Source organism: Lepidochelys kempii, chromosome 1, assembly GCF_965140265.1.
Source record: "Lepidochelys kempii isolate rLepKem1 chromosome 1, rLepKem1.hap2, whole genome shotgun sequence".
In the NCBI taxonomy this organism is placed as follows: Eukaryota; Metazoa; Chordata; order Testudines; family Cheloniidae; genus Lepidochelys; species Lepidochelys kempii.
In genome coordinates this window covers 346375122-346519300 of record NC_133256.1, presented here as the reverse complement: position 1 = coordinate 346519300, position 144179 = coordinate 346375122, and the positions used below count along the sequence as shown (strand labels likewise).

Sequence of the window (144179 nt, the reverse complement as noted above, 5' to 3'; positions counted from 1 at the left end):
CACTTACAGGGGCACTTTGTGAAGACAGCTAAGTCTGATCCCCAACTTACAGATGGGTAAACTGAGGCAGTGAACGGGCCTGACCACATCACCGAGCAAATTAGTAGTGGAGTCAGGCCTGGTGTCCTAGTCGCTTGGTTCCCAGTAGTGTGCTCTAATCCCTTGTCCACACCTTCCGCCCACATATTCTCTTTGGTGCTTCTGGCTCAGAAGGGTTGAAAATGAAAACGTTTCTGGACAGGATGGGCGGTCGAATAAAACTTTCACCCAGCCTCAGTAGTTCTCAGCACCCATCAGAGAAAGCTACTGGATTTAGGCCCCGAGCCTGGGGTCCCTTTGCAGGCAAACCTCCCATGGGCAGGATGGCTTGCAGCTTTGGCTAGGAGACCCTCTGCCAGTTCACACTTCATGTATCTATAACATCTCCCATATGAGAATCTCAAAGCATTTTACAAACAAAGCAATTCACACGACTATGTCAGAGGCGAATTATTGCCCCCAGTTTACAGCTGGGAAAACTTGAGGCACGAGAAGGTTAAATGACTGGTACATGGCTTGCTCGGTAAGTCTATGATAGATCCAGGAATAGAACCCAGGAGTCCTGATCTCCTTAGCAATTAGGCTAAGCATCCTTTCTAATAAGAATTAATAATAGAGTTTGATTCCAATTAGATTTTTATTTGCCAGCCTTACATAAATGACAGCCTCAGACTGGGGTTCTTTAAGTCTATTTAAATGGCCCAGGGAAATGAGAGTGGGTTTGATTAGCTCATAGAAATCCACTGTTTTTAAATCCCTTCCCCAAGGGGCAGCGAACACGCCCCAAAGCCCCTGGTATCCCATTAAAGACAATGGGCTCCCCACTCTGGCTCTGTGGAGTTTTGAGAAGAGCTACAAACTGGGGTGCGCACTATATCGTCAGATGCAAAACCAAAAGCCAGTGGCTTCTGGTGACCCTGCCGCAGTGCCTTGGGCAGCCTGTTTTGGACCACTCTGCTCTCTTCTGTCACTCACCCACACCTAACTCTGCAGCCCAGGAGAGCTGGCATCACCCCACTCCCTCCCCCTCCATGGAAACCATGGACATGTGTCTGGAGAGCGTGGTCATCTACTAAACAGACAACTGGATAAAGCTTATTCCTTCTCCTCTGAGCCTCAATCCCCAGAACCCCTCTGGATACGCAGGGCTAAATGGATGGCGATATAGGCACAGGGGGGATCCTCCCCTTCCCAGACAAATGAACCTGCAGCCCTGATCTGATGGCCCATAATACCGAGGGCTGGATTTAGGGGCAGGTGATCGCATGGGGTGCCGGGCTTGGGGTGCTGTTTTTGTTGTTAGCATCGTATATGACAGGGATCAATCATGCACCAAAGTCATAAAATAGGCTACAAATGCAACAAAAAATAAGGTTTTCAAAAGTTGAACAAACCAAGGAGGGGGGCCATCAACGACACTCCTCGCCTGGGGCACTGTTTGGTCTAGGGCCGGCCCTGGCTGGACCCGCCCAATGGCCCATATCCCATCTCTGATAACGGCAACACCAGAAGCTTCAGTGGAAGGAGCGGACACGGTGCATCAGGGACAGTAATGCAACAACCTGCCCACAAGAGAAGTTTCTCACTAGCCCCCGGCACTCTGTCAGCGTATGCCGTGGCACACAAGGGTAGAGAGCTTTATAGATTGTATTCCACCAGCCCAGGTAACCACACTGTGCTCCTCAGCATAGCAGCTGAGAGGCCATTTGAGCAGGATACTTATTGCCTGCTAGTAGGCTCGCTAACTTCAATTAAGGCACATGTTTAATCAGGGCACAAGTTTAAAGTCTTGTTGAATTAGGGCCTTAGGGCCAGATTTTTAAAGGCATCTAATTCCCAGTCCCACTGGGCACCTATCTGCATTTTTAGTGGCCCCATTACCTCAAGCCCCCAGTGTGTCACAAATTCTAATGTTCTATTATACTAAAGAGAATTGGTTTCTCTCCCTCCCTGACCCAGTCATTAGGCCTCACTGACAATGCTCTTGTTATTCACAGAAATGGTAAAGCCCGTTAACATCTTGGCAGCCATCATTTCTTGTGGCAGTGAGTTTCACATGCTAATTATGCTTTTTGTGAATATTTCCCTTGATCAGTTTTAAAAGTCAAGACATTTAAATTAACAGGTTGTCTCCATTTCCAGCTGGGAGAGGAGTTCCTGGCTGACCACCTCTGTTATTTTATACACCTGCCTCATGTCCCTCCTCTTTCCTCTACTTGCTAAATCAAATAACCCTCAGCTCTTTCATGGCTAATATTCGTGCCACTCTTCTGCCTCTGCTATATTCTCCTTGAGATGGGGTGGCCAGAATTGAACAGTGTTGAAGGCAAAGATTACATTACATTTTTTTTTAAGTTAATGGCAATTCCAGGAATGATCAGAGACATAAAGAGGCCTATGCAGCGTTAGATATTTAGTTAGATTCCCAGTCAGTCGTTCTTGACAGGACACAAATCAGCTGTTGCTCCCAAACCAGAGCTGAGCCAGACTCCTCCTCACTAATCAGCATCAAGTTGAACAGGGTATTTGCTTGATCACCTTTTCACATTTGCAGCTGGATTTCAACTCAAGGGTTGGCCTTTTCCCAGCATTCCTATTTACCCTATGCACCCTACAAAATGCAGGTATTCGATACAGGCAAATCACACACACAATCTACCCCCAAACCTTCGCTCACTATCAGAACTCAACCTCAAGTGAACCTTTTGATCCCAATTCCCCTTTCTACAGCCCTTGCCATTTGAGGACCTCAACACACTTTGCAGAGAATAACGAACACAACCTCCCGCCGCCCTGGTGATTTAGATATAATCCAATGGGAACAATAGATAGGGAAACAGAGGCAGGGAGGTTCAGGCCAATATTTTCCAAAGTGGCCACAGATCCAGCGATCCCCCTTGGATCAGATTTTCAGCTGTGCTGGCTACTTGGCAGCTTCCCCTGACTTCAGCATTTCCAGGGGGAAAAGAAAGGCAAACCAGCGGTGCCTCAAGCCAGTGAGCACATTTGAAACTCTGAGCCTGTTTGCTTGCTCCAGGAACCACAAGCAATCTGTGGTGGAGCTGGGAGTCGGAACTGCGTGTCGCCTCTCCCACCCTTGTGCTTTTACAACAACCCCATCCTTCCTAGGAGACTCGGACATGGACACCGGGTTCCCCTCACACCTGTTTTCTTTGCATGACCAGACTCCCCTGAAATTTCCAGCCCAGGTATTGCCAGTTCAAAAGGCTTGAGAGCGCACAGGAGTTTTGGATACTTAGCAGAACCAAATCTAGTTAGGTTTCACCCACTGCTAGTCAATAGCCTAGCTCAGCAGCTGCTGCTAATGGCCTGGGGACACCAGACTACACAGCACTGGAAACATGAAAACAGGGAAGGGGATGGGATTACTGAGGCAGTTCCTAACGTGAGACGGAGCCTTTCACCTTCAGTTCCAATCCCACTCATCCCCGTAGCAATCACACAAGCACCTCCTTACCCTCTCCTAGCCATTCAGTGGCCTGCGTGAAATGAGCTGCCGGCCTCATTATCTGGTGGGACATCACAAAAACCATCGCCACTCGACAGAGAAGCTCTGGACGGACTGAATGGGTGCTTTCATCCCTGGAGGTGGCAAGGCCTGGCGGTCAGTACTGAAGCATGTTGTGGATGGGGGCCACAACCTGGGCTTTGCTTGGTCTCTGGATAAGAGGATTTTGGTCTCCAGGGCTGGCAGCCTCGCTCCTTTCACCCCCACTGCAAACACACTTGGACATTTTCCCCTTTACTCTCCACCAGGTTGTCTGCTCTGTGCAGCCGTGGATACACCCCTCAAAGCTAATCACTGAGCATGATGGTTTGGTGCCTTCCCAGAACTATGCATGCGCCAGGCAGAAGTACATGCTTCCCCAGTGTCAGAGCTAGACCATAATACAGAGATCACAGCACTGGCCTGCTCTTACAGTGCAGGTTTCATCCCTGGATCTCAAAGCCCTCTAACAAAGGAAGCTCCGTGCTGTCGTCCCCGTTCTACAGATGGGCAAACTGAATTACAGAACAGGGACAGACTTGTCCAGGGTCACGGGCAGAGACGGGAATAGAACCCAGCGCTCCTGACCAGATTCCACTGTGCCAGGCTGCTCCTTTACATCCCTCATCTTCAGTATACAACATGCAGTATATTCAGTGTTCAGACATATTTCCAGCTGCCTGTTGTCTGGGGAGAAGGCTGCTGCTTGGAGGCCACGGCTCGGGAATGAGTGCCCAGTACCATGAACCCTAATTGAATCATCACCTAACTAACCCCCAAATCATCAGAAATTAACCCAGATCTGTTATGACCCTGGTGACATTAGATACCCCGGTCATGGGTGCCCCGTAAGAGCTTGCACAGACGAGACATCTGGTAACAACAGCTTGTGCTTGGCTACTAGAAAGACCTGAATAATCTAGGTGTGGGGGGAGGGGGGGGAAATGGGAAGATTTCTTATATCTAAGATTCCCTTTCCCTCCGCCTGCACTCTGTGCACTGACCCCCCCCCCCCCCCCGTTTACAAACCATTCCACGGCAACCCCAGAGATGTTCCCATCATAAATGTCACCCCTGACATGGGACAGCTGGGACCTTGTGGACTCTGGGGGATTTGAGCTTCAAAAGCCCTAGTGCAGACGTGATGGAGACTGGCAAGACGTGCAATGGTGCAGCACGCCCAGCTTTGACCCACTGGGGCAGCTCCACCGGCCCCTGGCCCAGACATGGCCCAAGGAACATGGGCACTAGAATCAAGCCGAACAGCTGCTCGGAACGGCCTCTCCCGGGAGAGCCTGGGGATTGGGAGCAGCTGTGTTAGGGGAGCAGCAAAACACCATAACCAGACCCTAGTGCAGGGCCCATTTCTTCACCCGTGGGCTTAGCGCAGAGGCTGAGTTTCCCCAGCAGAGCTGGGCAGTGGCAGGAGCCTGCTCAGAGAAGCGGCCAGTTCAGCAGGTCTGGGATGAGTGAAATCCTTGACCTGCCCTTGGAAGTGACTGCTTCCGATTAATCCCTGTGTTTAACCAGGTACTTTAGAGGGCAGTGGCCCCAGTGGGGCTGGCTGCCAAGTTCTCTCCTCCGCACTCTGGCTCCTGCCTCAGTAGGGGAATATTTGGAGAGAGACGACTTGCAGCTCGTGGGGGCGATGGAGCAAGCAGGCCGGGGCACCAGTTCTCCATTCACTGGCACCTGCCGTGAAGCCAGAGTCGCCCACTTGGCTGCCCAGAGCAGCATCCGGCCCCACGCCTGCCGCAGAGCGCCCTGGAGCACTGGCTCCACCATGACACTGCAGTGCTGGGGAGCTGCTTCTCGGTGCGGTGGGCGGGGGCTCCTCAAAACAGGAGGAGTTTGTGGCCACAGCTGCCAGGGGCCATTTTCCATGCCGGCCGGGAAGCCCAGAGCTGCCTTTCCCCTCCAGCTCTGTCGTGGTCCTGTTGGGCTGTGCGGACAGCCCTGGGGTCGGGAGGCAGGCGGCTCACCCTCACTTTCCAAAGGGGCGAGTTCTCCAGATCAGAGAGGATCAGGGAGTAGAGAGGCCTGTGCATATGGCTCCCGGGTGGCTTCTGCCCTGGCTGGGCCTGTGACTCTGCAGACCCACTGGCCAGACTCATGCCTAGCAATCCACAGCAGCTCCCTGCAATGCAGAGGAGCTGGGGTGCTGCTCTTCTCTCTGGAGGTCAGCATGGAGGGTTCCCACCCTCTCGGCTCCTGTGTGTACAGCCCAGTTCCATGCTCTGAGCCGCTGCAGGCAACAGAGCGCTTCCCCCTGCCTGCAGCAAGCTTTGGACAAGGGCTGCTGCGCTCAGGGACCGGGGCTTGGCTTTCAGGTGAAAACGAGGGTAATGCTGCCCTCCAGCAGCGCCCTCCTGTAGGAACACCACTGCCCTTCATCCGTCCTCCAGGGATCACACAGCCCCACACAACCACTGACTGCCGGAGCCCCACAAGTATCTCCCGCCCGCCCCCTCCACCGTGGAGGGTGATCGGTGCCATTCTAAGGAGCAATAAGTGGAGACGCAGGGGCTGTGGCTGGCCCAAGGTCACAGGAGGAGATGGAACCCAGGAGTCCCGGCTCGCAGGCTCTCTGCTCTGAGCACTAGAGCGACAAGCGAGGCCCTCTCATCTCTTCCTTAGGAAGCCGGAGCCGGAAGAGCCTCTGGCCCACCTTTTTAAAGGTATGTAGCATTGCAATGCCCGACTGATTTAGGTGCCTAAATCTCATTGAGGTCATGACTCCTGAGTGCCTAAACCCCTTTTGAAAATGAGATTTAGGCTCCTAAATCAAGGCTAAGCGCAATGCCCAGATGCCTAGAATAGCCAGGCTCTACAGAGACCCAGCACATTGATGAGGAAGGGGCTGCATGGCAGGGAAATGGTCAGAGCAGCAGCTGGTTTATAAACTACAGGGCCTAATCCCTGTGTTCCTTGCACACCCAGGACTCCCACAGACATCTCTGTTCTCCATTCAGCATCTCAGACCCCAGTTTTAAGATTCCAGAAAGGCTCCCTAATGAGGGTCCGTAAACCAGCCTGGAAAGCGGCATTGCCCCAGTGATGCAGTCTGCTGGAATTAACACCCCTTCCCAAGAGGAGGGAGGGAAATGGGCACAGCAATTGAATTCACCCTCCATCTCGTCTCATGACACACTAGCAATCCCCAAAAGCCCCAGAAACGCCAGGCCGTGTTCTAGGAACGATGTCATTCCCAGCACGAACTCTACATGCTTGTAAATATAAACCCTTGAGGTCCAGAATTTGTAGCATGGAAGAGAACGAAAAGGGGTTTTGTACCAGTCTCTCTGGCTATTGTGCCCATCACCATGGCTGGTCAGGGTGGGAGACTGTCCATCACTACAAGTCTTTAAAAGAAGTCTCTAACAGATATGGTCTAGCTCAGCCAAAAGTGAACGTACTCATTGCAGCAATCATGGGGTGAGGGTCTCTGGCCTGTGCCATGCAGGATGGAGGACAGTGGTCCCATCTGGCCTTAAAACCTACAAGTTAAAAAAAAAATGGGGGAGGGAGAGATTTTTCTCTGCCCTGCAGGGTGATAGATAGTGCCTAACTTGGGAAATATTTCCCCTTGGGGAGCAAATCCTATCCCTTCTGCTCCCAGCACGGGGTCACATTCATAGAATCATAGGAGAGCAGGGTTGGAAGGGACCTCAGGTCATCTAGCCCAACCCCCTGCTCAAAGCAGGGCCAATCCCCAATTTTTGCCCCGCATCCCTAAATGGCCCCCTCAAGGATTGAACTCGCAACCCTGGGTTTAGCAGGCCAATGCTCAAACCACTGAGCTATGCATCTTAAGGTGCAAACCACCCCACTTGTAAAATCTCATGACTGCTCCCAGGAAATCACCTAGAAATCCAGAGAAAGAGAAGGGAAGAGAGGGTCTCTGCCGTCCCCTCCCTGAGCAGGTCGCTTCCACCAGCTGGGACCATATGGGCATCTACAGAAATCCTACCATATTGTGAGAGATTGAACGGTCCCTGCCCCAGGACATGTTCCTTTGGGTCCCCCTCACTCTCAGCAGAGCAGGATTGGTTTAAAGCCCATGAACTGATACTCAGGTGGATCTTACATGCCCCACACTGAAGCACCCATCTCTTAGAGAAATCAATCTCTTTAAAAAAAAAAGAGAGAGAGAGAAAGTAGCCAGAGTCAGAAGGAGGAGGGAAGAAAACCTCTCCAGCCACCCACCCACCCCCCCCCCCCACTTCACAAAGCTGCAGTCCTTTCCCCCTCACCACACCCCCTCACTCTCCTTTCTTCTATGGTTGTCCTCCGGGCACGAAGGGGATCAATTAATAAGATAGTAAAATATTAATCATCTCTAAGCAGTCTGAGCGGGCTAGCTCCCCGGCTGGGACTAGCGATTTCAAAGCACTTACATTGATTCCCCAGCAAAGAGCTAATGGGCTTCCTACAGAGAGACAAATGCCCGCTTGTCTGTCCCTGGCGTGTCAATATCCTGCTGGGGGGGCTGATCGCACCCACCCACCCACCCCGCCTGCCTTGTAGCCAAGCTGCTGATCGTCACACGTTCAACATATACCCCCGCCGCCCAGTCCCACCATGGACGGGGATGTTTTTAAGTCTTATTTACCATTTAACCCAAATTGGTTTCAATGGAAGTGGGGCAAAAAATCCCGTGCAATTGACAAGCCCCGTTTGTTTGTGGGAGATTGTATGTCTTGATGACCTGGGGGGGGATTTAAAAAAAAATCACTGGGAAATTTAGAATTCGTTTGTGTTTAGCGTCATCCTCCGCCGTGGGCTAGTTAATCAATCAATCAGAAGGAAGGTCCGATGGGGTTTAGGGTGGCCAGAGCTGCCGTGGGTCTGATGCCACAAGACAAGGAGACATTGCGCTCCATTAACGCTGGGTGTAAAATGCTGTTCGGGGCTTGTTTCAGCAGCCCCTAAATGGCCACGGTTCAACCCCAGGCAGCGCGCCGGATCCTCAGCAGCTTCAGTGCCTTCTTTCCTTAAGAAAGGCTTCCCTACTCGAAGTGCGGGTACAAGCCTCTTAAAGGGTGAAAAGAACAGGAGGACTTGCGGCACCTTCGAGACTAACCCATTTATTTGAGCATAAGCTTTGGTGAGCTACAGTCCACTTCATCGGATGCATTCCATCACAATGCATCCGATGAAGTGAGCTCGAGCTCACGAAGGCTCATGCTCCAATAAATGGGTTAGTCTCGAAGGTGCCGCAAGTCCTCCTGTTCTTTTTGCGGGTACAGACTCACACGGCTGCTACTAGGACACCAGACCCATTTGCTTTCGATTTCCTTTAATTAACACCTATTCAAGATGCCGATTGGACCGGCTCTCTAAAGAAATATTTTCACCTGCCAGTTTCGCTATTCCTATTGCAGCGTATGTACAGGTCCCCTGTACGTCTACACAGATTTGTTTCTTTTCTGATTTACAGTTAATGCTCTTCAGGTCCAAAGGAAGACGCGAGGAGTAAGACGCGGAGTTTGGTGGGCTTGTACATGCAGAAACCATACTTGACAACTGGTGATCCCAGCACATCCTGGGCTCGGGCTCAGACACATACCAACTCCCCCCTATACAATTAATACAGAATAAAACAAGAAGAAGAAGAAAGGAGAATGGGTCGGATCTGTCTTATTCCCCCCCCCCGAAATCCCCATTGATATTTGTGGGGATGTCCCTCTGAGAACGGAGGGCAGGACAGGGTCCAAGAATAAATACATTAATAATAATTATTATTAACGCACCTGAAGAAGAATTAAATACACAGGGCGCGCGATAGACAATATTTTCGATGACTAAATGCTGACCCCGAAAGGGATGTCTGTGTTTGCTCGCTGAGCCTATCCGAGTTAACAGGAGGATCGGGGAGTAGGTTGTATACCGCAACATTGTCCTAAAAAAACGTTAATTTTTTGGGGGGGAGAGGCTAGTATTTAAATGGGGGGGGGGCCTCAATGGTTGTCACTACTCATTTGGAAGGAATGGCTCGGAGAGGGAAATGTTCTCCCGTCTCATGCCATGAAACGTGCTAACAGCGACCCCGGCATTTGCTGCTCAGAAGCCAGAACTGGGGAGATTTATTTTTTAAATTCGTTTCTCAGACCGGGGTTACAAAAAGCCACTTTAACCTCAAAGATAGGAGAGGGTAAAAGACCCAAAACGCTTCCAGCCAACGAGACATTTACTTTGAACAAATGCAGAATTCTTGCTGCGCCCCGTACAGTGCCTGGACCGCTGAAATGTACCAGGCAGCTCGATCATGACACAAACCCAACCCCCCCCCCCGAGCCCCCTTCCGAAATACAAGCTCTGCAGAGAATGCTCTGCCTGGCAGGCAAAGGGTTAACCCCCGCTCACCTGTCCCTGTGCTCAGTGACAGCGGATCTGTGATTACAGAACGCCCCCCCCCCCAGGCCGGCCAGAAAAGGGGGGGGGGGTTCCGAGGGAGATTTGGGCAAAGGGGAAAAACAAGCCCCGCCCGGCTGGAATGACAGCAAAGGGCGCTGCAGGCTCCCGCTCCCCTGCCCCGAGGGGAGGATCGAGTTCCCCACCTCGAGAGACGCAGCATCCTCGGCCAAGGGGGCTGAGCCCCGAAGAGAGCTGGGATCGATCCAGCCTCGCTCCACAAAGCACGTTCCACAAAGCAGCGGGGCTCAGTCCCAGGGAATGCAGGGTCTGGCTTTGATTTGATCCGGGGAGGGAGAAAGTGACCTGGCTTTGCAGGGGGGAGCTCACAGCCCGCGTCCGGGAAACCCCAAGCCAACTCTGGCCAGTCTAGTGGCCGGGAATTCCCCTGGCCACCCGTGCCAAGAAGATGCAGGTCAAGCCGGAGGGAATATGCTTTCCCTCGGTCTCCGAGGCACCTGGATTGTCCAGGAGTCTGGAAAGGCTGCCCCGACTGGCCAGGCCACAGAGTGAACAGCTCAATGGTGCAGGGTGCAATGTCAGCTAGCTCTTCGCCTCCGAAAGCCGATCTTTGGGAGAGGCACTTTGCATTACAAGCCGTTTATTTCCGTGTTTCCTTCTGTCTTCAGAAGCAAACCCCAAAACCCGGGGGCGGGGGAGATTGTAACGGAATTAGTTCTGGGGGTAGCCTGAGCCCCCCATGGAAGCTCACCCTCCGGATTGGGAGAAAAGGAACAACAGTTGTAAAGCTTCCGTGAGCGGCAAGAAAGAGCTTAATAGGTCTCCGAGTGCCCCCGCTTAATAAAATATCAAATCATATGGATCCCGCCAATCCTTCGCTAGGTGATTTTGCAAGTTCAAACGCCGGGCCTTGAGGGTCCCGATATACACCGGACCCAACGAAGGAAACATCCCCCCCACCCCCATAGCAATCCGAATTTTAGACAAGGAACTATTTGCTCTCCGATTTGATTTTCTTAGCGCTGGCAACACAATCCCGGCATTCAGAGGAGTCTAGGGGGGGGAAAAAACAAACCCATTCTAAAGGTTTCTTGGAGCAAATTCAAGATGCCCTCAAAAGATCAAGGTGAGCGTGAAAAGAATTTCACCTCAGAAGGGCAGGCAGGACTCATCCGCATCATTCATTATTTTTAATTCCCCCTCCCTCCCGTTGCTATAGGAAGCCAGACTCAGAAAGAAGCCTGACCCCGGAGTGAACGAATATTTGCTGTATCTGCCCAATCTGGTTCCTGAACCGGTTTATTTGGAAGAATCGGTCTCTCTGACTCACTCTCCTGTTTAAAACAACCCGAAAGCACGCGAGACAGTGTTGGTTTCACCTCCTTTCCCTTGTCTAAAGGGCCCGAAATGTTGGCGGCTCGCAAGGTCGACGAAAAACCAACAACAACACCCCGCAAAAAAACAACACACCCCACGACAAACCAAACTCCAGCCTGGCTGCTTTCACTGGTCAGTCACCCCACAGTCTTATTATTGCCGGGGTCTCGCTTTTTCTGCGCTACCTAACTGTAATCCTGTTGCGCCCCAATACAGTAAATTAGTGGCGGCGGCAGGGGGGGGGTATTCAGCCAGCCCCCTTCCAACTCCAGATTTCCCCAGGCTACGCTGCCCTCGATATCAAAGTAGGGTTGATTGCGCCCTCTCCCTTGAGCTAGGACGCCGGCTCTTGCACCGGCGAGGATTTACCTGGACGGGATTTTAGGAGCATTTTTACAACCCCCCTCCCCCAACACACACAAACACCCCAGGTGTGCATAGGTTAACTGCATCCGACTTACCTTTGATCACAGCTCGGAGGGGGGGAGGAAGTCCCTACTCCCCTTTTTAAAATCTCTCTCATTTGTTTCAAATGAAAGGAGAAGAGGAGATTTAGCGAGGTGCATCTACAAACGCAATGCCCTTAAGCCAGTAGCCCCGACCCACATCAAAGGGAGGCTGGGAGGACCGGGAAGCGAAGGGGAGCAGGAGACGGGAAAGAGAAACCTGCCCCCCAGAGCTGGGGCTCAGATCTGCCGGCTTGGGCCAGCTGGAGGAAGAGAGGCAGGTAGCCCGTGACACGCGAGCCCGGAGGCAGGGCGGACTTGGCCATCCATCCCCCCGCCTCGTCCTCTTCCCCCTCCCCACCCAGAGAGTCTGGCCCCACTGAGCCGATCAGAGGCAGACAGGGGAGGGGGGGAGGAGAACAAAGACTGGGGCGTGGGGGGGGGGGGAGAGAGAAGAAAAGCCACCCTGGTTAAAGTAACTTCCTGGGTATCGGATGACAGGGTTCGCCTGGGGCTGCGCTTCCCGTCGGTACCTGCCGGGCGAGGGGGGGGGGAAGCGGAGGGGAAGGGGGTGGGGAGGGCTTTGCTAGCGGGCCGCTTCTGTGTCTTCCCGGCAACGATGGGGACAAAAGTAGCCGCCGCCGCCGCCTCCTGGGTCCTTCTCCCCGGCCCCAAGCGGCTCCGCGGCCAAGCGCTGGATGCCGCCGACTGGGCGGCTCATTAGCGGGCAATTATCTTACCTCGGCGAGCGAGCCGAGAGTCCAATCGCCGGGCTCCCTCTGGCTCGCCGTTTGCAATTGGCTCAGGTGCCTTTTAAGGTGGAGCCGCCGGGGAGGGGGGGAGGGGAAGCAGCAGCCGCAGCTAGGGGAGTGACCGACCGACGGACGGACCGACCGACGGACGGGCTCACCTTGAGCGCCCCGGCTGCAGGCGAGGGGTCCTGCCCGGGGCTGCTCCCCGCAGATCCGGGGCGGGGGGCCTCCCGCTAAGCCGCGGAGCCGCAGCCCAGCCCAGCCCTTCTTGTCTGGTCTGATTCCCAAAGCTCCTTTGAGGAGCCCCTGTGGCCGGTTTGCTCTGGCGTCCCCTCCCCTCTGACCCAGCGCGTCTTTCGGCCCAGCCTCGCTCGCTGCCGGTCCCTCTCCAAGTCCATTCCTCCAGCCAGGGGCCAGAGAAAAGGCAGACGCCCCTACAGACGCCGTGCCACGGATCAGCGGGATTCAAAGCCGGCACAAAGACTGCATGCAACCCCCCCCCCCCACCCCCACACACACAGAGTTGCAACCATGTTTCAATTTTTGCAGTTCGACTCTAGGCAACATACAAGCAGCCCTCGGTTTGCTCCGGCCCCCGCTGAAACGGACAGCCCTCCCCCCTCCCCCGCGATCGCTCGGTTCGGACTCAAAGCGAAGTCACACCGGAAGCAAGCGAAGGCGGCTCGAACTGCCAGCCGAAGGGAGGTCCCTCCGCACTGGGCCAGAGCCCCGCTGGAGAAGCAGGCTGGGCTCCTCCAGGTGTTCCGCCGCGGCGCACAAAAGGCAGCTTGTCCGCCCCGGGCCGCTCTCGCTCCCGACTTCCAGCCCTGCGCGGGCGCGCCCACAAATTGCCCAACTTTCTCTCCAGCCAGAGGCACCCGAACTTGTCCCGTCGCCCCCCCCCCCCCCGCAGGTCCCAGCCCTCCCCTACGCTGTAGCCTTAGTAACGGAGACCCACCTCCTGCTGTGAACCCGGCACACACCCCGCCGCCGTCGTGTCTTTTGTGTTGCGCTTACTGGAGTTGTCTAATGGTTGAAAGTTGTATTTGGCAGCCTGCGCCCCCCCCCCAAGGCCCAGCTGGTTTCCTTGGGGGGGGGGAGTGAGGGGGCAGAGACAAAGGCGATCAATAATAAGAACAATAATTTCAGATCTAAAACCAGACAGCAGCGCTCTGCCTCTACCCAGAAGCCACGATTTACTTTGGGGGCAACGGGGGGGGGGTGAGTGGGGAGGGGTGATCAGCAGCCCGCATTCCGCAGGATTTGAGAAGCCTTCTCACAAAAATCCAAGCGCCATAAACCCACTGGTTTGAATTGACCGAAACCCTTCTCACCTTTGCAGAACCAGGGTGTAGCTACCCTCATGTCTCTCCCTTGTGATGTTGACAGAGGGTGGGTTTCTCCCCCTCCGCCCCCCGTCCCAACCTAATGAATCCTTCCATCGTTCCTCCCACCAGCCCGAGTTTGGTTTTAAATCGCTCATATTTTGGGGTTTCTCCCCCCCATCCCCTCACCCTTTTTATTCCGCCCCACCGACGCTGGCCCCTTCCAGCGGCTGATTAAATTCTGCTCAATCCACTTCTGCCCAGCACGGGGTGTGTTTCCCTCTCTCCCTTTGCCTGGAAAGGCCTCGACACCCAGCCCGTAAAGAAATCTCCTTTCTAGGCGGTGGCGAAAGAAACAGTCCTTTGCGAGCAAAGAAAGCGACCAGACAGACTGACAGACACCTGCAACTGACCAGAGAATCCGCATAGCCGGCGGGGACCCGAAGCGCGTCCTGTCTTGGGCGAGGGTTTTCGGATCGGCAGATTTTCCTACTGCGGGGGGGAAGGGAAACGTGGTGGGAAATCGTTTCATAAAGAACCCCCCACCCCTTGCTGAAAATATACACAGTACTGCTAATAGCCTGGCAAGGTGTGGAGCTGGGAGTCTCTCACCCAAGGAAGAGGAAATGCCAGCTGTCATTCGGGGAGGAATGAGGCGTGCCTGCTTCTGGGTATTAATTATTACTTTTATTATTCGGGGGGGGGGGTCTCAGAGGCAACTGTCTCTTTAAAAAGAAAAGGAGGACGTGTGGCACCTTAGAGACTAACCAATTTATTTGAGCATGAGCTTTCCTGAGCTACAGCTCACTTCATCGGATGCCTAGTTTCCACAGTATGCATCCGATGAAGTGGGCTGTAGCTCACGAAAGCTCATGCTCAAATAAATGGGTTAGTCTCTAAGGTGCCACAACTCCTCCTGGTCTTTTTGCGGATACAGCCTAACACGGCTGCTACTCTGAAACCTGTCTCTTTAAGAGGCGCTTCCTCGCCTCAGCCATTTAGGAGGATCAGGTGACTGTCCATCCAGATGGTGGGCAGGAGCCAGTCCCGCGCCGGGGAGCTCTCGGCCCCCAGACCGGTCGCAGCTTTAGCCCGGCTCAGGTTGTCTCCCGAGGAGCCTGCGGATCCCACTTGAATGGGGTGTTTGTAACGATCCTTAAAAACCACCTCCCCGCCCCCCGCAGTTCAAAGCAGCGTCCCGAGAAGTGCCCAGACTCTGATGGAAAGCAAGGGGAAGGATCCAGGGGAGCGGAATGGCCCTGGGATACACAACCCCTTCGGCTTTGAACCCAGCCCCCCGACTCCTAGCAGCAACCGCAATTCACAACCCAGCTGCTTCAGGCGTTTCCCCCCTTTTTCGGTGACTGGGGGGTGGGGGTGAGACACACATCGCAGCACATGGAATAAAATCAGGGACACACACACCATTGTTATGGTTACAACTGTTATTAATGGGTTAGTTTAAAGACATTTGGATTTTTTCCCTCATCAAGACACGGCGCGGGAGAGGGCCGGGAAAAAAACCAACCCCCTTGAACTCCTTGTATTCGTTCATCGAAGGTGTAAAAAAATCACCTCTCACGGATTTGTACCTTCCCGCTTTGAAGTTAAATTAAAATAAGCACCCCATGTGTGATCAAGAACGTGAAAATCCAACTCTCCTAACCCCTTCTTTGGGAAATCAGTTAATAAAATAATAACAATAAGAATCCATTCTCTTATTATCGGGCCAGACCCCTAATGAGAACACACTAAGCTCTCCCCAGACCCCCCCTCTTGCCCGTCGCCAGAAAGCCAATTCCTTTGTGCCGGGGGAGGAATGGGGGTAACGCTTTGGACTAGAGCTTGCCCGGCCCCCGGAGCCGGATTCTGCGGTCTTTACTCCGGCGCAATCTCTTAGCTTCCCCGGGCCTGTCGCCGGTGAATTGACTGTCAGGATCCGGATTTCTGATGAAATCGGAGCGGAGGTTGAGCTGGAGCGGCGGTGGTTGGGGAAAGGGCGGGGGCGGGGAGTTTATATTACCTGGCAGGTCTAGAGGCTGTACACGAATGTCTCCCCTCTTTGCACCCCCCCTCCTCCCCAACGCACAATGCATTCACCTTGTCAGAGGGGATGCTGCTTCCCACAGTCCCTCTGTCGCTCGGTCGGGTTGTTGATCATTCCGCCTGCTCCGGACAGACCCGGGGGTTTCCAGTCCAGCATCTCCGCCGCGCGGAAGCTCCAGTGAGCCTCACCCAGCCAGCCCAGAGGATTAGCTGGAGGGGCGGAGGTTGGGGAAGGAGGAGGAGGGGGGATCTTATATTACCTGGCAGGTCTGGAGGATGCACACAAACGTGTCCCCTCGCTGTACCCCAAACCACCGTGCCTCTGTTTCCCAGCAGAAAACAAAGGTCCATACACTACCTGGCAGACAAGCAGGGTCCGTCGCGGCAGGTGCCAACCGCTCCGAGTGAAATGCACCATCAACTCCCCTGCCTTGCAGTGCAGTTACCAGAGACAGGAGGGGAGAGAGAGCCGGGGAGAGAGGGAGGAGGCGTGTGTCCTACCCAGCGCTCAGAGGAAGGTTACCTGGGTCTGATCCCTTAGGGTCCTTCCAGAGGTAATTTATACATGTACCAAACTACCCTCCCCCTCGCTCTCCTTTATGTCTATTTACCTGCTGTCGATAATTAGACACCCCTTGGAGGAAAATAAAGCCCAGCTTGTCACATCTGATCCCGGGGCTGGGCTGGGCGAGGAGGGATCCAGTTTCCACGTTTTAAAAGGAGGGTTTGAAAGGAGATCTGCCCGCGCCCCCTTTGTTCCTCGGGGGTCGTTTAAAAATTTAAGCCGGGGGGGGGGCGATCGGAGACGGCCCCCCTCTGGCCCCTGGCTCTCCCGCTGCCAGCTGATGGGCTCGGGGCAAGGAGCTGAAACCTTAGCCGAGCCGGGAAAGGAGGCATGAATTCAAGCGCCGCATGAATATTTCAGCGGGGCCCATCGCCGCCCGCCCGGGTGCAGGTGACGGGCGTGCGGTCTGGCCGGAGGGGAGCAGCGCGCACAAGGGGACAGTCTCCAGGGCGTGGGGGGGACGGGGGGGCTGGGGCCCTGGGCACAGCAGCTGGCTCGTCGCGGGGTGCGCGGGAGACTTACGGACCAGGCACCTCAGGGCCCCAAAGCCGGGCTGTAGTCCCCCAGACACGCCCTAGGTCAGAGAGCCGGCCCCTCGCCCCATTACAGAGAGAAGATTTCTATCTACCGCGCCGGAGAATGGTGACCGGCAGGGTCTCGGCCCATACCATGATATGGATCGAGTTCTCTGGGCGTGCAACCGGCAGAATTCTCTGCGGATGGATAGATCTCGCTGTCCATAATTTATAGAAAGAGATCATTTGTACCTATATTGTAATCTAGATAGATAGTGTATCCATCTATCTATCTAGATTACAATATAGGTACAAATGATCTCTCTCTACAAATTATGGATAGCGAGATCTATCTATATGTTATCTAGAGAGATCATATCTATCTAAATTATAATCTATATAGATAGATCTCGCTGTCCTTAATTTATGGAGAGAGATCATTTGTATCTATATTGTTATCTAGATAGATAGTGTATATATATATATATCTATAATTTATAGAGAAAGATCATTTATATCTGTATTATAATCAAGATAGATAAATAGATAGATTAGATGATTTTCCATCCATCCATCTATCCTGATTATAGTGTAGATATAGATTATCTTTATATAAATTATAGAGCGGTAGATAGATAGATTAGATGATATTCCATTCATCTATCGATCTATAATTGATACAGAGCTCTTCTATATCTGTATTATCATTTACTAGGTATATGTATAGCCTCATTTAAACATAAAAAAGAAAAATTATACCGTGCATATCGTTATCTATACATATCTATACATAATTATATATTTATATAACTATACATAGATGGATATATAGAAAAATATATCTGGGTATCTACAGACACCTACACTATATTTAATTGAGATGTACACAAATGATATGCATGTATTATAAATGTCAAGTTTTTAGACTTACACTTATCAGGTATAGACAAGTATATTTGTGTAGACAAATATTGTATCTATACATTTCCTCGTACAAAAGTAACACAAAGCCAGTATAGACACACACAATGCAAATCTATCTGCTCTTCCCTCCGGATTGCCTACTTGAACTGATAGGTCGCAAAAGATAAAACAAAAACGAAAACAAAATAAACTCTTGATCAGCGAAAAATCCCATGTCACCATGGACTGGCCCCGAACACACTCCCAGAGACATCGCTGCTGTTTCCAGCCTAATCTGAGGTTGTAAATTCACCCGGGCAAGGACCTTGGTTTGTTTCTCAGTCCAGCCCCGTGCGCGCTTAGGGCTCAGTATCACAACGCCATCACCGAGGACGGCCCCCCCTTATTTAACGAGTAACCACTCTCCCGAGTCCCCCAAACGCGAGAGCCCGGGGCACTAACCACACGCCGTTTATGGCCGGCTCCCATCAATGTCTATCCCTTCCAACCCCATGGGTGCCGCCGATCCCTGCCCTGCTCAGCTGGGTGTGACTGCGCGAAAGGGAAACTCTCCGGCACCGCAGCGGCACCGGGCTTAGCCGCTACCCGCGGGCTCACGACTGGGGCAGAGCCGCTGAGCCCGGAGGCGGACCCGCCGCCTTTGGAGCCAGGCAGCGGAGAAAGCCCGAGGGCGATGCTGCTGGAAAGCGGCACAGACAGACAGACCCCCCCCGGCCGTGGCGAGAGCTCCCGGCGATTTCAGAAATGTCCCGAGGGCGAGAGCTCGCGTTCCTGGAAAGTCGCTGCGGGCAGAGAGAGCGGGGGAGCGACACAGGAGAAGGGCTATTTGTCCTGTCTCGGCACAGAGGAGAATCTATTTCCCCAGTCGGCCCCCGCTGTGTGGCCGCTCAGAGGCTTCCAGAGGCTCCGACGAGGGGGAAACCTTGCAAATCCTCGCTGGCTTTCCTTGGTGGACGGAGGCGCGGGCGCCTTCCCATGCGGGTGATATTTATAAAGGGAATAAAAACGTGCCAATAGATTTCTCCACAGGGCTTGCGTGCATTTGCCCCAGATGTGCCAGGAACCTTCTCCGCACAAACGATTTTAAGAGGCCAAGAAACCGTCGGTACAACACGTCGATCGGCGGAGAGACGGGGCGATCCCGCTGGTCGATGCAGATTATGCACACGCAGCTAGACATATTACATATGTGTCGGCATAGAGCACATACATTAATATCTAGCGACACACAGATCGATATTGTGTGTCTGCAATATATAAAACACACACACACGCGCATCCTATACACACACGCATCCGGGTTTATATGGGCACGTATGTACCTGTACACATCCACACTGTATAGAGTTATATAGTGTACTTGGCTGCTGTATACATCCACAACCGTATATATCTACACAGAATGTGTCCGCATGGACTATTATTTGTCGTTGTGTAAATACACACACGTACATTTCAGAGTAGCAGCCGTGTTAGGCTGTATTCGCAAAAAGAAAAGGAGGACTTGCGGCACCTTAGAGACTAACCCATTTATTTGAGCATGAGCTTTTTTAGCCACAGCTCACTTCATCAGATGCATGCCGTGGAAACTGTTCATGCATCCGATGAAGTGAGCTGTGGCTCACGAAAGCTCATGCTCAAATAAATGGGTTAGTCTCTAAGGTGCCGCAAGTCCTCCTTTTCTTTTTACACGTACATTTGTTAATCCAATCCCTTTGTTTTGTCTTTGGTTGAAATTGACCGGAGATCTCCTTCAAAGGAACCTGTTTTTTACCTTGGGGTCAATACGTGGAGCGTCTAAAAACCCCCGTGGAAAACCTCCTCCCCATTTCCGTTGCTTCCGTATTTATTTTTTTAGCGGATGCAAAAAATAAATGAATACAGTTTGTGTTTAACATGGTATCCGAGTTAAACTGTTAAAGGGGATGGGGAAACGGGCAGCAAACTCTCCCGTTCGGCGTGTACTTTATTTTGCATGATTTTGGAAGGCACTTTTAAAAACCGCATTTTTAAGAATCCCCCCCCCCCCCACACACACACACGGCTTCTGTGTTGCTCGAGAGAATGGAAAGCCGCCTTTTCTGCAATGGACATTACAGACAAATAGAAAGACGTGTCTTTAAATTCCTAGAGGGAAAAAAAAACTAGTTTAATTCCGTCCATGCAATTGAATGCTCCGTGTACGTGTGTGAACCAGATTTCTGGAGATGGGGTGTGTGTGTGTTTGTGTGTATCAGATTTCTGGGGCTGCTGTTCAGAACACATGGCGGGGAAAGCCCCAACACTGCATAGCTTGAGGAGAACAGAGTACGTCTCTATGGAAATGTGTCCAGAAGGGAATCGGGCACGTAGGAGAAGCAAACCAGTCTGACCAGTCTGTGGCAAAGGGCTGCCAGCGATGGGATCAGATTGCTAAAAGCCTGCAGTTTAGGATTAGCGAGGAAAGCTGCAGATCATGGGGGAGGAAGAATTTCCTAATACGGTGTTGGAAGAGACATTCAAAAAACCAGCTCCCAGCCTTTGGAGTGTGTCCGTGTTACAGTTTATACATCGCAGTTAAAGAAGATAATCCAGGGGAGTAGGGAGAGAAGGGACAGACACGCGGGAAGGAGATCAGGTCTCTAGACAACAGCGCGCCAGATTCTGGCCAGCTACAGCAGTATAAATCCGGAGTGACGTCAGTGGAGTTGCTCCAGATTTACCCCAGTGTAAACGAGAGGCGGATCGGGGCTATTGCTCACCGGGCCCTGGAGAGACTTGTGTTCATTGCAAGCGATGGGTTCTCGGTCGTTTCTATAGAACACGTTCGGTTCAAGCAACTGAGCGGCTGCCCTTTGCAGGTCCATTAGCCACGTGTGAACTCACACCGGTTCCACCCCGGCCAGCGTTAGAACAAAGGACCGTGCAAACGAAAACGCAGCGAAAATTCGTTGGGAAAAGGCGCAGAAGCATGAACTAAATTCCCCCTATGCGGATATTAACGCCAAGTGCTCCAAACGCGCACTGCCGGGCTCGGGAGGGAAATGACAAGGAATGCCCCCCCCTTTTTTAAAATTAATTAATTAACTAAAAATCAGTCTCGACTGTATTGAAAAATCAATTTTTGTATGAAATTCGTTTTTAAGGAGGAGCAAATGCTCCGGTGGATTATCCGACACCTCTATATCTGTATGGCTCCTGGACGCTTCTTATCTCTTCCTGCCGTGTGTAGTTGGTTATAATCCACAGGTTATTCTTCTTGCAACTGAGGCAGAGAAACATGCCCAAGGTCACACAGAGAGCCTGTGGCAGACCAGGAAAGGGAGCCCAAGACTAATGCACGGTCTGCACCCTTTCCCCCCGCTGTATCTGCAATCTCCGTTCCGTTATCCATAGCTCTGGCTGACTGTATGATCTATATTCGGGGGTGGGCGGGGGGGTTAAGTAGATTTCTGTGTCTGTATCGAGGGACAGGATTGTTTTCAACCCACAGGAGATGCTGCTGGTTCTTCTCTCTGTGTTTCCCCCGCAAGGTTCTGCAAGTCCCCGGTTGCATTTGTTGGAGGCTGAAATATACCAGACTTTGCCCCGACGCTGGGGGGTGCGGGTGGGGGTGAATAAAGCCGGCATTCCGCGGGGTGGCATCGCAGCTCTCCTTTCCCATGGCCACATTTTCTGTTGACCACCAGCTCATTCATTAAATACAACAAATACATTAATAAACAGCCCTGTCAGGAAAATATACATCCCACCCAATCTGGATCGAGGGTGACGATTTAAGGATTTTTAAAAGCTAAATCTAGTCTGGTCCCAGCACGTCAGATTATTCTTTCCCCTAGAGTCATTGTGGAGCAATATTCGGGGTTTTCCCCCCGGTCTACTTAATTTGGCAGTGGAAAAGCACAGATCAGAACGGCAAGTGACAGGGGGGCTGGGGATCGGAGTCCTTCCGAGCTACTGAGGGTCTAACAGAGCCCTGGGTTTTACCGCTTTTGGGGCGAAGCAGAGATGATTTAAGAAGGAAGAAGGAATGGTTCATATTTGTTCCCTGGGCAGGTTCCTTGCAGTTCTGCATGGAAGCTGGGTCTTTCCGGGGTAACCCCTTAGCTCTGTCTTGGTGACTTCAGCCATCGAAGGGCAAGGCTAGGGGGAGATTCTCCCAGACACAAACACACTGGACCCTTCCTATAGCACGGCCACTGAGCTCTGCTGAGGTGCAGGAGAAGTGATCTCATGGCATCACGGATACTGCTCCGAGCAAGCAGCTTGGAAGAATTGAATGGCAGGTGTTCTGCCCGCAGAAGGGGCACTGAAGTCCTGCGTTTACTTTTGTTTGCATTAATATGGAAAGCGAGAGAAAGAACCAGACAGACTCACGGCCTGATCCTAAACCTACTGCTGTCCATGGAAAGCCTCCCTTTGATTTCCCTGGGCTTTGACTCAGGTCCGGGAGGAAAGAGACAGAGAGGTAGAAGGCGATTAAAATGAAAGAGAAAGAAAGAAAGAAAGAAAGAAAGAAAGAAAGAAAGAAAGAAAGAAAGAAAGAAAGAAAGAAAGAAAGAAAGAAAGAAAAGGGGGGGGGAAGGACCCAAACACAGGCAATGACCTTAGAGGGGAGGTGTTAATGTTAATTCACTTCAAGAATAATATCTTGAGGTTGGAATGAAAAGTAAAGTGGTCTGACTCCTCCTTGCAGTAGAAGAGGGAGGGGAGGTCTTAGTCCTTAAAGATAAGAGGCAGAGGTGAAGCAGGATTAAATGAATGGTGGGAGGTATAAAAGTGGTGTATATATTTACCTAGATAGAGTAGATTAGCTATGAGTACATAAAACGTGTGTGTGTACAAAACACAGAATTGCTTAAATGCCTAATTCTGTATTTGGCTGGACTATTAGTGTTATTATTAAAGAGTACCTTAATCATTACTATTTCAGCTTACTCCAGCTCTGAGTTTTGGGATTTGGTGTCTTTACGGCAGAAGGTGTTAAAGGGGGATGAGTATGTATTTGCTTCTCTTTGTGGTAAAAAGACTAGCTGCAAATTGGGATGGCACACATGGATTCTCCGCCAGCACAGACCAGAGAGGAAAGGAGGGGTTTTTAAAACAAATATTTTATTTTTGGTTTGAGTAATGTTCTTCCTGGTAGAAATAAAATGCATTAAGCAACCTTCACTACAGACATTACTACCAGCTCTGCCTAGAATAAAAATAGATTTTTGACATTACTGTGAATAAATAAGTCTTTCCCATAGCCCCTGGAGAGATGCTTTCTTCTGCCCAGAATATAGTAAGACTATCTCTACATAGAGTAACTTCTTAGTAGCTGTTTCCCAGCATTGTTATCTGGCATTTATACAGGGCGTTAGAGAACATAGAGAAGACATGGACCAGGCCCTGAATAGTTTACAGTCTAATTCAGTGATTCTCATCCTTTTCCACACCAGAACCCCGCTCCCATCTAGCAGCACCCCCATTTCATTTAGTACCATGGGTAGGGCGGGGGGAACTGCCAGGTTGAGAACCCATGGTTTAATTCATACACACACCTACGCTCGGCACCCTGGTGGGAGTAAGAGGCTATATCTCACAATCCTTACTCACAGGAGCATTCCTTCCTCCAGCAAGTAGCCCCATACTCATTTGATTAAAGGTGGCAGAGTTGGATCTTGGATCTTCATAGATAGGGCCAGAGGCAAAGCCCATGATGGTTAATAGAAAGCCCCCTGTTCACTGGGCTTTGGATCACACCCTGGATGAATGAGAGTGGGACTATGTAACTCAGGAGAGTAAAACCAATTCCCTTCAGAGCTAATAGTCAGGATGAGAAAATGATCCTAGTCTCCACTGCTCCTTTGGGGGCGTCTCTTCTGCTGAGCTCTGTCTCCGTTAGCACCCGGCTGAAGAATTTTTGGACTTGTGATTTTGTTGCACGCTTGAGGGAGCGGCCGACGGCCAGGCAGCCAGAGGAGAGCCACAGAACTAGAGCTGACTCTGTACACGGAGAGCTGGGTAGGGAGGCAGCTAAAAGGGCACCGTCAAGGTTAACGGAAGAAGGGGGTGTTTTTTGGAAGTGACTAGCCATCGGAGAGGCAGCTCTTTTTGGGTGCCCACCCAAGATGTGTTCAAGGGCCCAAATTTCAGAAAGTGCTGAGCACCTGTCCTCTAAAATATCAGGCCCCTTTAAAGCATCTCAAGCTCACCCTCCCCACCCCACACCCAAATCAAGGCATCCAAATCACTACTCTTGTAAAAGGAATGTAGGCCAATATTTTTGAGACATGCTTCTTTATCTAGGTCATTGTCAACCCCTCAGATTAACAACCCTTTACCATACAGTAACATGCAATTTACTTTTCACCATTGATGCTGTTTGTTGACTTCTCAGCTGCACTCTGCTTGGGACAATGAAAACAGTCCGGTCAGTGTCACTTGCTGGCTGTTTTGTTATTTATTTTAACAGCACCCAAGACCCCAGTGAGGACCAGCCCTTCATTGTGCTTTGTACAAATATAGAGTAAAAGAAAGTTTCAATTTATTTAAAAAAAAAAGCCCTCTTGTTTTCAGTGAGTAAACATCAGAGTATGAAATCACGTCTGTTCATAATTAATTGTATTATCTGTATTGCCATAGCATGTACAGGCCCCAATCAGGGATCAGGGCCCTGTTGTTTTGTACAAACACAGAGCCAAAAGGCAGTCTCTGATATGCTTGCAAGCCAGTGTGGTTTAGAATCTCCTCTTTCTTCCTGCCCCCCTTTTTCTAAACAAAAAAACCTAGCTACATTTTGGACTAAAGCTACTTGTCAGTGCCCCTGTGAAATTCATGCACACCTTCAGTGTTTCTACTCATTACACTGCACTCATCAGCCCTGCTGTACGTATCAGACATGGTTTATCAGTCTGCTAAGGATCAAATAGAGGGCCCGATCCTGCAGCCCTTACGCAGGTCAGCAGTGCCTGCAGAATTGAGCCTATAAACTGTGTGTACATTCACAGGGTAAATTGTCACCTAATCCCAAATGAAAAAACGCTCCTTCTGGTTGAATGCAGTTGAAGCCCTGGCACCAACACGACTGCAGTTTCGCTTTGCACTTCTTTCATCAGGGGATGGAACTGAAGAGTGACCAACTCAGCACAGATAAAGCAGAAATATCTTTTCACACAATGCCTGGTTAGCCTGTGGAACCCACCACCACAAGATGTCATTGAGGCCAAGAGCTTAGCAGGATTAAAAAAATGGATTGGGCATTGGTATGAATGACAAGAATATTCAGATATATAACGGTAAATATTAAAAAAAAACCCATGAGTTTTGGAAGGGTTATAAATCCTCCTATTTCAGGGCTTAAATCAACCTCTAGTGATTAGGAAGCATTTACCCTGCAGCAGGTTATTGCATAACTGCCTATTGCAGGATTTCTTGTACCTTCCGCTACAGCATCTGGTAACGCGGTTGAAGACACAAGACGGGACTGGGTGGAGCAACCTCTCTGAGGCTCTCACTGGGCTTTGCAAATCTTTTTATAACCCTCTCTTCCCCCATTAGGAAGGGCAGTGAAATGCACCCATTTCACAAAGGGGAAAACTGAGGGTCAGATGCTGCCCACCTTCTTCAGCCAAATCCCCGTTGACTCCCACTGAGTTCTGCCTGAGTAACCAGGAGCCAATATTTCCCTAACATTAGAATGTGCACCTCTCTTAGCACCTGTACATCACGCAAGGGCAGCACTGGTATTTTGGAAGCAGGAGGTTAAGACAGAGGAGAATGGTTCACTACGGTTTGTAACAATCCCAGCATGCATGGGTAAAGCAGAGCAAGTGGCCACACAGTGTTGAAATAGTCACTTGGTTTTGTTTTGTTTCAAAAATTTGGCTCTGGTGCGACTGCTGCTGAAATATGGCATCCAGTTCCGGTGCCCACAATTCCAGAAGGCTGTTGATAAATTGGAGAGGGTTCAGAGAAGAACCACGAGAAAGACTAACTGATTAGGAAACATGCCTTATAGCAATAGACCCAAGGACCTCCGTCTATTTAACAAAGAGAAGATAAAGGGGTGACTTGATTAGTCTATAAGTATCTACATGGGGAAGGAATATTTAATAGCAGCCTCTTCTGTCTAGCAGAGAAAGATCTAACACAATCCAATGGCTGGAAGTTGAAGCTAGACAAATTCAGACTGGAAATAAGGTATAAATTTTTTTACAGTGAGTAATTAACCATTGGGAAAAATTTACCAGGGTTGTGGTGGATTCTCCATCACTGACAATTTTAAAATGAAAATGGGATGTTTTTCTAGGGATTATTGTGGCGCAGTTCTCCGGCCTGTGTTATACAGGGGGTCAGACTAGAAGATCGCAATGATCCCGTCTGGCCTTGGAATCGATTAATCTATGAAAAGGTAAAAGGGAAAACGGTCCCACCCACAGATTGCCGTTCCGAATGCCCAGCTACGTGGAGAAAATGCAGCACGAAAATACTTTACAACAAGCCAACCTTTTTACATGCCTTTTGGGTCTCCGTGGAATCCTCTGACCAATTCCTGCTTCACTGAAAGAGGTCCCCAGAGTGACATTCCAGATGCCAGACGTGTCACTAGGGGAATACTGCAAGCTGTTGATTTAGTTTTCAAAAAGGCCCAGTTCAGGACAACACTTGACAGTATTCAAGGTGTGGGCTAATTTAGACCTGATCATCTTGTATTTATAGTTGGGCTTACGTTTTCTAATGTGCATTACTTTGCACATGTCAGCACTGAATTTCATTTGCCATTTTGTTGCCCAGTCACCCAGTTTAGTGAGGTCCCTTTGTAACTCTTTGTGGCCAGCTTTGGACTTAACGATCTTGAGTAATTTTGCAAGTCTACAAACTTTGCCACCTCACTGTTTACCCCTTTTTCTAGATTGTTTATGAATGTGTTGAACAGTGCTGGTCCCAGTACAGATCCTTGGGGGACCCCTCTATTTACCTCTCTCCACTGTGAAAACTGACCATCTATTCTTACCCTTTGCTTCCTAGCTTTTAACCAGTGACTGATCCATGAGAGGACCTTCCCGCTTATCCTATGACTGCTTACTTTGCATCAGAGCTTTTGTCAAAGGCTTTCTGAACATTCTCACCGTTGAGTTTCACTGACACAGAGGTTCATGCATTGAGTATGAGTGAAAACCGAATGTCAGAGACACACGTGTGGGTATTCACGCTGGCATACTTTGTGTTCTTGTACAACAGAAACAATACCCTGTGATCACTAGTGCAGTCGAGGATGAGTGCCGGAAAAGGGAGATTACCCACTTTTCATTTGGGGGATACGGCATTTACTCACGCCGATTCTCCCATGATAAGCAAATCCTGGCTTCACAACCACCACTGCTGATGTGGGCATTATCTACCAGCTGGCCATGCTCAGCAACAGATCAGCAGTGGCAATTACGGCTTGTAAAAAGCTGCAACAAGCCATCCAGTGCTACTGCATGTGTGGATTGACTGAGTACCTTTGACAGGTTTCAGAGTAACAGCCGTGTTAGTCTGTATCAGCAAAAAGAAAAGGAGTACTTGTGGCACCTTAGAGACTAACCAGTTTATTTGAGCATAAGCTTTCGTGAGCTACAGCTCACTTCATCGGATGCATCCAGTGGCAAATACCTTTGCTGACCACTGAAAGCATCTGACATTAATTATTTTTAAACAACTTTTCATAACTGACTAGCCCCAAACCAATTTGTAATCAGGGTCTCTGCACCTTAGCACTGCCTGGCCTGGAACATCCAGAAGGTTAATTTACCCCTTCTTTTTTATAAAAAACCCCTGTGTGGTTACCTGTGATTTCTCTGACCATTCACAACTCACCAGCACAACCCAACCTGCCAATACCCTCAGGGAGCGGCTGATAATTAATGCACAGAATTACAAAACAATGTGCTGAATAATTTCAAGTAATTAATTATGCTGAGGAAATGGCTGGATACAGGTGGGGGCCGGGAGTTCTCCATTTTCTCTTTTGCTTTGCAGTTCACCTCTAGCAGAGGCCCGGAATGACCTGTAATCATGCAGCTGGAAGTGGGGATCACAGTTTCAGAACCCTTGGTTATAGCAGGGTTTTGAAGAGTCTTTTGAAGAACCCCTCCTCCAGCCCTAACTACATAGAACCTAACCGGCTGACAAAGCCACCAAAACGCCGAGAATCCAAAATCAAAACCCACAACTTTAGGGTCCAGTTAATTCAGTAAACAGCCATGCAGCCAGAGGCTGCAGAGTCCAGGGATGAGAGTCCCTTTCCAAATCCATTGCAAGCCAGCTGTATAGGCGACTTGTACTGTTTGCAGCCTGCATGGGAGAGCTTTCAGGAGAGCTATTTATAGGGCTGCAAACAGGCTTGTCAGCAGGGGCTAATCTCTAGAGAATCAGGGCTACATTTTTAAAAAGGGGCCTCACCCTGACCTGGTCATCTTGGTGTGCACAATTGACTGCAAATACAAGGGATCTAGTCTATAAGCGTATAGCTGTCTGATTTGTCCGGGCAAAGGAGCATTTACAGCTCTCTGTGTCTCTAACTGTGACTGGAACTGACTCAAAGCACAGAGCTGAGAGTGCCAAGTTAAAAACTGCAAACCCACCCCCCTCTTTCTCACACAGAATCGGGCCCAGAACTTGCAGTGAGCAGGAGAAAATTATTGTGTGTATTACCATGACACTTTTCAAGACTCCAGCCAAGGGCCGACCTAGCTGCCAGAATACGGGGTCAGGCAGGATTGTACTCGGGGCACCTAGGCCGAGCTGCCACAGCTATTTTTAGGCGCTAGGTCAAGCAGCTACTCAGGGAGGGACTCACGCACCCTTCTCAGCTCAAACGTAGATGTATCGGGAGTGCTTTGCCCCTGGTGACCCAGGAAGTGTGTGGCAGAGCCAGGAGCTGAGGGCAGGTGCCATGAGTCCTACTGCAAGGCTGTAAGCACAGAACCATCCTTCCTCCATGACTGGTGGTTGAGAAGGGAACCCAGTTCTGACAAAAAAAAAATCGTGTTTTTTAAGGAAAAAATCATAGAATCATAGAATATCAGGGTTGGAAGGGACCCCTGAAGGTCATCTAGTCCAACCCCCTGCTCAAAGCAGGACCAATTCCCAGTTAAATCATCCCAGCCAGGGCTTTGTCAAGCCTGACCTTAAAAACCTCTAAGGAAGGAGATTCTACCACCTCCCTAGGTAACGCATTCCAGTGTTTCACCACCTTCTTAGTGAAAAAGTTTTTCCTAATATCCAATCTAACCCCCCCCCACTGCAACTTGAGACCATTACTCCTCGTTCTGTCATCTGCTACCATTGAGAACAGTCTAGAGCCATCCTCTTTGGAACCCCCTTTCAGGTAGTTGAAAGCAGCTATCAAATCCCCCCTCATTCTTCTCTTCTGCAGGCTAAACAATCCCAGCTCCCTCAGCCTCTCCTCATAAGTCATATGTTCTAGACCCCAAATAATTTTTGTTGCCCTTCGCTGGACTCTCTCCAATTTATCCACATCCTTCTTGTAGTGTGGGGCCCAAAACTGGACACAGTACTCCAGATGAGGCCTCACTAATGTTGAATAGAGGGGAACGATCACGTCCCTCGATCTGCTCGCTATGCCCCTACTTATACATCCCAAAATGCCATTGGCCTTCTTGGCAACAAGGGCACACTGCTGACTCATATCCAGCTTCTCGTCCACTGTCACCCCTAGGTCCTTTTCCGCAGAACTGCTGCCTAGCCATTCGGTCCCTAGTCTGTAGCTGTGCATTGGATTCTTCCGTCCTAAGTGCAGGACCCTGCACTTATCCTTATTGAACCTCATCAGATTTCTTTTGGCCCAATCCTCCAATTTGTCTAGGTCCTTCTGTATCCTATCCCTCCCCTCCAGCGTATCTACCACTCCTCCCAGTTTAGTATCATCCGCAAATTTGCTGAGAGTGCAATCCACACCATCCTCCAGATCATTTATGAAGATATTGAACAAAACCGGCCCCAGGACCAACCCTTGGGACACTCCACTTGACACCGGCTGCCAACTAGACATGGAGCCATTGATCACTACCCGTTGAGCCCGACAATCTAGCCAGCTTTCTACCCACCTTGTAGTCCATTCATCCAGCCCATACTTCCTTAACTTGCTGACAAATATGCTGAAAATGTTCTTACCTGCATTGCACCCAAGGCCCTGTCTGCACTACAGGGGTGCCCCGTTGCCTTTTCTGCCAGCGTGACTGCAGTGGACTCCCCAGAGCTTCGCCTTATCTGGAGCAAAGGACCAATGGTGCTGTCAACAGTTGTGCACTGTTGCACATGCTTTTGTGCGTGTGGCCACGAGGTGTGTTAGACACGTCACGGCATGAAAGGCCCCTGGGATAAATGGAATCATAAGCTGTTCGGAACAGCGGCTGGGCTCGTTGGTATATGTTTGTACAGCACCTGCCACAATGAGGTCTTACCATAATCCAAATAATAAGAATGTGTCCCTAGCCTCTGTTTGCCAGAAGCTGGGAATGGGCGTGAGGGGATCGCTTGCTGATTCCCTGTTCTGTTCATTCCCTCTGGGGCACCTGGCACTGGCCACTGTCGGAAGACAGGACACTGGGCTTGATGGACCATTCGTCTGACCCAGTCTGGCCGCTTTGATGTCTTACGTTCTCAGGGCCGGCTTTAGGGAGTGCGGGGCCCGACTGGAACACCCGCTTGTACTCACCCGGTGGCGCTCCGGGTCTTGGGCGGCGGGTCCGTCACTCGCTCCGGGTCTTCGGCGGCACTGAAGGACCCGCTGCCGAGGTGCTGCCAAAGACCCGGAGTGCCGCTAGGTGAGTAAAACTTAAAAAGCTGCCAGTGCGGGGCCCTCTTAGGCGCTGGGCCCGATTCAGGGGAATCGGGGGAATCGGCCTAAAGCCAGCCCTGTATGTTCTTAATGACCTAGACAAGCCTAAAGTTGATGGCAAAACTCCCATTACTTTCCCAGAGAGCAGGGTAAAGCCCTGCAGGAGAAGAACATGTAAAGTTGATTTAATAGCTTTCAGCCAGTACCTTCCTTGTGTGCTTAAAGTTGTGTTTGCAGGATCGGGGCCGTGCATGTTCCCACTGAGTTCAATGGAACGTCTCTCGTGCATAAAGTGACTCACGTGAGCGAGCGTTTGGGGGCTCAGAGATTAATCCTTACGAGCCTGATTCTGATCTCTTTTAGCGAGATGCAATCCGGAGTAACTGCACTGGCGTAACTAGTGGTGTAAACACAATCTGGATCTGGCCCTGCCAAGAACTGGAGGAAATAGCTGGGTCTCCCAAATAACATCCCTGTATTACCGGGAAGGAAGCAGGACTTCTCCAATATATTTTGTCCATTTTTTGCCAGCGATTCTTTTCGCTGGGCAATAATATCACTTTGCAGCAGCAGTGGCCATTTGACTAGGTTTGCTACGGCGTGGGCCCAGCAGCTGGCAGATGCTGCTATGGAGAAGATGAGTTAAAAAAACCCAGGCCCGGTCTCCTTCTGCGAGAGGATTAAGCTGCAGCTCCAGCCTGGATGCTGGGCCCCGATGGGATGAGGAGGGGGATGGTGTAATATTGATGCAAAAGGCTTAGGAAGCTCTGCTGAAGCTCTGCATTAGCCAGGGAGCTCAGGCTCGCGCTGGCCCATTTCATCTCAGCTGCCCTCTCCACTGCTGAGAGAAAGCTCCCTGTTGAGATTGTTACCGGACTTTACCTCCCCACGTAGCTTCTCTATCGATCGGCTTCATTTCTGAACGCTCCAGCCCTGCCCCTGGCTTACCCTGAGCTTCCATTAGCAGGGATTATATGAAGTCACCTATATATATATGTATACACACACACACACACATATATATATATATAGGGCCAAGGTGCACTAGGATTCTGATTTGCGATCCAGACAGCACGCAAGGGTCAGAGATGTTAACACATGGCCCTGCTGTTCATCCCACCATCCCACACCCCACCCGTCCCAAGGATTGGGCACTGCCCAATGCTACCACAGCAGGAGCATGGCAAAATGGCTGCTTTCAGGATTGCCCAGGGACAAAATGGCTGCTTCTCTGCCCACCTCAGTGGCATATTAGTACATTCACTTCCTGGTTCCCTGAATTGACTGAACATATGGGTAAGGTTGCCACCTGGGTAGGGTTTCTCAGGATTGTCCCTTTCTTTGGGGTAGCTGTCCTGGGGAAACGGTTTGGCTGTCCTGGTTTTTTGTGCCTCTGAAGTGGCAACCCTATGTATGGGGCACAGAGGGTTCTGTGTGGGGCCTTCTCCCTATAAGAGGCGTCACAGCTGTGCCCCCCTTCCTGTACCCCTTGGTAGCGAGGGCTTGTAACTAATGCACTGAGATGAGATGCACAACGACTGTTCTGCTATCCTGGGCGGGTTCAACCGGACTCTCACCCTGTAGCAGAGAATAGGATTTTTCAATAATCCCTTTAAAAGGCGACAAACAAACCAACCCAGTTTGCTGATTTCAACACCATTCTCCTGTCCTGTATTGTCAGGTGGAACTTAATGGGGAGTGTGTTGGTTTTAGGAGAGCGCGTGGGAGAAAGTAAGGAAGCTGCAGGCTGGAGAGAGAAATAAAAATCAAAGGGAAAACACTAGGCTGGAAAAGCCACAAGGGAACAAGAAGAGTGAAAACCAAACAGGCTGCAGGAGAAGAGCAGAGAAGAGAAAATCCAGCTGAAAAATATAAGGTGGAAAATGGGGCAGGGAGTGGGTACGAAAAATCAAACGCGGAGAGAATTAAAAAATAGGCAAGAAATTCAGCAGCAAAACAAACACTCGTTGCAGACTGAATGGAATAAAGGGGACCCTCTTGACTTACACTGGGGGTCACTCCAGACACACCAGAGCAGAGTTTGAATCGTGAGCTTCAGCATCACGGCGCAGGGCTCTACGACTTGAGCTACTGGAGTAATTGCGTTCCCTGATAGCAGTAGTAGGTTGTTATCCTGTAGCAGACTAACCACACAAGGGGAACGTGAGGCTTACTTTGCCAGCATGTTGTTACACTTGCTGAGCTTCTGAAGAATGGTTCTTCTCATGCTAATATTGGTATTAGTAATAACGTACAGCACAGGCTTCCCTTAGCTAAACAACGCAGGGAAGGTTGAATGCAAAAGTGAATCAGCTTTGAGGCGGGATGGGGGGGTGGGACGACCCCAAACAGGTTTAAGTTACAGGAAAGCGGGTTTGTGAACCCAGAAGAAAGAGGTTGCCAACCGTCCAAAGTCCATGAGATTCGCTCAGCCTATTCCACAACACAGCTGGCTCCAAACAGAGATAAAACAATCAGCACATATGTGAGGCGATGCTCAATGGAAACCTAAGAATTCCCATCAGAAGATCAGGCGACTGTGCATTAGACTGACAGCCTAGCAGGCTCCTGCGGTGGGTGGCTCTCTGCTGTTACTGCTGGGCATGGATTTCAAAGGCCACAGTGCTTGAAAAGCATTTTATGGTGCCTCAGCGAGACGGGGCCCAGCGAATGCTCTGTAGCTGGGCTTTTAGCCTTTGGATTTTACTTCCCAGCTGTGAAACTAGCTGCTTCGCCTGCCAAATTAGATGGGATTACACAAGGCTGGCTAGGGGATCGACTGGGTGCAATCAGCACTCAGCTCCAGGCTGACTGGGTGTGGGGGAGACAGAGCCAGTTCATCTTCACTTCCTGTCCTAAACTGTTCTAGCCAGGGGTGGGATTCTCTTTGTGCATCAGAGGGCTGTGAATATTTTGCTCCTCTCCTTAATGAAACACCAGCCATGTAACCCTTAAACGACTGAAACATGGTGATGATCTGATACTTATGTTGCTTCTGTTATCCCAAAGCTGCAGCATTCAGATCCCACAGTGATGGGCAGGGATTCCCGGGCATGGGATAGGAAAATTGATAGCTCCCTGTGGAGGACAAGTAGAGAGAAACTGAACTACACACTGTCCTCAGGGTCACTTCCCATGTCACTGGAATGTAGCTGCTCCTGACGTGCCACGTGGCAGCTGCTTATTGGCACAGAGCAGCTCAATACCTTAATTTAGGACAGGAAGTGGATATGGCTACCAATTGGAGCGGCCGGATGGGTTTGGGGGAGACAGAATGTAAATCACCCAGACTGGAATTTTTCCAGGACACCAGATCAAACTGCCCTATGCTTGCAAGACAAGTCACTGGATCTGTAATGACCACAGGTGGTCCAGACCAGCGCTTTAAGAAGTCTCAGAATGAGGCCACTTCCTGCAGCACAGCGCCCCCTAGCTCAGGCTGCGGGACTGGCCCAGTATTGAATCAGAGGGAAGAGTCTCATATCAAGTGCTGATTTTTTTTTTTTAAATGAACTATGGTTTGGGTTTTTTTTGTCACAATTGAAATTTCGGTGGGAAACGTCCCAGTTTTCAGCAACCAAAACCAGAAAAATTTCAGCCCAAAAACCGCAACATTTTGGGGTTTTGAACGATGTCTTCTACAGAACCAAAACTGTTTTTGTTTCACCAGCATTTTTCATGGGAAACAAAACCCATTTCCCAGCTGGCTCTAATCCTAGCTGCCTGCGGCCTGCCTGCTAGGCTCCCTGGAGCACATGGGTGATGGGCTTGCTGAACTGTGTTGCTTAGGAAAGGGGCTGTGGCACGGACAGCGGGGAGGGATGCGTGATGCACTGTGGTCTTCATTCAACAGGAAGGGCCGTCGCCTTTGGCCAATATTTCTAACTACGGATGCCATGTGGATCAGCTGAGTCTGGCAGGCCCAGAGATGGCGAACCGCCTTGCTCAAGGGGGGCGGGCGCCTTTGGTCCAGGGAGATGTGATGAATTTAGATTCACTGTTTTCTCTTTCCTGCCAGCATCTGCTCTGTCTGGCTAGGGTTTTGATGATCCTCATCCAGGTCTCTGTGAGCTGTGTTGTGCTACAGGGAGCACGGGAGGGGAGGGGAAGGGGTATGTTGGGGGCGGTAGGTCAGTGGTCATGGACTGCAGGCAGCTGTAGGGTTCCACAAGGTCATAAGCAGCTTGGTCCCTTGGCTGGGTTCTATCCTCTCTGAGAAGGGAGAGCCGTGAGGGGTCCACTAGCACGGTTGGGCCATATTCCCGACAGCAAGGCAGTAGTTGTTTGACCAGAGTGGAGAGCGATTCCCAGGCCCCCAACACCAAGATCAAACATAGGGTGTGGCCGGCCTTGTAGGCAAGCTCTTCTGGTTGAATCCCATGGTAGGAGGGGTAGACGTGAGGTCTGGGAACAGTGTGCCTGAGTTACCAATGTGAGCACTGAAGTCTCTCAGTAACAATGAATCATGGAGACCCATCATCAACTGGAAGCAGCTCTTGGCCTTGCACAGAGAGTCACCACACTGATAGGGTGGCTTGTCAATGGGAAGAACCTTCCCCATCCCCCCCAATCAAAAGGTCCGGCGGAGCTTCTCCCCGCTGCAGGCCCCAGGGGAAGGGATCAATTTCCTTTCCCATACACCCTTTATTCTCATCCCTTTGTCTGTAGGAAAAGACCCCAGCTCCAGCAGACACTAGGAAATCTACAGGGAGGGCTAGGTACCTAGACACCCAATCCAAAGCCTATTGAAATCAGAGGAAACATTTCAAAGGGCTTTGGATCGGGCCTTTACATACTTAGCTCGCTAGCTCTAGGACCAAGGTAGTGTTATTACCAGTGAAGGGAGATCTGGACTGGGAGTGACTCCGCTGCGTACAGGAAGCAGAGGGGGGGCTCGCCCACGGGGGGCCTCTTGTGAGAACTGGGCCTACCCATTTGCCCTCATTGCGAGTCTGACTGTGAAAAGTGAGTGTAAGTTCACAGGGTGTCCCAATAACCTGTACCAACAAACGCTGATGGGAAAAGGTAGGAAAGCGAGCCAGACTGAGACACCTAAGGGACACTTGCTATTCCACCCTATCCCCGTGCACTTGGCTAATACTCTAGTAACAGTGGAACGGAGTGGGCTGCCATTCCATGAGTAACAACTCATCCTCGCTGCATTTCAAAAGCCGGACCGTTTGAGCTCTTTATTTCACAAACACAGAGACGAGCAGCCAAGGGTGATGCCCGGACGTTGCCCACAGCTGTGCCAATCCCATGCAGCTGTAACAATCCCTTGGTCCCCGCAGCCTAAGACCAATACCAAGAAGTCACAGGGAGATTTTTCTGCTCTGCTGCTCCCCCCACAAGGTGACTTCATTCCTTCTCTGTGTCTGAGCCCCCATAAATATTTCAGTATCATGTATCCCTCGCTGTAACACAGCCGGCACGAGAGATGGCCTCCGATAATGACAAACAGAGGCGGTCATGCTAGACAAGTCCCCTAATTAATAATCCCAACAACAGCAGCATCAGCAGGGCTCAAAATCCCATAATCGTCTCCTCATGCATAGGTGCTAGAACTATATACTATATTCCATTATATACAGGGTTTGCAGCTCAGTTCATTGGCTCTCAGCACCCCCACTTTACAAATTGTTCCCGCGCCCCTGCTCTCAGGCTCAGGACCTTACTCCTACCCTGGCGGGAAGAGGGTGGGAGCTAGGGGTGGGCAGGCATCAAAGCGTCCTACATCTGTAGCCTTCAGGAAAGAACATTGTTACAACCTCCCCCCCCCAGAACACCGCTCTGCTGGGCTACAGTCTGGGAACTGGCTCTGCAGTGCTGAAGGTGTTAATTACTGGAAGACAGAGGACTAGTGGGAATACTGGAGACGAGGGTAAGGATTGGCAGTCTCCATACCTCGACAGAGGGGTGGATGCTGTAAGCCAGGGGCTAGGACGATGGCTGGGAGACTTGCCCTGCTGGACTGTGGGTTCAAATCAAGCAGTGGACAGCAGCAAGGGGAAGCCATTCCCATCCACGCAGATGCACTGTCTCCTTGTCTTAGTTTCTCCATCCTTGGTCCACGCACAATTCCAGCTTCTGCCCTCGCCACTGCTCTTGTTAAGGTGAGGCTTCTCTGTTCCATCCTGCACCATTTCCCCCATTCTCTCTAATATTGCCCACCCTTGGCTTTCACAGCACGGCCCTCTCCTAGTTCACCTCCTGCCCCTAGCCGTGCTTTCAGCATCTCTTTCGCTGGGTCCTCCTCCCCTCTCTCACTTTCCCACGGGGCTCTTGTCCTTGGCACCCTCCCTTTCTCGCTCCAAACTCTCTCTCCGGAGATCTAATCAGTTCAATCAGTAGGCCCACCTCTTGAATACTGCGTGCAGATGTGGTCGCCCCATCTCAAAAAAGATATACGGGAATTGGAAAAGATTCAGAAAAGGGCAACAAAAATTATTAGGGGCATCGAACAGCTTCCGTATCAGGAGAGATTAATAAGACTGGGACTTCTCAGTTTGGAAGAGAAGACTAAGGGGGGATATGATAGAGGTCTATAAAATCATGACTGCTGTGGAGAAAGTAAATAAGGAAGTGTTACTTACTCCTTCTCATAACACAAGAACTAGGGATCACCTAATGAAATTAATAGGCAACAGGTTTAAAATAAACAAAAGGAAGTATTTCTTCACACAATGCACAGTCAACCTGTGGAACTCCTTAGTTCCTATAAAACACTTTTATAACACTATAAAAGGGTTCAAAAAAGAACTAGATAAATTCATGGAGGATAGGTCCATCAATGGCTATTAGCCAGGATGGGCAGGGATGGTGTCCCTAGCCTCTGTTTGTCAGAAGCTGGGAATGGGCGACAGGGGATGGATCAGTTGATGATTACCTGTTCTGTTCATTCCCTCTGGGGCACCTGGCACTGGCCACTGTCGGAAGACAGGATACTGGGCTAGATGGACCTTTGGTCTGACCCAGTATGGCCGTTCTTACGTTCAATGCCATCTTCACATCAATGATTCCCTGCTCCAGTCTCCCATCCCAGTGTATTTCTCTGATGTCTCACTATTGGGTCCTCCTCCTCCACCATATCAAGTGCAAGCTTCTTCTTCTCGTTAATCTGCCCCTCCTCATCCCTTGGCCTTCATTTCTTAGCACATTGCCATTCTCCTCTTTGCCAACACAGCCAGTCTGGGCGCCCCATTTGACTGCTTCTCCCACCGCCATGCCTCATGGTAAGATAATGAACAAATGTGTTTTAAAAAAAGATCAGTATCTGGGGGCAGATGATTGTGAACTGAAAAACCAGGCTAAATTCAATGAAAAAGTTGCTGGCTATGAACATGCAACCAATGATTCTCCCCCATCTATACGTGACCTACACAGGATACAAGTTAGCAATGATTCCTGTCTTGATTCATGGACTCACAGTCCCTCTTAAAGAGGAGACATTTAATGAACAACTAAATATTACAGACACAAATTAACAGCCTTCCACACTGCTCCCATTCCAGCTTGCTCTAGCTTGTTTACCAGGAACAACACCCTGCTGGAACTCTATACAGCATAGAGACATCTAGTGGCTGAGTGATAGAACTGCAAGTAAACATCTCTGCTAAAACTGGTTGGAAATTTTTTGTTTAAACTTTTTTTTTTTTGGTCAAAAATGCCAATTTGTCAAAATCTGAACTGTTCCAGGGGAATGGGTCAGTTTCAACAAATTTCCCAACTCAAAAAAGTGTGCTTTTTTCCCCAAAAAATGATCACACGTGCCATCTGACATTCACAAAATGAAAGGTTTTGGTTTTTCATTTTTAAACAATTTTTTGTTTTGAAATTTAACTTAATTTGCACTAAAAAAAGGTCAAAATCAGAACAAGATATTTTTAAATCTATCTGAACCAAAAAAACCCAACAAAAAACGTTTGGCTTGCCAGTTTGCAGAAATGTTCAAGATTGAGGTTCCATCCTGTTTCAAGACAGGAACATTTTTCAGAACCTTGACAATTGTAGCAGGATGAGAAACCCATTTCCTGTCCAGCACTACTCACTGCAGCTCTCCGCTAAGGGACTCAGATCTTTAGCTCAAACCCAAGGGGCTCCTGATTTAGTCTCGGAGATTCCCAGATTCAATCCCCAGTGACAACTAACATCATGGTCATTACAAGTGGTTTGCCCGGCTGTAGCCAAATCTGATCAGCTTGTCCTCAAGGGAAGGAAACCCCCCATGAGTTGACTCATTTTGGCTACAGGAGAAACATGATTTTGTAATTAAATATTCATGGTAAATAGGCCTAATGGCCTGTGATGGGATGTTAGATGGGGTGGGATCTGAGTTACCCAGGAAAGAATTTTCTGTAGTATCTGGCAGGTGAATCTTGCTCATATGCTCAGGGTTTAGCTGATCACCATATTTGGGGTCAGGAAGGAAGTTTTTCGCCTTCCTCTGTAGCATGGGGCACGGGTCACTTGTTGGAGGATTCTCTGCTCCTTGAAGTCTTTAAACCATGATTTGAGGACTTCAATAGCTCAGACATAGATGTTTTTCACAGGAGTGGGTGGGTGAAATTCTGTGGCCTGCATTGTGCAGGAGGTCAGACTAGATGATCATAATGGTCCCTTCTGACCTTAGAATCTATGAATCTATGAAACATTGCCAGCATCATATTTTCTTGCTGGGAAAGCAAATTGCAGATGCAGGTTGTGGTGAGAAAGGTCAGCTTTGAAGACTGGCTCCAGGCTTCCTCCTCCTGGAGCTGGCTACTGAGGCACACCAGGGACAGCTAACTTGCCGAGCAAGTCTATCTACTCTGCTTCCACCACTGAGGGGATGGGTGGGAATAGCCGCTTTCTGTGGGAGTGGGAGATAGACTTCTATTGCCCCCAGCACCAGAGAGAGCAGAGAACCAGAGAAGCCCATTTGGGGAAGGTGTGTGAAGCAGCCACTAGCTGATCTGAAGAGAAGTGGAAGCACATTGCAACTCCGGGAGAGGCCCATATGCTGCAGGATGGAATGGGAAAAGCGCAGAGGTGAAAGTAAACCGGTATGGTCTGGTACGGCCTACCAGCAAGAGCTGGTACACAGCTGACCTTACCAACATGGGGCAGCTTCCCCAGGCCCTTTAAATTGCAGCCAGAGCCCCACTGCCAGAGCCCCAGAGCTCCAGCGGTGATTTAAAGGGTCCAGGACTCCTGGCCGCAGCTACCACAGCGGAGCCCCTGGCCCTTTAAATCACTATTTAAAGGGCCTGGGGGTTTAAAGGGCCTGCCTCTTCTGGTTGAGGCCCCTCCCCTTCCAGTCGAGGCCCCACCCCCCTGCGTACTGCTAAGTCCTTTAAGTTACTTTCAGCCCTGGAAAAGCTGGGGGAGGGCTCTCAATCTGCACCTGGGTGCTGCGAAACAGTTACTCCTACAAGCATCCACCGGCACACTGGGTGCTTCACACAACCACGCAGAGACACAGGCCCTGCCCCAAAAGGAATATAGACAGGAGACAAGTGATGGCCATAAAGTAACAAAACAGGTGGGGAAGAGGCAGGTGGGACAAGGGCTGCAAGAACAATTTATTTCCCAACCTGCTCTGCAATCCCAGCCCAGACTCACCCCTCTCCTGGAGTCTGGATTTATCAACTAAGAAATCAACGACGAGATAAGTGACAAAAAAGTTGAGCTCTAACCTTCTCCCCTGACTTGGCTTTTCCTGCAGTTCCTCCTGGCAGACTGTTTCAGCCCACACTCTAGATACTCTCCTGCTAGAAAGCCACACCTACCTCCCTTATGTCCAGGTGGGACAGAGTCACTCATGCCAGTGACTCAGCAGAACCTACTCAACCCTTTCCCAGCGGACTGACCACCTGCGAACGGGACAGGGTGCTTCAAGCTAGCCCGTGACATACAATTGCTAGGTAAGGGACAGGCACAGCTCCATGGCTCTGCAAGATACTTGAATTAACTCCCTTCTCATCGAGGGGAAGGCAGGAAGGCGTCTTAGGGAAGGGGAATTTCAGGCGATGGAGGCAGCTCGGTGCACAGATGGCAGGAGGGTGTCTAAAGCACAGCGTGGAGCGTGGAATACGCCAGGAGTGGGAGAAAGAACTTCAAGAACAAGGGAGGATGGGGAAGAGGGAGGCCATGAAGCAGACAGGGTCAGAGGCATGGGTGTGGGAGGAGCGAGGTTGGCCTATGAAGGCCAGGCCAAAGAGCGTGAACAATGGGGAACCGGCGAGGGGCACTTGAGGAGAGGGAATGATGTGGTCACAACGGGCCTGTAAGGTGATTTTGGTGGTAGATTGCCAGATGCATGGGCAGGAGGAGGTTGTCGCAGCAGCACGAATGACCTTGACTTGAGAGGGAATGTGAGCTGCAGCTGCGCGCCGGACCGTGGATGCTGGTCTGGGAGAGCGCCCAGCTCTGGGTACCACGTCCTGCCCAGTTCATGCTGCGTCTCACACAGGCCATGAGCTGAAGCCACTGCTTCACGAGGCACACATTGTGGCAATGTCGCCGAGTGGTTACAGCTGGGCACTGGACGTAGACGTTCCCGCTTGGGCTGGAGATCAAGCTCTGAGAGCCACGCCCTGCCCACTGCTGGGCTTCAGAGCCCAAGCGGTAGGGTGACCAGATGTCCTGATTTTATAGGGACAGTCCTGATCTTTAGAGGCACCTATTACCCCCCACCCCCTGTCCCAGTTGTTCACACTTGCTGTCTGGTCACCCTCCCATGTGGGAACGTTGACACAGGCATTTTTAGCCCCGCAGCAGAAGCCCGGGTCAACTGACCGGGCTCTAAGGCTTGTGGCTGTGTAGACATAACCTCAGGGGCTTTGAACTCCTTGGGCGAGAGGGAGGGTCGGTGGCGGTGCGAAAGGTGAGTATTTAACAAATGGGATCACAGTGCCGCAGAGACCCCGGCCTGCATTCATGGAGCTGCCACGGGGCAGAGAGAGGCAGCCCTTTATGCCCAAGCAATGCCGCTCCGTGCCATTGCTCTGGCTCGCCGGAAAGCAGCCTGGCCCCAGGTCTCAACACGCAGGCTGAGTTCCTTTCTCCATCAGCTCATCATGCATTAGTAATGGCCACCAATCTGCCCGGAGCTGACGGCCCTTTTTCCAGCTCCGGTGGGGGAGCTGCAGGAAGTAACCAGAGCCTGCAGCGCTGGGCTGAGTAGAGCAGGCTCAGGTATCATCCGTGTTCTCGATTTCCCGTGCACAGGAAGGGTCAGCGAGCCAGGCACACCTACAGCCACGCCACCCAGGGCTGGCCTGAGGCGGTCTCGATCCACCAGCAGGGCCTTCTCCTAAAGCCTCGTGCAGCGTCTCCAGCCAGGGGTCAAAGGCATCGAGCTGAACCACCCTGCTGGGATGCAGGCTGTGTGGGGAGCTCTCAGCTCTGCCTCAAGTCTCAGGACATCGGGCAGCACCAGAGGAAGGCTGGATGGAGGAGTCCTCAGCAAGCAGCAGCTCCTGATGCTGCTGGTTGGGTTACAATCATAATCATAGACTATCAGGGCTGGAAGGGACCTCAGGAGGTCATCTAGTCCAACCCCCAGGTCCCTAAATGGCCCCCTCAAGGATTGAACTCACAACCCTGGGTTTAGCAGGCCGATGCTCAAACCACTGAGCTATCCCTTTCCCCTGTAATGCTGGGGATTTATGATTTGTATTATGGAAGTCCCAGTTGAGACCAGGGCCACACAGAGAGACAGCCCTGCCCTGAAGAGCTGAGAGTCTAACAGACAAGACAGGTGAAGGATGGAGGGGAGCCAGAGGCACAGAGCAGGGAGACAACATGCCCATGCTCGCAGAGCGGGGACAAGCAGTAGAAGCCAGGCCAGCTATAACCCGGGGAGAAGCCAGGATCTCCCAGTCCAAAAACCCCAGCCTTCTCTTGCTTGCCCCAAGGCGAGCGGCTCTGGGTTTGTTAGCTGCAGGGGCAGGAGCTTAATAGAGGGCTTTCAAAATAAAACCAGTGGCCTCTTAAAGGCAGTGGCTCCGTACAGCCAGACGCCTCCACACAGCTGCTGGTTGGGTCCCAATGGGCTCTTTGCTCCCTGGTGCCGGGGTTTTCCCCGGAGTGGGAACGTTCCCCCGGCAACAGGTGCCTGGGCCTGACCCAGTCGGGCAGACCTCACTTCACCGCGTTAAGCAGCTGGGTGTCAGATCTGGACAAAGGACCTGCCGTAAGCCTGCTGTGTGTGTCCTTTTCAGCCAGGCCTGACGCAAGCCGGGGAGGAGCCGCCCCTGGAGACCCAGCCTGCCCTGTCAGAATGACCCTCTGCTGGGGAGGGCGCCGGGCAGTGGGCGCAGCAAAGACGGAGGCTGCAGCTATGGGGGATTACACTCATGTTGCTCACGGGGAACCATGCTTCTCTCCCACTAGTCTCCTCCACACCCACGCACGCCACCCCCTGGCACAAACACAACACTGGACCTTGCAGGGACCTCAGCCTGGCCCCGAGCTCAGGGCAGCTATGAAATAAACCTGGGGGAACAGGAAATGCTGCAGCCCCAGCGTGGGGGTCAGGCTTTGGCCAGCACAGCATGGAGCGCGAGGCCAGACAGGACCAGATCATCTCATCTGATCTCCTAGGAATAAACAGAGCCTTGCACAGCATCTCTGTAAAGGCCTTTCCAGGTGGGGTGTGTGGGATGGGGCAGGTGATCGGAGACACGCCGTGCAGCCGTTCTCCAGCGCGTTACCGGGTCGGGTCTGGCCTGGCTGGCTGCGGGGAAAGCTATACACTGCGGCTGGCTGCGTGGGGGCCCTTATCTGAAATGAGCTGGGTCGGGGGAGCTGCGGCCCGTTTGCAGCGAGCAGGGGCCAGTCACGTTCCGTGGCCAGAGGCCGACCCAGAGGCCAAGGACTGAACGGGCCATTGAGAGCGAGCCCCGGCTGCTCACTGGAGCAGATACCTCCGGGTTGGGGCTGGGGGTGCAATAGCCACAGGCTGGGCTGAGGGACCCTTCCGCTGCCCTGGCCTGAGGGCTTATATGCCAACGGCAGCTCCGGGGCTGCCTTCCACCTACAGCAGAGAGAAGTGGGGCTTTTAGATGAGGGTCCAGGCCGATTTCAGCATCACGCAGGAGAGATGCCCTGGGGAGGGTCCCCCACTGGGGCCAGGGCGACCCAGGCCAGCTAGGCCCTCAGTCACGATCACCAAGGGGCATCTGCAGCTGCCTGGTGTCAAAGCTGGGCGGGGGGCTGGGAAATGAGCCCCTTGGTACAGCGGAGCAAGCCGGGAGGTGCTGCAGCACGTTCCTTTGGGGGGGGGGGGGTCACATGACCCGGTATCTTGGCTCAGGCCTGTCAAGCCTAGATGACATCATCCCAGCTGGAGCCCGGTGCCTGGCCCGCGCCCCCAGCACCGCAGAGCCGCAGAGCCTGAATTATTTAGTACGAGCTGGAGTTACTGCTTCGACCTCATCCGCGGCTCTGCAGCTGCAGCAGCCCCTCCCCCCGCATGCCCCCCCCCTTCCCTGGGCCCTGCTTCGCCAAGCCCCAGGGGCTGAAGTTGCTCGGGAACCCCTGCGCCTGAGCTTCCTCCGGCCCCGTCCCTCAGCTCCGCTGCGTGGCATCAGCAGGGCCCGGACTGCACTGCGGACCCAGCCAGCTGCATCTTCCTGCCCCGGCCCACAAATAGGGGGACGTCACCCCGTAGATAAGCTCCAGGAGTCAGGCACGCTCACTCCGGGTCCAGCCTGCGGTTTTGGCGGTGCCATGGTCGCCTTTGGCGTTTGATCCCATGCCCTCTGGAGCAACCCCCCCACATCTCAAGCTCCAAAGCCAGGCTCTGCAACAGCTTCCCACGATCTGCGGGTCAGGGAGAGACAGGCAGACAGTTACAACTGCATTTCTCTGCCCTTTGATCCCAGCTGGCTTTAACCCCACTGCAGTGCCAGGCGTGACACACCGCTGCGGGTCTCTCGCAGGCTGGCAGGTCCTTTGCAACCGACAGATAAGGTCATGGGGACAGCAGTGGAAGGGTAACTTCCCCCCGCCTCCCTGCCGCTACAGGGGAGCCAGAGATGAAGGCAACTCATTGCCAACTTCCCTCCAGGCCTGGGAAGGTCCATCCTGGCCCTCTGGGTTGTGGTCATCTTAGTGGGAGCAGGAGAAAGGGCTGCCCCACCTCTGCCTGACTGTGCCTCTGGGGCCAAACTGAGGGGTGGGGGGCCGGACCGCACCCTAGAGACCCTGACTGAGTGCTCAGCTACTTTAGGATGCCCAGAGAGCAGCCACGGCCAAGTGTGATTTCATGTTTGGTCTGGAGGTTACCTTGCGGCGGCGGAGGGTCCATGGTTATCAGGGCTTTTGCTAGCCCTAGGCTAGATCACAGCCCCAAGCACTCCATGGAGTTGCACCTAAAAGTCCCAGGGACCCTTCAGCTAACAGAGAACCTGATGCATGGGCCAGCGTGCCACCAATCCCTGCATTCCCTAGCTTGCTGTGCTAGCTTCCCCCTGGGGCTAGGATCCACCCCGAGACCCCGCTGCTAGGCTCCAGAGCCCTCTGGAAACAGGGACTTTGTTCTCTTCAGCCCAGACAGCATGCACAGGGGAGGAGAAAAAGGTGTGCCCTCCTCCCCCGGGCTAGGCTTCCCCTCAAAGGAAGGGGTGCCATTCCCACTGCGCTACTGGAAAGTGGCAGGTCTGGAGGAACAGCACTGAGCCCAGTAGGACTTAAGACCACACAACACCATGCCAAGCAGAGAGCAGACAAGCTGGATTGGTGCAGGAGGTCAGATTCTGCCCGGACTTCCTCCTTCCTATGCGCCTGCCATCTAGCTAGTACAGGACTTAAAGATAAGGGACATTAGAAGGCACCCGAGCACATGCAGGAGCTACTTCCAGAGGGTTTTCCCCAAAAGGAGGAAGGACGGTCACATGCTTAAAGCAAGAGCGAGGTCGCAAAGACTCCCTCCGTAGGGCCCCGCTGCCCTGAGTGAGTCACTGCACCGATCTACACCTCCATTTCCACCCTATCTAAACCTGAGATCCTGGCGCTCACCTAGCTCCTGGTGAGGATCATCACATGGGAAGTGCTTCGAGAAACTCCACTGGGAGGAGCTCCCGGGAAATGAGGCCCCATGCCTTGTTTGACCGATGTCGGGGGTTAGCGTAACCATGGGCGTCTAGTCAAACCGAACCCGAGCTCCTAGACTCAGAGTCTCTCTCGCTCCTGAGTTTTGCAGCCCTCTGGGCCGATCCCAACTCAGTCACTTTTGCTAGAAGTACGAAGAACCAGAGCTCACCCCCCCCCCCGCCCCCCGACATTCCTACAGAGGCTGGTCATCACCTTACACACACCCTGCAGCTGCAGACTGAGTCCAGGGTGCAAGCTCCAGGCAGACGGGCTGAGGCCGAAGACTGGAGGATTTTAGTGCCAGCACTAATGGTTTTAAACAAAAAAACCCCCCTCCTTTTGTAAAGCAACATGACCTTAATATACGCAATAGCGTTTCTAATGGGCCCTGGGGGGGAGGGGAACTTCAGGCAACAGCTGCTGGAGCCCAATCTTCAGGCCTTCATCAGCCCCTCCCAGGGAGCAGCTCCCCACTTCTCCTTTGGGGGGGGGTGTAGGGAGGAGAGAGCTATTGCAGACTAAGCAAGCACTGGGGAAGCTTTTTAATATATACACTGCCCAGGGTAGGACCTGCCCTCATTTCCCCAGCAGGGCAGTCCTCTGAGAAGCTACCAGACACCCAGCTCGGCTGCCACCCTGCCTTTAACAGACTCAGGAACTGGGAGGCAGGTGCAATCCCACTCTGTATTAAAAGGTTGCACGCCCTTCCCCAGCACTCATTGCAAGAGCTTGCACAGCACTGGGGTATGTAAAAGTCACAGCTAATGATATCCTAGGGGGATGGCTCAGCGCTGTTGGACAGGAAGCTGCTGCCCCAGTGTGCCAGCTGGCAGCATGCAAAGATCCTCTCTCTGCTACGAGCCAGGGTTGGCGACACTGTTCTGCTCGGTCTGCAAGGTGGTGTGATAGACTGGCTCAGTGCAGGTAATTATCACCCCCTGCAGAAGGTGGTACTTGCAACAGTTAGCGTCCGTTACGGCAATGAAGGCGAGCTCCTGTTGCGCAAGGAAGCAGAGGACGCTGTCCTCGCTGCACAGCCGTGAAGGCCCTGGAGATCAGCTGGTCGCAGGTGGAGGAAAGTTTATGGAAATAGTGCAATCCGGGCCCCTGGCTGCAGTGTTCTGAGCACGTTGCCCAGCCCAAGAGCATCCACCACCGGCCCACACAAGCCTGCACCATGCACATTCCTTCCTGATTTAGGCCCCAAGAGCTAAGAACTGATCCTCCTATCACTAATCAGTGCAGCTAGCTGTTGCCAACTGTAACCATCAATGGGGAAACCATCACCGTGCCGGGTGTGTTTCTAGGGGGGTCCCGTGGGGAGCAGTTTTAACATTTTCATCAATGACCTGGAAGATGACAATCATTACTGAACATTTGCAGCTGATACCAAGACTGGGGGGCAGAGGTGATGCATGGGGCAGGTATGTGGGTCCTGTGCGCGCCCCCCCCCCCTTGCTCGCAGGGCAGCTGAGCAGGCAGAGGCAGGAGGAAGAGTTAAGAGCTGCAGGGAGGAGCCACTGCTTTCTAGGAGAGGGTATGTGACTTGAGCTGTTCCAGGGTTGTGCCCCCTCCCCCTATCAGCAGGCACAGGTCGTCTCTGACCAGGGGAGTAGTACTGAAGAGGACAGGTCTCTGAGACAGAGATAGCTGCATCACTTGGTAAGCTAGGCACAAGCAAACAATATGCAGCCCCATGTTAAGTGTATATCTTTAGGAACAAAGAACGCAGGCTATGCTTACAGGATTGGGGGGGGGGAGGGGCTCGATCCTGGGAAGCAGTGACTCTGAAAAGACCCGTGGATGACGGTGGATAATCAGGTGAACATGAGCTCCCTGTGAAAGCGTGTGGCCGAAAGGGCTAACGGGATCCTTGGATGCATCAACAGGGGGAATCTTGAGTAGGAGGAGGGAGGTGATTTTACCTCTGTGTTTGGCACTGGTGCAATCACTGCTGGGAGCCTGTGTCTAGCTCTGATGTCCACACTTCAAGAAGGACGTTAATCAATTGGAGAGGGTTCGGAGAAGAGCCACAAGAACGATTAAAAGATGAGAAAACAGGCCTGATAGTAAGACGCAGAGGAGCTCGATGTGCTTAGCTTAGCAATGAGACGGTTAAAAGGGGATGAGATCCTGGGCTCTTCTATGAAGCAGACAAAGGTATTAACAAGACCCAATGAAGCTAAACAAATTCAGACAGGAAACAAAAAGGTGCACATTTTTAACAGGGAGTAATTAGCCATGGCAACAACTGCCCCAGGGCTGTGGCGGATCCTCCCTCACTGGCAACTTGTAAATCAAAGATTGGATGTTTTTCTAAGGGTATGTCTACACTACGAAATTAGGTCGAATCTATAGAAGTCAGTTTTTTTGAAATCGGTTTTATATATTCAAGTGTGTGTGTCCCCACAGAAAATGCTCTAAGTGCATTAAGTGCATTAACTCGGCGGAGCGCTTCCACAGTACCGAGGCAAGCGTCGACTTCTGGAGCGTTGCACTGTGGGTAGCTATCCCACAGTTCCCGCAGTCTCCGCTGCCCATTGGAATTCTGGGTTGATATCCCAATGCCTGATGGGGCTAAAACATTGTCGCGGGTGGTTCTGGGTACATATCGTCAGGACCCCGTTCCCACCCTCCCTCCCCCCGTGAAAGCAAGGGCAGACAATCATTTCGCGCCTTTTTTGTCTGCTGCCAGCCAAAGATGTAAAGGATCGATGGAGTGGGTCAGAACAAGAAATAGACCAGATTTGTTTTGGACTCATTTTCCTTCTCCCCTGTCTAGATCACACTGCAGTCAGTCACAGAGAAGGCGCAGCGAGGTTAATCTAGCCATGTATCAATCAGAGGCCAGGCTAACCTCCTTGTTCCAATAACAACGATAACTTTGGTGCACCATTTCTTATTGGAACCCTCCGTGCAGTCCTGCCTGAAATACTCCTTGATGTACAGGCACACCCTTTGTTGATTTTAGCTCCCTGAAGCCAACCCTGTAAACCGTGTCGTCAGTCGCCCCTCCCTCCGTCAGAGCAACGGCAGACAATCGTTCCGCGCCTTCTTTCTGTGCGGACGCCATACCAAGGCAAGCATGGAGGCCGCTGAGCTCATTTTGGCAATTAGGAGCACATCAACCACCACACGCATTATCCAGCAGTATATGCAGCACCAGAACATGGCAACGCGATACCGGGCGAGGAGGCGACGTCAGCGCGGTCCCGTGAGTGATCAGGACATGGACACAGATTTCTCTGAAAGCATGGGCCCTGCCAATGCATGCATCATGGTGCTAATGGGGCAGGTTCATGCTGTGGAACGCCGATTCTGGGCTCGGGAAACAAGCACAGACTGGTGGGACCGCATAGTGTTGCAGGTCTGGGACGATTCCCAGTGGCTGCGAAACTTTCGCATGCGTAAGGGCACTTTCATGGAACTTTGTGACTTGCTTTCCCCTGCCCTGAAGCGCATGAATACCAGGATGAGAGCAGCCCTCACAGTTGAGAAGCGAGTGGCGATAGCCCTGTGGAAGCTTGCAACGCCAGACAGCTACCGGTCAGTTGGGAATCAATTTGGAGTGGGCAAATCTACTGTGGGGGCTGCTGTGATGCAAGTAGCTCACGCAATCAAAGATCTGCTGATATCAAGGGTAGTGACCCTGGGAAATGTGTAGGTCATAGTGGATGGCTTTGCTGCAATGGGATTCCCTAACTGTGGTGGGGCTATAGACGGAACCCATATCTCTATCTTGGCACCGGAGCACCAAGCCGTCGAGTACATAAACCGCAAGGGGTACTTTTCGATAGTGCTGCAAGCTCTGGTGGATCACAAGGGACGTTTCACCAACATCAACGTGGGATGGCCGGGAAAGGTGCATGATGCTCGCATCTTCAGGAACTCTGGTCTGTTTCAAAAGCTGCAGGAAGGGACTTTCTTCCCAGACCAGAAAATAACTGTTGGGGATGTTGAAATGCCTATATGTATCCTTGGGGACCCAGCCTACCCCTTAATGCCATGGCTCATGAAGCCGTACACAGGCAGCCTGGACAGTAGTCAGGAGCTGTTCAACTACAGGCTGAGCAAGTGCAGAATGGTGGTACAATGTGCATTTGGACGTTTAAAGGCGCGCTGGCGCAGTTTACTGACTCACTTAGACCTCAGCGAAACCAATATTCCCACTGTTATTACTGCTTGCTGTGTGCTCCACAATATCTGTGAGAGTAAGGGGGAGACGTTTATGGCGGGGTGGGAGATTGAGGCAAATCGCCTGGCTGCTGGTTACGCGCAGCCAGACACCAGGGCGGTTAGAAGAGCTCAGGAGGGCGCGGTACGCATCAGAGAAGCTTTGAAAACCAGTTTCATGACTGGCCAGGCTACAGTGTGAAAGTTCTGTTTGTTTCTCCTTGATGAAACCCCCCGCCCCTTGGTTCACTCTACTTCCCTGTAAGCTAACCACCCTCCCCTCCTCCCTTTAATCACCGCTTGCAGAGGCAATAAAGTCATTGCTGCTTCACAGTCATGCATTCGTTATTCATTCATCACACAAATAGGGGGATGACTACCAAGGTATCCCAGGAGGGGTGGTGGAGGAGGGAAGGAAAATGCCACACAGCACTTTAAGCACAACACTTTAAAAGTTTACAACTTTAAAATTTATTGAATGACAGCCTTCTTTTTTTTGGGCAATCCTCTGTTGTGGAGTGGCTGGTTGGCCGGAGGCCCCCCCACCGTGTTCTTGGGCGTCTGGGTGTGGAGGCTATGGAACTTGGGGAGGAGGGCGGTTGGTTACAGAGGGGCAGCAGTGGCAGTCTGTGCTCCAGCTGCCTTTGCTGCAGCTCAACCATACACTGGAGCATTCTGGTTTGGTCCTGCAGCAGCCTCAGCATTGAATCCTGCCTCCTCTCATCACGCTGCTGCCGCCACATTTGAGCTTCAGCCCTGTCTTCAGCCCGCCACTTACTCTCTTCAGCCCTCCACCTCTCCTCCCGGTCATTTTGTGCTTTCCTGCACTCTGACATTATTTGCCTCCACTCATTCGTCTGTGCTCTGTCAGTGTGGGAGGACAGCATTAGCTCGGAGAACATTTCATCTCGAGTGCGTTTTTCTTTCTTTCTAAGCTTCACTAGCCTCTGGGAAGGAGAAGATCCTGTGATCATTGAAACACATCCAGCTGGTGGAGAAAAAAAAAGGGACAGCGGTATTTAAAAAGACACATTTTATAAAACAGTCGCTACACTCTTTCAGGGTAAACCTTGCTGTTAACATTACATACATAGCACATGTGCTTTCGTTACAAGGTCGCATTTTGCCTCCTCCCACCGCGTGACTACCCCCTCAACCCTCCCCCCTCCCCGTGGCTAACAGCGGGGAACATTTCTGTTCAGCCACAGGCAAACAGCCCAGCAGGAATGTGTCCCTGAAGAAAAGCACCCTATTTCAACCAGGTGACCATGAATTATATCTCACTCTCCTGAGGATAACACAGAGAGAGAAAGAACGGATTTTGGTTGAATGCCAGCAAACATACACTGCAATGCTTTGTTCTACAGTGATTCCCGAGTATGTGTTACTGGCCTGGAGTGATAAAAGTGTCCTACCATGAAGGACGAAATAAGGCTGCCCTCCCCAGAAACCTTTTGCAAAGGCTTTAGGACTACATCTAGGAGAACCGCAAATGCCAGGGCAAAGTAATCCTTTCACATGCTTGCTTTTAAACCATGTATAGCATTTTAAAAGGTACACTCACCAGAGGTCCCTTCTCCGCCTGCTGGGTCCAGGAGGCAGCCTTGGGTGGGTTCGGGGGGTACTGGCTCCAGGTCTAGGGTGAGAAACAGTTCCTGGCTGTCGGGAAAACCGGTTTCTCCGCTTGCTTGCTGTGAGCTATCTACAACCTCCTCCTCATCATCATCTTCTTCGTCCCCAAAACCTGCTTCCGTATTGCCTCCATCTCCATTGAAGGAGTCAAACAACACGGCTGGGGTAGTGGTGGCTGAACCCCCTAAAATGGCATGCAGCTCATCATAGAAGCGGCATGTTTGGGGCTCTGACCCAGAGCGGCTGTTCGCCTCTCTGGTTTTCTGGTAGGCTTGCCTCAGCTCCTTCAGTTTCACGTGGCACTGCTTCGGGTCCCTGTTATGGCCTCTGTCCTTCATGCCCTGGGAGATTTTCACAAAGGTTTTGGCATTTCGAAAACTGGAACGGAGTTCTGGTAGCACGGATTCCTCTCCCCAAACAGCGATCAGATCCCGTACCTCCCGTTCGGTCCATGCTGGAGCTCTTTTGCGATTCTGGGACTCCATCATGGTCACCTGTGCTGATGAGCTCTGCATGGTCACCTGCAGCTTGCCACGCTGGCCAAACAGGAAATGAGATTCAAAAGTTCGCGGTTCTTTTCCTGTCTACCTGGCCAGTGCATCTGAGTTGAGAGTGCTGTCCAGAGCGGTCAGAATGGAGCACTCTGGGATAGCTCCCGGAGGCCAATACCATCGAATTGTGTCCACAGTACCCCAAATTCGAGCTGGGAACGTCGATTTAAGCGCTAATCCACTTGTCAGGGGTGGAGTAAGGAAATCGATTTTAAGAGCCCTTTAAGTCGAAATAAAGGGCTTCACTGTGTGGACGGGTGCAGGTTTAAATCGATTTAACGCTGCTAAATTCGACCTAAAGTCCTAGTGTAGACCAGGGCTAAGAGAAACTCTCTAGCTCTAGTGCAAACAGAAAGTAACTCAAGGCAGTCCTATGGCCTGTGGCATACAGGAGGTCAGACTTGATCTCAGTGGCCCCCTTCCAGCCTTAATCTATGATCTGCACCTGCTTAGGGTCTCCCATCGCTATTCAGCTCAGAGGTGAAGTTACATGAAAGGGGAGCAAGCCGCACATCTCCCACTAATGGTTTAGAAGGGGTGCCCCCACCCCTTGGGGGAGGATAGATCCAGTTGTACAGGGATAGATCAGAGGTAGATCACAGGTTGGCTCTGAGCGTATGGGCCACTAAATAGAGCATTTGTTAACAATAAGGGCTGTTCCTTTGGCCTCTGAGACGCAGGAAATGCAGGGCTGGCCCTAGAGCAAATGGCGCCCATCCCCCATTTGTTAAACTTTTGGGCACCTTATGTTGTATTGCATTTGTAGCCCCTTTCACGACTTTGATACACGAGTGATTTAGCCCTGGCATACAAGAGGATGCATTTGCATGCTAGGAGTTGTAAATCTGCAAGCCTGGCGCCCCTCCCTTCCCCAAACCCGGCACCCCTGCAGTTGCCTACCCCTATATCCAACCCTGAGGAAATGTATTGCTCCCTCACCATGTCCTCTCCAAAGCATTGGTTGGGAAGATAGGCTGGCAACGACCAGCTTTAACAGGTGAGCAGTTAATTACCCCGAAGCACTAAGGTCAGCCCATGAAGCTGAGCTATGGACATCAGCTAAAAGTAAATCACAAGAATTGAGACCAATCAGAGTGAGTGGGTGTGTGTACATGTACGTATATATATGCGCATCGGTCAGGCACAGAATGTTGGAAGAGGACCAAGAGCCTCTGGACGTCTATTTTCAACTCTGCCATTGACCTGCTGTGCGACTTTGGATAAGTCACTTTGTTTCCCCATCCATCATGTCTTATTTAGATTGTAAGCACATTGGGGCAGGGACACTCTCACTCTGTCTGTACAGCACCTCGGTCACATACTAACAAATATGTACGCTTTAATAATTTATGGAGCTATAACCAGGTAAGAACTTTCATACAAGCATAAAGAGCACGTCCCTTCAGTTGTAATTATGTGGGCCTAATCACCTCCAAGCGCTTGACAATTATTTAAAAGCACAGCCAAAGACCAGAAATTACCCAGCAGCAGGTTCCACCCCACAGAACAATAACTAAATGGACCTTTAATTAAACAAAAGGAAAAGATGACCCATTAATCTCCCACACCCCAAAACCTACCTTAAGATGAGCTTTGCCACATACCCTCCAGGTCAGTTAGTTTCAGAGCAAGGAGCGGTCGGGGGTAGACCAGTGCCTTGTTAGAGTCAGATGAATTTTCATGCAGTAGTTTGGGGCATGATGTTTTCAAAAAGTGGAATTGTAGAGAAACAATAAAAGGTAAAGTTTCTATAGGGATAACACGGATTCAGGGCAAGAAGCCTTTTGTCCGTTTCTCAAGATGCTGTTCTGGAATCTGAAGACAGCTGCTGCAGTTTGGAGCCAAGATAACCACACAACCGAGACACAACTACCCCACCCAGTGAATATTTGACTCTAGAACTACTTTAGTTCTTTCATAACACCCCTCTTCCGCCCCCTTAAGGTACGGGAGGATTTGGGGGCGGGATGGGTGAGGGTTTTCACAGTAAAGCAGCTCAGGTTCATGCAATTAAACCAGCTGGAAAATTCACCATGCAAGGCCAGGTGAGAACAAGCTGTGTTCAGAAAAAACAACGAGAGTCTGGTGGCACCTTAAAGACTAACAGATTTATTTGGGCATAAGCTTTCATGGGTAAAAACCCCACTTCAGAAAGTGAAGCACAAGGGCCACCTACTGGACTAACAAAGAATGGCTGGCACTTCTATCAGGTGCCAAGGGACACGAGTGTCTCCGCGAAGATGGTTAAGTGTCCCTGTGCAAGTAGCACAGGATTGTGGCCAGCCATGCTGCACAGTTCTGCTGGGTGACCTGGGCAAGTCACTTCTCTTTGCACCAGTTTCCCCTTGCGTAAAATGGGGATAGACCACCGACTTCCTTTACAAAGCGCTTTGACGGATACCAATGAAAAGTGCTATATAAAGAGCTAAATATTGGTATGGTAGGTCTTGTTCTAGGGGAGACAGCTGGAAAGTAGAGGTTCTTAAAGCCTCAGGTTAACTCCTGGCATTGGTCAGCAGTACTCACGAAGGTATCAGGACTAATATAGACAGAGGCGCTGATCAGTTCAGGGCACCAGCGTGCTAGGCTCTGTACAAAGACAGACAGCCCCTTCCCCAAAAGCCCTTACAGTTTGTAAGGTCACTCTCTCACCCAGACCTATAGCATCACAGGAAGCAGGGACAGAGTATTGTCTTTCCAGAGATTGTTCTTCACGCTGTTGGTGTCTCCACCCCAGTGATGGGCACACAAAAATCTGTGCAGCCCAGTTTGAGACAGACCCATTATCCGTTTTCCTCAAGTGGAGGGATGCATCAGCTTCCCTGGCCGGGGGAGAAAGACATCAGATAAACTCAGCCCCCAGCCTTCCTCTCCTGTGATCTATGTGAACGCGTAAAATGGCAACAAACTCCAAGCTCGCCCTTTCGGTACCTTCCCATATGCGGTGGACCCAGTGCTAGTTGGAGGTTTTACGAATTTCTGCCATTCCAGCTGTGTCCCATAAAATGACCCAGCATAGCTGGCAACAGCCCTGCAGACACTGCACAAATGCACTTGGTCTCAGTGAAAGTAGTTAGCCATTGTTGGGCCTTAAACCCTTGACATCTGGTGGAAACATGGCCTGTGTCTTGTTTGGCCAGTAGATGGCCCTTGTGCTACACTCGTACAGAGACTGGAGGGGACGAGCTGAGGCTTTTGCTGTCAGAGGTCTGCCTCCAAACAAACCTGCAAGCTCCTGGCCTGGAGGGTGCTGTCCCCCTCGCTAATCACAAGCAACACGGGATGTTTCCCCAGATACTAGGCCAGGTCCAAACTATCGATATTGAGGATCTTAAGTGCACAAGACACTGCAGGCATGCATCCGATGAAGTGAGCTGTAGCTCACGAAAGCTTAGGCTCAAATAAATTGGTTAGTCTCTAAGGTGCCACAAGTCCTCCTTTTCTTTTTGCAGGTTAGGGCAGTCACCCAACCCTCAGCCCACTTCCCACATTTCAAACAGCCCTTTGCCCACATGGGACTACGGCACCATGAGATGTTACCAGCATGGGGGGTACGTTCTTAATACTCCAGCTTCCAAGGTATTGGAACTGCAGGTCAAAAAAGGCCCAGAACTGGCTGGAGCCAGAGCCACTGTACTAAATGGCAGACTGGTGGGGGAATGATGATGGTGGAAGGAAGAGCAAGGAGGATTGAGTAGCCGTCCATAGCGTGATGTGGTCTTGTGCTCCATTACGTTTGAGCTAGGAGTGAGTGAGAGCGTGAACACACTGCAGTCATCTGATCTAGAATAGATTGGACAGGTCCTGTCAGATCTGCAGAGAACTTCCGCTAGAGGAAGTCTGCGAGTGCTGGAGCTGGTGTTTGCAGACACAGAAGGGATGGCCTTACCAATCCTTTCAATTAACAGGGTTATGAACAGATCTTCCAGGAGAGCTAGCTGCTTTGACCTCTTCTGCCCATGGAGACATGTGCAGGATGCTAGGAATTGCTCAAAGTCCTTGACTGAGGTCACTAGGTGAACTCCTTTCATCTCTTTCCTAGCATGGCCAATTTAGCTGCTGGAGAGAGGAGGGGGGTGGGTCAGTCACCACGGGCCATCAATAGCAACTGTTTAGAGGTTGTTGGTACCAAGACTGTAGGGCTCTCTGAAAGCAGCCACCTGACTGGCGCCGAATGTACCATGTCAAAAGCTATGGGATAGGGTTAGCATCGATGTCTGAGCTGCACCCTGGGACTGGGAACTTGAAGCAGTCTATGGACCAGGAAAGTTGGCCACCTTGAGCACGTATGGTAAAGGGAGGTGTTGGCACAGAGGTGGAAGCTACTCACTAAGTCACATACCCCGCATTCAGGCTGCCAAGAAGAGTGGCATCAATTGCCATGTTGGAGCGTATCCAGAAGGTAGGCAGGTGTCAAGGGTGTGCTAAGACCCAGGGAGTGGCAAGCGATGCCCAAATGACCCAGGCCTCTAGCCTATCTCCAAATGCAGCTCAAGGGGTGAAGCAGAGTCAAGCATCAATGGAGTTCTGCCATTGCCTCAACTCCACCATACAGGAGCTGGTTAAATGCTTTCAAGACACTAGAGCAGCACTCAGGGAGCTCAGCAAGTCATGCCTAGCAACTGATGCAAAACACTGACTCCCAGCTGGGACATTTTGCTGTTACCTTCAACTACATGCAAAGAAGCTGAAACACCTTTCAGGGGATTTCACAAGAAACCACCCTGTTCTCCCCAAAGCCTCAAGCAGACCACAGCCACGGGTCCCTCTGACCAGTCTCAAGCTTGCATTTGGGACACTTTGGAAAACTCACTGGCTGGTTCCCTGATCTTCTGCAAAGAAGGAAACTCCTGAAGGACAGAAACACCCACAAAAGGGACCACCACCACAGATCTGAAAACCCCAATGCCAGCCATGGAGACATTGAAACTCTGTGGGCCTCAAACCCAGTGTTCTATTTTTTAAAGGCACAAAGAACAGATGAGGCACTTGCAGAAGGCAAACCTTGCTCTAGGAGAGAATGCAGATAGCTCTGTCAAGTGGTAACAGTCAAGAGGAACCAGTGGGCAAGCAAACCACCATTCATACAATTCAGGGATAGCAAGCATCTATTAGTTGAAGTAATCCATCCACCTGGCCAGCGTAGGAGCGTTCACCACAGTACGTGCATTATCCAGTCTTCAGTAAAAGACGTGAGCCATGGGAGGCCAACAGGTCTCATTGCTAGGAAACGCTTCCTGATATTCAGACCATATTTCCTTTATTCCTAGTTGTAACCCCCTTTGCATCATCCCACATTCCTCTCAAATCACTGGTGTTCACTCACCCAGTAATTATAGATGCTTATAATCAATGAACCCAGGGTGCATTTATAGAGGGAGTACCACTGCAACCCCAGGGCATATGGGTGAGGATGGTGGCTTTATAATCCTAGTTTGGAGTCCACAGGATTCTTGTCAGCAGAGGTATTGCAGGCCTGCACTGCCAGGACAGAGTGAAGATTGGAGGTGCATCCCCACTCCAGGCAGGATTTCACACTACCCGGGATCTGAAATCTGAGCTCTATGTATATCTTTCATTACAAAAACTAATCACTCCAGCCCCATAAAATTTGTTGGGTTTCTTAACTTTTTTTTTTTTTTTAGTGTATCTGGCACTTCCTGCAACTGAGATTCCCAGAATGAAGTGCAGTAATTCCAGCTACATCCCCTTCAGATATATGTAGATCTTGCTGCTTCCTGCTTCTGCATCTAAATGTAATGATGGATGGTTTTTGCAATGCAACACACTACCCCTCCCACATTGGAGAGGCAGGAGGAGAACTGCATGGCAAATTTGATTCTCATTTTGTCTCCCTGACACCATTCCTAACTTCTCCAGGAAATCATTTTATGTCTTTAAACTCACTGGCCTAGCCACTTCACCCACAGGTGGCACTATTTGATCAGTTATAACGAGTTTACAATGAGCTCTACCTTCCTTTGGCATCATCCAAGCGATGGTACACTCAATGCAATTTAATTCATTTCGATTCAGGAATTCCACAAGTCACGTGACGGAAATGTGAATTCAGGACTTGGAAGTGGTTACTAATCTCACCCTACTCCATTCAAACCCTCATATTGCAGTAGTGTCCAGAGGTCTCAATCAGAAACCAGTTTAGTTCCAGCTCAGAACGAGAGCTCAGTTTTTCCACAGACATTACCAAAAATTCCACTTTTGGGTCATGAACAAACAAATTTAATGTCAAAAAAATTCAACACCTTTATGATCAACCAGAGACAATTAAATTACAATGAAATGACCAACTCAATGAGAACTATAGGCCCAAGACACTAATTGTTGCAGCAGCTGTGATAGACATCCAAAGTATTATCTGTGATAGCTTGCCTTGCTGTAAAATAAGCATCTTCCCTCTAAAACAAGCCAGACCCGAGAGGTTTGGAAAAGGGAAAAGGGAAAACTTAATTTATGAATAAAAGTGCTTGTTCACCATAATTACACTGCAGCTAGGACGATAAATAAAATAGCCATCAACGTTTTATCTCTTTATACTGTATTGTGTCCTGTGATTTCAGAAATACAAACAAAAGCCTTTAAGTATGTCATAATAGCAGTTATTTTTCTTCTCATTTTCAAGCTACATCTTGTGTCTCTTACCCATTTACCAGCTGAAGAAACCGCAATGAATTAACTTTCAAATTATTTTTAGTAAATATTTGTCATCACATTTGTGTTATCAGATCATGCAAGAAATATATGGTGGTAGGGGGGAGAAAAGGACTGAACAGGATAATAGAAGAGTGCACTGCATTGTAGACGAGATACGGATTTTAATTTTTTCTTGGTACATATATCTATAGTGTAATCCTGAGAGGTGCACCACAGTTTAAGAAATGGACTCAGCCATTGATGGTTTGGGAGACCACATGTGCCTATCACATTAACATTGGTCCTTCCTCCCCCATTACAAACACTTGATGTATCTTGTTTTGACTAAGCTCTTTAGTGGAGGGACTGTCCTAGCATGTCTGTATAACCCCTAGTACAATGGGGCCCTGCTCTTGGTCAGACAACTTGGCCCAACAATAATACAAATATGGAGTGCAACAAGGCAGCTACTAAACCATGCATTTCAACTGTGATGGCTGCTTAGAATAGGGCAGAAATAGCTTTTCCCATTTAAAAAAGTGGGGGGAATTCAGGTAGACCTGTAAGTGGAATAAACCCAGCACACACATACCATATCAAAACACTAGAAAAATGAAGACAACCACAACTATTGGAAAATGTAAATGATTTTCTTCAGAATTCAACCACAGGCATATTCCTCTGGAGAGCTAAAAGCAGTTCCATTGGCTTTTTTAGAATAAGCAAGTCCCCTGGTAGATGTAAATCAAGATTAGCAAATTTAGCTAATGAAACCAGAAGAAGCAGATCTGCAAGGGAAAGGCTATCGAAAAATCTTTGCAAATATGGTGTCTAGAGCATTGTACAGTGCCATATGCACTAAATATACGTCCCTGCCCCAACGAGCTTACAGTCTAGCTCAGACACAACACAACAAAGGGTAACAGACAAGATGAAGGGGGTCCATTAACAGATTGTGATGAACAGGCATGAGCCCAAGCCAGGTGGAAATGTTTAATACACATTTGACACAGGGCTCTCCTTCCCTGTACAAAGTCCAGATTACATTGGCACATCCAAAATAACTACTGTGAGGCATGTTTAATAGGGCACTGGCTTCATAAAAACTCAAACTCCAAGGACAAGTATGTATTTTGAAGCTAAAAACTGTGTTGCACCCACTGACCAAGCAATTGTAATCCCTTACTTGTTACTCAGTACTTGTTACTGAATGGCTGTGGTAGCTTCTGAATTCAGACCATTTCCCTTGATGTTTAATACATTTCAGATTCAGTTTTCAAGAAAAATGTACAGATCTCTTAATTGCTTCTTACATTTAGAGGAACTTATTGAAAGAGCATTGGTTGTGTCCTTTAGGAGTACAATAAGAATGACTGACACAGTGTGTACAATACTTTTATACCCACCCTTCAAATCCACTTTCCCCAAACCCTCCTGCAGAGATGATCCCACTGTTGAGGTCTCAGCCTTCCAACTTTGGCACCGTTGTCTCCACATGGTCCTTGGCCAATTTAAATTGCAAACAACTTGGAACCACCCCCTTATTCCCTGCAATTCACCTTTTATAAAGTACTTGGCATGATTTATGTAAATATAATGTACTAGGTATTTTCCTAGCAGAGCTCACTTAACATCCATTCCAATAAGATGAAGAAGCCTGCTCATTTGCTTGCTCACATTACCAACACATTTAGGGCATAATCTGAATTTACAGCATAATTTGAATTTACAGCAGTTTTGGTTGAAACACGCTTTACTAAAACCTGCCATAGCACTTTGTGGAACATGTGGCAAACAGTGCCATCTAGTGTTGGCCAGAGGCAAGTTTCACAAACCATATCTGTGAATGGGCCTACAACCAAAGAAACCAATTTATACTGCTCTAATTCGGTTCTTTTACTGCACCTGGTATAGTACAGCTATGTTCAACAAACTGATTTATAATAACCTAGTTACATCAGACACTGCAGTCAGACACTCTGCATGTGCAATGGGATACATTTCCACCAAAGCATCTCCTATAGAAAAAACCTGGACTGGTTTTGACGCAAAATAACGGGCAGTCTGGTTAACAGCTGCTGTTGAACCTCAAGGGCTGGAGGTTTATCAGATGGGAGGCACTGGAGATGCTGCCTATGAGAGTGAGACCTTACTGATCAAGTACCAGTCGAGTGTCAAGGTATATACATCTTTTATTTAAAAAAGTTTACAGTTCTTTAATTATACACAACTATTTGAGAGGTTATATTCTTAGAGAAGAGGCATTTGTCATGGTGACAGGCATGCCCACTACATCATCACAATGCAAGAAAAAAGGGAAAAAAGAAAATAAAAGAAAAAAGCTTAGACTCAAATGAAGGGAAAACACCCTTTATCTCTTCAAGTATCACACAACAGGTATCAAATACAGTCAGTAAAATAATGGCCATTTCTCATGCTGCACACGCTCCTGCTAAAGTGCCGGCGGAATTCAGATGAGCAGAAAGAAGCAAAACAAACCAACAGCCCTGCACTCTCCTCAATGCTCCCCGCATGGTGTGATATAAATCTGACATTAAAGGTCCGGGGGGGTCCTTGCATACCTGAGAGCTGCCACTTAGAGTGCCCTGTGACTAGTCTTGCTAGGAGCAAACAAAGCCAGGGCAACCCAGCTGCAGCACAGGTGACAGCATTCTTCATCCCTTACAGGGGAGAAAGGGACTCCCTCTCCCTGTTTTGTGTGCACTGAAGGCAGATAATGTGTGTGTGGCGGCAGGGGGGGGGGGGCGATCAAACATGGATATGGGAGATTACAGAAGTGACTATGTAGTTAGTATTCCCATAAACCTAGTTGGCCAATTTGAACTTCAGAGGTAACAAACAGCATTTAACTTCCATTTTTTCCTCTCAGACCGAGGGTTTACACATTAGCAGTTAATTTACAAAGCATTATTCCACTCAGTTCACATCAAGATGCCACTCCCTTAAGATCAGCTATCACCAGGACTCCCCTCCTTAATTATTTTTTAAGTCTAAAATTGTCATGATGGAAAGTCAAATGAACCAAGAAAATACACTTGGAAACCTCAAGGAGAGTCGAAAACACGTCTGATGAAATTCAAGATTAACCTAGTTGGCAATGTATGTAGCTTCTTGAGACGCTTCTGCAGATCTGGGGCAGCTTTGATATTTCTCAATTTGTGTAAGTCACACAAAGCTCAAGAATAAGGTAACAAGCTATCAGATGTGAAGCCGAAGAGCCTACTTCCATAACAACCATAATAGGTTACTAACAAGCTTTCATATTCAGGAATTCATTGAGAGCACGAATCTACATACAGTGGATCAAACGTAGTCATGTTGGAGTAGGCTTGTTAATTTCCACCTGGCTGATGCTTTGAGATTCAGTCATCTGAACAGGGAAGAGAATGGCAGTGGTTCTTTCAGAAAAAGAACATTAGCATTTCAAAAGAAACTGGAACTGAAAAAAAACCCAACACTGGGCATCCTGCTTCAAAACGATTCCACTTTTCTCTTCCAGACTAGGGGTGTGTAGTTTATTTACAGACTGTTCTTGTTTGAGATGGGGAGGGAGGTGAAAGATGGAAGAAGGAGTAGAATGAGGCAATAAGCAGCTGTTCCAGTCTAGAAAGAAGGAAAATCCATTTGACGTTATTCCCTACAAGAGTTTTACACTAGGCCATATTCCTTTGAACTGCAGGTATTTTGACAATTTACTGTAGGCTTCCTTTCCTGCTCCTGCTGCTACAGGGGAGAATGATCAAACATGAAACGTACCAAGAAGATTATCTTTTCAACATGCTGCAGGCAAGGCTATAGATTTCATGTGTAAAACGCCATTAATATCCAAGGAAACATCTTGCTGGAGAAGTTCGAGATCTAGACCCACAAATACCTTGCTTCGGCTGCCTGTATGCACAAAGTAAAGTGCAGAGGAATCAGAGCAACCTGGACAACTAATAGAAGCCAAGCTGCATCTTCACACCTAGAAATCACTGCGGAAAAACGTGTGCTTACTTTTCCAGGAGTCTACCTTAGACTTGCAGCTCTAATTGGAATTCTTTTGGAAGCTTACGACAGGAAACCTTTTTATTAGAAAACTGGCTTCTTCAAATGAAAGATGCATGAAAGTGTTCCCTGTGTTAAACCTGGTCATTGAATAGACTGGGGGAAGAGTAATACAGTTACCTGGAAAAAAAATTAGAGGTAATTAGAACACTATTTTTTATACAATATTGAAAAAATACAAATTTTTATTGTTTTGTTGTTTTTAAACTGATATCACCACCCAGCACTTAGACTACCCCTAATTAGCACCTACAGTTAAAGGTTATAGCACAACCAAACTCCTAGTTCAGCAGGTAAGCAAGTTAAACAGTGCCAACACAGTTCTGCCCCCCCTCCCCAAAGTAATGAGAAAACAGCGTGCTAGATAAGAGTTAAAGTACACCATTACATGTTAAATAGTTAATACTACCCTTCCAACAAGCCACAAATGCTAGATAGAGAACTTCAGCACAGTAACTAACCACAGTCCTACATTACTGCTTTTAGAGAAAAACCTTTTGCTTCATGCCCGTAATTAACATAAAATAAGTAAACCCTTTGTATGTTATTTTTATTAAGGAAAATAATCATGCTAAAGCAAAATTGTACTTTATAGTTAAAAAAAGGAAACTGATTGTGCTTTATGGATTAAAAAAGGATTGTATCTTTCAACCCCATCAACTCAAACCCAGGTGGCATTCCTAAAAGAAAAACATTTGTGGGACAATGAAAAAAAGAGTTTACTCAATCCAGTCTGTCATTCAAAATTCTCTGTTCAAGAGTGGGTTGAATTCCACATACTGTCCTGCAGGTTCCACCAAAAAAATATTAAAGTATCTGTCTATCCAAACCCTTCAGAAAACCCTAAGAATACAGCAAGTAACATTCAGATTTAAAATCCATCTTAGTTAGGATTTCAAATGCACAATTATCCAAATTCAAGTATCACTGGCAACCCAGGTAGGCGTTTACTGTATTAGGTTCTCTTACCATTAAATACAAAATAAAAAAAACTTAGTATGTTGAAATACACCAGAAGAAATCAAATTTTTCATTCAGAAGAACTCTTGAAAATATTATTTGCTTGTTTTCCCAATTTATGGTTTTTATTTTTATTAATCTCAAATATTCCTAGAGCATTTTTCTTTGTTAAACTTTAGTTTGGTCTGTTGTACACACACGCAGATGGCTACCAAGCTGCTGCAGAAGGGAAAACAGAAAAACAAAAATGGGAGAAAGAACGTGCCAACGGATTCATGGACTATGGCCAATGGGCCAATCTTCATGGGTCTGAAGCTCTCAGCAAGGCTAGTCCATCTGGTCAGAAAACCCTCTTTTAGGAGATGGAGAGAGAGTTTGCAAGGTGTTTGATCATACTTCAAGCAAGAAAGAAAGCTTGAAGCTATTACAGGGTAGCAGTTTCAAAACCATGACAAAGTTTGCCTTTGTACGTGCTCCAGGTAAATTAAAGCACTGTTCATATAGCATTGTGTTTTTTCCCCTGAAAAAAGGGAACAGAGCATAATCCAGACCAAGAAAATGAGTAAAGTCCAGATGAAGGCTTTCCAAAGTCCCAAAAGCAAACAGATGAGTGGTTGTAGGTCCCTATAGTTCAGAGGGTGGGCAGAAGTCCAATATAAAAGTGTACTTAAAATCCAAGTCATTTTTTTTAAGCTTCGATGCTCTGAATAACTCCGTGCACTTTTTAAATGCAACTCCACATAAACTAGGATAGCGAGTTTGACCTGAAGGAGAACTTTTTATTTCACTGTCTGATCTAAAAATGTTCTCACATTATCCCCTAGACTTTTTACTTTGAGAAAGCGCTGTTCCATCTTATCATCCAAGGTGGTAGCTGTGGAACCACTGATAAAAAGGAAATCTTTAAGTCCCTACCTATCAGAGCAGCTGTTTGAGCTGACAGTTCAGTAGCACACAAGTTGACTTGGCCAAATGGAATTATGAATGCATGCATTCGGGCTGCATATTGCTACCAAAATGGAATGTGGGAATATGCTATATACCTTGGGTTTGAGAAATGACCAAGAAATCAAGATCTAAAGGGTGATATATATATCAATGCTATTATTCATAAAAACCTTGTTTAGTAATAAAAAAAATTGCTTTGTTTAAATATGAATATTATAGTCTGCTTCTCATGGTTAGGAAATAATAGTCTCTCTGAAAAGCAGGTTGCTTCTTCTACTACAATTCCATATCTTGGGCCTCATCTTCCGAGAAGTCAGACATGGAGCTCTCTGATGAGCTGTCCCCGGTACCTTCTTCCTGTTCTTTTAGTGCTTCTTCTGTTGCATATTTCTGAATGTATTCTGTATGTGAGGAGAGAAAAGGGTATAATCAGCATATGTTCGATGCCCATAGCCATTTATAAAAATGGGTTTGTACTGAACATGGCTGAATAGGAAATTAATAACAGCCTGAGGGATAGTGCCATATATGGACAAGAAAATAATTATATAAATTAACATATGTTTCAGAGTAACAGCCGTGTTAGTCTGTATTCGCAAAAAGAAAAGAAGTACTTGTGGCACCTTAGAGACTAACCAATTTATCTGAGCATAAGCTTTCGTGAGCTACAGCTCACTTCATCGGATGCATACTGTGGAAACTGCAGAAGACATTATATACACAGAGACCATGAAACAATACCTCCTCCCACCCCACTCTCCTGCTGGTAATAGCTTATCTAAAGTGATCACTCTCCTTACAATGTGTATGATAATCAAGTTGGGCCATTTCCAGCACAAATCCAGGTTCTCACCCTCCGCCCCCCCCCCCCCACACAAACTCACTCTTGTGCTGGTAATAGCCCATCCAAAGTGACCACTCTCTTTACAATGTGTATGATAATCAAATGGCCCACCTTGATTATCATACACATTGTAAGGAGAGTGATCACTTTAGATAAGCTATTACCAGCAGGAGAATGGGGTGGGAGGAGGTATTGTTTCATGGTCTCTGTGTATATAATGTCTTCTGCAGTTTCCACAGTATGCATCCGATGAAGTGAGCTGTAGCTCACGAAAGCTTATGCTCAGATAAATTGGTTAGTCTCTAAGGTGCCACAAGTACTCCTTTTCTTTTTATAAATTAACATAGGGATTGCCATATTGGTTTAGACCAAAGGTCAATCTCATCTGACAACAGCCAGTATTAGAGGCATCAAAGGGAGGACAATGCAGGAAGTCCTGAGGCATACATGTTGATAACACACACTGTTAGGACACTGAACACTAGACTTGGAGTTAGAAACAGCCAGTGCCCTTTCTACTTCTGCACATACACCAGTTTAAAAGCCTCATGTTCAGAACCCAATTGCTATAAAAATGGAAACTCATCCCATATTAAGGTGATCAAAGGAGAAAATCCAACCTAGAGGTCAGCCAAAAAACTTCAACAACCCACATTGTCATGAAACCCAAGCTAAGAGCAGGCCCACAATGCTGTTAGGGGCACAACGGGTTAGGCTGTGAAAATTCAGTCATAGCAGAAGTGATCCCAGGTCTCCTGGAAAGGAAGAAAAATCTGGGACATTCTACAAGGGCTATCCTTGGTCATCAGGCAGGAAGGCTGAGAGCTACTGTACTGGTCTGTCCTGCTGACCTATAATACAAGCAGGTATTCTCCCACAAAAGCATATGCCCCAATATGTCTGTTAGTCTATAAGGTGCCACAGGACTCTTTGCGACCTATAATACAGTATCTTGAATACTTCGTTTTCATTTTATGAATCAGCAATTGCTGTTAGTACCACAGCGTGGCAATGCCATTGTGAATGGGAGGCAATACAGTGCGCACAATACCAAGGGGAAAGGAGAATTGGAGACCCTGTCAAGATACAACCCACATTATGGAAAAGTCTGAGAACACTGCTTTACGGAATTAGAGACTGAGGATACTGGCATAACTTCCAGAGAAGCGAAGAGATGAGAGAAGATGAAGGTTGGAGAAAAGGCTAGAATAAAGGAATAAAGATTTACTGCTTTTAATACAAATATTTGTGTTCCCAAAAATAAAACCACAACAAACCCACCTCTCTATCCTGCAAGAGACAAGCCTTGCACTATGCTTTAGTATCAGACAGGGGCAGTGATAGGAGCAAAGAAAAAATTCCAGAGGGCTCTCCCCAGGAATTCCCAGCCATTTAATTCTAGGAGCTCTAAACATAAGCACCCCAGCCAATGTCAGCTACTACAGTGGTTCCTAGAAAGAGATGAGGTTTCAAAGCCAAGACCCAAACCATGCAGGGCTCTAGTTATCTAGATCAACAGCTAGCATTACAACCAAAAGCAATTATGGAGCCAGCACAGGTCACAAAACTGGTTTAATAGGATTCTTGAAGGCAAATGCATTTTGTGCAAATTGTGGCCTGTGCAATTTTCTAGTGTAGCCCCATGCAGAATATACAGTAGTAATCCAGTTTAGGAGCTGGATTATTGAGACTATGTCCAGATATGAGGGTCACAATCACCTTACTACAGGTACCTATGGAGGAGGCTCTTGGCTGACACTACCTGACATTCCAAGAGCAGCCATGTCCCGAATTTGCAAACTTCTTGAAAAAGGGTGTACATGCAGGGACGAAAGTAAAATCAGATAATTCCTCCAACCCAGTATCTTTGGGTAGATCTTCACTGCAAAGAAAAAACCTGTGGCACTGAGCCTCAGAGCTTGGGTCAATTGACATGGGGCTCAGGCAGCATGGCTAAAAATAGCAGCATAGATGCTCCTTCTTGGGCTGGAGCCTGGGCTCTGAAGCCAGGCAAGGGGGTAGGATCCTGAAACCCAGCCTTCCACCTGAACACAACTGCCTACACGGCTATTTTTAGCCCTGCAACCTGACCCCACAAGCCTGAGTCAATTGACACACGCTCAGACCTGGTGTCGTGGGTTTTTCTTTGCAGTATTAACATACTGTAGGTCTTGTCTGGATTGAACTTCAGACAGCTTGCTCTCAAATTCTGTTCTCAACTAGGTACTGGGAAAACATGGCACACCATCTAGGTGAACAGTTACGTAAACTGAGCTCAGTCTGGTCCATCCCTCTAGTTTGGGAGTAAGGTACGGTGAACTTTTCTTATGCTGTACCAGCTCTGTGGTTAGATTTCAGTTTGGCAGTTTTCACAGGATGGACATGAGCAGAAGGCAAGATGGTTTTTTTTTGAGCAGCATCCATTCCTTTACGCTTAATGATGTCTAACTCCCACAATAGGAGATGTTAATGAATTCCAATTTGTATCAGGAAATTCCAATCTAAAGGACTTGGAAGTGTTGCTCTTTTCCTTAACTCAGTTTCATGGGGCAGAAGGGAGGGAGGATCAGTCTTGCACAATGTATTTTCCCTTCCACCAGCCCAAATCATGGCTAATTGGCAATCCTTTGTTTCACGTCATGCCAAGAGACAGATGTGCTTATGAAACTGTGGGATGTCACTTGTAATGCGAGATGCCAAACACACAAGACCATAGAAACTTGCATTTAAAAAGCTAGTTTTGTTTCTTAAGTAACATTGATAAGCTACTTGCATCTTTCAGTTCAGTACAAGAGACTGTTAAGCTGGATGTTAAATCTTTGGCAACATCTTTCTTCCCACTGCCTCCAAATTTCTGCAGATGCTTATTTCTAGCATGATGTACAGATACCCACAGTACATCAGACTCTTCAAACAGTTAATTGTCTATACAGGCACCAGCTGGCTAAGTTGCAAGAAGCCAAGATTTCTGGAATTGAGGCTATGGAATTAGGCCACTAGACGCTTTAATACCTGATACAAGAATAGACTCTGAAGTGCTGTTGAACTACAGGGACACTCTGCATTTAAAATACTTGAGCCAAATGGCTAAAAGGGGCTTTCAAACGCCTATGGAGGCACATGCTGATGTCTAATGACAAGCAGCTTCTCTCTAATGGTTTAATTTGCATTGTTCACCTGTGAGGTTGCTGAAGTTTGTGTCATGAGGACTTGCACGAACTGCTCAATAACCATCGTTCCGTAAACACTAGGAAGCATAGAACATGTGCAGTGACACTGCATGCAGCGAGAAGACATTCGGACTGTCAGGCTCCCTACCCTTTTGGAAACTGTATCATGAATACAATAATATGATCAAGGGAAATGCCCTGGTCCTGTGCAACAGGATCTTGTATACTAACAAGAACGATCTGCTCAGAGGCAGCATTTAACTTCTTGGGTGCCAGTTTTGGTGAGCGTCTTGCTTATCAATTGAACATCCAATAAAAAAAATTGTGGTATTGGCCCAGATAAACCTTTCAGCACACCCCAGCAACAGGATCCCACCCTTCCTCTTCTCCAAAAATTTCAGATCACAAGACTGTCTGAGGTGTTGTGTGTGAACACCTCTTCCCATTCGTAACCACACAGCATCCCTGAGTTCACCACCACTACTGCTTATGTGGGGGAATAATATTAGGAAAGCAATTAGATACAGCCACTAGCTGTCACCCTGTCATTTAGCAGGTAAAAACAAGGACATGAGCCATGTGACCACCCGCCACTTCACGGACCCTCAGACAGTGCTCCACTGGCCCAAGGCGCACAGCTTATAAAGCAGAGAGGCAACTTTAGTTCAAATAGATATTTACCATTGCCTAGCCATCAGCAGGATGGCCATTCATTTTAACCTCTGGAAATTCGACTTCCAGGGAACTTTCATGTCTAAACAATTAACCCTCTTTTTGGGTTAAACTCATGTTACACTGGAGGATCTAGTCATTTTTCAATCCATTAAGGAAAGATGACACTGAAGTGTACATTCTGCTGGCCCTGTAGATACCATGGGAAGTACATTTTCAAGTGTCTAGCGTAAAGGTTTGAAATCAAGATTTCATACCAAGACAGACCCAACATTGCTTCAAATATTTTAGCCCCAAAGGAATGCAGAACAGCTATATCTATACCCCATTCACAGCTCTGTTAGTATTTAACCATTTACTACAAATATGCACCAATATCAAGTGCCAGCCCCAATTCTCTTTTTAAAGGCACAAATGGGAGTTAGGCACTCAAATCCCATTGCCTTCAATAGAAGTTGAATGTTTAACTGGCTCTTTGTGCCTTTGGAAAAAAACATCTCCACCCCACCCCCAATTTCCTCTATTCTAGGATGGAAAGACTAAAATGGTTCTCTTACCTCTACGGCCATTAACAAGTTTATATATCTGAAGAGTGAAAAGCTGTACTTGTGTTAAACAAAAAATTTCCAGCTGTATACACAATAGTTGCACCAATGGACAACTACAGGTTTCATTATGAATCTTTATTTAAGGGTTTTGCACTTCATAAGGATTATGGCAGGCTGAGAACCTTGCACCAGGTGTCAGTCCTAGGAACAATCCCCAAAACACACATCAAGCAGATATTTTATGCTTTCATAACTAAAAAAACGAGGAGATAAAGGGAAGAGGCGATAAATTATGTATTCACAGTACTTAATTTTCCAGAGCAAAGAAGTGGCTAGAATCTATTGCATCAGGTGTTTGTCTAACCTGTTCTTAAAAACCTCCATTGATGGAGATTCCACAACCTTCCTAGGTAATTTGTCCCCAGTGCTCAACTACCCTTATGATGAGGAAGTTTTTCCAAATGTCCAACCTAAATCTCCCTTGTTGCAACTTAAATCTATTTTTTCTTGTCCTGTCCTCAGTGATTAAACTTAAACAATTTATCACCCTCCTTTTTATAACCTTTTACTTACTTGAAGACTGTTATGTCCCCCTTCAGTCGTCTTCTCTTCTCCAGACGAAACAAACCCTTTTCCCCCCCAATCTTTCCTTGTAGGTCATGTTTTCTAGACCTTTAATCGTTTTTGTTGATCTTCTCTGGACTTTCTCCAATTTGTGCACATCTTTCCCAAAGTGAGGTGCCCAGAACTGGACACAATAGTCCCACTGAGGCCTTATCAGTGCTGAGTAGAGTAGAGGAATTACTTCTCATGTTTTGCTTACAACTCTCCCAGAATGACGTTTCCTTTTCTGTGATAGTATTCTCTTGTTGACACGTATTTAGTTTGTTATCCACTATTACCCAGAGATCCTTTTCTGCAGTACTCCTTCCTAGGCAGTCATTTCCCATTTTGTATTTGTGCAACTGATTATTTCTTCCTAAGTGGAGTACTTTGCATTTGTCCTTATTGAATTCATCCTATTTATTTTAGACGATATCTCCAGTTTGTCAAGACCATTTTGAATTCTAATCCTGTCCTCTAAAGAGCTTGCAACCCCTCCCACCTTGGTATTGCCTGCAAACTGTATAAGTATGTCATTATCCAAATCATTTATGAAGACATTGAATAGAACCGGACCCAGGACAGATCCCTGCAGGACCCCACACAATATGCCCTTCCAGCTTGATTGTGAGCCACTGATAACTACTCTTCGAGTATGGGTTTTCCAACCAGTTGTGGTTTTCCAACCAGGTGAGGGCAAATTACAAACCATGGGCCAGATGGGGCCCGTCCAGAGGTTTCAGTCTGGTCTGCGGGATTGCCAGCGCCATAGCGCAGTGGGGCTAAGGCAAGCTCCTTGCCTTCCCTGGCTCCGCACTGCTCCTGGAAGCGGCTGGCACCACATCCCTGTGGCCCCTGGTGGAGGGGAGCACAGAGGGCTCCGTGCGTTGCCCTTGCCTACAGGCACTGCCCCCCGCAGTTCCCATTGGCTGGGAAGAGGAAACCGCGGCCAATGGGAACTTTGGGGGTGGTACCCCCAGGTGAGGGCAGTGCGCAGTGGAACTGCCTGCATACCCCCACCCCCAGGAGCCACTGCCACATTCTGGCCACTTCCGGGAGTGGCACAGGGCCAGGGCCGGCAGAGAGCCTGCCTTAGCCCCGCTGAGCACCACTGTCACCCCAGAGCCACTCGAGATAAGGGGCGCCAGGCTGGAACTCACACCCTGAACCCCTCCTGCACGCCAGACCCCAACCCTCTGCCCTGAGCCCCCTAACCCCGTCTTGAGCCCCCTGCCTCACCCCTCCTGCACCCCAATCCCCTGAGCCCCTTCCTGCATACCACACCCCCCTCCCACACTCCCTCCTGCATCCCAACCCCCTGCCCCAGCCCTGCATACAATTTCCCCACCGAGACATGGCCCTCAGGCCAAAAAGTTTGCCTACCCCTGATCTAGGCTATATTTCTCTAGTTTCCTCCTGAGAAGGTCATGTGGGACAGTATCAAAAGCCCTACTAAAACTGAGATACATCACATTATTGTTTCTACCCTGTCCATAAGGCTTGTTACCATCTCAAAGAAGGAGATTAGGTTTGACAGGATTTGTTCTTGACATTTATCACCTTATTTTTTTCTAGATGCTTCCAGATTGATTGTTTGATTTACTCCATTATCTTTCCAGGTATTTAAGTCAAGTTGACTGGTCTATAATTCCCTGGGTTGTCCGTATTTCACTTTTTATAGATAGGTACTCTATTTGCCCTTTTCCGGTGCTCTGCAATCGCTCCTGTCCTCCACAAGTTCTCAGAGATCATCACTAATGGCTCAGATCTCTTCAGACAGTTCCTTAAGTATTCTAGAATGTATTTCATTGGACCCTGCCAATTTGAGGACATCTATCTTGTCTAAGTAATTCTTAACTTGTTCTTTTCTTATTTTAACCTCAGAACCTACCCCAGTTACACTGATGTTCACTATGTTAGTCATCCAATCATTGCTAACTTTTTTGTGAAAACTGAAAAAAAAAGTCATTTATTTCAGCCATTGCTGCATTTTCTCTCCTTTCCTCCTCGTTGAGTAATAGACCTTCCCTGTCTGTGTGCTTCATGGTTTATGTGAATCTCTAACTATTAGAGACCCAGATGAGACCTATATGGGGTCAGATTATACAACATCTTTCTACTGAAGAGTTCCTATACCGCCTCTGGAGGTATCTGGCACTGATCCAGCATGGCAATTCCTACATTATTTTAAGGGAAGCCTGACAGTCACATTTATGCACATGCACCCGCGCAAACACAACAAAATGGGGTGAGCTAATGGCGTGACCGGTGCACAACATTTTTTGTTGTTTACTTTTAAATAAAATACCCCTGGGAAAAAACTGCCAGAAAAATTTCTGTGCTACTTTAGCTACAAAAATATTCTTAAAAAGAAAAGGAGTACTTGTGGCACCTTTAGAGACTAACCAATTTATCTGAGTCATGCTCAAATAAATTGGTTAGTCTCTAAGGTGCCACAAGTACTCCTTTTCTTTTTAAGAATACAGACTAACACGGCTGTTACTCTGAAAAATATTCTTAACTCCTCCAAACTTCTGAAGTTTGCTTTTAAAGTTGGGGACCTTCGGAAACAGCCTTTAAATTAGTTCCCTTCTGTCTCTAACTTCTAATAGTTTGCCAAGACATTCCCCACATCCAGGCTAAACAGAACTGTTCCCAACACTGTATTCATAGAATATCAGAGTTGGAAGGGACCTCAGGAGATCTTGTCCAACCCCCTGCTCAAAGCAGGACCAATCCCCAATTTTTGCCCCAGATCCCTAAATGGCCCCCTCAAGGATTGAACTCACAACCCTGCGTTTAGCAGGCCAATGCTCAAACCACTGAGCTATCCCTCCCCCCCTACACACCAGCTTTAAATTTAAAAGGATAGTGGTTCATCCACTCTTCCCAGAAGACTATCCCCACTCTAAAATTAAATCGATTTATTTTAGAGCCATAGTGGTCATCAGACGAAAAGGTATTTAAGATGTATAGTGAACAGAACAAGTTTCTTCCGAACAGCAATAGATCAAAGTGATACCATTAATTTTTCAACATTCCATTGACTCCCTTACCTTTAATTTTCTGTTTGTATTCTTCCGGTCGGTGGAGATACATGGCTGCAGCGTCGCCATTTAGAGGATCTATGGGGTTAGGATAGGCCAGCAACTGGGGCAGGAACGACTCAAATATATTGGTAAGATCTGCAATACAAATTAACACAAAAATCACATTGCACATCTACATCTCAAACCCACAGATAACCAGTTAAACATCAGTGAAACTGTATTGCTGTAGTCAGACATTAAGATGGTGTAAAGCTTATGGAAGCTTAAATTCATATAGGTTTTCCTGTCCTAGACTGCAAATATAGTTGAGAATTTGTGTGACAATGGAGCTTCCGACACTTTGGGCACAAAATATTTTACACTTCTATAGCATCTTTCATCTGAAGATCTCAAAGCACTTTACAAACACAAATAAACTTCTTCAGCATCCCTATAGAGATTCGTGAAACACGGTTACTTAAAGAAAGGGAGGCAGAGGGTAAATGATATACCCAAGCTCATACAGCAAAGATAGCAGGAATTAGACCCAGACCATTCTTTTATTCTTTAAACTTTGGACACTTTTCCCTCTCAACTGCCTCACAGTAAATTCCGCATGCTTCCTCTCTCATTACTGTCTTTAAATAAATTGGTTCCTAGAGTTAAAATTGACATCTCAGCATAATACAGTTTCCACAGAGCTTCGACAGTTATGATAATAAAAAGAGCAGCCAACAAGTTCATTCTCCCATTTCAAAACAATTAACAGGATGCGAAGAGATCCACATTAATGCCTTACTGCCAGTTGGCATTTACCACTAATAATCCATAGCAGGGAAACATGTTTCTGGTGCTGATGAGTAATTGTGAACACATGAAACCATCCTCCACACCCCACCTCCAAAAGAGACATACGCACCCTACTTCAAAGATGAGGGTGTGAAGCAACAGACTGTGCCATTCCTTCTTGGATGTTTCAGGCAGGCTCCAGAAGGGCTGTATACGCCCACACAGATGGAAGAGTAAGCCCCCAGTGTGTGGTTAGGAGGGTGATTTTGCAATGTTTAACTTCAGCTGTCAAAGACTAGCAGGTGCATGTAGATTTTTTATTTTTATTTTTTTTAAATAAAAAGCAGGTTCACCCTTTCCAATACTCAGTCCTTTTATTTTATGAGCATCCCCTTTTCATCTGGATAGTATGTAGGCTCCCCTCATCCTTCATCCCCTTTCTGGTGGCAAAGAAAACCTAATGGAGTAGCTACAGCACAAAGAAGAACAAAAATGTCTCTTACTGCTGCTAATCAAAAGAGGGCTTTTTGGGGCGGGGGGAGGGGAAGAGGGCAGGAAGAGACCTCACCCACAGTTTCTCAGCCGAGATTAAAAACTTATCCTGCACCTGGATCTTACCCCTATTGGTTTACATTGTAGGTCTACACTGCAATTAAGAACTTGTGGCTGGCCTGTGCCAGCTGACTCAGGCTTGTGGGGCTCAGACTAAGGGGTTGTTTAGTTGTTGTGGAGACTTTCAAGCTCAGGCTGGAGCCCAGGCTCTAGGACCCAGTGAGATGGCAGGGTTCCAGAGCTTGGGCAGCTGGAGCCTGAGCATCTACACCGCAATTCAACAGCCCGTTCGCCTGAGCCCCATGAGCCTGAGTCATCTGGCACAGGCCAGCTGTGCGTGTCTAACTGCAGTGTAGACATAACCTAGGAGAGCTAGCACCATGTGAACTGCTAGCTCTCTGCAGACCACCTGCAAGTGCTCCTACAAAACGCATAGTGGGAACTCTGGCCTCGACACGGCACTGGGGAAGAGACTAAATTATTGTCAAATCTTCCTTCCTGCGTTAACACATCCTGCATATGTAGAAACTCCAGGGTATTGACTAGCTGAGTCACTTCAGTGTGAACGTGGCATAGCAGGGACGGAAATTAGGGTTTGCCTACACACAGGAGTTGCACAGTTTTAAGCCAGTGCAACATCACACCTTTAGTTAAACCAGTGCAACTTTGTGCATAGAACAGCCCTTAGTTATCTGCAGCTAAGTTATACAAGAGACCATCTCTAAAATGCCAGTTTTTTTTTTTAAACTTAATTTTCTATTAAACAGAAAAGCCACTGCTATTTTCAAGGGCAGGTAGATAGAGAAAGGAAGGCTACAAGAAACACTCTTAAGAAGGACACAAATGTCTCTGGGCCAAGTTTCCCAAGGCTGGTGCATTGAGATGCCAGTTGTCACCGTCAGGTACTTGTGGGCTGAAGTGCAACAGCTTCTTGAAGTGTAGTCCTACTCTCAAAAGGGATCACAAAAATAGCATGGCACAAGCAAAGGCAAAAATGTTTTCCGATGGTATTGTAACTAGTTTCTTCCGTCTACTCTAGCACTTAAGCCATTATTAGCAACAGGTTTGTTTCTTAGGCCTTGTCTACACTACCGGGGCAAGTCGACCTAAGTTACACTACTCCAGTTATGTGATAATGTAGCTGGAGTCGACATAGCTTAGGTGGACTTACTGCGGTGCCTTCACCGTGCTGCGCTGACGGGAGATGCTCGTCCATCGACTTACCTTACTCTTCTCATTCTGGTGGAGTACTGGAGTCGACCAGAGAGCGCTCTGCGGTCGATTTAGCAGGTCTTCACTAGATCCGCTAAATCGACTCCTGCTGCATTGATCACAGCAGCGTGGATCCCCGGTAAGTGTAGACATGGCTTCATGACTTATTTTATAACCCAGCTGCCAGTTTTAATTCCTTCCACTGGGAAAACTAGATATATTTAATGCTTCCCAGTTTAAGATTAAATGGAAAGGGGAATTTAGTTAGCCACAGAGCAAGAAAGCCTAAATGAAAGAGCTCAAAATAGCGTCTTTCCTCTTTAAATGCCTGCCTTCTCCAGTTCTCTCTCTTCCAAGTCCCAACTAAACCAATGCTTCATTGTTAGCACTGCTTGGATGTGCACAGTATGCCTAAAATGAAGGCACTGTTGTGCTAAGAAGGGTTTGGTGCTTTACTACTTAAAAGGAATCTACTAAATTATGGTCTTAAATCTAGTGGATTTATTGGTAGCAACCATAAGAATTTTCCATCTAATTTCTGTTGGGTCAGCTAGTCCAGACCTTCTCTACTAATACAGGATTGGTTTGTTTTAAAGGTCAAATGCATAATAGAATAGTATATAGGAAGATTTTTTTTCCAGATTGCTTTCACCCTCCAAAATTAGATCCTCCTGTATTTCTGCTTCAGAGGAAAATTTCTTGTGTTCCTTGAATACAAGGCTGTGTGTCTAAATGTCAAGGTGACTAATGACTTATAACTGGAGGGGGAAAAAAGGTAGGTCTAATGCAGACTATGACACCAGCAACAAAATCAAAGAACAAAAAGGAGTTACCTCGTCACTGTTCCAAAGCATCCTCCAGAAAAAATAAGGAAGTTTGGAGTAAGATGAATGGAGTTAAAAAAGTGCATTGTTTGACAATTGGTTGGTTAGTGTAGAATGATACCTATGTAGCACCCATGTGAAGGAACATACCAATAGTACATCCTGATTTGGTCTATAACGTATACTAGTTATAGATTTTTGAAACCTCTGAGATCAGCTTTACACATCATAGAAGAGCAGTAAGTACTGCAGTTGTTCCCCTCCCTTTACAGTCCACAAAAGTGCCAAAAATACAGAAGCATTCTTAGGAAACCAATTACAGAAAGTGTTCATATGACATTTTGTTCATAAATACTGTAGAAACCCTGCTGCAATAGTCCACAGTAGCATCTCTTAAAACAGGAAGTTATTTTTTGCACAGCTTACAAACTAGTATCCAGATTGCTAGTGTACAACGTCAGAATAGCGCAAGCAGTGAAGCAATTCTAATTTGTCAGTCAGACACATCATCTGCAGCTGGCTTTAAGACTGTTGAACAAAAGTGCACATTGCTCATTTAGTACTCTAGCTACTTCACCCTCAGAAAACCCAGCAGTGGGATAAGTCCACTGCTGAGAATGAACATTCCTGGTACGATCAGTGCAGAAGTAAAAGAAAGCTCTCCTCACCTTATAAACTACACCACTCGTCTTTCCTGCATTCCTCAGCAAAAAAATACATATAATAGAAAACCTGGCCCCTAGCTGCAGTTGCAACATAATAGCATGAGTTTTTAATTGTGCAGTCCCAACACAAGTACTTTGGCATTTTTAATACAGGTATGTAGCAGGTCCAGTACTTGGATCCACTGTTTCCATTGCATAATTTGTAAGAAAATTAAAGCAGTTTGGTCTTTAAAGTAGTAATTTGTCACTTTGGCAATAGGTTCAGAACATTGACAGTCACGAAACCAGGGAAACTAGAAATAGGTGAGACAACTTTTCAAGGTGAAAAGTCAAAGGTAAAGCATTTATATCGTGTGCATACTGCTTAACACCATACGCCAAAGTGTGAATGTATCCATAAACTATACCCCGAGAAGTTCAGTGCAGCCCAGCATACAAGAGAACGAGCTATTAAATCTCTGTTCTGTTTAACGGTTTCAGACTTGCATAAGAATTTTTTTTCTGAGTCCTTGTCACTATAAATTGATCTTGTTAGACCTCGAAAGCTAAACAGAATCAAGTCTGGCCAGTAACTGGATGGGACACCTCCCAGGAAAACAAGTTCTGCAGGAAGCGGTGTAGACAAATTAGTAGATGGTATGACTTCTCCTAAGTGGTTTTGAAATACCACCTCAATTTGATGGTGAAGGGGAATAAGTGTTTCTGATGGAACCTTCTTAAAAATCAGTCAAGGTCCCAACCAGAGTCAAAGAATGCCTTCACCCTTCCTATCTGAAATTCAGTTTGGATTACTGCAGTCTGGTTACTTAAAAATTTCTCCCATAATTTCATCTGGATACTGGAGCATTCTTCACTTCCTATCCTGAAGTGCTGCTGTGTTACTGTTGAGCAGTTGCCACATTCCACCTCAGAGATGACTGCACTTTAATGGTTGGTTGCGTGATTCCAGTACAATGTTTACAGAATACTTCAGCATCTTTGGGATGAAAGGAGCTGCGGAAGTAATATTTTCATATCAAGCTTCTGTTGCTAAATTGAACTTGGTTCAGTGAAAAAACCACTACAATTTGGCTCACACTTTCCAAGACAGACCTTCGAGCACTCACCTCCAACAAGCTGTATTAAGGTATTAAAACCAAAAAAATGATGAAATGTGTCACCACACAGTGGATTGCCAAACTCACCATAGAGAGCTGTCCAAGTTTGATTAATTACATCTAGACATACAGTTCCTGACCTGAAACAGATGGAAAGAATGGAATTAAAACATGTACAAGTTAGCAAAATACTTGTAGGATATAGTAGTTTTAACCCCTCACACTCCTCACTACCAAGCAGGGACCAAATATTACACTTTGGATTAGAGCAAAATATAGGACAGCCATAGTGACTAGGAGAGCTTCCATACTATGTACAGAAACTCGATTTTTCTAAGCAAGTGATGAAGAGAAAGGGCACAGTAACTTGGAGCCAGAATTTACATAGGGGGAATCTCACTTGTGAGACTAAGACTGGAAAGAAAGGAGGGGCTTCATTTAACACAGTGGTTCTCAAGAGGGGGTCTGCGAGCCCTTTCAGAGGAGCTGTGGGGCCCCACGGCTAAAACCCAGAGCCCGAGCTCCAGCACCTCCCGCGGGGCTGAAGCCGGGAGCAGCAGGGCTGAATTCTGGAGCCCTGAGCCCCAGTGCTCCCCGCAGGGCGGAAACCCTGAGCACATGGGCAGAGTTGGGGGCGAGGGGAGAAACGGGGATGTTCCCCCGCCGGCCTCCAAAACCACAGTGCACAGCAGGGCAGTCCTGAGGCAGCTCCAGACTCCAGCTCCACCTCCTCCCACCCCCTGGCCAGATCGGAGGCGGGAAGCCAGAGCCGGGCAGTGTGGTCCACTGCTGCTCTGGCTGGTGCCATGGAGCAGGCAGCTGCGGCATTCATCTCCTGCTGCTGCTGGGGGTTGAAGCTGCTCCTCAGCTCCCAGACCCGCTTTGCTCACGCAGCCGGTAAGAGCAGCCTGGGTGCAGGGGGGGACCCGGCTCCATGGCTGGCAGAGCCCTTGGAACAGGGCCCACAGGGGAGACCTCCCAGTGCACAGCCCCTAGCTAGCCCCTTGCCTGCACCCTGAGCTACCCCTCTCCACACAGAGCCGCTAGTTACCCTGCTCCCTGCACTACCCCTCTTCCTGTACCCCAAGCTACCCCTCTGCCCGCACATGGCCCCTAGTGACCTCTCTCCCTGCACCCTGAGCTCTTTTCAAACTTTTTGAGCTGAGCCCCCACACCTTTGAGTTATAATTTTAAGTTGTCTCCCCCCCAACCCAAACAGGCTGGGTGGCCTGCTGAGGTGAGTCGGGGGTGAAGGTGGCGCTCCCTCCCTGGACCCCGCCGTGCAGAGCTGGCTCGAGCCCTGCTGTTTTGGGGGGGGGGGGGGAGGGGCAGGCACCAGAAGTCAAGCTACACCTATGCCCAAGCCTCCCCCTCCCCCAGCACAAAGCCCTGAGGTCCCCCTCCCCCCGCTGGGCCCAGGAGTTTTTATTGCATGTTTTTTTTGGGGGGGGGGTCTCAAAGAAAAAGGGCGAGAACCTCGGATTTAAAAGACATCTCAACAAACTGACTATACGGAAGTGACCAGATTTTTATGGTTTCCTTTAAGAAGGGTCTTCTAGGATGTATTTTACATAATTTATGAACCAATGCTAACCGACAGAGGAGCTGGTGGGTCTAGCTAGAGTTGTCTTGAGAAGTATCTTTGAAAAGGGGAACTAGCAACCCTGGACCTTCTATGCCACAACATGTGCCTCATTTGTTTATAAAAGCACTCAATGTTGCCGGTGCATAGATCACACAAGGAAGACTTCTGCAGTATGTTTCCTACCCAGTACTTCATACAACCTGAACTCTACTGGAAAAGTTACCTGTGGGGTAGTTTTATGAAACTGTCCCCTCAGATCAAATTCTTACCCTGGACTGTTAGTGTTAGATTAGATGACAGCTTTATCCGGCCCTATTAGCACACTATGAAAAAGCTACTTTGGCTTTCTTATGAAAGCATAACAACTAGAATTAAATAGTACCCCAATCAGAAATACCACATACTACGGATTTACTTACGCTTCGTCAATATTGGGATGGAAAATTTTATTCATGAATCCTGTAAAGAGAGACAGTGGTTAATAGCAGAAAGTAGCCACAAAAAATTAGCACACTTGGTAAGCAGTTTACAGAAAAGAAGTGAGCCCTCATGTGAATGATTTCAATGGAAACCTTGGCTTAGCTATATATACCTACGTCACCTTTCAAATATACAAGTCATATTTGACCCTAGGGTCCTCAGCTGTTCACTTCAAGCACACCAAAGCCCCTGTTTACAGACAAGTATATTGCAAGGTTTTGCATCCAGTATTATTGCGAAAAATCTTGCCCATCAGAACCATTAAGCTCATGGGGTTTTTTTTTTTTGTTTGTTACGAAAATGCTTTACAAAGCTGCAGGGTTTTTGGAACAAACAAAAAGATTAAGCTTATCATTTGCTCTAGGATTAAACTTTCTTTCTAAAATGGTCTTTCCAACAAAGGTCTTCTATAAACTTTCAGTCTCAATATTAAGCAGCCTTCGTAAGGCATTGAGAGGCATCTGGTACAGCAGAAACATACAGCAAACACTTGTCAACATTCTGTAGCAATAGTAAGAGAACAATTGATACCTCAGGTCTTTAGAAAACAGCCACAGAAGTATTTCAGTTTCAAGACTCAGGCAGTCTAAGAAGAGTGGTCTGAACTAAAAATAGTTGCTATTTTGATAATGCTTTTTGTTCTGGCTTCTAGTTTACAGAAATGAAAAATTCTATGGTTTGACAGCGACAAGAATGTCACAATAAACTAACTTGCTTTGCACTTTAACATTACATCTGCTAACCAGCACCCAGGGGCACATTTTTCAGCAGTTACCTAACTAAGGTTAAATTAACCTCATTATTATTTGCATTACTGTAGCACTTACGATCTCTAGTCATGGACTTGGACCCCACTGTCCAAGTCCAAAAAGCCTGTCCCTCCCCCAAAGAGCTTACAATGTAAGTAAAAGAGATGGATATAGACAGGGAAGGAAAATGAGAACATTGGTCAGCATGTTAGGCATTGGTCTCTGCACACCAGCAACCTAACTGTTAAGTTTTTGTAGGTGGTATGGAAAAGGAGTGGTGTAAGTAGAGTTTTGACAGTGAATAAGGAGTTACTTTTGTGGATGTTCACAGGGAGCTCCTCCCAAGCACAGAGGGCAGCACAGGAGAAAACACAAAGGTGCTTGTTCGAAAATTTAGCAAGTGGGCAACGGATGTGACATCATGTGTTGATTTTAGTCAGGAATCAACATCTCGATAGTGAATGAGATAGATAGGGTGGGGCTAAGACATGATAGGGTTGCCAGGTGTCCGGTTTTCAACCAGAACATCCAGTAGACAAGGGACCCTGGTGGCTCCGGTCAGGCAGTTAAAAGTCGAGTTGGCCTCCCGCAACGGGGCAGACCTAGTGCCTGCCTGGCTCCAGCCGGCTCCCAGGAAGCTGGCAGCATCTCCCTCTGGCTCCTAGGCAAGGGGCGGCCCCGGTGGCTCCATGCACTGTCCCCAGCTCTAGCGCCGGGACCGCAGCTCCCACTCGCTGGGAACTGCGGCCAATGGGAGCTATGGGGGTGGCACCTGTAGGCAGGGGCAGCATGCAGAGCTGCCTGGCTGTGCCAAGGAGCCAGAGGTAGATGCTGTCAGCTTCCAGGAGCTGCCTGAGGTGAGCGCTGCCCGGAGCCCACACCCCCCACCTCCTCCCACACTCACACTCCTTCCTGAAGCCCGCACCCCAACCCCCTGCCCCAGCCCCGAGCCCCCTCCTTCACCCCAAACCTCTCATCCTCAGACCCACACCAGAGCCTGCAGCCCCAACCAGAGCCCTCCCCCCGGCCCAGCCGGGAGCGCCCTCCTGCACCCAAACCCCTCACTTCCAGCCCCAGCCAGACGCCTCATCCCTTCTTGCACCCCAATCCCCTGCCCCAGCCCAGTGAAAATGAGTGAGCAAAGATGGGGGAGAGCAAGCGACAGAGGGAGAGGGGATGAAGTGAGTGGGCGTGGGGCCTTGGGAAAGGGGTGGAGCAAGGGTGTTTGGTTTTCTGCAAATAGGAAGTTGGCAACCCTAACATGAAGGGCCTTGAAAGTGAAGACATAGCTTATGTTTGATGTGAGAGAAGGAGCAGCCAGTGGAGGGATGTGAAAAGAGGGATGACATGGTCAAAGTGACAGGCTAGGAAAATGATCTTTGCAGCAGCATTCTGAATGGATACATGCAGGAATAGACTGCATTTGTCAAGGTCAGAGAGAATGTTGCAGTAATCCAGCTGTGAGATGAGAGGCTGGACCTCATCTCAGAGTAAAGTGTAGATGGCACCTCAAATTCCCCACTCCCTGCAACAGAAGAGTACTTTTTCTTATAAACCTAATACTCAGCATAGTATTCTTATTTATGATATAATATGTGCTGCATTAGGTGATGTATATTGTACACACAGAGGAACACAATCTCTGTCCCCAAAAGCTCAGTTTAAGTGTTTCATATACTCTTCCCAGTGGTAGCAGATGCAGAGTTAGGCTTCCATGTACAGACTACGTTTTGTAGTTTCTGCGATAAATGCCTAGCTTCTGTGGTGAAGGCACTTTAACAGAGGCATAACAAAGATTGCTGAGGGGATACAAGGTGATGCTCAAAGATTATTTCCCTTCCAACTAAATGGATATTTGTACATGCATCTACTAACTTGCCACTGAATAATTTCAGCTCTTTATAAATCCCGATCAGGGCTGCTGTCACTTTCATATCGTTTCCACCAAAAGCTTTTCAAGATCTTAACATGGCTGTTTTCCAAGTTTAAAATATAGCCTTCTTCACTTATGTCGTGCAGCAACATAGCCCTGGAGGCCAGCATAGCTGAGGGAACACTGCTTGATAGGTAAGTGATCTGAACTTTCTGCAATAAGCATTGATTTGTCTCTTCTAGTTAATTTTTTAGTGACATGTATAAAAAACAGGAAGAAGCTTTACCAAATAACTTTGTTAAATCTTGGGCAAAGGTTTTATTTTGACACTTTAAGGTTACATGTCCCGTAAGGACACAGTAGGTAACCAATAACATTTTTGTTGTTTCAGTCAAGACTTATCAGTTTTACATTCCTAATATTGCTCTATAGTCAACATCGTATTTGAGTCCAGCAAACTTGTGTCACTACAACCTTATGTTTGGCTATTCTATGTGGAAAACCGAAGAAATATTTTGCTACCATCTCCAGCCAAAAGAGGAAGTGATCTCCATTTGTGAGTGACAGAATGGATCCCAACTGGAGTTGGCATATGGAATTAACTGTTTCTTCCCACGTATTATAGCACAAGTATAATGTAATATTTACTTGAACTGCTCAAAACTCACGTACATGCAATAAAAGCCTAAAATGATGCTGAAATCATCCCAGACTGTTCCAGAGACAAATATTACCTAAGCACATGAAAGTTCTCTGCAAACAGATATCCCTGTTCATCTAAAACATTCTTTGATTCTACATATTTTAATGCCTCCACTTTAAGTAACTAGCGTCAGATACAAAAACTATTAAAAGCCTTTCCATATTTCACTTTGAGAAACTGAAGCAAGCCTGGAATGGATGTTCTTCCATCATCAAATATTCATGTAGCAGTGGCATCTAGAGGACCAAACCATCTCATTGTGCTAGGCACTAGACATATAGTGACAGTCCTTGCCTTAAGGAGCTTAAAATCTAAAAAAAAGTCTAGACTGAACAGGTGGAGGGAACACACAAGGGTGGGCAGAAAGTATAAGGTAACAAAAACAGGATACTGAAGCACAGACTAGCTGTGCTACTAGAATGACATTTCTTAATTCTGCTGTCTGTAACTCTCCTTCAGATTCAGAATTTGGCTCCCCTCTAATTCAGGTTAGGCTGTAGTATTCCATCCATCCCAAAAGGCACCCACATCTATATCTCCTTCACACTTTAGCCCTTAACTCCTCTTCTGACTAGTCAATTCCTGGCTCCACTATAGCAGTCTTCAAATTTATATTCCCACTCCTTAACAGGAGAGCTCCCACCTCCAAGAGTCTATCTGAAATCTCTACCAAACTCATCCTGCTCATTATAAGCCCAGATGGCCAGGCTAACTCCAAAATTGTACAGGTGAAGAGGCAAGTTTGTCTATCTAAGCACCACCCACACTTGACATCTTGATCACTCTACTCCCAGGACTTAAATAATTTCTTCATTGCTTCTTAACTGGAAAATTGCCACTCCCTCCCTTATAGGATATCCTAAGGCTCAAGTTCTCCAAATTTAGAGTGCCTCTTCTGTAAGAGGGAACACAAAACGCCCATTCTCTTTGCCCACATTCCTAATTAGCTTCCTAATCCATTTTGAGATCTCATTCCAAGTCTTCAAGATTCTCCACAGGACTTGTCCTCCATCTCAGACATCTTTTCCTCTAGCCAAGCTGATCTGCATTCTAGCATACTTCCATCCCGTGCCCTCTTCATTTTGTCCTTGATTACCTTACCTTGATTACCTTCAAATCTCACTTGTCCCACACATTACTTGAAATTGTGCAGTCACTTAGTCCTGCACTATTACAGGTAGAGATGCGTTACCGTATGAGTTAGTATAATGAATGTCTTAGTCTATATTTCCAAATAAAGACTAGGCATGGTTGAAATGATATATACATATACATGATCCTTCAGCGAAGTGGAAGCTATAGGTCTTAAATATAAAGCTCTTTTCCAGTTGGCTAAGAACTTTAGCATGTTCGCCATAACCGTAACTTTAAATAATACAATACAGCTTTGATCAATATGTCAGACAAGGCTCTGAATAAGGGGATAATCAAGAGAATTTTCAATGTAATCCTGGTTTTGGATAACGTGGGTCACATCTTCCAGTCAAGATGTGCATTACCAATGCAGGACAGAGGCAGAGGTAAAGCTAGTCTCCGCAAGAGTAGCTATACCACAAGATTATGGCATCTTTGCTAGAACACCGTACTGGACAGCTTTAGAAGCCTTAATTGTGTGGGTAAAAGTGAATGTAAAAGTTTAACCGGTGGTTTCGTGTAAGCTCTGTGCGGAAGACATCTACTGAAGCAACAAATGTTTGCTTGAAACTAAGTAGACTTCTGATGCGATAATAATCAGAGCCTCCCTTTACACATGCACAGATGCTACGTGATTTGTATTCCACAATTCCCATTTAAGGTAAACCAGCATCACCTGTACAAAATCTGTACTGGTCACAAGAGTCCCTTTCCTGCTAATTAGTAAAATAAGGCTGCTCATTAAGAAGCTACTCAGGAAATAAGATGCCCTCCCTTGATATCAAGCACATGTATGTACTGAGTGCCCAACATGCTCCTTGCAAAAGTCCGCCGACTTCGTAAGTTTCCTCTCTATGCCATTATCTAAATCATTGATAAAGATATTAAACAGAACTGGAACCAGAACTGATCCCTGTGGGACCCCCACTTGTCATATCCTTCCAGCATGACTGTGAACCACTCATAACTACTCTCTGTGAACGGTTTTCTAACCAGTTTTGCACCCACCTTATAGTAGCTCCATCTAGCTTGTATTTCCCTTGTTTATGAGAAGGTCATGCGAGACAGCATCAAAGGCTTTAGTAAAGTCAAGATATACCTCGTCTACCACTTCCCCCCTATCCACAAGGCTTGTTACCCTGTCAAAGAAACTTATCAGGTTGGTTTGACACGATTTGTTCTTGACAAATCCATGCTGACTGTTACTTACCACCTTATTATCTTCTAGATGTTTGCAAATTGATTGCTTAATTATTTGCTCCATTATCTTTCTGGGTACTGAAGTTAAGCTGACTGATCTGTAATTCCCTGGGTTGTCCTTATTTCCCTTTTTACAGATTGGAAAGGGGCTAATATAGTGCCAGTCTCCTGGAATCTCTCCCGTCTTCCATGACTTTTCAAAGATAACTGCTAATGGCCCTGATATCTCCTCAGTCAGCTCCTTGAGTATTCTAGGATGCATTTCATCAGGCTCTGGTGACTTGAAGACATCTAATTTGTCTAAGTACTTTTTAACTTGTTCTTTCCCTATTTTAGGGTCTTCTGATCCTACCTCATCTTCATTGGTATTCACTATGTTAGATGTCCAATCACTACCAACCTTCTTGGTGAAAACTGAAGCAAAGAAGTCATTAAGCACTTCTGCCATTTCCATATTTTCTGTTATGTTCCCCCCCCCCCCCCATTGAGTAATGGGCCTATGCTGTCCTTGGTCTCTTCTTTAAGACTTCTTTAAGCTGACATCAAGGACGGCTTCTGGAGATAGTGGTTAGCCAAGTAAGATGTGGCTATGAATAGCCCAAAGATAGGATTTAAAGTGCTTGCTCACCATCACAAACTACCTTCTCTGGGATATACTTTTCCTTAGAGGCAGAGGCAGATTATCAAGATAACTAGTTGCTATCTCGAAAGGCAACTGTCCTGGTCCTACCTGATGAATTGGAACCAAAAGGTCTTTCTGTTGAAGGCTTATTTCATATTTTAATTGCTCTCTAGGTCATTCAAACTTCAGGGTACACTGGAAAGAAACACTGTGGTGCCAAGTCTCAAAGCCGAAGTCAACTGACTTAGGCTCAGGCTGTGGGGCTAAAAATAGCAGTTTAGACGTTCCTACTTGGGTTGGAGCTGCTCCTCTCTTCAGGTCTCAGAGCCCGGGCCCCAGCCCAAGTGGGAACGTCTACACTGCTATTTTTAGTTCCACAGCATAAGCCTCGCAAGCGAGAGTCAATTGACCCCGGCTCTGAGACTCTGTACCCTGGGTTCTTCTTTCCAGCACAGACATACCTTTGGAGTTTAACCCCACGGACGGTTTGAGACAGACTGTCCTGCCTGAATCAGGGCCTCATGTCCACTTCTTCAGGCGGAATGACTGCTTTGGTACTAGAAATATGGTAGTTCAGGAGGAAGAATCAACAGGAACATGGACTGGAAGCTGTCTCACTATCCTTTCCACCACTGCAACTGCACAAACTACCTGCAGTGCGGGCCTGTAGCAGCTGGGACATTCTTGCACCAATCGCTACTTCCCCTCCATATCAGGAATTGGCTGCATTCCGCCAGACATTGCCTCAAAGGGCAGCCCATCGCTTATCTGTGTTCAAAGTACAGCCAACTAGCCAGTAGGTTGTGAGAGAGGTCCCATGAAGACTTTTTTCTGATGCATAATACAGCCTTCTAACAAGAGCAGTGACTGGTAGCCCTGCTGAGGCAAACAAGACAAGAAAAGGGCAAAAACATAGCAAGTTTCAACTTTCAGAATTGTCTCTTCCCTCTTGACAAAGAAACAACCTTATGGGACTGAACTGCACCAGGAATAAAGCAATGCCACCTTTAAAAGGAGTTCAGGCCATTTCAGAAGTGTAGCCAGTTTATATCCACCACTTGTTTTTGGTTTCAACCTTACACCCCCAGTCTTTCCTGGTCCCCATGTGGGTATTCATCTCATAACTCAAGGCCAGTTGGACTTTTTAACCTCGTTCCTGCATGACCCATTATGGCAGCAGATTCATCTCTCTTATGTAACGTGCCTCTGTTACTGCCACATGGACAGTCAAATACCATAACAAGCTTTGGTATGAGCTTGCCATTCCTGACCCATTATCTCAGCGTGGTAGTTAACATGCAAACCGTCACAAGGAAGCTGTGATTTTAGCATCCTGTTAGAGTGAGTGTCGTAATTGTTCAGTCAGACCACAGCACGACTCTGTGGTTGTGCTCTTGCCTCTGAACCAAGATGTAGTGGGTTCAGATACCATACAGTGGTTAAGCTTCTGGTGTGCTGGGACTACTGCCTATCATGCTGACCAACACTATCATTGTTTCCTTGTATTCCCCCATCTGTTGTCTTTATCTGTCATCTTGTCTTGTACTTAGGAGTATAAGCTCCTGGGAATAGGGACCATCTTTCTGTGCTGTGTTTGTACAGCGCCTAGCACAATGGGGTTGCGGACGCTATCACAACACAAATATGATGGAGTTAGGTTCATATGAAATACAGACACAAAGAATGGGAGGGAAGTATACCAGTGTTTATAGGTGCCATCCTCTAGAAGAGCTCTTAAAAACAGTGTAGTGTGATCTAGAGGGGACCAAGCACAGGGCTAGAAGCCAAGACCTCAATTCTAATCCCTGCTCAGCACAGACTCTCTCTGTGGACTCAGGCAAGTCGTTTTATCTATGTCAGTTTCCCTGGCTGTAAATTGGGGATAACTACCCACCTCACAGTGGATGGAGGATTACTACCTTGTGCACAGCTCTGCATTAGGTAGCCTCTTCCCCTTGCCAATAAAAGTTATGGATAAAGGTTCTTTTAAGGAGTCTCAGGTTAAGAGATTATTCAGCATATTAACTGGTAACATCAGACAAATAGTGCTGTATGCACTGCACCACCTTAACACAGAGGCATTCATTACACAACGGTAGAGGTCCTGGAATCTGGTACTCCAGCTCTGGACCACAGAACCTATTTTAGTACAGGATTTGGCAGTTTGTTTACCTCTAAGCATTTTAAGCTAAGTGTGAAATGTGCTTTATATCACCAAATCACTAACAAAACAGCTTGGGACAGTCTACATTGCCAACATCACAAGTAATGTAAACTGTCCCACAGCTATTTTTATTACAGTACTTTTCACATCTGTAGCATTTTTAATACAGTATCTTTGATGCTTCTGCAACATTATACCTACAAGCTCTGATGTATAAATAGATGGGGAAACTCAGCCAGAGAGGTTAAATGATTTGTCTTTAGTCACATTGAAACAGTGGCAGACCTGGGATCTCAGGACTCCTAGTCTTGGGTTAATCATTAGATAATCCCTTTCCTAACTAGGAGGACACTATTCACCCATTTAACTAAAATCAAGGTTAAAGAGCAAATTCTAGAAAATCTAGCAAAACCGCCACAGTGGGAATTGTTCCAACAGTCAATTCACCTTTTTGCTTAGGTAAACTGTCACATGACACAGGCTTCAGTGACTGGTACAAGAGACATTGTGAATCTGTGCCAAAGTCATGCTGACAGCAGCTTCTACATTTTGTCAGCCTGCTTCCACCATTCCCTGACTGTGGCAGAGAAGCTGTATCGAGTGTTCAGTATGTGTCAAGGGAACAGAATGGAGGAGTGGATACATATTGCCTTCTGGAGTTTCATCCTTCCCTCTATACAGAGCATAGCTTATTTGGAGGAATCGGCATTTTCAAGTTTCTTATAGGTTATAAGAAGAACTGATATATATGTGCAAGAGCAAATTCATAATGATCAGCGGTGATAAGTGACTTATGAAATTTTAAGTACCAAATTGTAAGGCAATCCAGCTAGGAGATGGAAGTAAAAATAGAACTTGCAATAAAAAATAAAAATTGAGCACAGCCTAGGAGATATCTGGTGATCTTGTATAGTGTTGCCAAGAACTATTAAGTAGCTACCATGTTTCACACCAGAAGTGCCTACACTGATCCCTATATATAGCAGGTAGTTTACTTTGGGATGAAAGGTGCTATATAAATGCAAGATACTGTGGCTAAATTAGACTAGCCACAGAACTGGAGGAGAAACAAGGACTTGATATATGAATATATGGAAGTTATTTTGAGATATAATTGTGATATTTTGAAATATTGTGTGCACTTATAGCCAAAACACTGCAGAGAAAAGATAGTAGTAAGGAAGCAAATACACAGAAGCTTTTAGATGCCAAAGCAGGAGTTCAGGCTCCTAGGTTTCCATTTCTTCTACAAGCCATTGGCAACATCACTTAACATCTGAGTAGGGCAGGAAATACTTGTCTTGGGTTTAGGTGTTTGTGGCATCAAGGACAGAGACCCATTAAATTCTAATCTCAGCCTTTGGAATTTTATGAACAGATAATTACTTTTATTTTTACATTTACACCAAGTATTCTCATGATTTGGAATATTGAAACAGTACATTTAAAAAAACATTTCTCAATTCTCCTTTTAAAAACAGGAAGAAGCTAAAAAGCATGTTCTCCTTAAGATATCAAATCCTAAAGGAAAAAATGAAAGGCCAACAGAGTATTTGAAACAGTAAACAACTCAAAACAGATCACCCACTGGAGAAAGAGAAGGAACCAACTTCTAAGTCTGACCGAGCTTGGTTTTTTAATAAATGTGAAGGGGATGGAACAACGAAAACAATTGCCGAGGGCACAATTAAAAGCAGCTTAAACCAATTTCAAAAGCCAACTATACAAATTTTGGCAAAATCAGCTACTTCTTAAAAAATATAGTAAGTTTTAGAGTTGTCTGAATTGGGTGGATTCAGTTTAACACTCAAGAGCCAGGATTTTAGTGGCAGTGTGTAAATTTGCTCTGTTTTTCCCCACACTTGAAGCCACAAGTTCAGAGTCACAGCCGGACACAAGGATGGTGGGCTTATATGCATGCATTCTAAAAGGAAATGCCAGTTTCTGATAAAAAATGCACTTGCTTTGAAAGAAAAATCAGGTCTTGCATCAAGACTATTTTGGGCCTGGTAGCTTCAGTGAGTTATATGACAGGCACAAAGATAACATGAATATGCATAGTCAGAAGTAGGTGGCAGGTACCCACAGTCCAAGATAATGAAAACTGCAAATGCATTAGTGATGACAACTCCCATTTCTATTGCTCCTTTCATGCAGGAAGAGCCCAGGATGCTTTATAAGCTATATATGGGAAGCACTTGGGAGAGTGCCACCTCTGGGGTGAGGAGTTATTTAACACAGCATAACAATATTACAAAGCTGAGTAGAAAAGGAAGTAATTCCTTACACACATTCAGTTACGTAAGGAAAAATGACCAAAACTGGAAAGCAGGCACCACACCAGGGCTAATATTTCTCCTGCAAGATGTGCCATATAATCTTCAAAGACAAGCAGACAGGATTTCAGTTTTAAATCTATTCTGAAAGAGATTCTCCAGCAGCACAAAGTCACTAATACTTGCCTGGAGCACTGGTTTAATATTAAACCAAGAAGAGCAACATATGAATTATCTATACCACTTCTTGAAGCACCTGGATTTTCCACTGAGGTTCACCTTCTGGGTACTAACCCGGCCCAACCCCTGTTTAAACAAACTGAACAAAGTTATTTTAGTTACACTTCTCTAAGGAGAATACGTTGAAGCTCCCAATAGCGTGGTGGGTCAAATTCTTGTGTACCTTACTCTCTGCCATGTTGGAATAAAAGTTGGTTTCTAAAAGGTTGGAAACTGACCATTGGGAGTCCACTTTAAGCACAAGAAAGACTAAACACTTCATCAAGAGCACCTTGGAACACTCAATACACTTTCCCAAGCCACTATGCTACTTTGTTGGAAAAAAGTGTTACATTCCAGTTCACATTAACGGTTTCTAAAACTTGAATGAACTATACACCCAAGTTCTTCCAGAGCGCTGAGAGAAACAGGGAAAGCTGCAAAAAGAGCACTCGTTTTAAAGTTTCAACATAAAAGATAATTTATTAAGGAGAAAAGGGAACTGGTTCTATTTTATATGATCCACTGATTTACACAGACAATTTACACTACCTTCTGCATGCAACTGGCATAGTGTAATCCATATCCTTAGTGCTCTAGTGAGTACAGTGACATAGACAGTCATGTTATCTGTTTATAGGAATCTCCATCACACTGAAATTATCTTGCCTTTTCTCCTTTTGTTAAAAATCAGTAAACTAGTTAGACCAAACCAGAGAAGAATCTCGCCAGTTAAACCATAATCATTCATTTCCCTGAATTCTAGTGATCCCAGGCTTGGGGTAGAGCAAATAGTGTCTTCAACCTCTTGCCTCATGGGAACTGAAGAGACTACCATTGGCTGAACAGCACACAACCCGGTCATAGATTACTGCTGTGTTTCCTCTGACTCTCTTACTCACAAGCCTCCTTCCAATCTGGCACAGCTTCTCGTTGAAGATGACTGGACACAGCTCCCCCAAAGCTTCCATCACTCCTGCATCAGTTAGATTGGTTACTAGAGAATGACTTGAAGTACTTTCTCCCTCTCTCCACAAGAACATTATATTGAAATCTTGTTGTCCCTGGAGAGAAGGGCCAAAAGTTTACTCAGCTCTGGCCTATAAGCCAGACTGAGGTGCAGGAATAAAAGGTGGCAGAAATGTAACCCAAAGAAAACACAAACCTCCTCCCTGTTGCAGCTGCCTGATTGCCTCCTCTGGATACTAGTGTCTTCTGTACTCTCCCCCTGACCGTGACCACCCAACTCCATTCCCAGCTGAAGCTCCCTCCTCCCGGAAGTTCCTGTGCTGAGCAGCTGATAGGAATTCAGCTCACTGTGCCAGGTCTGAGACTAAACCAGGGATCTCAAACTCAAATTACCAGGAGAGCAGCATGAAGACTAATACATTGGCCCGAGGGCCACATCACTGACACTGCCCCTCAGGCTGTCCTGGCCCCGCCCCCACTCCACCCCTTCTATGAGGCCCTGCCCCTGCCCTGCCTCTTCTTACCCCTTCCCACCCCCATTCCAAACCCGTCTCCAAAGTCCCCACCCCGACTCCGCCCCCTCCTTGCCCCTATTCCAACCCCTGCACCGCCCCTTCTCCGCCTCCTCCCCCAAGCACCCGGTTCCCTGCTCCTCCCCCCTCCCTCTTGGAAACAGCTAAGTGCTGCCAAACAACTGTTTGGCAGCGGGAAGCGCCTGGAGGTAGGTAGAGGAGGGGGGACACGGCGAGCTGGGGGATGGTGGGGGAGGGGAGCCTGGCAGCCACAGGAAATAACTGGGCAGGGAAATAACTGTGGGGGAGAGGAAGGAGACACAGGGAGCCTGGCAGGCCACAGCAAATAGCTCCGCGAGCCGTATGCGGCCCACATGTATGAGACCCCTGGACTAAACCAAACAGAGCTATCTCAGCATTCCTCAATTACCTAGGGAGGCTGTTGAATCTCCAACACTGGAGGTATTTAAGAGCTTATTAGACTCCTATCGGGATGGTCTAGATAATACTTAGTCCTGCCTCAGTGCAGGGGACTTGACTAGTTGACCTGTCAAGGTCCCTTTCAGCCCTACAATTCTATGATTTATTCAGCTCAATGCCACTCCACCCAGCTGGTAACCTGGGCTGCTAGCAGCCTTCTCTCAAGAAGAGAGGATGGACCCCAGAGCAGCAGACACTTCAAAGGGGGAGGAGGAGCTTTCGCAGCCACAAGTGGGTATTTGTGAGGCATAGTATGAGCGCAAGAGGGTATCTGGTGAGGTAAGAATGGGGTATTGAGAAACTCATCAAGACAATGAACAATGAACTTACAATCAAACATGTTTGATTTGGAAGCAAAAAGATGTTCTCTCTAATGGTCAGCTCTGCTAACTCAGTCTACTTCAGTCTCTGATGCCAGGTTGTTTTCTACCTTTCATAGCACAACCAGTACTAAAGGCTGTCCAGGAGAAATGTTGTCCTCAACGCCACCAGTGCAATGTCACTACCCTCAGTGTAATTGACTGGAACCTAGCAAACAACTGATGTACAAGGAACAGAATCTGGCTTACTTTTAGATGTGTAGGTTCTACAGGGCATATGAGAGCAAAACTTATTTTTGCAGCTAAATCAGCGGCGTGACTCCAATACACGCAAGGAGCAGATCCATTGAGTGAGAGTTTTCAGAGTAGAATTACACTTTGGAATTAAACTTTTTATCAATGTGTTAAATTAAGTAAGATAGGCAGAGATTGTGCACTTACTGCAATTTGCTAGGGCAGCCTCTCACTCACATCTAAGATTGCTGGCATGGCAATGCCCTATACTTATAGTCTGCAAACTGATACGGTCTGGGCACAAAGCTAGGCACAGAGCTGGTCGAAAAAATGGGGCAGCACAGGATTGGGCCCAGCCTCATCCCCCTCCTCCTGGCCAGCAGGATTGGGCCCAGCAGGAGGCCAGGATGCTCAGCACATCCCCATCCCAGGGTCGAGTGACCCTGGCTTGAGCAGGCTCCCCAGCAATAGAACTGCAGTGGCAGGCAGGCAGGGCAACTGAGCTACCTGCAATTAGGCTGACCAGATAGCAAGTGTGAAAAATCAGGACAGGGTGGGGGTAACAGGCACCCATATAAGCAAAAGCCCCAAATATTGGGACTGTCCCTATAAAACCAGGACATCTGGTCATCCTACCTGCAATTGAGGTGAGATCAGTGGGCATGGGGAAGGTGGTGCATGGGGGGACAAACTAGGTGCGGGGACTGGTGGCAGGCCCTGGATGGAGGGCTAGATACTGGGACACAATCCCTGGATGTGGGGGTTGAGTGCTATGGGCAGTCCTTGGGGCAGGGGGCTGGGAGATGCTGGGGTGCAGTCCCTGGATGGGGAACTAGATGCTGGAGGGGGCTATCCCTGGGAGAGCCATTCTGTACTGGACAGGGCACCTGTCTCTGCAGGGAAGCCATGTATACCAGCCCAGTGTTGGGGCGGGGGAGGGGGGGGTCTGGATGCTGAGGGAATAGTCCCAGGGGAGTTGGGTGACGGGGGGCATTCCCTGTCTGGGGGGTACCCAGCCCTGGCCAGGGCTCCCCGCAGGCTCCACAGCTGCACTCTCTGGGCACTCAGCTCAACCACAGCGCTGAAGTGAGGATAGCAAACATCATGCCATGCCACTCTTACAGTAAGTTAATTTGAAGAGTTAATGTTTTGACTTATTTTGCGAATTTAAAAAGCTCTTGATAGACATTTGCCAGTGTTGAAATGAAAGGTATTGTATTGATTTGAATCATATTGCTCTCATAGAATAGTAAACCTTATTTTTTGAAGATGTACAGGTAGCATATATAAGTGTGAATGCAGCCCATATAACACAGAGCTACATATGTGGCCCACAATGGTAAATAGGTTGAGAACCACTGATCTAGAGACTGATCAATCTGCCGCAGCCTTGGCTAGGAGCCATGTGGCTTTTAGCTCGTGCAGTAGAGATTCATACACTAAGCTTCAGAGATCCCAGGTTCGATCCCACCTGCTGACAACCAGGGTCTGTCAGTGTTACAGGCAGACACTGAGAGGAAGGCCAACAGTGGTAGCATAAGATCATGTGGTTATTCAGATTAGACGTGCATATGAGAATTTTTATATAAAAGTAAGATAAAGATACAAGACGGGGAATGATGACACTGTCTATACACAACGGGCATAGTTAAAATGAAGGACCAGAAAGATTAGTTTGCACGCAAGAGGCAAAGATTCTAAATAAAACAGTCTCCATGTAAGAGTATTAAGTAATCAGCAAATACCCACTGTCTTCATATCAGGATGTTGGGATTGGAAGGGACCCATCTACTCCAACCCACTTTGTCAAGTTTCCATATCAATTTTCCTCAAGCTGTTCTCAGTTCTTTAGACGGAAGACTCCTCAAAATACTTCAGTGGATTCAACTACAAGTCTGCCCTTTCAACGGGCAACTACCATGTCACTCCATGAGTTAGCAGCACCTATTTCATAATCCAAGAAAGGGATGTTGAAACCTAATCATGTCGCTGTATTTGATTCAGTTTTTCAAACAATATAAGCTATTTTTTATTCATCATATTCAAACTACTGGAGAAGTTTAAAAATACTGAAATTAGATCACTGCTATTCAAGACTGAAAGACATAATGGACATGCCCTAAAATAAAAACTTTGCCTTACCAAGATATTGATTTGTTCAACATGAACAAGGATAATTACTACTTCAGCCAAATGGGCACGACCCAATTTTATAGCGTTGCTGCTATTCTAATCATAGCAGCAACAGAGACCTACATTGTTTCATGTACTACAAGAACACTGTTATTAGTAAATCCAAGGTGATTAGTAAAACCAGGCTTCAGCTTCTGCATTTCAGGCCTCCAAATCATGCTCCTGGAAAGAAAGTCACCGACAGCCTACTTCTGAATCTGAGGTCAATCCAAGAATGCACATTATAGCATAAAAGAGCACACAGACCATAGGGCACATTAATGAATAATGCTATCTACATACTTATGAGTGCACCCCACTGCATTCACTGTAAGCATCTGAGCTTCTCAAACATTAATTAATTTATCTTTACAATCCTGTGGGATAGGAAAGTATCCCCATTTTTACAGATGGACGGTAACTGAGATGGTAACCTGCCCAATGTCACAGGAAAGTCTGTAGCTCAGCCAGGGACTGAATCCAGACTTCCTGAATCCCAGTCCAGTAATTTAAGTACAAGACCATCCTTCTATACTTTAATGTTAATATTATGCTTTAACATTAAGGTTATCAGAAACCTGCAGAAGATCTCTGACTTCAGTAAAGTCACTAAAAATCAGTGAAAAATTACAGCAATTGGTAGTATCTCTTAATTTGTGAAAATGCTATAAAATAGTAGTTCTCTCTACTACATGAGCAACAAGATAGATTTAGGTTGCAAGTGATGATTATTACCTATAGATGGGGATTTGAAAGGGTATTTATCAGGAAGGTCCACTCTAACTTTCCACACTCCACCTTCATATGGTGCTGCAATCAGAGAAAAATGCAGGTGTTAGACATACTGCAGAACTCTGCCTAGAAGAAAAGCACAATGGTATTAAGTAAAAAAAGACCTGGAAAAATAATTACCATTTAGAATAAGCCCTCGTGTCAAACCTCCTTTCTTTGACACAGAGCACAGATAGAAAGCCCTATAGTAATGGCCATTCCCCTAAGATGTGAAGGGCACTGGTCTATACTGGGGCTCTGATTTTACTGATACTACATTAGTTTTTAGCACAAAGGCCCCAGAGTCTTATTCAGACCACAAAAGTTAGAATAATCTACTTACCCTGAGAGGCATTACTAATTTAAGACACATCAGAGATCCAGCAAGAGAGCGAATTCTTTTGGGGGAAAAAAATATCTATCTTGGCCTTCAATCTTGTTTACAAGCACTTTATAAAATTCAACTGACAGGCCAGATTTTCCAAGGTGCCAAGCCCCACGAGTGGTTCCACTCAAGACCTTTGAAATTTAAGCTCTATTTTAAGATAATGCTGTGGCTTTGCACATCACTCAAAACTACCAACCTGTCATTCAGTTATGAGAGACTATGATGTTCACCCAATATTAAGGTTTGAAATTCTGCTCTCATCCCCATCTTCCCCTATTGTCAGCTGGGAGAAATCGGACAGGTTGTGGTCAAGATGCAACCTAAGTGCAATGGCATCCCTTGACCCCTTGCTCCAACTTGCAGTTTCCAGATTTTCTGGGTGCTCCCAGTTACTACATATGGACAACTGATATAGTACTTGGCCATTTGCTTCCGTTTTTCCTAAAACCATCATGAAATGTTTTAACTATAAAAAAGGCATCATAATGAGGCACAGGACATATACTTACTTCCTTGTGGTCCATAAAACTTCACTACAAATTCATTGAGTCCTCCTAGGATTGTGACTTCATGTTTGCTCTCAATACTGATGTATTAAGTAAAGGAAAATGTTAAGTCTAGATGACAACATGGTAACTCAAACAGTCATGATCCTTACTGGAAACCTGGCACACTGAACAGTCTAAAACTTAATATTCAGAATATCTTTACCAGTGGTTCTCAACTCATGGCCCAATCAGCACACAGCTGCGGCCCAGGTGACATCCTCAGGGCCATGCAGGTAGTATGGGATGCAGCCCACAATGGTAAGTAGGTTGAGAACCACTGATCTTTACAGACATGAAATTTAATATCCTTGAAATATATTTGAACAATCCAATTATTAATGGACATTAGTTCCACAAGTGTTAAAGGGAGTTCCCTGCCTCCACCCCTCACCCCATGTTAAGTAGAACAAAGTAGCCTTCCTTTAACTTTTCTCTAACATTGCGGTGGGAACAGTGTTCAGAACTTGAAAACTCCAGGAAGCTCTCTCTGAGTTGGGGAGGAGAGGGACGGACCATTGCTATCTGTTTCCTCAAGAATCTATACTTTCATTAAAAACTGAACTCTTTGTTAGCACCACCTTAGTGACTGGTATGCAGCTGAGCAGGGGAATTAAAATTTAGAAACAATGGTAGCTGAAACCTTGATTGCACTTGCCCACACTGAAGACACTGAACCATAGGAGCACCATCCTTGATGGGGTGAGGGCCTGTTTTAAAGACAACCCTCTTCCCCTCAAATGCATTGGGGCAACATCCACTAAACAGGAAGAGTGCAACTTTTCTTGCCAATCACATTTTAGTTTCTAAGTTGGCATTAACTGTTTATACTTTTAAGCAGAATTTTTCCCATGTCTCTTCCATGACAATGGCAAGTCCTGGTGTGTTCAATTCTATTTGGCTGCCTTTAATTCTGTCAGATGGCCTCCCACTGAAAGAATGCAAATTATGGCAATCTAATGTTAATTTGATTTGCAATGCCAAAAAAACCTAGAGGTCTCTAGAGAGATGGTAGAGGGGCCAATTATGATGTGCTGGTACAACACTAAAAAAGAACTATTTTTAAACATTAAGTTACATTAACTTACAAAAAATCAAAGCAACCAGTGCTTTGTGGAGAAGGGAATACAGCACTGAAAGGCAAAAAGATTTGGATTCAGTAACAAGTTAAAACAATTAACAGTGATGTTTCAGTCTCCTAGTTTGCTGAAGTATTCCAATGTAAAGCAGTGTTAATGGATTATGAATATGACCCAACAGCAATTGCTTTTAACACTAATTTTAATACATGAGTTATGAGGGAGGCATCAGGAGAATTAACAGTAAGGGAACCCAACTTCTACTCCCATATGAACTTCAGTTAGTTACTTACGTACCTTAAGTATATCCCCTATTTTACAAATGGGGAACCACCATTGCAAAGCTCTTTGAAAGCCTCTGATGAGAGGAGCTAAGCACTATAAGGGTCAAAACATTCCTTCAGACTAAAAGGAATGCATGACAGAGAGAATTTCAATTTTCACAAGTGAGATGCTTCAGGCTGTCCTCCTAGAGCTCCCAGCACCACCAATACACAGGAAACGTCTCTACTCAACAGTATGCTAAAACATAAATATTTATGCTGGCACCTTTTCATCTTCAAGGCACTGTGCAAAAAATCCTCCATACATCCCGGTGACATAAGTAAACCCATTTTATTGATTGGTTCAAATCAAGTTAGAAAACTTACCAACAGCTACTGAGTGACAAAGAGAACTAGAACCAGGGACTTTCCAAGCTCCCAGCTCACTGCTCTATCCACCAGACCACACGCTGTGAAGTCTATTTACTTCGGAACAGCATCACCCTCAGCATCAAAAATATTCTATTAAGAGTTGATCTTGTAACCGGAAGTGTTAAGTCAAAATCTTTAAAGGACTGTTAGGACAGGAGGGAAACATTGTTTTCAGATGGCACCTGAAAAGTCAGAGTGGCAAACATAGGCCGAGTCCTGTAATGGCTCCTGTGATAAAGTAGCAGGAAGATTATCACTTTGGATAGCTAATATTGCTATCTCACCAGCTCAGAAAGGCTGGCATGAAAAGTTCTGATAGCAAACTAACAAGAATTCATATTAAGGGACAACTGTCGATCTTACTACACTGTCAAAGTGGAGCCATAACTCAAAATCCCCTCAACTGTAGCATCACTAAGGAGAAATCTATTCAGATACAGAACAAAACATAAATCATGTTGAGAAGGACCAGAAGGTACTGTACCAGACAGGACTGTGTCCCTAAGGGGTGATCAATCGTTCCAGAGAAAATTCAACTATAGCTAAAACACCAGATCTGATGAGTGAAGGATTCAGACTGACCTAATTATTTGCTTTCAGACATCTTTCCATGGCCTTAAAACCAAATCTTAAATGAGAAGACAGTTCCAAAGGCTCCAACAAGTGAATGGTTGCCTCAGATTCAAGAACATCCTGCCACTTTTGGGACCTGTAGGATCCCAAGGAGTCCATCTGTGCCAAGGCACAATCAGAATCAACCTGCTGGGGAGTAGTTCCTGCTGCCGGATCCTCAGCATGCCTGCCTATGTTGCCTCATTTTCAGAGCCACTGAAGGAATGTTTTGAGCCTCTCAAAGACTGAACAGTTCAACCTGCAGAAATAGGATCCTATGACTTTGGATCCATCTCAAGACAAATCTAAATATGTCCTCATATCTGTCAGTGAAGGATCTAAGACATTAATTCAAGGATTTCTTAAGAGTCTTGTGATGCCATATACTTTGAATCAAACCTGTGACATCTCTTTCAGCAGAGCGCCCAGGAGTACTCAAGGCTTACTCTGTAAACAGACCTTGAGTCCAACTACATTTTCATCAGACACTGGGTATAAAATCTGCACAGAAAGCAATCCTGTTGAGTGCGAATTTTTCAAGCACATAAGAACATAAAAATAGCCATACTGTGTCAGACCACTGGTCTCGACAGCCCAGTATCCTGTCTTCTCTCTCAGTGGCCAATCCCAGGTGCTTCAGAGGGAACAATCAGAACAGACAATTACTGAGTGATCCAACCCCTGTTGTCCACTCCCAGCTTCTGACAGTCAGAGGCTATGGATACCCAGAGCATGGGGTTGCGTCCCTGATCATCTTGGCTAATAGCCACTGACGGACCTATTCTCCATGAACGTGTCTCATTCTTTTTTGAGCCCCATTATAGTTTTGACCTTTACAACATCCCCTGGCAATGAGTTCCACAGGTTGCTGTGCACTGTGTGAAGAAGTACTTCCTTTTGTTTGTTTTAAACCTGCTGCTTATTAATTTCATTGGGTGACCCCTGGTGGTTGTGTTATGAGGAGGATAAATAACACTTTCTTATTCATATTCTCCACACCATTGACCATGGAGGACTCTTGTCTGAAAGTGGACAGTTTATGGGGCAAACCCACCAACTCTTAGACCTAATTTCCTGCTCCATGTCCATTTGTACAGACAAGTTAGCCTCTCACAGTTTGTATGGTAACTTCCAACTTATCTGTATGCATGTGTATATATACATGTTCCATTCTATGCATCCGATGAAGTGGGCTGTAGCCCATGAAAGCTTATGCTCTAATAAATTTGTTAGTCTCTAAGGTGCCACAAGTACTCCTGTTCTTTTTGCGGATACAGACTAAACACAGCTGCTACTCTGAAAAAAGAACCAACACTGATTTAGTCTCTATATAGCTAAAACTTGCCAAATCCTAACAATAGTCAGACCCACGGAGAGGGCTCAGAGCACCAGAAAGAGAAATAAGAAATGATTAGAGGCTTTTTACATTCTTTGTTCCAGAATATTGACTAAGGGTTATACTACTTTGAAGTGTTTTCGTGGCCTGCATAGCGGGGCACACAACTCCTACAATGGGAATCTGTAAAGGAAGCATCATGAGTCTCCTATTTCACTAAGTACCTAACTTGTAACACATCAGACATCCTACAAGGCTTAAAAATGAACACTGTTCAAGAGACCTGGGTTTATTTTGTTTCCACTAGCCGCAGAGATCTTTTTGCCCTTGCTGGTTTCAGGGTCTTTATCTAAAGATAAGAATTTTACTTTGTCATATTCAGTTAGTAAAAAGTCAGCAGGCTTATCTACACTTACATTTTATAGCACTCTAACTTGCTAGCTCAGGGGTGTGAAGAATAACCCCCCTGAGCACAGCAAGTCTGAGCGCTTTAAAGTGCTAGTGTAGACAAGCTCCAAGAGCTGGGAGCCACGCACTCGGAGCTAATCCCCTTGTGGAGGTGGATTACCAGGAGTGCTGGGAGAGCTCTCCCCCAGTGCTCGCTTGTGACCACATTCGCAGCGCTGCTGCAGGAGCGTTCCCGCGACAGCACTTTGAAGTTTCCAGTGTAGCCATGCCCAGCAGAAAGTACCAAAAGCCTAGATGCAGTTCAGGTTTGTTTGTAATGGATAAGAGGCTCAAAAGTTTTAGTTCAAGACTGAGAAAAGTGAAGAGGAGACTAAGTCCTGAAGATAATTATCCTTGTCTGAGATACTTGAGAATTTTAACAATTTGAAGTGTTGAAAAAGTTTAATTGACAATCTGGAAAATAAACCTCATTTAGAAATATCAGCTATGAAGAGATTGCTAAAGAGGGAAACAGAGAGGGGATTTTTGTTGCAACTGGTTACAAACTCCTGTACAGTGAGCCAGAGCACGACATAAGTGCCAGGGCCAACTGAGGGTTTTTTTGTTTTTTGTTTTTTTAATTATACAGAGAGAGAGAGAGAGGTGTGTGATAGCATTAAAGTAACACAGACTTCGAATCAAGATCAAGGTTCTATTGTTCAGGGTGCTGTACAGTCAAAGACAGTTCCTGGCCTGAAGAGACAATACATTTGGAATGCTGAAACATCTCAAACTGGCAAAAGTCTGAATTCAGTTTTGGAGCTCCAGTCTCTCCCTGGCAGTCCACCTCATTACTGTTGGAACTTTAAGGATCACCCCCGCCCCGCCATTCTTTACATATATTTTCAAGAACCTTTGTGCAACTGCTGTTGTCCCAGTGGAAGACAGCTGGACGGATGACAGGTGTTTACATTTGGGAGGACTACAATGAACATACCACTCAGCTTACTTTTTAAAGAGATCAGTAGGACCCCTCAGCTATTTAAGGCATAAGTCTCCATATTTAACAATGGAGGATACTTTCAGATGAGATTAGTGTTTATATGGTACTTTTCATTTGCAAAAAGCATTACAAGTGATAAGCACTGTGAAAGGCCAGCCACCTCAAGAAAGGCCAGCCACACTGGCTGTTTCTGGTGCAGGAACCAGTGCTCAGCAAAACAGGAATTCACACCTCTTTTGATGCCATTAGGAGTATGCACACAAAATTTTGCCACATGATTACTGTTCTCACTTCAAAAAAAGTGAATTTTTTTTAAAGTGACCAACAAAGAAAAACCAATGAGTTTTGCTCTGAGGGATACATGCTGAAAGGTTTTGTCTAAAAAAGTTTGTTTTTAAACCCTAAATATCAAGAATATGAAGTCTTACCCACTTTTACTAAAATATTTCCCTTTAATCAATCATATTTCACTTCCTTTATGCTTGTGATGTTACAATCCTACTAGTGTTCAAGGAAAAACCACCCCAAAACAAAAAAACAAATAAACAAAAACCAAGATAGTCAGAATTTGAGCTTCTAACTTTAAAGTTTTTTTCCCTTATGCTTTTTACCATTTCACATAGCAGCAAGGGACAACACATTTTGTTTCCTTTGTAAGTCATCTTTAAATTTCCATTCTAGACAAATTCCCCAAGATCTAGGGTAAAAAATTAAGATTGACAGGTTTTTCCCTGCATCTAATGACTCCCAGCCTCCAGTTTTCAGCATTTTGTTTCTTGAAACCAAATCAAAGAACTTTGATACTACAAATATGCCAAACATTTGCCAAGTACTCTGAGCCCTAACTAGCACAACTCCTGACCTATCCACTTAGTCATCTGCTCTGTACCAACCCATAGAGGTGGTGAAAGGATCTACCAGAACATTGCTAAGGTGATAGTTCACTCTAAAAAGATTCACACACCACTTATATTCATAGATTCCAAGGCCACAAGGGACCACTGTGATCATCTAGTCCAATGGCTCTCAAACTTTTGTACTGGTGACCCCTTTCACATAGCAAGCTTCTGAGTGCGACCCCCTTTACAAATTAAGAACACTTTTATATATTTAACACCATTATAAATGCTGAAAGCAAAGTGGGGTTTGAGGTGGAGGTTGACAGCTCACGACCCCCCATGTGACCCCCTGAGGGGTCCTAACCCCCAGTTTGAGAACCCCTGATCTAGTCTGACCTTCTGTATAACACAGGCCATAGAACTTCCCCAAAATTCCTGTTTGAACAAGGACAGATTTTTTTAAAAAGCATAACAATTGCCAGTGAGGACACAACTCATATCTACTATAACAAGGTATCAGCCATGAAAGGATAAGTTCCACTATTTATATAAAGAATTGTGTTTCAGTTTCAAGGTAGAATCTTTTCCATATGTACACTTCCTTCCATATGGTATCTGTTTCATGGAAGGTTAAAGTTTCGGGGTGGGGGGTGTTAGAGACAACTGAACAGAACTGGGCAGGTCCATTAAATAATATATGAACAGAGCAACAGAGATCTAGCAAACATTCCTATATTCTATTGCCAAGCCAGGAAAGGGGGTCACCGAGATCAGGAGTGAAGGGTGAAGTTTAATCATAAATTGTCCCTCTTTCCATTGGACAAGGTCCCTGCATTGAAAACTTCTATGCCAGACTTCAGCCTGATTAGTTTGGAAATCAGGCAAGGATTGTTTTATTGAGACTACAGCTCATTCTGAACTATAGAATAATCCTTCCATATGCCCCTTTTGAACGGCAACCTTAAAATGGGAAATATCATCCCAAGAGCGAAGCACAGAGCACCAGAAGCCCTGTCACAGGGTTACCAACCAAACAGAGAAGTATGATTACACTATGGAAGTGAACAGGTATCAAACATGACCCTGTTGGTGTGGCCAGGGTCTTCAAAAGGAAGAGATCTCTTCTCAAACTCTCCCCCATCTGGCATTCTTTGACGAGCTGGTCTGGGAGCTGTAACTGATTTTCATTTGATCCATGTGTGTTACAGCAGTGGTCTCCAACCTTTTTACGCCCAAGATCACTTTTTGAATTTAAGGGCAACCCAGGATCTACCCCGCCTTTTCCTTGAGGCCCCACCCCTTCCCGAGACCAGGCCTCGCTCACTCCATTCCCCCCCTCTCTCCGTTGCTCGCTCTCCCGCACCCTCACTCACTTTCACTGGGCTGGGGGAGAGTGTTGGGGTGCAGGAGGGGATGCAGGGTGCAGGCTCTGGGAAGAGGCTCAGGGCTGGGGTGTAAGAGGGGACTCAGCGCTGGGGTGCAACCTCTTGCCAGGCAACACTTACCTCCGGTGGCTCCAGGTTGGTGGTGCAGCGTGGCTGCCGCTAAGGCAGGCTCCCTGCCTGCCCTGACCCCACGCCGCTCCCGGAAGGGGCCAACGTGCCCTTGAGGCCCCTGCAGGGGGAGTGGCAGAGGGCACGTGGCTCCACACGCTGCTCCTCTCTGCAAGCGCTGCCCCAGCAGCTCCCATTGGCCTCAGCTCCATGTCCCCGGCCAATGGGAGCTGCGGGGGTGGTGGCTGCAGGCAGAAGCAGCATGCGGAGGGAGACTCCTGCCCCCAGGGGCCACTTCTGACAGCAGCGTGGGGCCGGGGCAGGCTGCCCCACTGGGCCACCGGAGATTGCTATCGACTGGGAGATCCTCTAGGATCGACCGGTTGGTGACCACTGAGTTACAGCTTTACAACTAGAAATTGGAGGGCAAAGCCAAACAGTAACACATAGCTTTCACAGCTAACATTTTGTATGGCATCTAATAACTAACATTTAGATGGAATCTAAATCATCAGCACTAGATGTTTTTAATAGCAAAGACTTTTATAGTCTTTCAGGACCTCCCCAAAACCCTCCCGCACCAAGGGAGAGGGGAAAGAAGGTCACACCACATAAAACCAGCACAAGCAAGTTTCCCATGACCCCCTGCTGGTACCGATACACCTCTTAACTAAGCACTATTCCCAAAAGTGTGCCATATCCAAGGTAACACTGGCACACAACAAAGAGCAACTAGAATTGCAGCTCCATTAGAAACAGGAAGAGTTGAAATAAATGTGTCAGTATTTGCCAGAGGGAAGACATTTTTCAGCTCCCAGAAAGCAAACAGAAGTTTAATTAGTTCATCCTGAGTCCCAACTAGCTTCCCTGCCATGGTTAGAACTGGTAGAGCAGCTGGGATGTCAAAGGGTAGCCAAGCGGGGGAACGTGGTTATGGTCTCACTTCGTAGCCAGATCCCAGCTTGCTTATAACCATAGTAGAAACAGGGCCTAGATCAGTGGCCACCAACCTGTATATTGCAATCAGCTGGTCGATCCTGAAGCCTCTGCCAGTCGATCGTGATCTCCAGCTGCTAAAAGTTCAGCGGTGCAGTGGGGCTAAGGCAGGCTCCCTTCCTGCCCTGGCCCCACGCCACTTCCAGAAACGGCCCCATCCCGCACCCAGGACCCCCTCCCCCAGCCAGCACCCCATACCCCCGCCTGCACCCAGGACCCCTCCCCCAGCCAGCACCCCATACCCCCGCCTGCACCCAGGACCCTCTCCCCCAGCCAGCACCCCATACCCCCGCCTGCACCCAGGACCCCCTCCCCCAGCCAGCACCCCATACCCCCGCCTGCACCCAGGACCCCCTCCCCCAGCCAGCACCCCATACCCCCGCCTGCACCCAGGACCCCCTCCCCCAGCCAGCACCCCAACACTTTTCCCCAGACCAGAGCCCCCTTCTGCACCCAAACTCCCTCCCAGAGCCTGCACCCCCTCCTGCACCGCAACCTCCTGCCCCAACCCTGTAAGAGTGAGTGAGGGTGGGGGAAGAGTGAGCGATGGAGGGAGGGGGGCATAGAGTGAGCAGGGCAGGGCTTCAGAGAAGAGATGGGGCAGATCCTGGGTCGCATTTAAATTCAAAAAGTGATCTTGTGCAGAAAATGTTGGAGACCACTGGCCTAGATGGTTATGCAAAAGCATCCTTTCAAGTGGGCAAAAAGGGATTTGGGACAGTGGAGTCATCTGCAGTTATTGAAAAGAGATCATTTTGGAAGGAAGTATAAGATGTTTTTGTATTATTGAGCTGACATTGGGGAATCCAGGAGAAGTTATCATCAGTAAAAGTTTGCTCTCTCATATCAATAGGCAAAAACATTTGAACTATTATGGGACATACCAGAGCTACAGTTTTGATATGCTGTTCATACAGGCCATCTTAGTCCTTTCACCTTGGTCAGACTGGACTGCCAGACCGACCCATAGCAGCCACAGGAACCACAAAGTCACACCATACAATGTACTTGAGTTTGTTACATATAATGTTGAAAGTTAATTTGATGGAAACACAATTTACACCTAGAAGAAACCAAAGGAGAATCTGAAATTATTACAGACTAGCCCACCAGTAAACTGAGTTTAAAGGGCCATATAAACTGTCTCCAAACTGGATCATTAAACTCAATTTGCAGTGTTAAAGCATTTAACAAGTTAAACACAACATCTTTACCAAAGTGATTTTACACATTTCAATCTTTCCAATAACGTGATAGTCAACTTAAAATTCACATTTGTAAAACAGTAGGTCAAACTTTTTAGATAAGTAACTGAACTGAAACTAACTGAAAGATTATGAAAAAATGGTCTTTCAATTTTATTTTTGCCATTGCCTCTGTTCATGGGCCCCTTCCCACACCCACAGCAACCCAGAAGACAGACATTAGAGAAGGAGAGATGAAAGTGTGATTGTAAAACTGCAAAATGTAGCCAGACAACCCAGGAAAAGATGTGGTACCTGAGACAATTTTTTAAATTGTTATAGGTCATTGCCAATTTGAAATCTAGTCAAAGTTCGCAAAAAAGGTCACCAGTTCAGTTTTTTTGGTCAGACAGGTGTGTGGGTTTTTTTGTTTTAGAACAAAAGCATCTCTCTAAGGAACAGCCTGGAAACAAGTTTTAGACTGCCTAAGACACATATATTTCTAAAATGTGGCCTCTTTCTGCCGGGAGGTTTTTCAAATTCTATGACAGTCGATTAATGTGTTCTCTGCCCTATGTAACCTACACACCCATTTAAGAATTGTGATCAAGCCTAACAACCTCAACTATGACAACAGCTGAACAAGAGCTGAGATTAATACATTTTAGCTTACATTTGTTCTTGGATTGTCAACTCTTTGGGGCAACATATTCTGTGTCCACAACTAATCTATCGCGCTACATAAACAACTAACAGTTGAGCTATGACCAGAAGTCAGGGAATAATGCAGATTTCCCCCAGTGGAAAACCCCATCCCAAAAAAGTCATTTTGACTAGTATTTCTCCATAGAAAGTTTTGGGATTTCAACAAAGTCAAAAATTTTGGCTGAAAACTGAAAGTTTGTCAGCCAAGTTGAAAAAATACTTTGTTTCAAGCAGAGTCAGTTTGTTGAACCAAATAAAAACCTTGAATTTCAGGGCAGCGTGGCATTAAACTGTATTCACCTATGTTGCCTCACGGGAGTTGCAATTCAGATGCCTCATGCTCCCATTCTTCCCTATGAACCAGGCTCCCTGGCTACACTGTCTCCCAAGACGCATCACAACCTGCCCTCTTCACAACTTGTTGCGGTGCATCACGAGAGAGACAATGAAGCTCTGCTTCAGAAATGCCTCACTGCTCTATGTAAGACGTAACTTATGGTTTTGTATTACTGCTCAAAGTATCTGGGTACTTTCCATATAAAACAGAGACCTTGCTATTGTCAAGCAGACTTTTTGAAGTCTCTGGCCCATCTCGGTGTGAGGATAGGATATGGTCTGCATGCGTTTGTGCTGCAACAAAATGCTTCGCTGCTTGATTCAGAATTCCTGGACATGCTAGCCAAAGCCCAGACCCTGGTTTATCAGCATCACTCGGAAGCAACTTTATAACAAAAATCTTTAAGAACCTATTAGATTTTTCTATAGCATGATTATAAGAGATGGACGACAACAAATTGCATTACAAAGAATTAAGTCAGCGATTAAAAAAAGTTCCATTGACCTTAAGTAACCTGTTGAAAAGTCAGTGCTTGGTTTAAATTAGCTTTTCCCATTGTGGCCATTAATGCCAGATTCGAAGTAATGCATTACGTACTACAAGAAATACGGATGTTAGCTTCAGGGTGGATCATATTCCAGGCACCTGCTAATTTCAGTTCCTTTCAAGCCACTTTGGTTGAACTACATTCTTTCAAAGCAAATTTGTTTCTGCTTCTCCTTGAATTTCAAAGACCATACTCAGATAAGCTTTTGTCTAAAGTTGAGCAAAACTGCACCCCAGTTTAACTGGTTCACTGACTGGTAATAAAGAAAATTATAACAAATACTGGTTTGGGGATGTCTGTCTCCCTTCTCCCCACTGCCAACACCCATAGCTTATACAGATGACTAAGTAATTTGATATAGCAACTACACAGTAACTAAGCATTTTTGAACTTTATGTTCAGGATTTAAGAAAAGACTACATCCCTCCCCTAATAGATACAGTGTCGTGCAAAAAGATTTTTAGATATTAATTTAGAACCTTTTTTGCTTCTTTATGGTGTATAAAGCCTGAAAGACTTAAGAAATTTTCCTGCTTGCTCTTTAGCTTAAAAATGCCAGAAATGAAAAGTATGGTCTTTCCCTTGGTACTGTTGAAGGACATCTTGGGATGTCAGATGTTTATTGGAAACTCACAAATCTCACCTGGAGTTTTCCAGTCTTTAACAAAGATGTCCTTTCTTCAAAGCATTCATTTGGCATCAAAGCTAAACAGGTGTCCCACAAAACTTCAAATAATGTCCCCAACACATTTAATTACTCATCTTACAGCCTCTTATGTCACAATGTTGTAAGCTCTCTCCAGTCACCAGAGAATTCCTCAGTAGACATTTCTAATACAGAAACAGAACAAGAAAAAACAGATTTGGGGATAAACAGGTATCAGGCCTTTTTTATACATCAGAGATGCAAGAGGGCACAAGCCCAATTTTTCTTCTTTTTCGTCACCTTTAACCCAAAACCCGATAAGAGTTCTGAAGAACTACCGTATATACTCGTTCATAAGCAGAGTACTTTTTGGTAAAAAATGATGCATCAAAGAGCGGGGGCTGGCTTATAAACCAGTCTACACCAAAATTTGATTTTAAACTCTGTGAAATCATTGAATTGAACATCTAATACACTGTCGCTTTGTTTACCTGGAGCGACTGCAAGCATGGAGCCTCTCAGCTCACAGTGGCCACGGTTTGCCGTTCCCAGCCAACGGGAGCTGCAGGAAGGGCCACTGCAGATGCTCCAGGTAAACAAAACGTCCCGACCCGCCAGCGGCTTACCCTGACAGGCCAGGAGCCGAAGTTTGCCAATCTCTGAAATATCGGGTTGGCTTACGAAAGGGTCATACATCATTTTTACTTAGCCATCTTGGGGGGGTCGACTTATAAACAAACCAGCTTATGATGGAGTATATATGGTATATGATTTTATAATCCCACTGTATTTTGCCTTAAAAAAAGTATACATAAATTTGCTTGGTACCCTTTGCAGACAGGCATTCAGTTTTTAAAACCAAGCAAATGCAGACACTTATTACAAAGTGCTCTTGCCTGTTATCATTCTACACAGTAACTACACCCACCACTGCAACATATTCAATACCTTTCCAATAGACATTCTTAAATAGCTTTCGAGATGGGAAGTCTCAGCTGCTGCTAGCTGCAGACAGACAAGATTCACAAGATGAGAGCTTTTGCCCTTGCCTCATTTTCTCAATCAACTCAACCATCAGTATTTAAGGGTTTAATTTATAAGGATGCTTCTCTCATTCAGATTTCTGGTTTGTTACACCAACATCTGGTTTGAAAACTTAGGCCAAAAGTCAGAATGGCTTCTGTTTTACATATACTCCTGAGCAAACACTAATAGATGCAAGTTTTCAGGGTCACACACATGGTAGTGACACATTTCCTATCCACTGAGCTAAATATGTGCCCAAGAAAGCTATGCCATGTTTTCAGCTAATAGTCAAACCACCTGCAAGAAAAGAGTTCACTTGTTTATTCTCCCATGAGATTTTAGTAACTCAGTCTGGTGCTCTGACTATTTTTTCCATTAGCTATTCATCTTTTATCCAATCCATGTTGACAGATTTAGTAGCAAAGAGTTAAATATCAGGATACCTACTAAAGGCAAGTATTTAAAAAACACCTAACCAGCCTTTTGGAAAAATAAAACAAATCCACAGGGATTGAACACTACAAGGCTTTTCCTAAAAAAGTTTTCATTATGACAAAAGGTCCACTGCAGTGTTTAAGAGGTAGTGATTTTAAACAAATGCTGACTCAGTCTCAAAGTCTAGAAGTGGGATTCCTTCAGTAACAATGGTCCCTACATTAGCTCACTACTGCAACAGAAGGACAACCTTCAGAGATTAAAATAATGTTGCCAAAGAAGAAAGCTAAAAAGTATTTTGGACTTTGTTTTTACAAGTTAATATGCCAGTGCAGAAATTTCACAAATCATTAACAGTGCCTAGTCAAATCTAAACAACGCTCACAGCATTGTCCAATGCTTTTCAGCGTGTAGTGTGTCCTAGCACCAGAATGAAAGCAGTATTGAGAGTATTCAACCTCTAATTCATACAATGGCATTTTACTTGCAGAGTAGATCATCACAAGCCAATAATTAAACAGCTGCATCCAGAACAAAGTTAGCAAGATGTTCGGTGTATGGCACAAACACTGCAGCTTTCCCTTTAGCCTTGACACTAAGCCTGCACAAATGATACTAAGTTTGAGACCTGACTATGTATCTCACAGCAAGGCAGAGGCTCCGTTTAAAAACTAAACTTGGCAATGCTGGAGGGAGCAAGCTGCCACGTGGGCAGTGGATGAGGAAAGCAATAGATATGTAGTATATCACATCATTCAATATGATCCTCAACCATTAGTGAAGCAGTACAGAGAGTTCTGAAAGGGAATCCCATAACCTCATTTGGTTGTTTGCTGCTGTTCCATCTGAAAGACATCACACTGGGCCTTGTGAATGAACTGAGGGGGGAGAAATTGATGACTGTCTCGAGACTGCCATGGAGAAAGTTTCAGGAGTTCACTGTAGCTGGACAAGTTATTGGAATAATAATGATACCTTCCAACTAAGGATCCTAAAGTGCCTTACAAATATTGATTAATTAAGCTTCAACTCTATTAAGCAGGAAGTATCACTGTCCACATTTCAAAGGTGGGGAAACTGGGACAAAGGATTTAAGTGACTTGCCCAAAGTCACATAAATCTGTGCAGAAGCAGGACAGAAGTCAGGCCTTCTTGACTCCCAATCCTATGCTTCAGCTACCAGACCTTGTTCCTGGTATATCAGATCAGGATTTACTTTTCCTCCTTCTCCTCTCTTCCACTCCCTTGCGAGATGCATATAATTGTCTGAAGATAGAGTTCTAGGCATTTTTATAAATTAACAATTTAAATGTATGTCCACACATTTCCAATAGCCAGAGAGAAAGAAACCTTCACCCTAAGGTTTCCCGAAGGGCAACAATACTCTACATTTCTGTTCTACACATCAAAAGAACAGCCTCAGTTTAATAACTTCTCTTTGTAACTAAATTTTGCATACATCAAGGTAATTTAATCTGCACTATCAACTGTAATGACAATGTAAAGGAATTTCATTGCTTGGACCCCCAGCTACTCTGTTTGAGCTTTGTACTCCATTAACTCTTTTGGAGGATGAGAGAAAGAAATACGGCTTAATTACAATTAGTTGACAAACAACAGAAAGAGTATTCCTTGACATTTTTTCTTTGCATCAATACTAGACCAGGGACAAATCACACAATTGTAATAGCTCTGAAATCTAATTAGAGTGAACTTAAATCTTCGACAGAAGGGGTTCTCAAACTGTGGGTCGGGACCCCAAAATGGGTCATAACACCAAGGCTGGTGTTAGACTTGCTGGGGCCTAGGGCAGAGGCCAAAGCCCAAGCCCCACTGCCCGGGGCTGAAGCCCAAGGGGAAGGAGGGCTAAAGCTACATGCCCTCTGCCAGGGCATAAGCCCTTGGGCTTCAGCCTTGGTCCCCACTGCCACCCAGGGCTGAGGGGGGTTCTGGCTTCGGTCCCCCCTCCTTGAGTTATGTAGTAATTTTTGTTGTCAGAAGAAGGATCACAGTACAATGAAGTTTGAGAACCACTGTTCTACAGCACAGTTGCCTTCATTTTAAGTACAGAAACTTAACCGTTGTGCTGCTGCAAATAAACAGAATCCCTCCAATATTCAACTAAGTTTAAACAGGAAGTAGCTATTAAGCCACTGCACCTCCCATTCTAAGTTGTTTCAATTTCCTAATCATAAAATAGTTAAGGAATAGAGTTGATCAAACATTCCATGCCACTTGATCCAGAAGCACATTTGCATTTACTGAAATTTTTCATTAAATTTCCCTACCTACACATCTCTCCATTAAAGCCATCAGGATGGCAATTAGGTGAGGAAAAAGAAAGAAAGAATTAGAAAGCAGGGAGCAAGAAATGCTTTTCTCCCTTAAAATTATTTCACATATTAATGAGAAAATAATGGTTTTCCCCAATTTCCCTGAAGTGAAAAAGAAATGTTTCCACAAATAACCAGCAGACTTCAACACTAACATAGAGGGCCACCTCTAGAGTGCAAAGAGTTCCCTTTTTGGCCTCTGCAGAGATTGCCAACAAGTATCCTGTGATTTAGAAACTGGACAGACCAACTCATTTCATAAGACACCAGGCTCCTTTCAGTCACTACTAACCTGGGCTGGATTCAAGCCAGTAATTAGAGGTGGAAAAGGTCATATTCTATTACTAATTCACTGAACCATTCAGCCCCCTCCCATTTTGTACAAAATGTTATTTTAGTTCTTTTACAAACTGTCTAGGGTATATTAATATGCAACATACTTGTGGAAATCAAGAAGAACTTGCAAACTCATACATCTTAGGGAGTCCAATGCATATGCAAACTGCTGTCTTACATATGCAAATATTAGACCAGCCCTGGCAAATAAATTAGAAATGTGGGACTGCGGGCCTGAGGGACTGGGATATGGAGCATCACACTTGTAGCTTGTCTATTTGACTTTAGCCCATATCGATAGTGAGCTCTCTACTAACTGATAATTCTGTGGATTACATGGAAGAAATTGATGGATCTCATTCAGTTTTTAGTGGCAAGAGTCTACATTCCATATTTACCACACCAGTTGGTGAACCTGTCAATAGTCTCAGAAGGCAGCAAGAACTGGAGAGAGCATGGATTCTGGTTACCAGCGCATGCCTAGATAGCACCCCTCTGAGTCAGCAAAGCAAACTTCTTTATCCACAGGCTAGGTATAGGATGGAAATTATGATACAGATGACTTTATTCTCCATGGCACCTTATGTGAACACCAGATTAAGTGCGTGTATAGGTGGGAAGCTGGCTAAAAGCTACAAAACCATAATGGCCAAAATATGCAGGCCTGTTACTGTACTGCCTGGGTCAGACTATGCTCTGGCACCACACCACCTGGTTACCTTCCTCCTTGGAGGAGATAATCTCTATAAGAAGTTCCAAGCAGCAAGAAGAAAAACCTTTAATATGCCGGCATCAAAGCCCTGGACTGGTGACCATTTTACGTGCAACTGCCTGGCCACAACAGACTCCCAACAATTACTACCATGGCTGCAGGTGCTTGGTATAACAGCATTTTGAAACAGAACACATTATCTACTGGTGACTATGCTGAGGCTTCTACAGATCACAAACTTTATGCTGAACTGTAGAGGATGCAAGATTGTCCATTTTCTAAGTGTCTTCTTTGCAGAACTAATGAACTGCACCTCTACTAGTAACAGCTGAGAAGTCAATGTCTTGGGAAGCCTGTAGAGTTACATAGGAGAATTTGGAACCACAACTGCTGTTAAAACACTTAGAATATGTTTATTTTGACAAAATGTTTATGAATACAAGAACAAAAGCCTGAGAACCCTGACTATTCCCTAAATATACTGGGAAGAATCCTTGCACATATAGGAAATTTAGACTTGTGAAAGGAAATTTCAACCTTCCGGTGAAGGCTTAGGTCTTGTTTAAGCAGCTTATGGAGAGTTACTGCCTGTATCTTTAACTGTTGGGGAGTAACAATGTAGAGAGGCAAATAAGGACAGCTTAAAGGTCTGACCCAACCAGACTGTCCTCAAATGACCATTACTCAAGTGAGTAACCCCAACTGACAGGAAAAGGTGACAGGAGTAAGGCCTCAATTGAGTTTCTAGAAAGACACCACTCCGCCCACCTCCCCCCCCACATTCGAGATTTTCGAGAGGAACACTGATAAATTTTGTATTCAATTATGTTACTTGTGAAGTCATCTGAAGAGCCCAGTCTCAAATTGTCTGGTCTTCCATGGCATCTCCACAATGTAGCCTAAAGAAGTGTGGTGGCTGCTGTCTATTTAGTGCCATGAGTGAATATTAATAAGATCCAATATGTCTTGCTTAACTGTGAATTTTCCTCTTTGATTTCCTCCAAAGTGTTAGGGTAAACTGACAAAAATACTCTTTCCCGCCCATGCAGATCAACTGACATTTGAAGAACTGACAATGCAGTTTAAGGGGCAGATTTTCAGGCAATATAAATCAGTGTAGCTCCAATGAAGTCAAAGGAACTGTGCTGATTTTCAACAGCTGAGGATTTGGCTTCAAGTCTTCATCTGTTTTCTACGAAACCTTATCTGGACAAATCTGAGAAAGTAGCCCAGATGTTAAATACAAATTGACTCATTTATGGGTTATTGTTATAATCTATAATGGTCTGTTTTCAATGTTGACATGAGTTAGGCCACCAATACTTGTCTCCTCAAAACTTTTACACTCTAAAAAGTAGCATGAGCTAAATGAGAAAGATGGTCAAACTAGATTACTTAATTGTTCCTTCTAGCCTTGAAATCTAGGAGACTGAACATAAAATGCTTAAATTTAGTTAAAGTATCTTCTTATTTCCTCGAAAGGAGATGTGTGCATTTATTTGATGAAGATTTTTAAATGGGGACAGATGGTTCCTCTTTTTTGAATGCGAGGACCACTAACATTGATATCCGCTCCTATAACTAATCATTGCAATTTTACATCTTGTCAATAAAAACAAAAATTCTCAATGTCCCTGTTGAGAAAAAATTAAATATCAACAAATTAGTAATGTAAATAGGGCTTCTAGTTTAAGTGACTACTTTAAGAAATACACCCTCACATTTCAGTCTCACATTTAACCACAACCCTAGTTTGTGGTCATTTTTCCAGCTATTACCAGTGCTGCTGCTCTCAATTTATGCCCAGAGCACTGCACTTACTCTATGTATAGCAGGGCTTAAATATTTACCATTAAGTCTCTCGCTGCTTACCCCACCAAACACAGCAATGTTTAAACTCATAATCAGAAGATTTAGGTATGAAGATATCAATATTGCCGACTCCAGGCAATACAGAATCACAAGTCAGGCCCTCCAAAGTTATTTTTAAATGAAAGCTGAGATTCTCACAGACTCACATGACTCCAAGAGCTGCGGCTTTAAGAAAACAAACCACGAAATATTGTGGCAACCATAATAAAATCATAATGGCTGGCAAAACTAAGCCATAAACATGAATTTAACATTATATATAAAGTCAGATTTAATAGAAATCTAGTACTTGTGGCACCCTAGAGACTAAAATTTGAGCATAAGCTTTCGTGAGCTACAGCTCACTTCATTGGAATGCATCTGATGAAGTGAGCTGTAGCTCACGAAAGCTTATGCTCAAATACATTGGTTAGTCTCTAAGGTACCACAACTACTCCCTTTTCTTTTTGCAAATACAGACTAACACGGCTGCTACTCTGAAACCTGTCAATAAGAAATCTGACATCCCTTTAGTGATTAAAAAATTGAACTCAATTCTGTTCAACAAAAAATTAGTAATAAGAAATTTAAGCATCTGATTCTTATTTTGAGCCATGTGCCTGCTTTGTGAATGAAGCAACCCAAGAATGGTACCACTGTCAAAAGTTTAGTTTTAAATGAATTATTCTTCGTAAAAAGACAGCACTTCTACAGAAAAACACTTACTAGACTACCAGTTTGGTTTCCAGAAGACACTACCTTATATTATTTTGGCCACTGCTTTGAAACTTCTATCTTGAGCAGTGATGAAAGACCGACTTTACTTGTTTGAGACAGTCGCAACTACAACAGAGACTGAGCTAGTACTCCTCCCTCCTCAAATACCTTTTCTTTCAAGGAGCACAAGGAAAGTACTTAGACACTGGTGCTAAGTTACAAGGATCTGATCTCCCCTGTCCTAACTTTTCAACTGAAGAGACCACCAAATCTGAATGCCACGTTCTTCATTTTGGATACAAGTTCATCTCACCGCTGTCACACGTGGGCTTTCTGTAACTAACTGTGGTAGTTATTGAAATCAGAAGGACTAACTTAAGTTGTCTATGTCGTCAGGTATGTTAAATTTATTAATGCCACACCATTTCTAGTTTCCTTTTGTTTTCACAGCATCCCTTATTTCAGAGGTGAAACATTGGCATGTTGAAAACGATAGCCTAAAAGACAAGTGTGATACGTTTTAAACAGAGTTCAGGACTAAGTCAATACAACTCTATGCTGAGTCACATCAGTGTGGATTTGACATTTTCCGAGGTGCAGAGAAATTAATTTTTTGGAGTTTTTATTCTTCCTTTATCTAATTTACAATACTGGCATTTGATTTAAGGGATTATGAAGGATGAATATTCCACTCAGACCTTGGTAAGAGCTCACCTGCAGTACATTGTCCTTCCTTTTCAAATGTGCAACTACTGTAAGCCAAACACAAAATAACTTTATGCAAATTGACTAAGAATAGTAGCAAAATCCATGCAAGACTATTCTAGGTACCACTGATATGGATGTATCACTCTCCCAGGGCAGTAGCACAGCGTGGAAGCTGCCAAGTTATTGTAAGATTTAATACTTGCATTACTGCTATATGTAACCAATACCCAGCAGCACATGTTGGTTTTTGGTAGGGCCAGCTTTAAAGATTTAGGGAATGTCAGCAACATTATTTCTCTTCTCTGCCCTTGTGTCTCAAACTTAACCGGTTTCATTTGACCTTAGTCCCCCCACACTTAATTTAAAAAGGGGGAGGGGAACATTTGGGCCACCGCCAGCCTCCTCAGATACAGAAGCACAAGTTGTCCCAGGCATAGTTGCCAATACTTGTGATTCCATACAAACATCCCAGAAGTGTTTCCCAAACAAGCGGGAAGCACCTAGGACATTCTGGGCAGTTTTAAATTAGCCTTGCAACAGTTAATTAATGCTGGTTACTCAAGATTCAGTGGGTGCCTCAAACTTACCAACCTCAGCCTTCCGCCCAACAGCCCAGGGACCACAAGCAGCCAGGGTCTGTACAGCCCTACCCCTTGGTGCTGTTTCCCTGCATTTCTTCCTACTTATCTAGCTTCCCCCTCTTTCTGGGTTTGCCAGCCCAAGCTCCCTCCTCCAGGGAGTGACTGTAGACAACTTCCTTGCAGTCTTTTGCTGCCCACAGTTCCTGGGCTTTATACAGGCCCCTCCTGTTTGTGCCCAGCTGGGCCCATTTCTAATTAGTGGCCGGCTTCCCATCTCCTTCATGTGCAGCTTGGGCAGTTAGTTGGCCTGCCTAGCCACTTTAACTCCGCCAGGCCTTGTGTGGGATGGGCACCCCATCACACCCCCTCCCTACCATCCCTATTTCTGTCTTCTTGTTCTCTTTGAAAACCTAGAATCCCATTTGCTTGTGGTTGTCTCTGTTCTCCATCATTCGCTTCCTTGCTCACTCATGTTTTTCTTCCCCTTTGCTCTTCTGTCCCATTCTTACACTTCCCACCTTTCACCCTCTCCTGTCACACTATCAGTGGTCCTTGCTATGCCCCATCTTGAGATCCTCCCGATCTTGCCTCCTTTCTCCTTCCCTGCTCCCAAAGGGGTGCTATTACTATCCATCTAGGTTCTTACACTGTGCCCGTCACAATGGTATCCAAGCACTGTGGCTTCGAAGGATGGAGAGATAGGTCCACACTTCTGCCACGTAAGATGCTATTAGCTGAACCAGCTCCTACATGGAACTGCCCCTACCCCATTGAGGGAGGCCAGAGTGGGAGGCTCAAAGGAGCCACCTCAGTTGCAGCAGCCTGTTAGGAGGGAGCTAGAGTGGTCTTAGTGCTGTCACAAGAAACCCAAGCAGCCAAGAACTGGCAAGCTCCCCATCAAAACCAGGAACCAACAGCTATGAGCTCCAAAGCTAGCTAGTTCTAGGTGACTGTAAATAATGAATGAAATTTATAAAAGATATCAGCAATCTGCTTATGTTATGCTCTCTACAGCAAAGAGGACTAGAGACTATTTAAAAGAGTAGCCAACACCAACAGGGTCCCACTATTGCAGACCCCAAAGGCTTGTCTCCATTTTTGAATCCAGACAACAAAATAGCACATTTTAAACAAAAAAAACACCTTATTTTTTAAAGAAACCTTTCAATTTAAGTTGTTCACACAGTAGAAGTCAAAGTTACTCAAGCCATTTGTGGCTCAGCATCACTGAGCAAGGAAACCCCATTAGCAAGGAACATACTTGAACAGAAGCGAGATAATAGATTCAGAAGAGTGTAGACAGAGCCTTGAAACCCTTGCAAAAGCAGGCCTTGTAGCTTTTAGACTAATAACTAAACTAGAGCCTCATAGTTTCAGTCTTTATTCACTGCACAGTTTAAAAATAGAACTTCTCAGCTCTGCAGAGAGCCTTGTTTAAGATCAGAAATGTTCTAAAGCTCAGTCAAGTCTCTGCAGACAATACATTGCAGTTGATCTAGGTTCATTATCCATAGTTATTCCACTGCAAACCAGTGGATTTGCTGACAACATTCTCCCATGTTTCCAGGCTTTTCCCTTAACTGTTTTAGGGCATATGATTCTGCCACTGTGAGGACAGATGAAGCAACACCTAGTCTGCTAAGACGCCAAAGTGGTTATGTTAATATTTTATAAATCATTTCAATTTTGCCTGTATTAATCCACTGCACAGAAGGTAAATCAAGAACATCCAGAATTAATATTTCAGATACTTTGCAACTTTTAGCTGCTCTTTTATACAGAAAAGTCTAGAATTCTCTTCTAGTATCCTATTCTGGACTGGAGCAGCCAAGAACCATCATAGGAGCTACCATACTGGATCAGATCGGCTCCAGTGGATGAAATATCCTGTCCTCAAACACTGGGGAGTACCAGCTGTTTCAGAGGAAAGTGCAAGAAACCTGTCAGTAGGCAGGTATGAGAAAATATGCCCCTGGAAAGCTTTCCTCCTACCCCCCATTAGAAGTCAGCTCATGCCCTGAATAGGGATGGTTCTCCCTTCCAGAACGCTTAAGGTATATCCCACAGCTAGCGTTCCCTCTAGTTTTTCCCACTCATGTGCAGATTGAATTTTGTTATGTGCACCAATATGGCGGTGGTGTGTGACACATGACCTCCATATTGGTGCACATAAAATTCATGTGGTGGGGTGGGGCTGAGGGATTTGGAATGTGGGAGGGGGCTGAGGCATTTGGGTGCAATGGGGCTCAGTGAGGCTACAGTGGAGAGAGAGGACTCCCCCCCAGCTCTCTGTCCCTGCAGCAGCACCTGGGTGGGGGTGGGGGGAGAGGCACCTCTCCCCCAGCCACGACAGGTCCGGGCCTGGGTCAGGACCAGGGCAAGGGGTGCCTGTCCCCCAGCCACGGGCGGGGAAGGTCTGGGGCTGAGCCAAAGGGAGGGGCGCCTGTCCCCCAGCCGCGGGTGCAGAAGATCCGGGGCTGAGCCAGAGGGAGGGGCGCCTGTCCCCCAGCAGGTCCAGGGCTGGGGAGGGCGCTGTGGCAGGTTCAGTGCTTGGGGAGAGGCATCTCTCCCTGCCGCAGCACTTAATAGGCAGCCGCCCTTAGCGGGAATTTAGCCCACAGCCTGTGGTAATGAGACTACCAGCCTGGGTTGACAGAAGTGAGCTAGCAGGGCACATGCTAGTGCTCTAAAAATAGCTCTGTAGACAGCGCTCTGAACTTGCAGTTCAGGCTGGAGCTCAGTCTCTGAAGCCTAGGGAGCAGAGTGTGCTTCAGAGCCTGAACAGCAACTTCAAAGTGCTGTCTACACAGCATGTGCCCTGCTAGCCCAAATCTGCCAACCCGGTATAGGAGGCTTGCTGACCTGGGTTGTGTAGACATACCCTTTGGGTTTTTTCCACCTTTTCTATAACAACTCTGGATATTCTTGTTACTCATATAAACGCCCAATCCTATTTTAAACCTTGCTAAATTCTTAGCCTCAATGGTATCTTGTGGCAGCAAGTTCTACAGGTGTGTTGTGTGAAAAAGTTGTGGTTTTTTTAGTTTTAAATTTAACGTATTTCCATTTGACTGTTCCCTTATTGTATTATGAGAAGGGATGAATAGCAGTGTCCCATCTGCTCCCCAACACCACTCATTATTATGTATACGTTCTCTCTAATATAACCAGCCCATCAGAGCTCCACAAATAATTGACTAGAAACAACCAGGTGTTATACCAACGTTATCTTGCATTCAAGAAAGCAGCAATGGTTTGCAAACGTGTAACTTACATTCCAGGTCTCACCCTCAACACGTATCATGAATGTTCAAGGCCACATATAAAACACACTGGAATTTAGGAATAATGTTAAGTAACTTTTGCAATGAATTGTCATTAGCAAGGAAAGTGCTTAAACAAAATAGAGCTCACGGATCTAGCACCAACATAGACAGGGCCTTGAAATACTTGCAGAGGCTGGCTTGGTAGCTTCTAGACTAATAACTAAACTAGAGCCTCACACCTCAGACTTTCCCAGAGGATGGAAAACCTCTAAAAAGCAGTTACTATCAATGAATTTTACTTAATTTTACTAACAAGGTCTTAGCAAAATTTGATACCAAAATTTAGTTGCTGACGTCACAGAAAGAGCCCAAATTTGCAGACTCAAATTTTCATAGGTATTACAGAACGTTTTAGAATGACCAATATAGTAACTAACAATTTGTATTAATACTATAATGGAAGTTATTCTTACACCCATACTCTTCCTCTTATTCTAAAGGATCTCACTGCACTTTAATTAGAGAGAGCACATGCCACTGAAATGCAGCCATTTCTGGAATGGTAGAGCAGCACTCATCATTAAAGAATAAAGAATATAATTTAAACAGTTACACTAGAAGTCCCTTCAAAGTGACTAAATAGAAAGTGAAGTCAGAGATGTTACTTTCTGTATTTCACTACATACCTTTCACGTTGTGTATAAAACGTGCCCTGTAATCTATAGTTATAGTAGATCTGTCAGTCAACATGGCAATTATAATGATACTGCTGACAAAGATGCTTCCATTCAACAACGGGTGAGATACGGCATCCCAAACCAAAAACAGCAGTGTGCGAAGGGCATGATTAACCTGGCCTCTTTTTGGAGACTAAGTCAACTCGTTATTCCAGGCATTCATATTGCTATGGAAAATAAGGCAAGTGATTTAAGGTCATTAGAATGTCAAGATCACCATGAGAAATAGTGCCAGGAATGCAGCATCAGTTAAAACCACACTAGTTTTGAAGCTGGCATCAGTCTCAGCTGCAAATACGAATGAGAACACAGGGCCTGAAGGCCATGCAATCACAGATCTCTCCTTCCAGATACTGCATGCAATCCCCTCTTCAGTTCCAGGTACCTCATTACCAGAAAAATATTGCTAAATTGGAGGGAGAAAGAAGCTGAAGAATATAACACTTAGGTATATAAATAAAAGTGATCAGAATGCTACAGAGATTGATTTGTGGGGAATCTCTATGGACAGTTAGGCTTAGTGATGAATAACCTGGGGGCGGGGAAAATTACATTCTAGTAGTATTTGAAGTGTGTCAGCATCAAGGACAGAGGAATTTTGGGTGCTATAAGAGGGTAGAACAAGGAGAAACTGGATTAAATTAAAGAACTGAAAATGTCAGTCAAAAATAGAGACACTTTCTGACAGCAAGATCTATTAAACTATAGAATAGTCATCCAAGTGATGTTAAGGAAGAGCCATCACTTGGGGCATTTTCTAGTGTTTTCTGCAATTAAATTTCAAGTATTCTGTAGGTATCAATAGGTTGCTGGCATACAGACACACTGGATGACCTATTAGAACTAGAGACACTAAGATTGTAAGATTCTTTTGTCATGCCTGCACTATTTGGTGGGGAGAAGCAAACGGCAATCCTCTGTGTATGTGGGCTATTCCAGAAATATATGGACAGAGGCCACTGAAAAATGTGATGAAAGCAGGGGAGTTGACCACACACAATAAGAGAAGGCAAATAATGAATTGCTAAATACCTGCATATACACCCACATATATAGCTGCATTTGACATTCAAAAACGTGTTATTCAGCAGTTACCTTTCATCTTTCTTGCCAAGAGCATGGGCAGTACTCCAGGAAAGGAAAAAATGACTGAGTACTCGGAAATGTCTCTTACCATCTTCAAACTTACACCTTAATAATGGTTATATTGGCATAATTCAGGATAGCTGTTTGGCTCGTAGGAAGTTCCATACTGTCCCCTGCCCCTTTAATTGTGGGCACTTTTCTACTTTTAATAGTAATCTGTTGTCTATATGGCAGTCAATTACATTGTTTTAAAAGTGCACAAAACAGCAACAGGTGCTAAGAATGACAAGTTATGTAGCAACAGTGAATGATCATTCTATACCACTGCAGTGCTCAGGTGTTCCCTTCCTGCTTTGCTTCTCACCTCTTAACTGTCTGCAGTTGCCTACTCCTGCTCCTTTAAATTGCTTTAAAAAACCCCAAAATTGTAATGCTTGAGGATGTTATCCTACAGCTTTTACAAAGCTGAAGTTGTATGCTGATCTACACCTACTATAATGAACTGACTTTTGCCCTCTATTGGATGGAAATGAATCACAAGGCCTCATACTGTGTTGTCGAGCAGAAACCCAGGTTACTACTAACCGATTTAGACTAAGTTTGGCAAGGTAATGTACCAACAGCACTCTATAGCAAGAGCATTAACTACACCACTCCAACACCATTCTGCTGGGCACTTCAATAGCAACAGTGCAGGAACACAGAAGAGTCAAGGCGTGAGTTTTACGAGTACGCCCTTTCAGAAGATTTTTAGGGAGCACAGCTTTTTTTTTTATGCTACTGTAGCGCCGATAACAGGAAACAGTGTTTTGCAGTCCATTCTTTTACTTAGGACATTACATCTAAGGTTTCAGAGGCAAATGGAAACATAACCCAAAGAACCCAGAGAGGAAACGGCAAATATTCAACAGGGGGCATCTTATGGCTACTCTTACATGTTGAAATTTTACTAGTGTGTGAATGATTCACAGCCATGACAGATGTAAGAAGGTTATTTGCTTTCTGCCAAGAAATTGTTTTTAACACATTTTGGGGTTCTCACCATAGCAAGAGCTTCCCTTTTAAGGGTTAGTAACTATACTACAAAATCATCCGCAACTGACTTTGAATCTTTACCAATTTACATCAGAATGCCCTCACATTACACAAAAGCATTATAACTGGTGCTACAAGTAGGCCTTTCTAAACACGGCAATATGAGGAATAAGAATAAAGAGACAATTTTACAAAGCAAGCCACTTAGCTTTTCTAAAAAGCATACATGCATATTTTACTTGGTAGTAACAGCTTCCAAGATTTGCTTAATCAGTAAAAAGAAAAAAGGAGGACTTGTGGCACCTTAGAGACTAACAAATTTATCTGAGCATAAGCTTTCATGCATGTATCCGATGAAGTGAGCTGCAGCTCACGAAAGCTTATGCTCAAATAAATTGGTTAGTCTCTAAGGTGCCACAAGAACTCCTTTTCTTTTTACTGATACAGACTAACACGGCTGCTACTCTGAAACCTTTAATCAGTAAGTGTTTAGTAAAGCATACTTTACTCAATTCTCAGCAATCTAATTCCAGTTTAGTTTTACGAAGAATTGCTTCTGAGAACCATAAATGTAATCTCCAAAAAGACTGCAATGGCATACAGTTCACTAAAATCATTGCTCTGAAACCAAGTAGTATGGTACGCACAAGTTGTTAACTCAAATGCCGAAAAATCCACAAAGTCTTTGTTTTAAACCGGGTCAGATTAAAATGTCTGCTCTAGCTTTACAATCTAATGTTTTAACCAAATTCATGGTTATTAACATAAAACTATATTATTAAGCAGGTGCAGCACCCTTTCAGGTTTGTACTGCAAGTCTAACTTCACTGAACTCCGCAATCAGACTGACAAGGCAACAATGGTACTTACAGAAAGAGTGGGTGGGGGGGGAATTCATCAGCTAGTAGAGGTAAATTCAGCTCTGAAGCGAACAAGATGATACTCTTGAAGGTTGCCATTGAGGCTGTGAGAATTTTAACTGAAAGTTGCTTTTATGTTTTAGCAAAATGATACATGGGGTTAAGTTCTTAAAATGGCAGGTAGGAGAACACGCACTCAGACAGTGAATATGAGGCATACTGGTCACTGTTCAACTGAGGTTAGTAACAATATCTTGTTTGCTATCACAGCCTAAGCTACTAATGCCAAAAAACCCCCACATACTCCCAAGCATTCTAAGCATTTTGTTTCCAAGTCTTCATCTGTTTGAAAAAGTATCCTGACTTTTCCCACCCCTTCAGAGTCAATTAAAATGGAGACCAAAAGGTATAAAAACTTTCCCATGACATTTTCAGGATTTACATTCTACCTTGTGGAAGTTTTAGCTTAAAATGAAATTTATCCTGAACATAAGATGTTTTCTGTCCTCTGATTCAGCTAATCTAACACAACTGATATAACCCAATACTACTGTCTTTTGCAATTACAAATCATCCATCAATACACAAGTAAATGGAGAAACATCTTAGCATTTTTCATTTTTAGCCTCAGATAATTTGGAATAGTTTTAAAATGACCTAATTCTAACAAAGTCATCCCTCTGTCAACTGGTGTAATATATCTGTTCTTCAAAAAGTTTCAGCACTTTAAAATTTTTGCTGCAACAGCAGCCATTTGTGTCCCAATGGCTGAAAAAAAATGGAGATTCAGCCAACTAAATGTGGCTGTATTTATAATTCTTTTCATGCACAGTGTGAGACATTCTTTTGTAACTTCAGCTCGGATACTTAAAAGTTTAGGCAGTGTAATCAAGTCATAAGACTCTCTATATAAAAGGGAAATAAAGTAAAATTGAGTTCAGAGTCTGCAAATAAACTGCATTCATAAGCACACTGCTATTCTGGTGCAGAATAAACTCCCAACCTCAATACTATTGTAAATCCTACCAGAATCACCTCCAAGAGATGTAATTGCAGGGCTCCAAGAATCACACACATTAACATTTCAGGGATACCCAATACCCATTGTACTCATTTGCCTATAAGAAATTTTCCACACACACCAAAAAAACCCATTCCTCCAAAGATTGCCCTGAGCTTGTTTTCAAAGGCTTTCATTGGGCCTCCTTCTCTTTCCCCAGCCCCCACTCTCCAGCATATAAACACACTCTTGTCACACACTCTATCAGCTGTTCGTGTTGCTCCGCCCAGGCCTCAGTTTCCGGGTAGTAACAGAGCAACCAATCGGCTGAGTTGCAAGCTCTTCCTGAGGCCTTTTGCCTGCAAACACTTTTCCAAAACAAGCAGCTCGTCATTTCACAGGGGGCACTGGCTCATCCAGGGCGAGAGGGGATTGCAACTGCCATGCAACAGGGAAGGGAGCAAGTCCCACAAGCCTCAAGGACATACTGAGCTGCACGAGCTCCCCCCCCACACACATCTTACCAGGGGAAGCATGGGGATGGAAAAGAGGAGGAAACTTACGCACATGCCTAGCCTGATCATAATATTTTTATTTATTTTTACAGTCACCAGTATCAGATCGCAGGTAATCTGAGTAATTCCCTATATTCTGGATATAAAACTTCCTTGAAAGTCATTCCACAGTGGGGCACAGGAAGCATCTGATCTTTTGTGCACGGCACTGCATGTAATAGAACTACTCCACTGGGCCTGGTATTTAGGCAGTGAGGAAAATCAAGAGAGGGGTGTGGGGAAGGAGACAATCAATCCAACAGAGTCAAAATGCAATGCAAATCCCTGCTTCTAGGCTCTTTCCAGTATTTAGAGAAGGGATCAGAAGAGAAACAATGAATGACTCAGTGTCAGAACATAATCATCCAGTTGATTATTAAACATCAGTTAAAAAACACACTCCCCCTTGCAATTTAGAGAGAGAGCACGAGCAACCAACCTCTCCCGTTCCCTGGTCACAAAGAAACATCTACAAAAGGACATGGACGTGTTGGGATTGAAAATAGGAATAATAAAGAAGGACTCCACTCCTCTCCTAAACCTGTCAGAGCAGTAAAAAGCAGCAGACTTGTAACTTGCTCTCTAGCCCCTTCCTAGACAAGGTAACTCTTGGCAGGCTGTAAATCTATGCCATGATTATATACTAGAGACATTAAAGAGAAGCTGAAATGGGAGATTGTAATGAAAATGGCAGCAAACAAAAAAAATTCAAGCCACATTCAAGTACATTCCTTCAGTCCAGTTCTCTCTCATTTATTCACCACTAGAAAACAGCTTCAATCCCCAACCCGCCCGCACCCCTCAAACACACACTTACTTCAGATAATGTGTAGATCTGTTTACAGATAGGAGGACTACACAGAAAAATGAAGTGGCTCAGTTGTTTAGGATGAATTCAGAGTGTAGGCCCAGAGATATGAAGGAAAGCCAGACAAACAAAAAGACTGGGGAAGGAGGAAGGTAGAGAAGAGAGTCATCTGACATACAAAACTTCCTAACTTTGCTGTCCACAAGAAACAAACCGATCTACCCCTGTCTCAAATACCAAGAACACGGGGGTAACAATAATAAGAGCTACAGTTTTAAAAAGCCTCTGGATTCTTTTGTCACAGGAAAAGAGAGCAGGAGATCGGAAACTAATTTGGATTGGGAGGAATGTCAACCTATTTACTTCTCTTCATCTACCACCAAGCCATAAATATACCAAAAAACTGCTTTGTCTCCTAAAATGCTTTAGTCATTCTAGATGTCAGCTACCAAGCAGAAAAAAAAAGTAGGGGAGAAAATGCATCAGGTCATAATGGGCCTCATCCCCACTCCAGCACAGTCCTCTTCAAAAATTATACACAATGAGGATTATTTCCACTAAACAGCTGGAGTTCTCAACCCTCCCCCTGGTGAAATTAACTATCAATTGAAATTTGCATTTGGGAGGGTATGACATGTTGTAATTCTAAACTCCAGAATAAAAATAGCTCAGATTCTACCATGAAGGGTAGTCATTTCCTATTTGCTAAAAACAACATTAAAAATAAACAGAAGCTTTGTATTAAAACATGCACACAAAACATTAACAAATTTTCTTTGGGTAAATTGTCCTCATGCTATAAACATTAGTGCTGTTGATTTCACCCCTTCTTTTAAAGCACAAAATCCAAATAAGTTTGTTTATCTCTGCCTCTAGCAACTAAATCAGGTCTGTTTATCAACCCCCAACCTTCCTACCACAATCAAAAAACAGATCCCGCACTCCTAAATTCTCCTGGGGGAGTAAATATTCCTGAAAGCATTTCAGTTGGTTATGTCAGTTCTCCCCACCACGTAAACAAAACTATTAATAAAATAATTCTATAATCGAATTCCCAATGATATTTCAAAAGCCACCCACACTCCAGACAGCAAAAGAGAGGGATACACCATCCTATGAGGGGTGAGAATAAAAATACTGAGAAAAATAAAAATAGATCCATTAGGAAAGAAAAAAACCTACCCTAAACTGGAGTGTTACATAAACAAAACCTTTAGCAAGAAGGGAAGGGGGGGAGGAGGGGAAGAGAGAGAGACTTTTCAATTGCACTGAAACCCCTTCTTCCCACTCCGTGGCACCTTATTTCTGGTTTGTAGCAAACTAGGCTCCCCCGCCCCCCCCAAAAATTAAAATAAAATAAAATCGCCACAAATCCCTAGGCTGGCACCAGAAGCTTTGGGAACTGCAGGCTGAAACCATGGAGTAAATAATAATAAACATCACAAAAGGTTTTTTCTAGGCTGTGGCTATTAGACAAGACCTCCCCATTCTCTCAGCCCCACTCCTCACAACCCTAAGCTGTTGAACTACATTCCAGGGAAGGGGGCTGGGAGAAAGAGGGGAGCCACGGGTGAAGGTGCCATCTGGAAAGGGGGGGAAATATTCCTTTGAAATACTCCTTCCAAGGCCGACCACCAGCTGTCATAATATCTGATGGGGAGTCGGGGGGGGGGGTCTTTCCCTTACCCTGGGGGAAGTCACAATCCCAGGGGGAGGAAAAGGAGTTGCCCTAGGCTGGACTGAAGGATCCTGCCCCACTGCCCCACTCCTTAAAGGTACTAATTTCCCCCCAGGATAGGTGGTTGGGGTACCCTCTATCCCCCAGGCTGAGTCTCTTCAGGCCTTAGGCTGAGGGATCTGCTGTTTGGGGGGAAGCTCAGGCTGGGAGAGAGAGAGATCTGGAGTCCCCAGGACTGGGGGAGAGGGGTCTGTGTTTGTAGCAGGCCTCTCCTCAGCAGAGAGCGAATGGCTGGCGTTGGGGAGGTGTTTGCAAGGGGGTCCCCCAGAAGCAGGGCTGGTCTAGGGAAGTTTCACCCTCTCCCTCCACAGAGGGAGCTGGTTTCACAGGGGTGCTCTCTCTCCCCTTCACCATGGGAGATCAGAGGGACTGACCCCAGCAATTGTACACCATGGCGGGGGCGGGGGGGGGGGGGAAGAGGAGGGTCTCTCGCCCCCAGTATTTTCCTCACAGGGGTTTCTCTCCTCCACCCAGGGGGATGGGGACTCTCTCTTTCCCCTCCCCCCACTGTCCAAGGGGGGAGGCCTTTCTCCCCCTCCTCCCTGTGAGGTCTCCCCCCACACACAGGGGGATGGGGGATCTCTCTCTCTCCCCCCCCCATGAGATGGGGGAGGGTCTCTCTCTCTTTCTCTTTCTCCCCCCTCACACTCATGAAATGGGGGAGGGTTTCTTTCCCCCCCCCCCACGCACAGGGTAACACGGGGGGGGAGTCACCCCCCCACAGAGGGACATGGGGGTCTCTCCCCCTCCCCTCCACAGGGGCTGCCCCCCGCGCGGGAAGGATACAGCTTGACCACGTCGGTGTCCATCCGCCTCTTGCCCGGGCTGGGGGAGGACATGGTGCCCCCGGCTGCCCGGCTCCTCCTCGCGGGCTGTCAGAGCCCCGGCTCCTCCGGGCTGCGGGGGGGCGGGGGGGGAGACCCGGCAGGGGCGGCTCCCCGCGGGGGGGGGGCGCCGGGCACCGACCCGCTGGCGGCTGCTGCTGCGGCGGCGGCTGGCGGGGCCTGGCCGCTCCTGCCTCCCCCAGCTCCGACTCGCTCTCCCCTCAGCCCCGAGCCCAGCTCCGCTCGCCTCTGCCGGAGAGCCTCTCTCTGGGCCCCTGACGTCACACACAGTGACCTCACCGCCCAGGCCCGCCCCGATTGGCGGGGCGGCGCGTGACGCAAGCGCGTAGAGCGCGCCGCCCCCGCTGACTGCTGGGAGCTGTAGTCTCCGCCTCCCCCGGGAGAAGGATGTGCTTGAGCAAGGCGCTGTAGGCATAAGAAGTGTGTGGCCCAGCCTGGGGGAGCAGTGAGTTAGACGCACTTTAAGTACGTTAAAGCTGCGGGTTCGATGCCTCCTCTATAATAGAGCCTGAATACTTTTCTTGCAGGTGTTAAAGCCCCTGTTTCCCCCCTGCCTAAAATTGTAGGGTGAGACCCAGGTTTTCCCAAAGCAACCTGGTACCTAGGTGCATATACATTCTGACACCTTTCAGAGTAGCAGCCGTGTTAGTCTGTATCCACAGAAAGAACAGGAGGACTTGTGGCACCTTAGAAACTAACCAATTTATTAGAGTGTGAGCTAAGTGAGCTGTAGTTCACAAAAGCTTATGCTTTAATAAATTTGTTATTTCTGACACCTGCAGAGGAGTTTTCTGGAAGTTTGTCTCTTTCACCCACTGACAAGTGGCTCCCATAAAAGATGTTATCTTGTGTCTGCACAATGACAGCCTGCTGCTGGCCCAGATTTCATCTGTGTGCAATCATGGTTTCCACCCTTGTTTGTGTTCTGCTTAGCTGGTAGCGCTAGGGTTTGGTGAGAGACAAGCCATGGCCCCCTGGATTCCATTCGGAGGGTGGGATAGTCTGGCAGTTAGATTCCCGGCTTCTATGCCCAGTGTCATGACTGACTCCGCTGCTGGGCAAGTCACTTAGCCACTCTATGCCCCATCTGCAAAGTGAGGCTACTGCAGGGAGATCCCATTTTTGTAAACTTCAATTTTCCAAACTCTCTTTACTCCCATATTCGTTTACGTCCCTCACCCTGATGCCGTCCATATTTTTGGAACCCCTGGTTTGTGAACATTTAGTGTGTCTCTAAGTCTTCTGTGAAAATCAACTTTTACCCACACCTTCCTCACACAGGTTTTGTGAGGCATAATAAATATAGCAATATCTTGTTGCAAGCGGGGTATTATTGGACTGTCAATACACACTGTATTCACACCACACAAGAAATTCACGATTGACTCCATACATATCCTGACATGGGGAAGAGTCTCGCAGCCCCAGTAGGTGGGTTTCAGCATTTATTAACGTGTGACTTGTTCCATGGAGGTTTATCACATTTTCCACCAGCTCAGTTTCTGGTTTCTGCTTTTCCGACTGTCAATAATTTACAGAGAAGTAATGCAGGGTCCATGTGCAAGGGACACCGATCGGAGCGAGAGGCTGGAATGAGTGATATCTCTCATAATCCGGTACAACTGAGCAGCATATGGGAATGAACAGCTGTTCGACCTTGTGTGACCTTAGAGTGTTGCGATCTGGGAAATGTATTCTTATGCCTGTCCAACCCTTTATATACAGGCTGTTAGCGGAGCAGGAACAGGGACACAGAGCAGAGTCGAATGTTACCAATGAATGAGCTTCTCCAATTGACTCTACTGCAAAATTAATAACATTCTGATTAATATGCCAAAGTGGAAAGAAAGGCTGTGTAGTTAAGACATGGGGGCTGGAACACCTAAGTTCTACTCCCACCTCTGTGATGGACTTTGGGCCGATCATTTAACTGTGCCTCAGTTTACCCACCTGAAAAATACAGCGAATAATACTTACCTGCCTCTTGGAACAGGGGATTGTGTGACTAAGTTAATGAAAGTTTGTAAAGCATGTGGAAATTGTTGGATAAAAGTTACTACAGAAATCTAAACACTGTGTGAAGACTGCAGAGCGTGTGTAGGCACCTTCTACTGAATGGAATTGGTCCTATGCACTCAGAGGCCCTAGATCGCTAAGTGAGATTCTCCTCAAGCTCAAGTGGCGGGGGTTGGTACTTTTAGAGCAGGTGGATCAGAGCTCTGTTCCAGTCATCGCTGTGAAGCTTTGAGGGCTGATCTACACTGATCTTACATGGGCATAGCTACATCTCTCAGGGATGTGAAAAATCCACACCCTCAAGGGACATAGTTAAGAGGACCAAACCCCCTGACCTAACCTTCCATCGACCCAGGTACCACCTGGATTAATAACAGCGACGGGAGAACCCCTCCATCGCTGTAGTAAGTGATTACACTGACATGCTACAGCACTGCAGCTGTTGCTTTTTAAGTGTGGACATAGCATGAGTGTCTGTAGTGTGCAGCAAGGCCAATCACAGGGGGGCCAGGAGAGCCATTTGGCCTGGGCCTCAAGCTCAAAGTGGGCCTCAAATTTAGACACTTGTTAATTTTTTGGCATTTGTTAAGTTTCGCAACTTGTTTTTTTGTGCATCCCTATTGGACCAAAATGTGACACACACTCTCAGCTTTGAGCTGCAGATTTAAGCAAATAAGAGATTTGATTTGGTAAAAAACATAATTTTTTTTTGTTAACTGATATAGATTTTGTCATGTTAAAGAGTTAAAAATGTTCATAAATATTAATAAAAATATATCGGTTCTGATGGCGCAAGATTAGACCATGATGAACCTGTCCTCTCAGATCAGCGGATTCTATAAACAAACCACTACTAGTGGCTGGTGCTGGATCAAGTGCATGTTGAAAGAGAGAGAATTGTTACATTTTAGTGTCTTTATAGTTTTACGTCTAGTTGACTAAGGAATTATGTGTGAGAATTCCTCATTTTTATCTTATATGGTAGCTAAGAGAGGTGACTGGTTGGTTGGTTGAGCCCTAGCTTGGTAGCTTGGCCATCATCATAGGCTTTTGTAGGCTGTAGGCCCAGATTCAAGGGAAAATTTGTGAGGACAATCTTGTACAGTGAGTTTCGTGAGAACACAAGTTTGAAATTTTTGGACATTATCCCTCCGACTATATCCATGTCTGTGTTTACTATATATATGTCATCCCTTTGTATTCAGCTCAGCCTGTTATATTATACCTTGCGTACTTGAGTTTTGATTCAGTGATAAGGATAATAACCTGTCTGACTGTTTAATTTTGTGTTCTTAATTAGTATTCCTTTGCTTTAAGTCTTTTCAGCATTTGTGTACATGTTTACAGTAGAAGATTTCAAGTGTAGATAAGCTACTTATTTACAGCAGACTATTTCAAGTGTGGATAGGCTACATATTGACCAGATAGATCACTCTGAAGAGGAGATTAGAAAGTGGTGCAAGCAAGAGACGGCGAAAACAATTGAGTGAAGCAGCAGCTAAGAGCTCAAAGCCAATAACTTCATTTCTCAAACCACTGGAAAACACACCTTACCCAACAAACAACGCTACAGATAATGAAAACTCCACAACTGCCACAGGTAATATTTCAATGCCAATACCTGAACATGAGGACACTAGTCAAGAAGGAGATGTGCCAACAGTAACAGTTGCAGCAGAAGATCCTATGTATGACCAAGAAACTCAACAGCAACAGGAAGATGTAGATCTTGCGTAGCAAGAGCAATTCATGACTACTACAGATTTGACTGTGGCTGACATTGGAATTATTGACAAGAGCAATGCTGCCTAAATGCAATCTTTTCTTCAAACTAGTTGTTTTGAAATTCCAAGTAACATTCCATGAGATGCTGATAATCATGCTTTCCCTACTCGTTTGCTGACAAAGACTCTTCCAAATGGTGAGACCTACACAAGAGATTGGTGATGCTGGACTACGGAAAAACAATCTCTGTACTTTGCACCCTGCTTTTTGAACAAAAGTGCTGCAAATGCATCAGTTCTCTCTGATCAATCAGGATGGAGCATCAACAGAGGTTGGAGGGAGTTGAAAGACGGAATACTAGCCCATGAGAGTTCAACGTCACACAGAGAAAACTATATTGCATGGAAATCAGCCAGTAGGGCAGCATCAGCTGAAAGGTCAGTTGAGAATTTACTCTTGACTGAACTCTCTACAGAAACTAATAACTGGAAAAAACGTCTTAAGCGCATCCTGAATGTCATCCTTTTTCTTTCTGAGCGGGGATTGGCTTTCTTTGGTTCCAGTCAATGTATTGGTGATCATGCAAATGGCAACTTTCTAGGCATAGTTGAACTCCTCAGCAAATATGACCCACTTTTATCAGAGCATGTTAAATGTGTTTGAGAATCGCAAGAGAGTCAAAAGCGCGTGCAAGTCCATTATCTCTCCACGTGCATACAAAACGAGTTTATTGAGCTATGTGGGTCATTCATACAAACAATTCTTGATGAGAGTCGAAATGCCAAGTATTTTTCAATCATTGTTGACGCCACTCCAGATTGTTCTCACAAAGAACAGACTACTGTGGTTATTTGATATGTTAAGATTGTAGGAAGCTCAAAATTTTCAATTGAAGAAAGGTTTATTTTGTTTAATAATTTCACAAGAAAAACTGGAAAAGAAATTGCTGCTTGAGTACTAGCAATTCTAGAAGGTTTTAAGTTAGATTTTCAAGTCTGCATTAGTCAAGCCTATGACAATGGATCTAATATGGCCGGGAAGTACATAGGTGTACAAGCAGTTCTGCTTGAGCATAATTCAAACTGTATTTTCTCCAGCTGTGGAAAGCACACACTAAACCTTGTAGGTGTTGACTGTGCTGAATCATGCAAGGAGGCAATTACTTACTTTGGAACTGTTCAGCAAATGTACAGTCTCTTCAGTAGCAGTCCACAAAGGTGGGAAATTCTGAAGCAATATCTTCCTGTTTCACTGCATGGGATGTCCAGACCTAGATGGTCTGCGTGGATTGATGGTGTTCAGCCAGTTGCGTGGCATTTGAATTCTGTGAGAAAGGCTTTAAATGAGCTTGAATCTCTCAATCTCACTGCACAGGCTCGAACAGAACTTCAGTCTATTCAGAAGCACATGTCCAAATTTGAATGCATTGTGATGTCATCTTTGTGGATGAAGCTACTTACAATGATCCACCAAACTAATCTGGTAATGGAAGCATGCAATGCTACACTTGATGTTGAGAGGGATAACATTGAAAGTCCTATCAATGACATTCAACAGATTCGTGAACAACGGGATGCGATCCTGACTGAGTCCAAATTAGTAACACAGAATATTGGCATTTCATCTGAGTTACCTACTGAATCCGATGCCAAGCAGCACTATAGGGACAATGTCTTCCTTGTCATCATTGACTCTATTCAATCAGGTCTTACACGTCAATTTGAGTCACTGCGACTAATTTGTACACTTTTGGGGTTTCTTTGGCAGTTCAACAGACAGAGTATTGAAGATCTACTTTCTGCAGCTGAACAATTTCAGCAACAGTACAACAAAGAAATCTCAAAAGATCTCAGTGATGAGGTCATCTTCCTCAAACAAATATATTCCACAAACTTTAAATTGGATTGCAAGCCAAAGGAATTGCTTCAAGAAATACTCAAACTTGGACTCCCTGGGGTGTTTCCTAATATCACAATTGCATTGTGTATTTTTGTCAGTTTGCCTGCATCAGTGGCTTCAGGTGATCACACCTTCAATGCGTTGAAGCAGGTAAAGAACTATCACCGTTCAACTCTGGGACAAGAGTGTTTGAAAGGGCTCGCCATGTTTAATATCAACTGTGACATTGCACAAAAGCTAGATTTTCCCTCAATAATTAGTGCATTTGCACAGAAAAAGGCTAGAAAAGCATTTGTTAAATAAAAAAATATTCAAATTATGTCTCACCCTTTTTTCGGTGCCTTATTTTGTTTTCATGTATCGTCATTTTTTATTTTTATTATGACTAGGGGCCTCAAAAGCTGGAAGTGGCCTGGGCCTCTCTGGACTTCTGAGGGGGCCCGGTGTGCAGCACACAGTGACAAGTGTGAAGGTCCACAAAGTGACCACAGATTTGTTAAAATACCTTGTGATGTTGCGGCCGTAAAGTGGTCACCACGAAACACTTACTGCCTACTCCAAGGAGCTTGGTTTTGCTGTGCAGTGGTTGCCGAGCCTCCATGGCTTGGTATGTGTCAAATCGAAGACATCTTGGGAAGATTCCCATATACCCTTCAACAGCTGGGAGAAGTCTACAGCATCCAGCATCTTCAGATGCTGATCTTCCCATTGAAGTCATAATGGGTAAGTCTACATGGCAGCTAGAGTGAGCCTGGGTAGACAGACTTGTGCTAGCAGGGCTTGTGTTAGCATGTGTGGACATTGTAGCACCAGCAAGAGGCTTGGGCTAGCCATCTAAGCTCAAGCCCACCCCATCCTTTGGCAGGGGCGGCAGGTTTGTATCATTTTTGGTGGTGCCCAGAAGAGGTCCAAGTCTCCGTCCGTCCCCGCACCTGCCCTGTAAGCCAATATAAAGTAACTCCTCACTTAAAGTCGTCCCGGTTAACATTGTTTTGATGTTATGTTGCTGATCGATTAGAGCAGTGGCTCTCAAACTTTTTTTTCCGCAGACCACTTGAAAATTGCTGAGGGTCTTGGCGGACCACTTAATGATCTTCCCAAATGTTGTTTGTACCATTAGCTAACTATTGTAAAGCGCTTTGGATAAAAGTGCTATATAAAAAAACCCCCTTAATAATAAGAAACTTTTTTTGTTCTACACATAAAAGCAGACAACTCATATTTTAATTTCAGTAGTCTTAACTTTTCTAATGCGATGGATGTGCCCTCTCCCCCACCGTAGCAGCCCCCAAGCTGGGACTGGGAAGAAGTGGGGTTCTCTCCCTCTCTCCCCCACTGCAGGAGCCCCTGAGCTCGGGCTGGAAACGAGGGGGGGCTCTCCCCTGCCACAGCAGCCACAGAGCTGAAGCTGGGAGCAAAGGGGATCTCTCCCCAGCAGCCGCAACCCTGGAGCCTCTTTCTCTGGCTGCTGTAGCCCTGCATGTCCCAAATTCCCCCCACCCCTCTTCTCACCCCACTGCCCCTTCCCAGCTACCCCCTATTCCCCCCAAGGCCACCACCTCACCTTACATGTGCATCTTCTTCAGGGTCTAGGCACCTAGTTAGTGGACCTAGACTTCAGGGTCTAGGCACCTAGGCACCTGTGCGGCTCCACTAATTAGGTGGGTGGCCCTTCATTCTCTCGTGTGCGGCCGCCCAGGAGTGCACCTTAGAGGGAACTATCCATGGACCACCTGAATGGAGCCCGCAGACCACTGGAGGTCCACAAACCACAGTTTGAGAACCTCTGAATTAGGGAACAGGCTCGTTTAAAGTTGTGCGATGCTCCGTATAGTGTTGTTTGGCAGCCACCTGCTTTGCCCACTGCTTGCAGAAGGAGCAGCCCCTTGGGGCACTAGTGGTGGGGGCTTGGAACCAGGGTGGGCTGGCAGCCCCCCTATCAGCTCCCCTAAGTTCCCTGTGCAGCAGCCGTCCAGCAGGCTATCAATTGCTGGCAGTTCAGCTGTCCCTCCCCCCACTGCCATGTGCTGCTCCTGCCCTCTGCCTTGGAGCTGCTCCCCGAGCCTCCTGCTTGCTGTGCGGGGGAGGAGGGGAAGAGGGGTGCTGATGTCAGGGTGTCCCCCTCCCCCGTTCCTGCCCTCCCCCATCTCCACAGAGCTGAGGGGGGGACACGACAGGGCTCAGAATGGAGGGAGCTTGCTGGCAGCAGCTGCTGTCTCAAAGTACCGGATGCATTCAGTGGAAAATACAGTGGGGAGATTTATATACATAGAGAACATGAAACAATGGGTGTTACCATACACACGGTAACAACTGAGTGATCACTTAAGGTGAGCTATTACCAGCAGGAGAGCAGGGGGGGGGGTGTCTGTGTGGAACCCCGACCTGGGGTATTCTATCTGCTACCCAAGATCCATAAACCTGGAAATCCTGGATGCCCCATCATCTCAGGCATTGGCACCCTGACAGCAGGATTGTCTGGCTGTGTAGACTTCCTCCTCAGGCCCTATGCTACCAGCACTCCCAGCTGTAGCTCACGAAAGCTCATGCTCAAATGAATTTGTTAGTCTCTAAGGTGCCCCAAGTCCTCCTGTTCTTTTTGCGAATACAGACTCACACGGCTGCTACTCTGAAACCTGTCTCAAAGTCTCTCTCTCACGCACAGGGTGTGTGTCTCTGTCTCTCTCTGCCATGCTGTCTTCCCCCTCGGGCCTCTGCCCATTCCTGCTGCCTTATAGAGTGTGTGGCTACATTAACAATGTGTTAACCCTTGAGGGCTCAGCCGAGTGCTAGTTCATCATTTAGCAGTAAGGCATTCCCTGGGAACCATCTCCCCCTCTGACTCCACCCCCTCAACCAAGCTTCCCAATCATCATGGCTGTGTACAGTATTCAATTGTTTGTTTAAAACTGATACTGTGTGTACATATAAAATATAGTCTTTTGGCCCGCAAAAAAAAAAAATTCCCTGGAACCTAACCCCCCTATTTACATTCATTCTTATGGGGAAATTGGATTAGCTTTACATCGTTTCACTTAAAGTAGCATTTTTCAGGAACAGAACGACCACGTTAAGCGAGGCGTTACGGGATATTTTTTAAAATAATGTAAAAATGTGCGAGCTCTGGGGTGGGGCTGGGGATGAGGGGTTTGGGGTGTAGGAGGGGGTCAGGGCTGGGGCAGAAGGTTGGGGTGCAGGGGGTGAGGGCTCTGGCCGGGGGTGTGGGCTCTGGGGTGGGACGGGGCTGGGGATGAGGAGTTTGGGGTGCAGACAGGCTGCCCCGGGGCAAGGGCCAGAGAGGAGGATTCCCCCCAGCCCTCTCCACGCAGGCAGCAGTGAGCTCCGGGGGAGGGCCCCCCCACTTCCCCCCTGCTCCACACTCACTTCGCACCACTGTCACTGCACGTGCTCCTAGGGCCCCTCTCAGGTACAGGAAGCCCCCTCACCTCCCCTGTGGTGGGTGCCAGGGGGGCTGCCATCACGTGTGGCCTCCTCCCCTGCTGCTGCCCCTCACTGTAGCTTCACTGGGGGTGGGGCTTCCCCTTGTCCAGCGTGGGGTAGGAGTGGTGACTGCGGGTGGGGGGCCCCCTGTGCTGGTGGAGGGTCCCGCTGGAAAATGAAAGGGTCTGAGGGGCAAGGGCAGGCTCAGGGTCAGGCTGCCCTGGCAGTAGTGGATGGGGGGCACTAGGATCCTGCGGTGGCAGTTGATGCAGGGAGGCAGCATGGAGCTGCAGGGGAGAGACAGGGTCCAGACACTGCTCCAGGGAGGTGCGCCGGGGTAGCAAGGGGGGGCCGGCCGGGGGACACTCGGGGGAGGTGCGCAGGGACGGCCGGTGGGGCCGGGGAAGAGACCCGGCCCCAAACATTGGTGGAGCTGGGCCCCCAGGCCCTGAATATTGCTGGAGCCTGGGCACCACAGGCCCATACAACTCGCTGCCCCGCCCTTTGGGTCTGAGTTTGGGTGGCTAGCCCCAGCCTCCACCAGGGCTGCAATATCCACACAGCTGTTTGTAGCACACTAGCATGAGCCCTGCAAGGACAAGTCCGTTAACCGGGGCTGGGGGACTTGCTCCTAGCTGCAGTGTGGACATACTCCACAGTTTTGCCATTAACTCCCTTGGGAGCAGAATTAGGCCAAGACTAAGCACTTTGGAAAATCCCACCCAACATTTCTGTAACTGCTCCTAGCACTCAGGGCCAGCTGCTGTTAACATTCAGGCCTCCCAGCCTCCAGACACTTGCACACCAGTCACTGTGGGAATCCACCCCATGCAGAGGGCCAGCAGAAGGCCTATGCATCTCTTAAGTTCCCCAAACTGTCCCCTGGCCATCCAAGCATCTGGATGGACAAGCCCTGTCCATCCACCTCCATCTCTGCGCCAGTCTCTGCATTGGTGTGGGCATGGGACGGGGTCACAGCATCTAGCACATCTTGCCACGGTCCTTCCGGTTGTGCCTTCCTGTAGTATCTGAGCACTGCAATGATAATGCATGCAGAAGCTAAAACCCAGCTTGAGTCTCAGATCCCATGTGGGGTTTGCTGAGCTGGCAGCTAAGAACAATAAACTAACCAAAACAGTGCATTTGTTCTGGAGACACAATAAACACAGGAGCCCCAACATCCTTGTGAGAGAGTCACTTTTCAGAGTGATTCTGCACTCCAAATAACTTGCAGAAAGTCACGCAGTGAGTCTATGGCAGAACCTGGAATAGAATCCCCATTGTCTAATTCCTTAACCACAAGGACTTCATTCCCCCAGCCAATAGCTTTTGCTCTCTGCTTAATTTCACTTCTCCCTCTACCTTCCTTTTTTCCATTGTCTCTGCCATATTTCTCATTCTCTGATCCGCTTGGCATTTACCCACTCACTCACTTTTGTACTAGGAGGAAGCAGTTATGGGGCCTGTCTACACTGGGAAAATTCTCACCAGTTGTACTGCATTGATGCAATTATACCAGAGAAAACCCTCATGCTGGCCACTCCCCATCCACCTAGCCACATCTCCTGTGCTGGAGGCAGGGAGGTGGGGATATCAAGCTGGCTATAATGGCTCTATGCTACCTGGAGGCAGGTGGGAATCCTGAGCTGGCGAACTCCACTGGTTTTCTGGTAGCTTTGTGCCACAGGAGAAGGACAAAGTAGGTGGAATGAAGATCTGGTCCAGTTTGTGATCACATAATTATAGACTGTAGTGTAATGCAGACATACAAGTGGGCAGAGTTAAGGTTATGTGGGCCACCTTATCTTGGCATGTCCTAACTTTTGTGTATTTAACTATGCAACCTTAATATAGATTTCTGTATATAATAAAATAATGTTAACAATAAAACATTACTAGTGCTGCTTGGAAAAGGCTCTACAGCGGCCCTATAAAGTCCCATTAACCTGAGGGTGGTCAGATGATTATGTTTACCCAACAAACAAGCAGAATATGATGCAATTTTTTTTCATGATCATCTTCAGTACTGTAAGGATGTTCATGAAGATTTGGCTAGGCTGCTTTACAAATATGAATTCACCCCTTCTATCCTCCCTCCCTACCCCAGGTGCAGTGAAGATTGCAGATGGAACAATTAAGGCACAGGGAAGTGAAGTAACTTGGCCCAAGTCACCAGTGAATCAGCAGCACAGCCAGGAATAGAACCCAGGAGTCCTGGGGCACAGTCATCTGCACTAACCATTAGAGAACACTTCCTCCTACGGAAACCTACCTTCTGGTGTATTGGCTAAGCTTTCCTCTCCTTTGCTTTTCATCCTCTGAGACCGCATCTTATTCCCTTCTCTCGTTATTGATATTGTTACCTTCTTGGTATTTATAGACTCTCTTGACCTCCCCTGCAGAGACATGACTATATTTTTAGCTGCCTTTGTGGCTCCACTCCCCTCCCCTCCACTAATCGATTCGGCTGCCTTTCTTTGCATGGTCCTGATCTGCCCCGGAGGTGACAGGGACCTGGTCTGCATGTGGGAAATGCCAGGCGTGGCTGCACTAGGGCTATTACCGGCCTTGTGTTTGTTCCAGACGATTTCTCCCAGAGAGCAGCCCTGGCTTCTTACCGACAGAGTCACCCTGTGGGTTCCTAGACAGATTCTCCCTGTCTGCCTCTCCTGCCAGTCACACTCACAGGCCCCTCTGCGGGAGAAGCCTGGGCAGGAGAGCAGAGCGCATGGAGTTGCCTTCCAGTTCATCCATGGGGGCCCAGGATTTGATCTCCCTGCCCAAGAAGCTGGGGGCTGTGCCCCCTTCATCTGTTGATCCACCCAGATTTCAGGACGCAGAGCGGAGGATGTGGTCAGATGCCCTCTGCTCTGCCACCTGGATCCACTCGTGCTGCCATCCCCCCCCCCCCCCCCGGTCAGCACAGCCATGCTTCCAGGTGCTCCCCTTACCACAGATCTGCCCCCCCAAAAGAAGGGAGGGGCTCCACAGTGTAGAGGGGGCAGGCAAGTCAAGACACCCTCAAGATCTAGGGAGGAATTCCAGCCCCCCCACAACTCTCAGGAGGTGGAACCCCAGGGACCTTCAGGGTAGAGGTAAAGGCAGGAGAGGGAGCCTTAGTTCACAGCCTGGTTGCTACCAGCCCATGTGTTTCTGGGAGTCACTCCCTGCCCTCAGGTTACTTCCCCCACCCCCACAGCTCCATGTGCCCATGCCACCAAAGCCCCCTCTTGGTGATTGCAGGATCTCCTGTGCCATGTCATGTCCACTCTCCTCCTGTCCCAGATGGCATCTGCTGGTCTCATCCCCCCACATCCCTCTGTGGTTTATGCCTGCCCCGCACCTTTGCATCTCTTCCTCCTCCAATGTTGGAGGCACCAGCAAATTGGACCGGCCATGCTCTAGACAGCCCAGGAAAAGCCGTAGGTTCCATTAGCAGCAACTCAGTACAAAACATCGGCACTCGTCCTGGTACCTTCACCTGTGGGCCCCAGGCACAAATATTCATTCAGTTCCACTCACCGTCCGCCTCCAGAGGTGTAGCCAGTCACATTATCCCCATTTTCCACATGAATAAACCAAGGCACAGAGAGATGGTGGCCCTAGGCTGCCTGTGAGGTACTGAGCGCCCCCCACGTCCATGGATGTCAGTGGGCGTTGAAGGTGTGCAGGGGCACCGTGCAGGATTGGACCCAACATCGCAGAGCATCAGTGACGGAGCCGGGGCGGAGTCAGGTGAACTGGATATGCTAATCACATCACTTCCTCCCCGCTTAGAGTTGAATCCAGAGGCCCTGGAGGTCAATTAGAGGCTTGACATTGGCTTCGGTGGGCTTTGGATCGTGCCCCTAAACAATGTGGATCCCGTTATTAACCCCTGCATCGTCCTGCTCTATACTGCTCCTCATGTGGCCAGCGTGCCGTGAATAATTATTCTGCTAGGTCGGATCTGCTCTCATTCCCCCCAGCATGATGCTGGCAAGGCCCCACTGATTTCAGAGGCGTTACTGCTGATTTTCACCAGTGGAAGTGAGAGGAGAGTCAGGCCCTAAATTCTCATCTGTGCTCTGCCATTCATCTCAGTATTCCTCCAAGTCCACTTTGGCTCTGTATGGGCTGCCGGATGGAAATCCAGATGTCACCCCTAGCATTCCCTTTATGCCCTAAACCAGTAATTACACTAAAGGACGCTCTTTAAGACGATTATTCACTTTTTCCACACCAGTCAAGACTTTATAGACCTCTATCATATGCCTTCTTAGTCATCTCTGTTCCAAACTGAAAAGTCCCGGTCTTTTTAACCTCTCCTCATACAGAAGAAGTTCCATATCCCTCATCTTTTTTGTTGCCCTTCTCTGGACCTTTTCCAATTCCAATATATCTTTTTGAGATGGGGAGACCAGAACTGCACCAGTAGTCAAGATGGGGATGTACCATTGATTTATACAGAGGCATTATGATATTTT

The 144179-nt window shown here is 46.7% G+C and overlaps 1 protein-coding gene and 1 long non-coding RNA gene across 4 annotated transcripts; both read right to left on the bottom strand.

Moving 5' to 3' along the window:
* Window positions 1-60942: 60942 nt before the first annotated feature.
* Window positions 60943-130897, bottom strand: UBE2H (ubiquitin conjugating enzyme E2 H). Of its 2 annotated transcripts, XR_012156867.1 has the most exons (8): window positions 130574-130897; window positions 98110-98186; window positions 97177-97251; window positions 80754-80793; window positions 78837-78889; window positions 73638-73766; window positions 63806-65145; window positions 60943-62956 (listed from the first exon to the last, which is right to left on the bottom strand). XR_012156867.1 is itself a non-coding variant. In XM_073328926.1 (7 exons), exons 1-7 carry the CDS (start codon window positions 130624-130626, stop codon window positions 65021-65023), a joined length of 552 nt encoding a protein of 183 aa, XP_073185027.1. In that variant the 5' UTR covers window positions 130627-130897; the 3' UTR covers window positions 60943-65020. The 2 variants fall into 2 exon arrangements, 1 of the variants encoding a protein (XP_073185027.1); XM_073328926.1 differs by having other exon boundaries at window positions 60943-65145.
* Window positions 84668-97165, bottom strand: LOC140905491 (uncharacterized). Of its 2 annotated transcripts, none has more exons than XR_012156869.1 (2): window positions 96015-97165; window positions 84668-92818 (listed from the first exon to the last, which is right to left on the bottom strand). It is a non-coding gene; the product is annotated as an uncharacterized lncRNA (long non-coding RNA). The 2 variants fall into 2 exon arrangements; XR_012156868.1 differs by having other exon boundaries at window positions 96019-97165.
* Window positions 130898-144179: the final 13282 nt, after the last annotated feature.

Bases quoted from the DNA above. Each gene is read 5' to 3' on its own strand.
- UBE2H (XM_073328926.1), bottom strand. From the start codon at position 130,626: ATGTCCTCCCCCAGCCCGGGCAAGAGGCGGATGGACACCGACGTGGTC. The intron at 98,187-130,573 runs GTATCCTTCCCG...TTAATACATCAG, and splicing joins GACACCGACGTGGTCAAGCT to TATTGAGAGCAAACATGAAG. The intron at 80,794-97,176 runs GTAATAATCATC...CTCTCTTTACAG, and splicing joins TTTCAAATCCCCATCTATAG to GATTCATGAATAAAATTTTC.